A 135,832-nucleotide genomic window follows, 5' to 3' on the forward strand; every position below is an offset into this window, starting at 1 on the left:
ACCGTTATCTACATCAAAGCCATCCTAACTAAATGCGAGCTTAACACCGGCGATCCTGTAAGTATAAATCTAGCAGGGATCCGGTGTTTTAGTATATGGAAGCGCACATTGGCCTCTCTCTCTTCTTCTATTTTTCATTTGAGGTGGAGCACGAAGGGGATACTGTGTGCCAAACAGGAGAATTAATCATCACGTACCTGTCTTCCATCTGCCTGTATTTAAAGATCTTTACGGAACTGTTTTTGTCAAACTTCAAACTGTTGTGAGGAAAAGTACTTTGATGGTAGGAGATTATTTAATATAGGAAGCGCATACTGTTTTATTCTTAAATTTCCTTTCTGGGGCAGAATCCCCATTTTTTTTTGCGAATCCACTGGTTGCATCTGCGCAAAGTTGAATCTAATTTCCATTACATATCTTAACAAGCCTGCACCTTTAGTGTGGGAAATAATTTTACTATAGTAGGTGTAAATGAAATTGGAATAGACAGCATTTTCTGTCTGCCTATTGTCACTCCCTTCTCAGACTACATAAAAAATGAAACGGCAATCACCTCACGCCCCTTAGTGCTAATTTCATAAAGCCTTTGTTTATGAGGCATACCTGGAAAGTGTTGCTTGACTATATTAATCTTCTTCAGCTCCCACCTCTACACACGCATGACAAATCTGGAGACAGAGAGTAACTTCACATCCCAATGACTCATAGCTATTGTCAGCTCTCTCTGAACCTTTGCTGTATATTGACAACTATGAGAAAACCTGCAGGCCTAGGGCTCCTAATTCAGAAAGAACAGCAAAGAACTGTCATTCATTGTTGCATCTAAACATATATTCCCCTTCTGGCAAGAACTCACTTCCAGGAACAGATTTTTAAAAAATATGTAGGTTTTTTTCATATACTTACCACTTAATCTTTCTTTGATTCAGGCTGTACCATCGCTGTAACATATTTGTTTCTGTAAGTAAAGATACCTCTGTGGTACTTACGCATGAATATTTAGCAGCTTCTATATATTAATTTCATGGCTATTTTACTAGACTTTTATTATATATATATATATATATATATATATATATATATATATATATATATATATATATATATATATATATATATATATATATATATATATATATATATATATATATATATATATTATATATATATATATATATACACATATAAAAATGTTCATGCAATAATACATTTGTTAAACATATGCTAATGAATGATAATTTAAAAAATAAATAAATAAAAACACATATCCAACCAAAAATCCATGAAATATTCAATATATGTTCTTTTATACTATACAACTTGGTAATGGCCTGGCTTGGGTTGTTCCTGTTTTTTTCAAGAATCTGTTTTAATCCTCCTTAAATCAACCCCGGATAAATCTGCTGCTGCATATGCTTCCATCTATCCATCTGGTGCCATTATAAACAGGATTAAGTATTTTAAGAGTTATGCCCAACAAGTTGGTGTTGAAAGCATTTCAGTAAGTTAGCAGGTAGATATAGGGTTGCCACGTGTCCAGATTTCACCCAGACAGCCCGGTTTTTGGAAGGGCTGCCCAAATTAGGAAATCCGGACAGAACATTAAAGTGAATGACATGGCGATCAGCCAATCGCTGATCGCCACATCATCAGTCCTGTCCCTGATACCACCAGCCAGCCTCCTGCCCGTTTTTGACCAAAAAAAAAAAAAAAGTGGCAACCCTAGGTACATATGCAAAACCTGCACTTTGCAGAATGTAACTGTGTTACTATAGTTAGTAGCAGGTATAAGGGCCTATTTATAAATTCAGTTGCAATTGCACAAAAACAAACACAAATTTTGTCCATATAGACACCACTCATTAGGTACTTGCACATTGCATCTTACAGTCTACTCTAAAATAATTAAGTTTAAAGGGGTTGTTCACCTTCCAAACACTTTAAGTTCAGTTGTTTTCAGATTGCTGCCCAGAAATAAATACTTTTTTCAGTTAACTTTCCATTATTTATTTTTTACTGGTTTTCCAAAATCTAAGTTTAAAGTTGAATGTTCCTGTCTCTGATGTTCGAGTCTGGCAGCTCAGTAATTCAGGTGCAGACTCTAAACTACAATTTTGCAACATTTAGTTGATATATTTCTCAGCAGCATCTCAGGAGTATTAGCAACTATTGTATCAATTCTGAACAGCTGACTGTAATGAAACCCAGAGATTCTGCTGAACAGGGACAAAGACAAGAAATATATCAATTTAGAACAGTTTACAGGGTCTGCGACCCCCCTCCCAGAGCTGCTTTAAAAGGTGAAAAATTACACTTTATACTTCAATATTAGAAAAACGGTCACACATAGAAAATAGAAAGTAATTGGAAAAAGTCGTTATATCTGGTGATCTATCTGAAAACAACTAGTTGTTTGAAAGTGAACAACCCCTTTAAGTGTGCCTACTGATGCTAGGGAGCCTCCACACTAAACCAGGCAGTAATTCCAAGGTTATGTATTACAAGCACTAAACATAGGGGGTAGATTTATAAAAGTGTGAAATTACATTATTATCCCAAATCCTATCAGGGACCAGGATTAATTTGGCAAAGCAATGGCAGCAAAAATCTATCACAATCCATGAGCTAGAAGGGAGAATAAACAAGATACAAAACATATTGTATTTAACCACTTTATTGACTGACCAGATGGACAAACACACTGAAATATGGTCCCAGTGGAACACATACTGCAAACTAACAGCATAAACATTGCCGGCAATAAAGCATGGAGAAAATGTACCAGAACCCCTATTAATCTTTTGTTTTGATTCCCCATGCTAACATGCATCACCCCAAATTGTAATTGTAATGATGCAGTTGTAATGTTTAGAGGTCATCTAAAACTAACATACTATTGTAACAGGATTGCGCAATTGATGATTGAACCTGTTTCCATGAAAAATGCATAAATAAAAGAGATTACAAAAAAGTTTGAAATTAGAGCTCAGTCCACTAAAATTACACCACATTCCTGTGGTGGAATTTTTAGAGGTATACAGTATTTATCAATGAATAAATGTTAGTATTCCCCATTTAATAATTATTCTTCTAAAAATCCCTTAGGAATGGAATTGTATAGTGGTGAGCTCTAATTCACAGATCTAGATCTGCCCCTAAACCTTGCATATTATAGATGACACTGATGACAACTCTCCAAAGCATGCAGTAATTACAATGCTGTATATACCTAAAAATAGTGACACTTGGGTGTTTAGTATACACATACAGCACACAACACATTTTTGCTATTTTTTTCTGCAGCAAAGGCAGTAAATGACAGGGATTCTCAGCATTAGTACAATGTCCCAAAGCATTATATGGTAAGTGACCCTAGAATTTAATGGTACAATGACTCAAAGCATTACATGACACAGTGATAAACAAAAAATAAATGCCAATCAGTAATCAGTAAATGGTATAGTGACTCACAGCACTAAATAGCACATTGGCCCACACTTTTCATTAGCGCAACTACCAACATCATTAAATGGTCCAGTGTCACTCAGCATTAGAGAGTTCAGAGTGCCTTGGCATAAAATTACTCGATGAAACACATCAGTAAATAAAACTGAGGCCGACACTATTTCTCATCTTACAAGTGTTTCTCAAATTTCCTCTATTCTTCATTTATGTCTGCTTTCATACTTTATACTCTTACAAAAAACATATTTCCTTCTCTTACAGTGCTACTGCTCTTTTCTTCTTTCTTGCTTGCCCCTCTTTAATAACCCATGCTTTGCATTCAAATGTTAAGAGTTCAGGTTTACAAATCAAATACATTTATTGATATACAGATTTTAAGATGCAGTTGAATCTTGGCTGATAATAAATGAATACAGGTTCCCCAGCTCAGGTTTGAACAACATGCTACTTGAATTTACTTCAGCTAAAAGTTGTTGATGAACTACCATATAAGCCAGGACTATTTATCAATCTGTGAAATGATTTATGCTAGAAAAATCGTATGAAAGGGATAAAATAAAACAACACAGTTGTTGAAATAAATATTGTATTTATAAAGGTATATATTCTTTTACACTGCCCAATTGACATATTTTAAACTATTAATTTAAACCACTTCAGACTTCACATTGGATATTAGTGTTAACAGGAAAAATTCTAACTGCAAATAAATTCTGGCATAAACAAAAATAAAACAAATATAGATGAATATGTCAATGTACATGCCTTATAACTACTAACTGGCAACAGCTGTAGTGGTATCACTTGATTAGCATCTGAGCCAAGTTTGTTGCTGAACTACTCAAATTACATTATATATATATATATATATATATATATATATATATATATATATATATATATATATATATAAATACATTTTTTTTATATTACAAGCTGACTGCCTGTACACGCAGTTTCTGGGGGCAAAGTAGCTATGGTAGGCAGGATCAGGAGCACAGACAGGGTTACTATGTCTTCAGGCAAAAACACAAGTTTTTTTCGTAAAGCTCTCTTCCCAACATAAATGTTACAAGAACAAAGTTCATTAGCGTTTAAACTGCACACAATCAAAACTTTTCCCCACTCAGGGTTCTTACCTTACATGGTGTCTTCCACACACTGAAATATTCAGGCTTCTGCCTAGGCCCTGCTGACTCTCCCCTCCAGGTATACCAATTCACCAGCCTCTGGCCTGTCTCACTTTCTGGCTTTCCACAATCACTTTAGACTCTGAGTCACCTGGTCATATCTCTCTCTGCTCCTTGGAGTAACAGGCAGCACCCCCAGCCCCTCAGAGAGTTCCTAACACAGACAGGTAACGTTCCTGTTCTGTGTCCTGCTCTTAGAGACCTTCCTAACACTCTCACTACAATTAAACACTTTTCTACAGGACAGCCTTCCTGTGGAAAGTGAGCTCCAATATATGAACTGGACCACTGGAATGGATTGTCTGGCTTGCCTGTTCCTTCCAGAACACTATGTGGGACATTCACTAAGATTCGTAGTTGCGCCAGGCGTAACTTCGCCGCACTTCGCCAGGCGTAGTTTCGCCAGCGCTTCACAAATTCACTAAAATCCGAAGTTGCGCTCAGGGGTACAGTAAGGTTTGCGAAGTTGCGCTAGCGTTGATTCGCTAAGCGAAGCGAAGTTACGCTAGCGATGGTTAATTTGCATACGGCGCCAAATTCAAATTTCAATGGAGGTATATCTAGCAGCACTACAAATGCCTGGGAAACCTTCAAAACATCAAATAAAAATTTTATTTTGCCCTACACATGTGCCCACTGTATAGTTAAGTTGCCATGAGTTAGGAAATGTAGGAGGGAAGGAGGGGAGCCCCAAAAAAAATTTCGATCTTTTTCAGCCTATCACCCATAATATAGAAAAAACTCCAGCGTTTTAACTTTTTTTGAAGAAATCCCTATCTACTCTATTGCGCTTCGGCTGGTCTGAGGTGGCGAAGGAAGTCTAGCGTAAAAGGTAGCGTTCAGAACAATGCACGCGTTAGTGAATTTGCGCAGTTACGTCCGTTGCGCAAATTCGCCAGGCGTAAGGGTGCGAAGTTACACTAGCGAAGTTACACTAGCGAAGTTACGCCAGCGTCCGTTAGTGAATTTGCGAAGTAACGAAAATGGCCAAAGCTAGCGAATTGACGCTAGCGTTAGGCGCTTCGGCGCATAGTGAATTTGCCCCTATAGTTTCCAGGCCCAGACAGCAAAATCCTTTAAAGAGAAACCATTCTCTGTTTAGTAGCACCTTCCTTGCAACTTACATGTCCAATTGGGGAGAAATTAAAGGCAAAACTCACCTTTTTACACTTTTCTTTGGGCCCTCTACCACAATTTATATATTTATATATATATATATTTTCTTTCCTCTTGCTGCTTTTCACTTTCTGTTGTCTAAATTCTCTTTAGGGCTTTAATGTTTTTACTTCTGTGCTGGAAGAGTTAGGGGCACATTTACTTTGCTCGAGTGAAGGAATATACGGTAATAAAAAAAATCTTCGAGTTTCGAATGTTTTTTTTGGCTATTTCTACCATTGAATTGGCTACTTCGACTTTCGACTACGACTTTGACTTTGAATCGAACGATATACTATTTGCTAGTGAAAAGCTCTGTTTCGCCTTTTGATAAATAAGCCCCAAAATGTGAGGTAATGTGAGGATGAAAATGGAACACATTTACAAAAATGTGGAAGTGTAACATGAGCCTTAGCCTGCCACAAATGCATTACTGGGGCAGAGATGTTCGGTATGCTGGGTCTGTGAAGTTATGACAATTGGGAGGGTGGGAGATAATGTGATTCATGATTCTGCTCTTTCTCCAAGCAATGTCCTCCTTTTTTCTGCTCTGTCACTCCTATTTTGGGAACATTTTAATTTCTTATCAATTTCAGTAATGTGCAGTATATATTTATGTCTTGTCTGCACAGCATTATTTGGCTAACACGCCTGGGCTGAGAATTAAAATAGGCCCTGTCATTATAGGTACACAGAGGCCCAATCACAGAGGCCCAAATGGCCCCCACCAGCCCACTAAATACTAAATTTCTATGGCACCTTATAGCAGCCCCTCTGGCATTTGCCAGAACCCGCAGATTGCCAGTCCGGACCTGTTGGCTAACCTTTGATTGATACCTGCTGCAGCTCCTCTTTTTCAGAGGACAGCTACTGTTTGTGAACATGATGAGTGTCTGTCTGTATTCTGGATGTGAGGCATTTGAGATATAAGTAACTCTGCTACCTGTGTACAGGCTTTCAACTTGCTTGTCTGAGTTGTGTTTCATTCATCACTCCTTTAAATCAGTTCTGTATTGTGACAAAGTTTGAGAATTTGTACGTTTCATTTAATGAACAGCTGCTGTGCCCTTTAGAGCTTAGTGACTGTTACTGCTGGTGTCACTTTGACAATATTTCAGAGACTAGAGGGCAGATTTACTAAAGGGCGAAGTGGCTAACGCTAGCATCAATTCCGTAGCATTACCGCAGGCGGTTCTGCAGGGACATCTCCAATTTACTAACTGGTGCAGGCGTCAATTTGTTACAGAAAGAGACAGACTCTATCAGTCTATCGCCAGGCGACTTTTCGCTCTGGGAATGGACTTTACTCTGCAAATTCACTAAAATGCGGATTTTACTGAACGTTACCTCTTTCACCAGACTTCGTCAGCTCAGACCAGGCGAAGTGCACTAGAGTGCATAGTTAATCCTCAATCTTCTGTCACTTACATCATATTCTGTGAGTAGAAAATGCATCAAAGTTCAAAAAACGCTGGCGTCTTTTCCTTTTTTCAGAGTGATAGCCTGAAAAATTCCTAAAAAAATTTTTTTTTGTGTAACCGGTTTCCCCCATACAATTTCTAACATATGGAACATTAACTATACAGTGGACTCATGTGTAGGGCATTATAACAACTCTATTGTCTTAATAAAGGTTCCATTGGCATGTGTAATTAACAGTGGAAATGTAATGTATTTGCTGCAACATATAACATAAAGATGTCCATTCAACTTTAAATTTCCCGTCGTATGTAATTTAACCAGAGCCCAAGATCTTTAGCGAATTTGTGCTAGGCAGAAATGAAGGCTATCGCATCTTAGCTTTGAATTGCTTGCATTACCAAAGTAACCCTAGTGAAAATTCACCAGCGTTCTGCACCCAGAACGGAACTTCGCTCTTCAGCATAACAACTGTCAGTTCTTTTCATGACAACTGAAATCCACCATTATGCCTTTGGAGCTAGTTTTATAGCAGTTGGCACCATGGCCTTTGTATCTTCTGTCAACATGGCCCCCATGACAACTGTTTCATTAACGTTAATTCAAAGAGAAAGAAAAGCACCCCGCTTCTATAAATTACAACTATCTCAAAGGGTTACTACAAATAGTTCCACATACAACCAACCACGGGAATTCAAGTATTAACACAGTACCTGTGCAACGACACCATCTTGATCACTTGAGGAATTAGTGGTCAATTTTTACTTAACCTAAAGTTTCTAGTTAAAGTGCTTGGTTCAGTAAATCAATATGAGCCAATATTTTAAATAGTAACCTTTTAATTAATTCTAAGAAACAATTAATTGTTATTTTTATAAAGTACCAAAGTGAAAATTAATTACGAATTAATTAAGAGGAAGAGTTGAATAGAGCAATGGATTTGAATGCATACCACCCCACTTGACCAATTCCCAATTCAATTTCTAAAGATGCTATAAACTTAACCAGATTAAAATCATAAATTATGCAGAAATCTGCCAACGCGTTTCGCTAGTTTAGCTATCTCAAGGTGAGTTTCTTTAACATCTGTAACTAAATCAGAAGGAAATCATACAGCTATTCACATGGTAATCAGGGCCAGATTTACATAGCAGGCGCCCCTAGGCCGATGACGTTCGTCGACCCTGTCGCCTCCCTTTTATTCGCTCAAATTTTCATAATCAGGAATGGAGCAATGGGGATTGGCGCATGGGAAATTTAAAATGTATCTCCTGTGCATCCCCAGTGTTTCTTAATCATTGTGGGTGTAGTTGGGCAGCATGTTGCCCCATAAAATCTTGCCGCCCTAGGCCCGAGCCTTGGTGGCCTTTCCACAAATCCAGGCCTGATGGTAATTACACCCAGGGCCGCCATCAGGGGGGGACAGGGGGGACAAGCGTACCGGGCCCGGGCATGAAGGGGGGCCCGGCAGCGCTGAATTTTTTTGAAGAACCGGGCCCCCCTTACGAGCGCCCGAGCCGTACGTCTTGCCTCTTCAGTGCCGAATGCGGAAGTGCCGAAAAGCCGAAGCCGATGCGACGAAAAGACCCGAAGTCACGGAAAAAGCCGAAGTCCCGAAGTCACGAAGCGCCGAAAAGACCCGAAGTCACGAAAACAGCCGAAGCCGAAGTCCTGAAGCAGCGCAAAGACCCGAAGTCACGAAAACAGCCGAAGCCGAAGTCCTGAAGCGGTGAAAAGACCCGAAGTCACGAAAGGAGGCGAAGTTGAAGTACTGAAGCCATGAGTTCAATTCTACTGAACACCAGTTTGTGTTTTTTTTTTTTTTAATCCCCTGGCCACCAATGTATTATTTTAATATTCTATAGGCCCCTGCCACCAATCTTTTTTTAAAACTTTTGTTTTTGGGGCCCCAATTTTTTTTTTTAACTCGTAAGGGGCCCCTTGCCACCATTGTTTTTTTTGGGGTTTTTTTTTAAAAAAAAAATTAATTTTCTTTTTGGTGGCCCCAAATTTTTTTAACTTGTAAGGGGGCCCCTGCCACCAGTTTTTTTTTTTTTTTCAAAAAAAAATTTTTTTTTTTTTACATTTTTTTTGGGGCCCCAATTTGTATTTAACTTGTAAGGGGGCCCCTGCCACCATTTTTTTTTTTTCAAAAAAATTTTTTTTTCAAAAAAATTTTGTTTTTGGGGCCCCAATTTGTTTTTAACTTATAAGGGGGCCCCTGCCGCCAATGTTTTTTTTTTTTTTTCAAAAAAAAATTAATTTTTTTTCAAATTTTTTTTTGGGGCCCCAATTTGTTTTTAACTTAGAAGGGGGCCCCTGCCACCAATGTTTGTTTATTTTTTTAGTTTTTTTTACATTTTTTTTTGTTGGGGCCCCAAGTTTTTTTAACAGGGGGCCCCTGCCACCAATGTTTTTAAAAAAAAAAAATTTTAATTTTTTTTTTTTGGGGCCCCAATTTTTTTATAAGGGGGCCCTGACCATCAATAGCTTTTTACAACTTGTGTGGGGGGGGGGGTTACTTTTTTAGCGCTGATGTCTGTGTGGTCTTTTAACTGCGATGTGGGCGGGATATGGGGCGGAGCTTGGTCGTCAGTGTGGGCGGGGCCCAGGGGGCCCCAAAAATTTTGTTGTACGGGGCCCCGTGATTTCTAATGGCGGCCCTGATTACACCTGCACTGTTCTAACAAGTGGACCAGTTAGTGGACATATGACCATGTTCATGGCTCATATTATATTAATAAGCTGATGTTTTACATAGAATGGAGCCCATAGGCAGACAAAGCAAAGTAATAATACAATGGAGTGTAACATTGGTCTTTACATAAAGAAAACATGGTTCTATGGTTTTTACCTATAATTTAAGAACCTCTTAAGATGTGCGAAAAGGCAACCTTCTAAGACCAGGCACTGGGGCCATTTTGAAGCATATTTCCTTGCAATTAGTGGCTGTGTGGGTGGGGTACAAAATCTGTGCTTACTCTGCAATAGCCTGCAAGGGCAGATGCACTTGTGTCATATGATTGATGCTTAAACATTGTGACAATCTAGGGGGATGGTTTGAGTATTTTGTTCTCCATTAATTCAGGTTTTCATTTGTCTGGTTAACTACTAAATACTGCTGGGACAAAATGCTCTAAATTAATCTGTATGCCATTTTCCTTAAGATAAACCATTGGGTGCTGGCAAAGTGTTAGGGACCCTTAGTGTGTATGATCACTTATCTGAGCTTCTGAGCTGGTGTTCCAGTTCCCTGAAAACTGTCTGTACCAGCCCTTGATACTGCTATAGGAACTATTTTTTTCTTTTTGCTGGATCCTTGCTACGGCCTGTCTTTGTACACATGCCCATTATTAAAGGGCCACTTTCATTCTACTGCACATGCTCACTCAGCCTGAGGCCAGGCAATGAGGGAGATTACATTGTAGTACCCTGGGCCAGTTCATTCAGTGAACAAGAACAGCAGCCCATGGTCACAGGTAAGAATTTACAATCATTGGGGGGGGGAGTGCTTAAATTTTTGCCCCCCATCCCCTTCCCATTTTTGCCATGATAAACTCGCATTAGGCTGCAGCAGCCACAAAGTATAAAGGTGGCAAAAAGCTGCTCCTCGTAACTTCACAAGCTGCTATTGCACTCCCTGCATTAACGATGTGGCCCCCCTTGATCTGCTCTAACACAAGAAAACTGGGGAAGGTTGGGCGGTATTGGCTTGGCTGACTCAGTGACGATTCGGCCCTGCCCCCCTCAATGATTATGTTTTTCTTTTTCTTGTTAAAGCAATGATTATGTGTTTCTTCTTCTTGTTAAAGTTGCATTACCATAATGATGTGTGCGACATGTGACACAGTAAAGCTTAGGGTCTTTGCTCCATGTGATTATACTCTTTGATTGCTGGTATTCTTTTCTTTCTGCTACATTCTTTCATTATGCTTTATCTATTGGGCATCGTGTGATGTACATATCCTATGAATATTGCATGTTAAACAAGGGACTATATAGTTAATATGAGTGGAGAAGTCTGGCCATATAACACCCCTTGAAGTGTCTGAAGTTTGACTTATATAATGACTCTTAAGCTAGCCATACATGCACAAATAAAATCACACAAAAAGTTTTGCATGATTACTTGTGTTAGTATGTAGCCCACCAAACCCAGCTGATATTAATCTACTTTGGATATTGGTTGGTTTGCGAATTAGGTTGGTTATAAAATACACCATGTTGGCAAGTACATAGTACATCAGAGATCTAAACAATTCAGAACAATAGGAAGGCACCAATACTTTGTCTGGCTCCTCAGGGTTCTGAAGACATTTCACATGTATTCAGGGGCGTATTTATATGAAGGCCCCCGAGGGCCTGTGCCTAGGACGGCACGGTTTTGGGGGTGTTTTTTAAATTTTTTGTTTTGTATTTAAATCCCCCACCCATCGCCATGGATTTCCATAGGAAATCCGGTGACGGAGCTGGGGGTGAGGGGTAGGGAGGCTCGAGGAATTGGACGAAAGTGACGTCACGTGATGCGCATCACGTGACATCACTTCCACCATGTGACGTCAAGTGCACGACGCAGTGACGTTACTTTCGCCATGTGACGTAGTGCGAATGACACGCTGACGTCACGCGCATGACGTAAGGGCCGTGTTTAGGTCCAATGCCTAGAAAGAATCAGACATAAAAACAGCCCTAAATGTATTAGTATGTGGTGGCCATTTTGTGTTCTCTGCCACACAAGAACGCAAGTGTTAACCAACCCACATGGATATTCACAATTTTAGAGGCTAAAACTTTAGTTTCCATGCCGAATGCTTAAAAAAGCCACTGAGGGAGGCAAAGAGCCTTTACAGGCTGCAGACTCACACTTCTACAAGTAAGAGAGCACCTAATGCATTAATTGATTCCATTCTATTCTGTCTGGTTGCACACATAAGCATTCATATTTAAAGCTGGCCATAGATTTATACTTATGTCCAAAGAACGTTCTTTGCAATCTCCCAACCTACCACTAACCATTCATATTAAATAAAGTAGTAAAAAGAACAAATCAGACAAAGATTGTTATCATACGAAAGTTATGTCTGACAAATAATAATTAGTCACTTATTCATATCGTCAGATAGCAGTCAATACATGCAGAGATATTATCATTAGCCTACAGAAATCTTCTAACCTGTCCAATCGATTAAACGACAGATCACCATGGCACGAAGAAAGGTAGGTACACACAACAATTTGCAGTTCACTTTAATTTTTTAGCACATGGTTTTTTTTAGTTATTTAGCTTTTAATTCAGCAACTCTCCAGTTTGCAATTTCAGCAATCTGGTTGCTAGGGTCCAAATTACCCTAGCAACCATGCACTGATTTGAATAAGAGACTGTAATGTGAATAAGAAGAGGCCTGAATAGAAAGACGAGTAATAAAAAGTAGTAGTAACAATACATGTGTAGCTTTACAGAGCATTTATTTTGAGATGGGGTAGTGACCTCCATTTAAAAGCTGGAAAGAATCAGAAGAAAAAGCCAAATCAGTAAAAAAAAAAATATAAAAAAATAATAATGAAGACCAATTGAAACATTGCTTAGAATCGGCCATCCTATAACATACTAAAATTTAAATTAAAGACAAACCACCCCTTTAAGTTTTAACACAACATGATGCAGCCTTTGTATGTATTTGACATGCAATATACTGCAATAGAGAAAAAAAACACGTATAACAAACCGTTTGGACAAGTCTGATGTCCTTTGAGTATGAGTCCTAGGAACCAGGCCCGGACTGGCAATCTGTGGGTTCTGGCAAATGCCAGAGGGGCTGCTGTAAGATGCCATAGACACTCACTATTTAGTGGGCTGGTGGTGGGCTGTTTGGACCTCTCTGTGGCTTGTTGGGGCCTCTGGGTACCTGAAATGCCAGGGCCTATTTTGATTCTGAGTCCAGACCTGCTAGGAACAATAGGTTTGGTAGTCGTGTGTCAAATCCCTTTTTCTACTAATTATTACTAGATTGTACCCATTCTCAATAATACCTATACCCAAAAAAGTCTCTAAAAATTATTCACAGCAGATATTTTAAGAAACAACATTCCACCGGCTACTTCACTGCCCAGGAAATGTTGTGTGAAAATCTACAGAATGAATGAAATCTGTTATTATCCATTAGAGGGCAGTCTGTACACTCTCCAGTTCCTAAACTGAGGGAGAGTACGCGCATGTGCACTTCCCCCACTGTGGTTATAAAACTCCCGTATCCAGCACTGTGGGACTACTTTGCGCTCGAGTGCTTGCAGAGGAAGTTTGTGGTCAGATTCTGTTCCTGAGGTAAAGTTGTAAGACAGCTTTGATTGCTTGCTTTTACAGAAATACAATTTGTTAAAGTCATTTTAGCCCACAATGTTGCATGTTGTTTGCAGGGTGTAGTCATGCAGAGTGCACCATTTCATATTTACCAGTAATTAACTTTTGCAAGTTGGGTTAGTGCTTTATAAATTGTACATTATAATGCACACAATCATTTTACATTACTTAATAAGCATAGATAAAGCCAAACAGCATGCAGTTCATAAAACATGATTTAATATAATATGGTATTCCATATTAGGTTTATGACATAGGCTATTGTTTTCTTTTCTTTTATTTATAACAGATCATACAGTTGCTTAACAAACAGTGCAGCACAGCAACTTGCATTGCTTAGAAGTGTTTCTGCTCACCTTAGTGTACATGGAAAATACCTGGATCATTGTATATATGTGTCATACAGTATAGTTAGCTAAAGCAAAGCATGGATAGAGTTCTGTACTGAAGGTACTGTTTACTTCATAGCCTTAATTCATTCATTAATATCACAGAAGTAAACAGAACTGTACTGCTTTAGGGCAATGGCACACGGGGTGAATGGCACATCCACTCTCCAGATTTGGAATTTGGGAAATTGCTGGAAATAACCCCACTGCCCTTACACTATCACAGGTTTTAATGAAACTGGAAGCTGGAAAAGCTTCTTCCTTTATTATAGAGTGACAGTACTACTTAGTTAGCTTTTCATGCAATACAGACTTTATTGACTTATTGCCTTAATTTCCCCTTTGATTTCAGTTCCATAAAATTAGCCATGTGTAATGTACAGTAGTGTATTACTACACTTTACTGTCAGTTGATGTCTTACATTTTTGCACTTGGTTTCCTAACTGTACAAGGTCAGAGACACACATGTAGATTCCAAGAGATTAGTCGTTTGGCAAACAAATCATCTCTTCTTCAGGCGACAATCTCCCAGCACTGCCTTCCTGCTGGCTAGAATCTACATTGCCGGCAGTTTTCTGAAGTTGGCCAGAGTTTCCACATGAGGCAACTTCAGGCGACTTTGGAAAACGAAGCGATCTAAGAGCCATCCCGCCGGCGATTTCGATTCTAGCCTGCAGGAAGGCAGTTCGTGGAGATTAGTCACCCGAAGAAGAGGTGATTTGTCGCCTGCGACTAAATCTCCCCAAATCTCTGCCCTAACAGAGCCAGCAGCTCACTAGATTCCAATGTGTAAGATAAAATTGGAGGCTCTTTTATCTTAATATCACTCTTAATTACTCTAATCTTAAAGACTTCACCTTAACTTTAATCTTTGACCCTTAGCAATAGTTTATGTGCTATTACATAGTTAAGCATTTACTTGCACTTGTTTTACCTCTTGGGGCTGAAATGCAAATTTCATTTTCCAAAAGCTCTCTGTTCCTTATCTACAGTTTGAAATGTAAGTAGGGATAATGCATACTTATATTTTACTTTAGGTCAGGTCATCTGAAGACATACTTACACAACTAGGGCAAGCTGTGGAGCATATATTTTTTAAAAACAGAGAGGAATTCTTTAGAAAGATATTAATAAATATCTAGTCTATCATTTTTCTGTTCTTCAGGTTATCTGTTGTGCCATTTACCTATTTTGTCTCTCATTATAAAGATGGTACAGATTTTATTAATGCATCTGCAGAACATTCATTTTGGCGAGGAAAATAAGTGTTGCTGTGTGTGCCAGATGCATCAGTAAAACACATGTGTTGTGGGGAAGGGTGCAAGGTAAAAAAATATACCCCAGCCACCATGTTCACACTTGGCATAAGAGCTGTGGGTACCTGGAGTTGGCAAAAATGTTCTGACTGCTAATAAAGCCGCAATGACCAGCAACATATAGCTTTAAAATTGCTAAGCTTTGGCAGTGATGAAATACCTTGTATGTTGGGTTTTTTCAATTAACATGGCAAATACATTAGTATATTTAAAACCGAGGAGGTGGAGTCTGAGTTGGAGGTACCTTGAACTGAGGAGTTGGAGTCGAATGATTTATGTAGCGGCCCCACAGCCCTGATATGCACAATACCACATGGTAGGCGTCTGTGGGCGCATCAGTGCAAGGAGCTGCAATTTCCCCATAAATACATTGATGCTTGTGTTTGGCAGTGCTGTGTTTGAGGGGTGAGAGGCAGGGCTGATCCTATCAAATGTGGGGCCCAATTGGGACCATGTTGGCGGGGCCCCTAGACAAAGTGTTGCTGGCTACTGACACACCAAGTATTTAGGAAAATAAGGGCATATGATACAGGCACAAAATAGAAAGGAAAGGGGCAGACAAGGTAAGAGAGTGAGAGGGATGAAATAGGGGCACATAATAGGGGCACACAGGGTAAGAGAGAGAGGGAGGAAATAGGAGAGTGGACTGGGCCAATTAGTTTGGGGCAGGCTGGGCCGATTCAGCTTGGGAGCAGGCTTGGTTGGATTGGGGGCAGGCAGGGCCTATCAAGGTTGTAGGAAAGCTGGGCCTATGAGAGTTGGGGGCAGGCTAGACCTATGGAGTTGGGGGATAGGCTGGCTTATCAGAGTTGGGGGTGGGCTGGACCTATGGATTTGGGGATGGGCTGAACTCAGCATCATGTGCTGAGGGAAATATTATCTGTGGTGCGGGGCCCCCAGAGGTGCGGGGCCCAATTGGTCCAATAGGCCTAAGGCCGGCCCTGGTGGGAGGTGCACCTAGGTGACCCCCCTATTCATCCTCTAATTTGCGCATCATGTAGATTTGCAGGTGAGGGGACATTAGTGGGTGTAGGGTGCAATGAAGTCCAGGACATTGTTGCTTTGTATTTCCCCAGCACTGCACTCTGCACTGGATTAAAACTCCAACAAGTAGTGCACAGTGCAGGTAAGTCTCTCTTCCCACACCAACAGTTAGTCTGAAAACTCTCTCCCTTGTGTATGTGCCTCCTTAAAAAATGTGCAGCAAGGTTGGGAGTTGCAGTCGTTTGCTGCTTGAGGTCCTCTTATGTTTGATTGGTGACAGAGCATGCGCAGTTCAAGGAGGTACATTAAGACACACTTTTTGAGGAGGAGGTATCATCTCATTAACTTTAAATAGTTTAGATTTAAGTGTCTTTAACACTTTTTCCTTATTTTACATTTTCCTGGATTTTCAATAATGTTTCCGTGGTCCCCTGAAAAACCTAAAATTGGGATTCTTCTGTAAATTGCTTTCTATGAACTTCAAAAAAAAAAAAAAAAAGTTCTCACAGAACAAACTCTGATATGAAATGAAGTACTGGTGATCCCTTTCCCTGAGGCCCCTTCTATCTTTGTTATTTGCCAAAAAAACAGATGAGGAAATGAATCAGCAGTTTTGCACAATGCCTGTCGGTCATAAGAATTGTTTTTTTAAAAGGGTGGTCCACCTTTAGGTTAACTCTTAGTATGTTATAGAATGCCTAATTCTTAGCAACTTTTCAATTGGCCCATTATTTTTTCTTTTTAATAGTTTTTAAATTATTTTCCACCTTCTTCTGACACTTTACAGCTTTCAAATGGAGGTCACTGACCTCATCTAATAAGAAAAATTCTCTGTAAGGCTACACATTTATATTTATTGCTACTTTTCATTACTCATCTTTCTATGCAGGCCTCTCCTATTCATATTCCAGTCTCTTATTCAAATCTGGGCATGGTTGCTAGGGCAATTTGGACCCTAGCAACCAGATTGCTGAAATTGCAAACTGGAGAGCTGCTGTATAAAAAGCTAAATAACACAAAAAACACAAATAATAAAACATGAAAACTAATTGCATTATGTTTTTTATTTGCGTTCCTCCCGGCAGCCAAAAAGCCGTGGCTTTGAGAAATTAGAATTCTTGTTTATTATTCCTTTTTTATATTTAGGCTCTAACTGTTTATTTCCATGTCAGTCATTCACACCAAAGGCTGGTTGGCAGGGTAAATTGGACCCTAGCAACCAGGTATCTGCTGAAATTACAAGCTGGAGAGTTTATGAACGAAAAGCTAATTCATTTGAAAACCACAAAAATGATAAATGTAGACAAATTGCAAATTGTCTAACTATATCACCAGCTACATCATACTATGATGAAAGTTAAAGTGGGATTTACACTCCTATTTCAGTACTACTTAATTATGAAATCCCAATGCTGCAGAGTGAATTTAGAGAACTAATGGAATTCTTTCGTGAGATTTATCACAGCAAGTGGAAGGCTTAAATATTTGAAACATTTTCTCAGATCTTCAAAGATAAAGAGCTGTTAAAATATTTGAAACAGTCAGCAGTCAGTTTCTTGATCGAAACTAAGATAGAAATAATCCTCATTGGAGGCAAAACCAGCTTATTGGATTTATTAAATGTTTAAATGATTATCTAGTAGATTTAAGGTATTACGAAAAGATCCGTTATCTGCAAAAACCCAGGTCCCGAGCATTCTGGATAACAGATCTCATACATGTAATACAAACAACTAAATATTCCACTCCGTGACCTCTTTTTGATATTTTTCTCTCTTTAATGTCTCCTAGTTTGGGTAGGTCTTTATATTTCCTCATGTACAGAAAGGTGCTATAGACATATGTTAATGTCAATGTTGTCCAAGGGAGCCCAGTACTTTACAGCATGTTACACTAGGACAGATGTCATTTTTTTGTACCCTAGTGACGTTTATCATGGGTGCAATTGCATGCAGTCCTACCACTTACTACATGGCACGCAATTACACTGATGTAAGAGATTTACAGTATGTCCAGCTGGAGCCTAACAGTAATTACCTGTGTTTGCTATTCCCCATCAGCAACAGAAACATCTGTGGCCACAGTCATAGAAACAGCTGAAGGTTTACCCATTTCAAATTCCCTAAGCTGTCCCTAAAGCGTGCCTGGTTTACACACAGTTACATAGTTAATAGTTACATACTTAGGTTGGGTTGAAAAAAAAGACCAAAGTCCATTGCATTGTGTCAAGCTGAAATCTTTCTATGGTAAGGGGCAAGGGATGGAGTCACAAAGTTCTGCATTTCAGCCAAATACCAAAAGTTATGGATTTGGTGATTTCAGCTAGACACACTGTAAATCAGGTCTGAATTTATCTCAATATTTTCTGCTAGAAACTCCGATCAAATCCGCTCTGGTTTTTTTTTATTCTTATTTATTATTACATTTTCCCAAAAATTAGCTTTGCGGGAAAAAATCTGATTTTCACAATAGTTTCCGAATTTTCACTCGAAAACTCCAAAAACTTCGGGTTATTGCACGAAACCCAGCGTGCATCAAAAAACATTTCCCATTTTCAGATTCTGACTTTTCCATCCTCGGGGGTTAATAAATTCTAAAAACATGCGTTTTTTCATGATTTTTGCATTCAGAGTTTAGTAAATAACCCCCTAACAGAGGCAGTGAATAGCAATCCAAGAGGGCAATAGAAATCCCTTCTGACTCTATATCGCAGTGGCCACAAATGTTTGTGTTGCTAATGGTGACTAGGAAATGCTGGCAATTAACTGTTATCTCAATAAGAGCCCAGGGTTTTGCTCTTGAATCCTGCATAGGAGTTGGCTAATTACATGCATATTGTGCAGACTTAAAGAGGACCCGTCACCAAGACATAAAAAGCTGTATAATAAAAGTCCTTTTCAAGTTAAACATGAAATCCAAATAATTTTTTATTATTAAAGTGCTGTTGTAAACTCTTTTAAAAATCTCAGCTGTCAATCAATTATTGCCTGCCCTTCCTCTATGCCTTAGGCATGGGGATAGGCATGGTGCACAAAAACAATTCTGAGATGATACAAGACTTGCCTTAATAACAGTGTCCACAAAATGGCTCCTGCCTGCTTGTTATAATTATGAATTCCCAGACTGATGGAAACAAGATTCAATTAATTTATACAGTGTAAGTAAAGTTCATTTTGCTTGACTAACATAATAAAATAGAATTTGAAATACTTTTTATTTTGGGTGACAGGTCCCCTTTAAGCTGGCCATACATGTACTGATAATATGGTAACATCCTAACATTGTAAATTCTGTGCATTCTATTAAAAGTTGGAAACCATTTGATTTGCTGCTCTGGGTAATGGCACTGATGCAATTTAGCCACTGCATATGAGCCCGCTATGCACTTATAGCTGCTTATAGCTGGTAGCTAAATCACACACATATTAGATCCTGGGGTATATGATGAGCACTCCACATTGCAGACACGATAAGTGAACAGATATACCCACGTGACAGGTAGTAATTTGCCTGTGAGACAGAAAAGATTGTATAGGCTGTGTGTTTAGGCAGCCAAATAGGTTCCCTGTAGAACCTATACAATATAGATGAATTTTGTCTAGGCCAAAGATTTAAAGGGCAAAGAGCGCTGAATTCACTGGGGGTGCCAATGTTAGGTAACCCCTCCCCCAATAAATTCGGTGTAGTACGTTATTATTCTATCTAGAGACAACTGGCAAATACAGGAAAGATCGCTGTTTGGTGCTAGATAGTTCCACGGTGCGGATTTTTTTTTTCAAAGATGTAGATTATATTTACAGGGGGGTGTCTAGGACATTGTTACACCTCCGTAAATTTGGCTACCCTTGTCTTTTAAAAATACCTTTTAAATAAAGAAATAAGAACAAATGAAAGCAGAAAGAATGATACTATCTCTCATATAAGCTCTTCTAGAGACAAAGAACTGTGATAAGGCATGAGGGGATGTATACGAGGTGTTTCAGTTATACTGAACTATGGGAGCAGCCGAAGCTGACACCTAGGGGCAGATATGTCAAAGGTCGAATTTCGAAGTAATGGGAGTTCTTTTGAACTCCCATAACTTTGAAATTCGAATTAAAAAACGACCAACTGAAATGTATTAAAAAAATGAAAAAAGCTTTTTTTTTGCAGGTGAATAGGCTGTATTTGATCGTTCGAATCGAAGTAAGATCGAATTTGATCGAATTCGATTTGAAGTATTAAAAAAAAAAAGATTTCTCAAAGTCCACCAATTGACCCCATATAGGTTCTAGGAGGTCCCCCATAGGCTAAAACAGTAATTTGCCAGGTTTTAGATGACAAATGGTCAAAGTCGAAGAGTAAGTACATGATAAATTTCTATATTCGAATTTTCAAATTTTTTTCAAATTCAAATCGAATTTGGACTATTCCCTAGTCGAAATACACAAAAATAGCTCGAAATTTATGTATTTTCTTTGAATTTTAACTTCGACCATTGATAAATCTGCCCCCTAGCTAATAGTGTCTCTTATTTATAAATTAACGGCAGGGATGGAATGGTATTTTAAACTTGCTAAGCAAAGTATGTTTGTATGGACAGAGATCACCAGTCAGCCAAGATAACAAGATTAACCAGTCAGACAAGTTAACAATCATGTTAACTTTTAGTATGTTATAGAATGGTCTATTCTTGGCAACTTTTCAACTGGTCTTTGTTTTTTAAAATAGTTTTTGGATGGTTTGCCTTTCTCTTCTGACTCTTTCCAGCTATCAAATGGGGGTCACTGGCCCCAGCAGCCAAAATCAATTGCTGTGTGAGGCCCTATCAACCAGATAGCTGCTGGAACAAAAAGCTAAATCATTCAAAAACCGTGAATAATAAAAAAGGAAGACCAATTGCAAACTGTCTTAGAATAGCACTATCTACCTCATATTAAAAGTTAATTTAAAGGAGAACAGCCACCTTTTAACTGTTCAGCATGTCAGCTGCAGCACATCTCACAGGTTTCTTGGCAAGTGGCCTCTTTGAACACCCTGCATCATTTTAAGTTATGGCTACTGTTGTTGAAGCTATTAACATGTTTTCTGTGGGAGCACACAGTTATAATCAAAGATTGTGGCACACTGTGAAATAGAAATGGGCCTATGCTCCAGGACTGAGAAAGGAGCAGTTTTTAATGCAGAAGAATCATAGGCTGGTCTCATGATTATGGTAAAATATAAAATAGGCATCCAAATATGAAATACACTCATAGGCTGGGTGTCAATATTGTCAGATCATTGATAGAACCTGCTATTTAGCAAGTACGGAAGCAGCTCTTTCCTTCTGGCTGTTACAGTTCTAAAATCTCTTTTTGCAGAAAAGTGTTTCTTTGGAGACACTGCCTTTATATACAATTAACCCTGGAATAGTAACAGCACTGAGAGAGACATTTGCTAAGACTATGGTCCAAGTTTACTACAGGAATAAGGCCTGTTATCCAGAATGCTCAGGACCTGGCATTTTCCAAATAAGGGATCTTTCTGTAATTTGGATTGTCATACCTTAAGTCTACTATATAATCATGTAAACATTAAATAAACCCAATAGGCTGGTTTTCTTTTCAACAATTTTAATTGTATCTTAGTTGGGATCAGGTACAATTTACTGTTTTTGTTATTACAGAGAAAAAGGAAACATTTTTTTGAAAAATTGGGTTATTAAGTCTATGGGAGATGGCCTTCCCATCATTTTGAGCTTTCTGGATAACAGGTTTCCCCCGATAATGGATCCCATACCTGTATTAAACTGACAACTGTGTTTAAAAGGCTCAAAACTGAAAACTGAAAAGTTATTCTCAACCCTGCCTTATCATATGTCTTGCTGCTAAACTTTATATTACCTGAATTAATCATCATATTGACAGTTGTACGCTACCATTCTGCTTTGTATAGGCAACTGAGTCATAGCTGGCCTGAGCAAACTGACTTCATGCTGTGCCTCAGTAGAAGAAAATAGACATGGAACTATAGGGGACACATTCCTTACTTCAATGTTTTATTTTCTAGACTTGAGAGCATTTGCCAAAGAGATCCTAAATCCCCAGGGGGTTGCCAGCAGTATGGCAGTTAATGTAAAGGATCATTTTGTTCAGCCAACTCAGCACTGTAGGTCGCTTCCACAGCACTGAAAAACAGAACCAATAGCAATTAGTTGAAATGGTTGCTATGGGTTACTAGACTGGGCAAAAAACGTACTCATAATGCACAGCTCCTGTATTATCAGCATTGCATGTGCAGTTCCTATATTCTTTTGTGTAAACTTATCCAGGGAATTCCTGCACCACACTACAACATATATACAATTGTATGCATCAGAGCAATTATTAATTACAAAAGCATTGTATTAAATACAAAGCAAGGTAAGGAGCCCGAGAACGTTTGAACGGAGATTTCAGAAGCACTGAGAACTAACTATTGAAATGTAAATGGGCTAAAGGGCTGCTCTGGTGTTATCTGAAGGTGTGCATTGCTAATCTATGTGGGAGGGGCTGCACTGTTCTTGTTCCCTACTCCCCACACAGTGCAAGGATTTTACATTACTTACTGTGTGTAAGCATGGCTATGAATGCAGCAGTAATTGTGGAACCCCTTTACAATTATACTACAAATTATTACCCCTGACAACAGGTAAAATGGGACCACAATGGGAAAACTCCTCTTGCACGTGCACTATACCCCTGATACAATTATACCAAAACTCCACCTTTTAATTCAATCAAACTTCAGCCACTCCTGCACAAAGTGTCAGTTTGCATTGTAATTATAATACATGCATAACAAGCGGCATTTCACTGTGCAGCCATTATGTGATTGTGCCAGTGTGGGGTCCCCCTTTTGTCTCTCAGCTATATGTTCACAGTCATTGCTCACCACTCCTACTGCATATGAACGAGCTACAACTCTCAGTAACCTTAATCACCCAAAAAAACAGACATGACATTGTGAAGGGTATAAATAGCGTTCCTTTAAGGCGGAATACAATGCAATGATTTTGGAAGCAGCCGCCAGCAGGGGAACTGGTTTGGCAGTCATGTAGGTGTATAGTGCACGAAAATGGAGAGCTCAACCCAATCCCAAAATAAACTTTATGTAAGTCCAGGGTGCTTACCCGGAAGACCCTTCCCTTGCATAGGGGTCAGTGAGTATTAGCAAAAAATTCAGATGCACACCTGTTCGTTGAAATTGTGTCCAAAGGTGATTCATTTAAACCCATATATACATCACAAAAGGACCCTTTTGTGATGTATATATGGGGTTAAATAAATCACCTTTGGACACAATTCCAACAAACAGGTGTGCATCCGAATTTTTTGCTATGTAGGTGTAGCTGCGCTGAGGGCTGTGCACAGAGCAATCTCAGAGTGATGCATTCTGGGACTTATTAGTGGCAGGTAATTGCAAGCTCTCCCTGAGTAGTGGGCAAGTGTTTGCCCAGTGTTCATACTCTGTATGAATGCCAGTCTGTGGGAAACACAACTGAATTGTTGTACTAAATGACAGTGGGTGGGCTTATTTCTGGAGGCTGCAAATGACCAGCTCCATTGCACTCATATGTAGAAGCTGTATTAAAGAAGCAATTAGCAAATAATTTAGTGCCAAGCATGTTGAAAACTGAGCCTCCCAGCTAATTATATTGTTCCTGATCTGGTCACATTGTGCTATATATTGTATACTGTCCCCTTTAGCACAGTTCTTGTACGGGGCAAAGGTTCAGTCAGTGTCCCTGGAAATCATTAAAAGTAGGACTTGTGTGCCTTCCATACCTGAGTTACTCAGAGACATTCTGTATTTTGCAATATTACATCTCCCAACATAAATGCATACTGAAAACTTCAGCTCATCAACAATACATTGAATCGTCTAGCACAATTATTTCTTATTCATTGTTTATTTCTTATCCATTATCCACGTGATTTATACACTGCAGTAGAATCCCCATTTTACGTTTTTCAGGGGGTCAGAAAAAAATGGTGTAAAATCAGGGAAATGGTATTATGCATAATATATAGGTGGGACCACAAAATAACAATGTAAAATTAGGGAAAACTTAAAATCAGAGAATTTAAAATTGAGGTTCCACTGTAATTGCTCCTAAGTAAACATCACATATAAATGCATTTTATTGTGTAACAACCTTGAATTATAGTGGATATAACTGAGATTTTACTGGTTGATTTATATACATACTTAACTCTTTAAAGGTTCAATATAGTATATTTGTGACCAGGTGATAAAAAAAAGCTGACCTAGTATAGTTGTTTAACTGTTGCCTCAACCGAGTGAGTAGTGGGTAGGAGCAGCTTTGGCTGCAATTACAGCTGCGAGTATTTTGGGGTAAGTACATGCTAGCTTTGTACACTCGTCCGGAGACTTTGGCCTATTTTCCTTGGCTGATTTTCTCCATGCTGTTCAAGTTAGTCTGTAATATTTAAATACTGCCAGAGATTCTCAGTTGGACTGAGATCAGGGCTTTGATGGGGCCTTCACATGATATTCACCTTTTTGTTCTTGAGCCAATCCAGTTGTACTTTGGCCTTTTGTTTGGGATCATTGTCCTAAAATATGAACGTTATCATCAAACTGAGTTTTTATTGGGCTGAAACTACAGTATTTTACATTATTTTACCTGTATCTTGCACCAGACCCTGCTGATAAAAAGCAGCCCAACAGCACACTGATGGGGGAAAGTCTAAGCAAATTATTAATGAGCTTGTAAACAGAATAACCATCCAATAAAAAATAAGCTATAAAACTGCCCTAAGTCAGCCCACCTTCTTTTATGTCTTTCACAGTGGGGTTGTTCACCTTCAAACAACTTTTTTTCAGTTCACTTGGTTTCAGATAGTTCACCAGAAAAAAATACTTTTTTTTTCAACTACTATCTATTTTCTATTTGTGACCGTTATCCTAATATTGAAGTGTAAAGTTTTATTTCACCTTCTAAAGCTGACTCTTTAAAGGGGTTGTTCACCTTTGAGATAACTTTAAGTATGACGTAGAGAGTGATATTCTGAGACAATTTGCAGTTTGTTTTAATTTTTTATTATTTGTGGTTTTTGAGTTATTTAGCTTTTTATTCAGCAGCCCTTCAATTTGCATTTTAAGCAATCTGGTAACTAGGGTCCAGATAACCCTAGCCACCATGCACTGATTTAAATAAGAGACTGGAATATGAATAGGAGAGGCCTGAATAGGAAGATGAGTAATACAAATTAGCAATAACAATAAATTTGTAGCCTTACAGAGCATTTGTTTTTTGGAAGGAGTCAGCGACACCCATTTGAAAGCTGCAAAGAGACAGAGGAAAAAGGCAAATAACTATAAAACTATAAGAAATAAATAATGAAAAACAATTGAAAAGTTGCGTAGAATTGGCCTTTCTATAACATATTAAAAGGTGAACCACCCCTTTAACTGTTCTAAATGAATTCTGAGCAGAATCTCTGAGTTTCATTACAGGCAGCTGTTAGAATTGATAAAAAGAGTTGTTAATATTTCACAGATACTACTTTGAATGTATCAACTAATTGTATCAACTAAATGTATCAAATTGTAACAATTCAAAATGCTCCTGGATCACTGAGCTGCCAGACTAAAACACTAGAGACAGGAACATTAAACTTTAAACTTCAATTTTAGGAAAATGGTAAAAAATTAAAGATGAAAAGCAATTGGAAAAAGTTTTGAAAACAACTCAACTTAGGGGCAGATGTATGAAGGGTCGAATATCGAGGGTTAATTAACCCTCGATATTCGACTAGGAACTAAAATTAGATTTAGCGCAAATCCTGCGATCGAACGATCTAAGGATTATTCGTTCGATCGAACGATTAAATCCTTCGAATCGGTCGATTTGAAGGATTTTAATACAACGATCGAAGGAATATCCTTCGATCAAAAAATCTCAGGCAAGCCTATGGGGACCTTCCCCATAGGCTAACATTGACTTCGGTAGCTTTTAGCTGCCGAAGTAGGGGGTCGAAGTTTTTCTTAAAGAGACAGTACTTCGACTATCGAATGGTCGAATAGTCGAACGATTTTTAGTTCGAATCGTTCGATTCGAAGGTCGAAGTAGCCCATTCGATGGTCGAAGTAGCCCAAAAAACACTTCGAAATTCGAAGTTTTTTTAATTCGAATCCTTCACTCGAGCTTTGTAAATGTGCCCCTTAGTGTTTGGAAGGTGAACATCCCCCTTTAAACACAAGTAAAACTAGAGTCAGTGTGGGGTGCCAAACTGTTGCCGTGTGCGCAGATTAGGCTGAAGTCTATTAACCGCCAGTTCTGGTATTTGAACTGCTTCTAATTCTATGGGAGGTGGCAGGAGATTTCAGGTGTTTTTCCTTTCACTGAAATATGTGGCTGCCAAAATGCCTGAGTATACAGGCTTTCCCCTTCACAGTCACATAATATCTGATCTTACATGCTGTGGTGCTGACATGTTCCATGCAGACTGGAAACATTTAAATGCAGCTTTTTGGTGGGGCATCTGTTTGGGTGAATGATGGTAAATTTATTCATGAAACTTTTTATGACCATTTGCTGATCTGTTCTCAGGCAAGAATGGTATACCTACATCCCATGTAAGTGTCCGAGCCACCTGCAGATGGACCTGTATTCATTTACACCTCTTCTTTACATGACCACGTGTAATACACAACACTGCTTATTATATTGGCTCCTTTAAATCCTGTGAATGTGAAAGTATTCCGGGTCTTAGCATTCAAACCATTAATCACTACCTGTTGGAGCTTTAATATATCAAAACAGTAATAGAGAGTACCAGGTTAGCAACTAGCTAATATTTCAGCTTTCTAGTACAGGTATGGGATACGTTATCTGGAAACCCGTAATCCAGAAAGCTCTGAATATCGGAATGACTATCTCCCATAGACTTCATTATTTCCAAATAATCCAAATTTTAAAAAATTATTTCCTTTTTTCTCTGTAATAAAAACACAGTGCCTTGTACATGATCCCATCTAAGATACAATACTCCATATTGGAGGTAATACAATTACTATTGGGTTCATTTAATATTTAAATTATTATTAAGTAGACTTAAGGTAAGCCGATCCAAATTATGGAAAGATCCCTTATCCGGAAAACCTCAGGTCCTAAGCATTCTGTATAACCGGTTCCATACCTGTAGTTTTCCACATTTGCAGCACTGCCCTGCATATGAAACAGATACTTTCTTGGCCAGACTCCTCCCTGCAAACATGCAGAATTTCCAAAATCTCCCTTATGTGCATCATAGCATTCTTGTGCTAGAGAGTGATCTCTTGGATCCGCATTAGGTGTGTAATTCAAAAATAACGAGCTGGCACTCTCTCCTCAGAAAACATATATACAATACCAATGTTGTGGCAGTTGTTGCAATGATGTGACAGCACCAGCATGACGAGTGTTTCTTGCACATTCACCTGTTGTTTTGGTTCTTTGAAATAGAAAACAAAGCAACAGTGTTTGTGTAAGATTTATCAAGGCACGGTAACTGGTCTGTTGTATGTGTAAATCAGACTACAGATAATGCTGCGCACGTGTGTGTAGATCACACTACATATGATGCAACTTTTTCCTCTCTGATTGCAGTGAATAATCATGCCCAGCTACAAGCTTATCTACTTTAACCTTGAAGGAAGAGGAGAGATCCTTCGCTACTTATTTTCTTATTCAAACATTGAATTTGAAGACCGCAGACTTGAATTTGCTGATTGGCCCGCGCTTAAACCATGTAAGTATAAAAGTTTATTTACTGTAACTAATAAAATGCTTACTAGGTATCTGGAAGTGAGAAATTTCCGGGTATGTACCTGAACCTAACCTGTGCCCATCCTGCTATGAATTAGTCAGGCCAGATCCCACAACCTACACATATCAGCAGAGGTGGTGGGGACTAGTATGAAGAATAGTATAGTATGTGCCCATAGGGAGTTCTACTACTTCTTCCTAATTGGAAGCAAATCCAGCCTATTGGGTTTATTTAATGTTTCCAAGATTTTCTAGTAGACTTAAGGTGAAAAGAGTAAAGACCAAAGTTAAGATAAAAAATTCAAATAACTTATTGGGACATACAGATGAACGCCTAAAGCGTTTTGTACCTATGAGTAAGTGACCCAGCAGGCACGAAACGCGTTAGGCATTCATCTGTATGTCCCAATATATGATTTGAAATTTTTATCTTAACTTTGGTCTTTACTCTTCACACCTTAAGTCTACTAGAAAATCTTGGAAACATTAAATAAATGTTTTTTTTGGGCTGGGGTGAACTGTGAGTATCTTTCACCCCTCATTCATTATTTTTTGATACTTTTTTCTGATTAATAATTACAGGCATTGCGCACCAATTTCTTAATATTTTGATTAAGGGGTGAAGATCCAAACTATAGAAAGATCCATTATCCAGAAAACCCCAGGTCTTGAGCATTCTGGATCACAGGTCCCATACCTGTATATATATATATATATATATATATATATATATATATATATATATATATATATATATATATATATATATATATATATATATATATATATATATATATATATATATATATATATATATATATATATATATTGCAACTAATACATTACTCAGTGTTATTGTGTAGAAGTGAATATCAATACCAATCTCACTACTTTCCAATTGTCTCCTGTTGAATGAAATCAAGTTGAGGGCACCTTCATATCAATTAGATTTTGACAGTAGTAAATGATTCATAGATTAAAATGTGCATAAACCCTGACCCAGACTCTAATATTGTGACATACTGTATCACATACTCCTGTATTGTTTAAGTCTAGACCTTGATTTAATTATTAATTCATTAGAAAAGTCTAAAGGTGAACCAATATTTAATTTTTTTTTTATACTTAGGGCAATGGTACATAAGGCAAGTTTGGGTGTTTTGCTAAAAATATCTGAAATAGCTGCAGGTGAAAGCAGCATTCCACAGGCAGTTCTTTTCTGAAAAGTATCAGCCTGTGTTTTAAGTGAGACATTGAGTACCTGCACTTTCAGGCAGGCGAATAAGCTACAAACTTGGTCCGGTCGGGCTTGTTTACTTTTAAAGGGGAGGTTCACTTTTAATATGTTATAGCTCACAGCTGCAAAATACTGTATGTTGGCGCTATATAAATACATAGAGAGGTGCTGAGCAAAAAGTTAAATATTTCAAAAACCACAAAATACAAACTGGGGCAATGTCACTTTGTTGATAGCGACACACTCATAGCAGGAGATTGTATGGGGCATTTGTGAGCAGCTAAGGGGGACTAGCAATTTGTAGAGAGTTTGCATTATCTGGGAAAGAAGAGACTGGGAAAAACCAGTGACCTTGTCCCACCCCAGCTCATGTCCTTCCCTGTTAGAAAGTTTGTAGAAGTTTTCACTTATACCATCCGGGAAGCTTCATTTTCCCAGCAACTGTGCAGACGTATATCCTGCATAACAGACTGAATATTCCGCAGTATTTGTAACACTGTAATACTGTAATCTATCAAGGTTAAACCTAGAGAAACCGAGCTGCAAGCCCGTTTCTGGAGCGGAATCTGTAAGATTGATCTGGCTACTTCTACTGTTTTATTTCACAATATTACTATGTAATTATTTCATGCTGGAGGTGCCAGGGCCACATTCATACACTGAATAAATTAAAAAACTGTATTGTTCAGCTCAACAGGCTTTACAATCATGTTTCTAATTTCAAATATTTACAGAATGGATAAACGAAACGTCGATGGTCACAGTACGGCACGCCAGTCTGTACAATCATTAACAATTACTTAATCTTAATTATTCATTCATGGAAGGAAAAACACAGTTGCATGCGTCGGGTTACTGGGCTAGTGCCTGTACAGTGAACTCTACTGAGATTCCCTAGTTACATGACTGGTCAATGCCACAAGACCTATGGCAAACATAAGTTTTACTGATGCTCATTGTGCAATCACCCAGGGCCGCTGTTAGAAATCACAGGGCTCCACCCACCCTGGCCCCAAGCCACGCCCAGGCCCGGACTGGCAATCTGTGGGTTCTGGCAAATGCCAGAGGGGCTGCTATAAGGTCCCATAGAAAGTCAGTATTTAGTGGGCTGGTGGGGTCTGTTTGGGCCTCTTTGTGGGCTGATTGGGCCTCTGTGTACCTGAAATGCCAGGGCCTTTTTTAATTCTCAGTCCGGGCCTGGCCACGCCCCAGATCTCATCCATCCATATCACAGTTAGAAGACCACACAGACATCAGTGCTTAAAAAGGTAACCCCCCCCCCACACACACAAGTTATAAAAAAAGCTATTGGGGACTAGATCCCCCCTATAAGTTAAAAAAAAATATTGGCGCCAGGGCCCCCCTTAAAAAAATTGGGTCCCCAATTGGTGGCAGGGGCCTATAGAGTATTAGAACAATACATTAGTGGCCACGGGATTAAAAAATATAAAAAAACACACATTGGTGTTTGGAGGAACTGAACTCGTGGCTTCAAGACTTCAATTTTGCCTCCTTTCGTGACTTTGGGTCTTTTGCCTCTTCAGGACTTTTTGGCTTTTTTCGTGACTTCGGCTGTTTTCATGACTTTGGGTCTTTTCGCCGCTTCGGGACTTTGGCTTCATCTATTTATATGGCTTAGGGTCTTTTCGCTGCTTCGGGACTTTGGCTGTTTGGCTTTCTCAGCACATCGGAAGCACGGCTTTCGGCGCTGTCAAGGGGGGCCCGGCTCTTTCGAAAACTTCAGCACTGCCAGGCCCCCATTCAGGCCTGGCAGTGCTGCACTTGTGCCCCCCTGATGGCGGCCCTGATCCACCTGACCCCACTACTAATAATACGAAACTGTAAGAGCCATGTGAAGCACATGGTGTGCTTTTTAAATTTTACATTTCAGGAGGCTGCATTTGTATATAGAATATATAGGCATATATGATACACCAAATAAAGACCTAGGCTATTACTAAAGACTGACATGCAGTTAGTGTAAATATTTCAATCCAATAAATACATATATATTCTGGAGTTATTTATTATTCAATCAAGGAGACAGATCAATCAAGGAGTCATTCAGTTGTTCTTTTCCATTCTGAAGTGCTTCTGTGGCCCATTCTTTTCAGCAAGATAACTAGTCCCTTAGTTCTTAGAGGAAATCTTGTCTAGGGACCTTGTCTAGTCTGTGACTAGGGGTATATTAATCAAAGAGTGAAGTTAGAGATCACCACAGTCCTCTAGAGTGAAATTCTGCCACTCTCCATTCATTTCTATAGGATTTTTAAAAAGAGTATTTATCAATTGGTGAAAGTGCATCCTTTGATAAATACGCCTTTCAAAATCCCATAGAAATGAACGGAGAGAGGCGGAATTTCACTCTAGAGGACTGTGGTGATCTCTAACTTCACTCTTTGATAAATATACACCTAGTAATCTAGCATCTGATCTAGAGAATTTAAACGTACTGTTGAGCTACTAGTAAAACTGTGATTCAACTCATGTAAAAGAAGTGACCAATAACAACTGTAGACTATAATGCTGTATCTGTCTTTTTTTCATCTTGCAGCAATTCCGTATGGGCAGCTCCCAGTTGTAGAAATTGATGGGGTCATCTTTAACCAGAGCCTCGCTATTGGACGCTACTTGGCTAAAAAAGCAGGTAGGAAATAAAGGATTTCCCTTTTTTCAAGCTGCCATAGCTTGCTTCTTTCAAGTATCTTGTTAGATACCACATATTCTCGCTTTGCATTAGCTATAACTATCACTGATTTGTGAGATGCCTAGAATTTAGCAATAGATCTTATCAAAAATGATATACAGGTATAGGATCCATTATCCAGAAATCCCTGAATTACGGAAAGGTCGTCTCCCATAGACTCCATTTTATCCAAATAATCAAATTTTAATAATAATAAAACAGTACCTTGTACTTGATCCAAACTAAGATATAATTAATCCTTATTGGAGGCAAAACCAACCTGTTGGATTAATTTGACATTTACATGCTAGTAGAATTAAGGTATGAAAATCCAGAAAGCCCCAGGTCCCAGGCATTCTGGATAACAGTTCCAATCCTGTACAAATAAACAAGTTGCAAATTGTCTCCTTATATCACTCCATAGTAAATCTTAAAGGGGAACTCTGGCTTCCAAACCAAAATTTGATAAAGAGGCCCACATAGCACAGGAACCCCTAATATACCCATCACAGTTGTTTCTTTGAAAAGTATTAATAAATGCCATTTTCTATGATGAAATCCAGCTGTTTCACAGTTCTCTTTCTGCATCATTTAAAATCCTGGAAGGGAAGGAGGGACTAAATACCGATGTTACAAATTGTAACAACTATTCCGCAGCTTACAGACAGCATGCAGGAACTACATAACCCACAATGCATTGCACTGTGATGTTCTGTTCCTTATTGAAATCACATGTGCAGGGAATTGTGGGGTATGGAGGATGCAGGCTGAGGACTGGTGGCTGTTGATACAAAGTAACAGTAGTCAGTCAGCTCAGCAAAGTAGTCAGACAGATCAGCAGGAGAGCAGGGGACTAGGCTTAGGGAACTGTTCCAAATCATTAAATATCATGAAAATTCTGCATATTGTTTAATTGATGTATATTGCAAAGTTGCTTAAAATCAAGTTTACTTTTCAAAAGTTATGGTTTTGTGGAGTTCCCCTTTAAGGGGAACCTGTCTTTTAATATTTTAAATAAAAACCTCCCTTTTAGTCTGGCTACAAGCATTTTAACATTCTGCCGGATTTCTGTAGATTGCTTCCTTTTGACAACTAAATATCCTTATGTGCCAAATAAATAGGAGGGGAAGGGTATAGTGTAAGTAGAGCTTGTGTGGATAGTGGTCCTGTGCTTGTTAAAAGTTGCCAGCCCTCCTTGCCTTCGGGGTTCCTAGAGGGCCTATCTCTGGGTAGATCACATTGCTCATTGTGCAGGGGACAAAATACAGAAAAAAACATTGTTTTTTAGGGATGCAACAAATCCAGCATTTGGTTTGGGAATCGGCCAGGATTCAGTCGAATCCTTCTGCCCGGCTGAACCTAATCCTAATTTACATATGCAAATTAGGGACGGGGAGGGAAATTGCGTGCCTTTTTATCACAAAATAAGAAAGTAAAAAATGTTTTCCCCTTCCGACCCCTTATTTGCATATGCAAATTCGGTTCGGCCGAATCTTTCGGAAGGATTTGGAGGTTTGGCCAAATCCAAAATAATGGATTCGGTGCATCCCTAATTGTTCTTATTATAATTATTCCTTTCACAGACCATTAATCTTTTCTTTGTTTTTTCCTTGTTTAGGATTGATCGGAAAAAATGATTTGGATGAAATCCGCGTCGATGCCATAATAGATACCATTGATGACTTTTTCTCAAAGTTCCCTTGGATGGACACTGATAAAGCCAAAAAGGTTTCACATTATACTTGCATGTAAAAATTGTGATGGGATTACATGTAGAAATTATCATGAAAAAAGTGAAATTGTTGGCACTGTCTCGAGTTATGGGTTTATCCACCTGTAACTAGACTGTTTTTATTATACAATATTGCCTTTACCCTGCTATAGAATTCCTTTGGCAATGCATCAGCTAATCAGTATTGGTTGCAAACCTTATCCTTGTTGCTGCCATGCTCCTTAAAGGGAGCATATTGCAGCGCTGTTTCAAAATGAATCAGTTAAAAGTGCTGCTCCAGCAGAATTCTGCACTGAAATCCATTTCTCCAAAGAGCAAAGTGATTTTTTTTAATCTAATTTTGAAATCTGACATGGGGCTAGACATATTGTCAATTTCCCAGCTGCCCCAAGTCATGTGATTTGTGCTCTGATAAACTTCAGTCACTCTTTACTGCAAGTTGGAGTGATATCACCCCCTCCCTTTCCCCCCAGCAGCCAAACAGAACAATGGGAAGGTAATCAGCTCCCTAACACAAGATAACAGCTGCCTGGTAGATAAAAGAACATCACATCAGAAATCCATGTCCCACTGCGACACATTCAGTTACATTGAGTAGGAGAAACAACAGCCTGCCAGAAAACAGTTCCATCCTAAAGTGCTGGCTCTTTCTGAAAACACATGACCAGGCAAAATGACCTGTGATGGCTGCCTACACACCAATATTCTAAATTAAAAAAAAAATACACTTGTTGATTCAGGAACGAAATTTTATATTGTAGATTGAATTATTTGCAGTGTAAATAGTGTAATTTAGAAATAAAAACTACATCATAAAAATCATGAAAGAATCCCTTTAAGTTGCTGAATTGGCTCCCTAGACTGACCTGCACTTCAGTTTTGAGGCTTCCAGTGCATCTATTATTTAAACTCTGTTCTTACTTCACACCTGCCATTCCTTATCTTGTTACCTGCACAGGACTGAATTATTCTCACTCCCTGTGGGATCACTCCTACTTTGGTATAGGATTCAATGCTAAAGATATTTCATTTCTGTAATTGTTCGTTCAGGAACATTTCATGTTTGTAACAAAGAGATGACAATCAAACAGTTGGGGAAGAAACATGCACTGAACATCTCATATTTCCAGTTGTACTTCTATGTGACTACTCTTATAACAGCTTCATGGTAATAAGTTAATAGGGGAAGGTTGTGCCAAAAGCATTCATAGATATGGGGGTTGGGCATTTCTGTACAGGAGCTTTAGTATTTTGCAGATATTTGCTGCATCGTTAAAGGGCAATCTATTTTGTATTCCACATAAAAAGCCTACTACGAATACGTTATTTAGTGACCCTCTATTGCATTCATTTTCATCCAGTTTAACTGTGTTTCGCTGACTACTTGAAAAAGATTTACCCATAAAGCTGCGATCTTTACTAACACCAAGTGTGCCTGCTATAGACATAATTAATAGACATGGAGGAATTAGGAGGAAGGCTGAATTCGTGAGGCTCATCATATGCTCTGTTTCTTTAGAAAAGTGTTGTGAATCAATTCTGTTTTGCTTTTCAGGAATTCATGGATAAGTCGGGTATACAGTTGCTGGCTTACTTGGAAAAAACTCTAGGAAATAACTCCTGGTTTGTTGGTGACTCCGTAAGTGTTTAACTTCTCCTTTAACAATGCAAAATCTGATGCAAAATATTAGACTCTGGACACAGCAAATGTGCAGAGAATCTAAGGGAATCGTTTCTTTTTCACCATCAGTTATGATCCGGATATTCCCAGATTCCTATATTCACTCATAGGATTTTTAAGTACATATTTATAAAGAGTAAAGTGAGTTGTGCCCAGGGCATTCCCTCTCCTCTGTTTACCCCCCTAGTTTCAGTCTTATCAGGAGGATTGTCTCGATACTTTTTGGCAATATAGGGGCCTATTTTATCATGCGGTGTAAAACTGGAGGAAAACATCACCAATGATATTGCCCATAGCAACGAATCAGCAATTAGATTAACAGTCACCTACAAGCAAGATTTGATTGGTTACTCTGGACATCACTGCTATTGGCTTACTCCAATAGGCCCCATATTGTAAGATAAGAGATATAAGGGTTGGGGCAGAGTTGTGAGCTGCTTTGAATGTTCATTTGGATTTTATGTAGAAGTGTGGGTAGGCAGAGTGGTGATTAGGGATGCACTGAATCCAGGATAAGGCCTTTTTCAGCAGGATTAGGATTCAGCCGAATCCTTCTGCATGGCTAAACCGAATATAAATCCTAATTTGCATATGCAAATTAGGGGCGGGAGGGAAATTGTGAGACATTTTGTCACAAAACAAGGAAGTAAAAATTGTATTCCCCTTAATTAGGATTCGGTTCTCTGCCAAATCCAAAATAGTGGATTCGGTGCATCCCTACTTCAATTTATCATCCATGTTATCCCCATTATGTGTGAAGCAATAAGTTAAATAGGGGAAAGTTGTGTGATGCACTTGTTTTTCTCTCCTATAGGTCACCTGGGCTGACTTTTACTGGGACACCTGCGCCGATTGTTTTGAAAACTACTTACCCGGCTTTGCTAAAGACTACCCAAAGCTGCTGGCTCTGCAGGAGAGAGTTAAAGCCATTCCTGCTATTGCCTCATGGATTAAGAAGAGGCCCAAAAAAACCTAGTAATGCACTTCAGAGACATTTCGAAGTCACATCAAAGCACTTCTTTACCTCTCTGATGTAGAAATAATGTATTCTGTGCAAGCGTAGGGTTTACTATCTGGCCAAGTACAATGCTTACACTGCATCTCTGTCCTCAATAAAGAATTTCACCAGGAAAACTGGTCTATTGATTCAGTCTGAGCTATGCACTGTAAATTGTTTTAGAATATCAGTCCCTACTAAACATGAATCTCAAAGGTGAACGACCCCTTTAACTTCTATAGATTACAAAGGAAACCCCCACCATTGCTTTAAGGTTCACATGATCCATGATAAAAGGTCTCCTTGAACAGGTGCATGTTCTATGGTTTGGACTTGTCTGTGTGCAGCATAAGAGTTCCACTGAAATACTGGCTCCCAAAACCAGGAACATTTGTATCTCGGGAGGCAGTTTACAGCGTTGGATAGAATTATGTCCAGGGGCGCAGACTGGTATTTGTGGTAAACGACTATTCCTCTTTAATTGCTAAATAATAACCTCACCGGTCAATCAGGGAATAGACAGGGGCAACTCATAACCCTAAATAGCAAAAAGTGTGCCTGTGACCCATTCTGTAGGTAATATGCTGCTTTGGCAATGGCCATGGTTTACAATTACAGATATGGGATTGGTTATCTGGAGACCAGTTATCCAGAAAGCTCCGAATTATAGAATGGCTGTCTCCCATAGACTACATTTTATCCCAATAATGTTTAAAAATGATTTCCTTTTTCCCTGTTATAATAAAACAGTACCTTATACCTGCTCCAAACTAAGATATAATTAATCCTTATTGGAGGCAAAACCAGCCTATTTGGGTTTTTTAAGACTTTCTGGTAGACTTATGGGCAGATTTATCAAAAAGGCCGAATTTGTTTTTTTTTTTTTTTACTCTAATAAATTCGATTCTACTCAAGACCCAAATGTGAGGTTATTTAAGAAAAAATTTGAATGTCTAATATTCGATCAAATAGTCCCGACCCGAAAATTCGAATCAAGTTTTCCCTCTGAAAAAAACTCAAATTGTCAGGAAGGCAATTATCATATTTAAATGGTTCAATGGACCTCTGTCATTGACTTGCAAATTAACTTAGGGGGCTGTAGGTGGTGAATATTTGAATTCGAACAGTTTCCATGGTCGAGGAGTGATAAATCTCACATTCAAATTTACATTCGAAGTGGGGGGGTTAAAATAAGAAGGTGTGAATTTTGACACAAAAAAAACTATTCAAATTTACTATTCGAACCCTTAATAAATTTGCCCCTTAAGGCAGGGGTCCCTAAGCGCCAGGCCGCGGCCCAGAACCGTGCTGAAGAAGCTCCTGAAGTGGGGCGCCGAACAATTAACACGGCACGCCAAATTGAATGCCGACCCCTCTGACCCCATCACCGACCCCCTGAACCTTGCAAAAAAAATTTGGCTCTTCTTTGGTCACGGGCCAAAAAAGGTTGGGGACCGCTGCCTTAAGGTATAAAGCGACAAATTATGGAAAGGTCCCTTAGCTGAAAACCCACAGCTCCCAAGCATTCTGGATAACAGGTCCCATATCTGTATAATCAAAGCCAACAAGTTAAAGCAGGCAGTGTGCTGCCAGGAGAAATCTACCTGAATGTGGTTAATTGCCCAAGCAATGGTTTCACCCAGATAACAAAATCATTGCCACTTAGACAGGTTACAAATATTTTATTTTTTTTGTATTTAGTTTACAAATAAGAAAAAAAAAACATTTCTTAAACTAAATTTCAAGTGATCGTTTTATTATTCCTTGAACTTTTCTAACCAACGTAACAGGGAAAAAAAAAAAAAAACAAGCCAGCATCAGCGTCTTGATAAAAATATACGTTATTCCCTGGATACAGCCGAGAGCATCAGAGGTAGGAAAGCACTGGCAGTACAAAAATACCCACCATATAAGCGCTAAAGGGTCTGTGCCCATTTCTCATACGGAAAGTGCGGAAAAACATGGCACCCAAGTGCAGCTGGGAAGAGAATGTACATCTTGTGTCAGAACAGCTCAGCTTTGTTAAACAGCTGAAGGTTTATTTATTGGAGCAGCTTTAATATCAAATGGTTACAAAAAAAAAAAAAAGTACAAATTTTCAGTAATTGCAAAGTCAGTAGGAAGAAAACGACTGGCTTCATCTGCTACTTTATATCTGGTGTCGGAACATAGCAGACTTGCCGTTTCATTAAAGACCTAGGGATGTTTTCAGTAAAGTAGCCATGTCCAGAGGGATGGTCCCTTCATCTCCTACAATGAGAGAGAGAGAGAGAGAGCAGGGAAATGATTTGAACGCAAATAGTACAGTTAAAGGGTGTATACATAAAGCATCATCATAAATATATATTAGCCCCATTAGTAAATGCAGTATTTTGCCTCAGATAGTCTCCATATTGTACAAGTGAGCTCAATCAGGATTGGACAAAGGGTTTATGTGGCACTTGGCAGTGTAGAAGTGAATAGACCTATATACACTATTCTATATGGCTGCTTAGCTTCTTCTCTTCCACCCCAAGCCTGACACTCTTCTCCCACTACAGAATATACAGGATTTATATAGAAATGATTTGATAGCACTGCTAGACTAGCTTCATTTGTTGTCTGAAATTGGGATCTGACTTGGTCAATATAATTTAGATATTTCAAAGAAGAATAAATTCCACAGCCATAAAACAAATTATTAGATAATTCCTCAAGGTAAATGTGTATTGACAAAATAATTCCTTAACCACCAACAATCAACTCATCAATTAATTATATTCTCCAATGGAGTAGTGCTGAATTAATGGACTACTCTTGTGCCATGTTCAATTCACTTGATCAAAATGAATTGTCAATTATTGTCACTTATATATAAATTTAAGTGCTTAGTGCTTGTGTAACCGATTGTAATTTGCCAATTCCCCTCCAATAAAGTGCCCTGCCACAAAGTTCATTGGATTAAAATTGAATTCATCTAATAAATAAAGTGACTGTTTATTTAATTAATTTCCCAAGAGGGTTTTGAGGATTTAAAGTGATTAGGTGCTAATAAACAAATCAATGGAGTTAATCAAGTTCAATACTGGAATTCATTGTTGCAGCGAGAAAAGGAAAATTCATAGATGGTGGAGTTGTCCCCAAAGAACTGTCGGTATTTCACTAATTCAGGGGCACCGCAAAGTTGCAGAAGGCTAAGTATCAAGGACTGTGATCTCAAAATACCTTCCCTATCTAAATTGGAGCAAACAAATCCAAGCACTCATGGAATAAAAAGGAGAAGGGAGAAGAGGAAAAAATTAAATGTCAAGCTGGAATTAAATCATCACCATATGGTAAAAAGGATCACTAAAACTCTTTAGGTATATAGAAAAAATATTTCCATCTTTGACAAAGCCATTGGGTATATACAAATAGTATTGAATCTCTTGCCAAAAATGATCGCTTAAACCAAACTAAGTGTATAAAAAATAGTATAGCAATCTTTCGCCAAACCATTAGGTATATAAAAAGAGTATTTCAATCTTTTGCCAGCACATGTTTCGTTCCTGCTCTCTCAACGCAATGAGTGTTTCCTCAGGATGCCAAAATTCTTATTCACGCTCTCGTCATATCACGTCTAGACTACTGTAACGCTTTTAATTGGCCTTCCCCACCAGAGACTGTCACCTCTCCAGTCCATAATGAACACTGCCGCGAGGCTCATACACCTCAGCAACCGCTCCTCCTCTGCCATGCCATTCTGCCAATCCCTGCACTGGCTTCCATTACTCTTCAGAATTAAATTCAAATTAATGACCGACATTCAAAGCACTTCATAATTCTGCCCCACCCTATATCTCTAGACCCATCTCCATATACTCACCAAACTGCTTACTACGCTCCTCTACTGACCTGCTACTCAACGCCTCTCTTTACCTCCTCACATGCTCGCATTCAAGACTTTGCAAGGGCTGCACCCCTCCTCTGGAACTCTCTCCCACGGTCTGTCCTACTTTCTCCCAAACTTTATGCTTTCAAGAAATCTCTTAAAACGCACTTATTTAGAGAAGCCTACCCTCACTCTTAACTACCAAATGAAATACCACATACAGTACCACATCTCTCACCCACTTAATTCTGATCTTGCCCACTCCCACACCTTGTGTTTTATTCCTTTAAATTGTAAGCTCTTTCTGCACAGGGCATTCCTCACCTTTTGTACCAGTATTGATTGTGATATATGTTCTATGTATACAATTCATGTGATTTAGTTGTATAAACACATTTACTTTACAGTGCTACAAAATATGTTGGCGCTATATAAACACATGTTAATAACAATAAAATAATATTTACAGTATATACTCGAGTATAAGCAGAGTTTTTCAGCCCCCAAAATATGCTGAAAAACTCTACCTCGGCTCATACTCGGGTCAATCGCATAAACGGTCGCCGGTGTCCAAGAATGATCTCCAAGAATATTCACCGGTGTCCAAGAATGGTCGCAGGCATCCAAAAACGAGACGCCGGCATCTCCAATGGGAGCAGAAACCCTCAATTTTTTGATTGAAACTTACCAGAGGCTGCTGCATTTCTCACCCTAGGCTTATACTGGAGTCAATAAGCTTTCCCAGTTTTTGGAGGTAAAATTAGGTACCTCGGCTTATACTCGGGACGGCTTATACTCTAGTATATACGGTAAGCACTTAATCACGCGAGATTTGGTTTGTGAGCTCTAAAAGGTACTGCGTCAGACGTCTGTCATCGGCATTCAACTCTCACTTAAGATCACGTGGGATTTGCGGACTTAGTCGCTACAGGCTTTCTATTGCGCCAACTTATCTATCATCTGCTGATACCTATAGCGTTTATCCCGGATTGATTGTAACATATCAAATATCAACCCACTATTTAGCATCTTAAAATATAACTTTTATTCACTGGACATTTAAAAGATATTTTTATCACTCTTTTTAAAAACTGTTGTGCTTGAAACAGATAGCTATAGGTATCCGCAGATGATAGTCGAAGTTGGCGCAATAGAAAGATGGATATCGACCAAGTCTGCAAATCCCGCGTGATCTTAAGTGAGAGTTGAATGTCGGTGACAGAAGTCTGACGCAGTAACTTTCTAGAGTTTGCAAACAAAATCTTGCGTGCCAAACTGACATCACACGAGGAAGTGCTTAAATATTCGGCGTCCTGAGGAAACGCTCTTTGCCTTGAGAGAGCAGGAGCGAAATGCACATGGCAAAAAATTGAAACTTTTTTTTATATACCTAATGGTTTGGCAAAAGATTGCTATACTATTTTTATACACTTTTGGTATTGGTTTTAGTGATCATTTTTGGCAAGAGATTCAGTATTAATTGTATATACCTAATGGCTTTGGCAAAAGATTAAAATATTTTTTCTATATACCCAAGAGTGTGGGTTTAGCTATCCTTTTTATCTTATGGTGATGTTTTAATTCCAGCTGGAAATTTCATTGTTTCTCCTCTTCTCCTTCTCCCTTTTATTCCATGAGTGCTTGGATTTGTGGTTTTATAGGGAAGCTCGTTTCACCAATTTAGATAGGGAAGGTATTTTGAGATCACAGTCCTTGATACTTTGCCTTCTCCAACTTTGTGGTGTCCGTGAATTAGTTAAAATACAGAAAGTTCTTTGGGGACAACTCCACCATCTATGAATTTTCCTTTTCTCGCTGCAACAATGAATTTCAGTATTGAACTTGATTAACTCCATTGATTTGTTTATTAGCACCTAGTCACTTTAAATTCTAAAAACCCTCCTGGGAAATTAATGAACTAAACAGTCACTTTATTTATTAGATTAATTCAATTTTAATCCAATGAACTTTGTGGCAGGGCACTTTATTGGAGGGGAATTGGCAAATTACAATAATTGGTCTATTTAACTTATGTACAAGCACTATGCACTTTAATTTACATACAAGTGACAATAATTGACAAGTGAATTGAGCATGGCACAATGGTAGTCAATTAATTCAGCACTACTCCATTGGAGAATATAATTAATTGACAGTTGATTGGTCGTTAAGGAATTATTTTGTCAATACAAATTTAGCTTAAGGAATTATCTAATAATTTCTTTTAAGGTTTTGGAATTGCAGGGTATCTTTATTCTTCTTTGAAAGAATATACAGGATCGTGAATTCATATGAATTCATTTATAAGAACAGCTCAAGCAATAACCATGTAAGTACTACCACATCTACTCAATTCCTGCAGACATCAGCAGTTATGCTGGAACTGACAAAGAAGTTGCCAAACTGAAGTTCCTAGTGGGAGCAGTACCACGACACTGTATTGAGCTGGACAGTGTGTTTGGACTTCAGTCAGCCTAAGTGCTCTTACACACGGGCGTTTTGAGCTGCTATCACATTAGCACTGCAGCCTTCTCACCACCCTCCCACCCACACGGTCAGTCAGTGCCTCTGCTGTTTTATTAATTAATGTTGTCCCTGGATGATTGTGCTGGCTACTGGTCCCCTTTCTAGTCAAAGCCAGAGAGCAGTGCCGGCAGTAAATCAAAATAACTGCCATTCTGCCATGATTTCTGGGGGTATTTATACATGGATGTGCCGCTGTGCCATCTTTTTGTGAGCTCTGGGAGTATTGTAGTTCTGTGTATTTCCTTTATTTTTAGAAATCAAAAGTGTAATTTATTTCATGTGCGGCCCCAGAAATTTTCTTCTTCAAATGTGGCCCAGGGAAGCCAAAAGGTTGGACACCCCTGATATAGAATAAAGTAATCTCACACCTGTATACTACACTAGTTATTAATGACTTAATGAAGTCATTCGTAGTAACACATATGTCTCGAAAGGCAACCGCGTGCAGCTACACATGCTTCATCACAACAGGTATGGGACCAGTTATCCAGAATACTTGGGACCTGGGGTTTCTCAGATAACCGATCTTTATGTAATTTGGATTTTCATACCTTAAGTCTACTAGTGGGGCAGATATTGTTGGAAGCTTTATTGCCTGTATGAGAGATTTCCCACAGATGATAAAGGGCCCATTTTGTCAAAGCCCGTAGAATAGAGTAATCATCATCATCATCATCATCATGTTGGTGTGGAATCTGGACAATTTCTCTTGAATGTCAGCTGGTGTAGCTGGGAAATCCAGCCAATATACCATTAAAGGGGGTGGTTCACCTTTAAGTTAACTTTTAGTATGTTATATAATGACCAATTTTAAGCAACTTTTTAAATTGGTCTTAATTATTTATTTGTTATAGATTTTTCATTATTTGCCTTCTCTTCTGACTCCTTCCAGCTTTCAAATGGGATTCACTTACCCCATCTAAAAAACAAATGTTCTGTAAAGGTATACATCTATTTAGCTAATGAAACTTTTTCAATTTAATCCATCTCCTATTGCAGTCTCTTATTTAAATCATTGCATGGTTGTTAGGGTAATTTGGACCCTAGCAACCAGATTGAATTTGCAAACTGGAGAGTTGCTGAATTAAAAGCTAAATTACTCAAACTAAAATAAGAAAACCAATTGGTGTCATACTAAAATTTAAAGGTGAACATCTCCTTTAAGTCTATGGATGTCTGTTTTGTCTCAGCGTTTTCAAAAAAAAACACAGTGCCCAAAGTAGCCCCAAGTTTCACTGCCCTCTCCTGAAAGGATAACATTTTCATTGTAAACAATTGTCTGGAAACTATGTGTAATAACGTAGAAAGTAGGAGAGTATTGAAGAACATTAGGGATGCACCGAATCCAGGATTCGGTTCGGGATTCTGCCTTTTTCAGCAGGATTAGGCAGAATCCTTCTGCCTGGCCGAGACTGAATCCTAATTTGCATAGGCAAATTAGGGGTGGGGAGGGAAATCTCGTGACTTTTTGTCACAAAACAAGGAAGTAAAAAAAAATTTCCCCTTCCCACCCCTAATTTGCCTATGCAAATTAGGATTCGGATTGGTATTCGGCCGAATCTTTCATGAAGGATCTGGGGGTTTGGCCGAATCCAAAACAGTAGATTCGGTGCATCCCTAAAAAAATGTTTTAACTTTACTGCAGGAAAAGGTTATTGCCACTTTGTGTGCTTACATGAATAAATCACTTTCCTTTCCATCGAACATCAGAGCCCTATCACACTTCATGGGTTAAATTCTATATAATCGGTCCGTATCCGAGCCTCTATGCCAGAGAACAAAGCAGGAACAACTACCCTTTATCTGAATTGCTAATTAATGTTCAAGGGAGACTTTTAAACTGCCACTGGGTGGGAAATAGGGGTGGTCTAAACTTGTCGCCCCTTCTTATGGTACCTGAAGCACAAGCAACAAGGGTCTTGATCAGAAATGACTACAACGTATGCTTGTCCTGGGTGTTTATAAACAGCATGCAAATCTGCACAAGGGCAATAACCCGTAGCAGCTGAATGATCAGAAACACATACCTGTGTCTACAGTTGTCATATCTTGTTCAAGCCTTAATTTCTGCTGACTGATTTTCAGCATTGACTCTTCAATGGTTCCTTTGCCAATCAACTTGATCACTTTTACTTCCCTAAAAACAAAAACGTGTATTTGCACATCTACGCAGTTTATAAATGTATTCATTGTTTAGTCCAATCAGCCAATAGTTGGTAGCACAGTAAACTGGCTTATTTATTTTCCAAATGGCTTATGTCAATTTGGAAAAGGGATGTCAATCAGTCAGCCAGCAACAACTTTCCAAGGAGAAAGGATAACGTTGTGTGTTTAAAGCCTTACTTGGTCTGGCCGACTCTGTGGCATCGATCCTCTGCCTGCTTGTCATTGTAAGGGTTGCAGTCTATATCATGGAGAATGACGATGTTTGCGGACGTCAGATTGATCCCAAGTCCCCCCGCTTTGGTTGACAGAAGGAATATAAATATATCCATGTCAGTGTTAAACTCATCTATAAGATGTATCCTAATAAAAGAAACAACATTGTTTAGGAAATGTGACATCATGGAAGAGACACTATGAATAAATAAATAAATGTACACTAGTGTAGGCTATATACAGTGAAATTTGGGTACTTTACTGCTTTGTCCCCTAATAAAAAAAAAAGCTGGAGAAGTTTATTTTCAAGGAAAGGAATTTCTGTTCATTATACTCTATGAATAAAAAATAGTATAAAATTTCAACATTTACCTTGCAACATTACATTATAGGATAACTAAAGCCCTTTAGCCAAAAGTCCCCACTGCTCCCACTCCCTGCCTCCCCCCTGAACAGTGCTACAGCAGATTGTGTGTCCCCTCTAGGAATACTCGCACATGCAGAAGATTACAGCAGAGCTCACGGGCGCCATCTTCTGGTGCTTTGATATTCTTCCTGCCCATTGACAATTTCCATTACTTTCCGCGCAGTTGAACAAACCGGAAAATGGCTCCAACTGCACATGCGCTGATACGCCGCTCACTTCACAAAGATTACCGAAGCGACGAACATGGCGCCAATATTAACATTGTGCAGGGGGGAGGCAGGGAGGGGGCAGTGGGGACTTTTGCCTAAAGGGGGGTTTAGTTCTCCTTTAAGGGGAAGATCTATCAAGGGTCCAATTGAAAATTTGAAATTTCGAGATTTTTTAGGTCAAAACTGGCAAATTCGACTAGGGAGTTATCCAAATACGGTTCGAGTTTTTTTAAAAAATTCTAATTATATTTTCAAGATTTATCATACCCTGACCCTTTACGAACTTGAATTCGACTATTTGCCACCGAAAACCTGCCAAATTGCTGTTGAAGTCAATGGGAGACGTCCAGGGATCAATTCGGAGTTGTTTGCAGCCTTCGTGACATTCAAGTTTTTTCTGGAGAAAACCCACGAATCGAGTTTTTAAAACTCTAATCTAATTAGATTCGAGTTTTCGGGTTGATATTATTCACCCAAGTTTAAAATTAGATTTTTATAATAAATTTCGATTGGTACAAAAAATCCATATGAATTTGAAATTCAACCATTGATAAATCTGCCCCTAAGTGTGAGATGACATACTGTGTGGCTCGTAACAAATAGTTACGATGCTCACGTTGAAAACATTTTAACCCCCACCTGACCCTAACCTGCTACACGACAGTAGTGAGGCCAAAATGTTATATTGGGGATTACAAGCCCTTTAATTGTAGTTCTTTATAAATTTAAAATAAAAAAAGTGTATTGGGCCTAAAAAAACTTTATAAGGGGACGATTGGCCTGTAGGACCACTGTATTGGTCAGGAGACACTAATTTAAGCAAAAATATTCACAGACTTGATACAAAAAAAAAAATCACTTTTTGAAAATATATGCAGTTGAAATGAACCAATACAATATGGGGTCAGAGTTTGTGCACCAATACATTTTTTAGTGTGCTAAACAAGATGGACTTCGAACTGACTGGTAGTCAAAATATGGCATGAGGCACGTTTGCCATAAAGGAACAGTAACATCAAAAAATTAAAGTGTTTTAAAGTAATACAAATATAATGCAGTGTTGCCCTGCACTGGTAAAACTGGTGTGTTTGCTTCAGAATGTAGGGGGAATGTATTGCTATTGCAGCAGTTAAACAAGCCTACCTTTCCGATATTTGCGTTTTCCCGTCCAGCCTGATATATCTATGCTGGTGATGCTTCAGGAAAACTTCAATAATATCCAACATCATGGTAAATTGACTAAATAATACAACTCTGTCTCCCTAGAGCCAAAATAAAATCCAGTGATTAGTGCAGAAGGGAAAATTCTTGCTAGCATATGAACCGAGCATGGGCTATAGAACACAATGTGAATAACAACCTGACAAGGTAGGAAGGGGTCTCTTGATACTTACGACCAAACCCACAAAGGTATGGGAATCCTGTTACTTGACAAAACCCGCTACACATAAAGACTATGCATAATGAGCACTTCTCCAAGCACATTCGTTATGCACGTGTGCAACATCACAAGCAAATCTCGGTGCCACAAATACCCGCTGCCATTTAGAGCTCCCTCCCAATGTGGGTGGCCTATTGCTTGATGGGCCATCAATAAAAAAACAAACCAACTATTGTCTCCCCAACTAGAGTGTGAGCTCTATTCGCCTGCACCACCAGTGGGGGAGATAATTTGGGGGTCACAAGTGCTTCAGAAAAATTCCAGTGGGGCCCGGATCCCACCTTGGGTGCTGCACCCTTACTTTCACCCCAGTTGTGGCTGGGGTCTCAGAGGCTGAGAGGGATTGTGACTGGGGCATGGGGTGTGCAGGCCCCTGACCCCCCAGTCCGACGCTGGTTCTGTTTGGTCTCTGCCTTGACAGAACAGCAGAGAGTACTCCATTTACACCTTCATGAAAATACCATGTGCTAATACCAAGAAAAGACAAAGAAGGTTCTCTGGGGCAGAATTATCAAAATTCACATTTTGAGGTTTTTTCTAATTACATTTTTTTTTTTTGAAAATGTCAAAGTGCGCTTATTTAAAAAAGATCTGAAAAATTAAAAACTCATTTGCTAAAAAGCTGAAAAAACAAACTGAGAAAATCACACTGATAAGTATGGGCAAATGAATATGGCAGGTCTTCAAATTTAATTTCTAACATTTCACCATATTATCCTGCCATCATAGCAAACTTTAGCATAGGAAAAGTTTGAGAATATAGATATATATTTTTCAATATAGCCACAAACATTCGCATTGTAATTAGATGATTCTGGATGTACTTTTCCTTTGATAATTAATTCCACTAAAATCAGTCTGACATCAAGCTCGGGCTAATATCTTAAAAAGACAGGTATGGGGCCTGTTATCCAGAATGCTTCGGACCTGTTCCAGAATGCTCGGGATCTGGATTTTTTTTTAGACAAGTGATCTTTCTGTAATTTGGATCTTCATACCTTAAAGGAGAAGGAAAGGTTAAAACTAAGTAAGCCTTATCAGAAAGGTCCATCTAAATATACCAGTAAACCCCCAAAGTGGTGCTGCTCTGAGTCCCCTGTCAAAAGAAACACAGCATTTATTTCCTTCTATTGTGTACACATGGGCTTCTGTATCAGACTTCCTGCCTTCAGCTTAAACCTCATTGCCCTGGGCAAGAGCATGCTCAGTTTGCTCCTCTTCCCCCTCCCCCTCCCTTCTCTACTGTAATCTGAGCCCAGAGCAGGGAGAGACTCAGGCAGGAAGTGATGTCACACCATGTTAATACTGCAGCTCCTATCCTAAACAAACAGAGAGTTTCTAGAGCTTTTTACTCGGGTATGGTAAAACATTATACAGAATAAATATAGCATTCTAGCTTGCACTATTGCAGCTAATCTATTGGCAATAAAATGCCTCCATAGCTTTCCTTCTCCTTTAAGTATACCAAAAATAATGTAAAAATTAAATAAACCTAATACAATTGTTCTGCCACCAATAAGGGTTAATAATATCTTAGTTCAAGGCACGGCTTTATTATTACAGAGGAAAAGGACATTTTTAATTTTTAAAAATGTGAATTACAGTGAAACCTCAATTTTACATAGCCTGATTTTACACTGCTCGTGTAATCCCATCAATGTAGAATGCATATAGCTTAAATTGTTGGGAAATGAGGAGAGCACTCAGCAAGCATATCAATGCTGTGGTTTTCCTTTAATTAGCCGACTACTCATAGAATACATTTTGCCTTTCCCTGATTTTAGACCATCTGGCCTCTTGAAATGATTATTTGATTAAATGTCTAAGACGAACTTCCTGTAATTTGGAGCTTTTTGGATAACAGATCCCATACCTCTATAAAGAAACTCATGCTTTTTGCTGAATAGTCAAGTGTTTTCTATGTACATGTAGTTTTAGGCACAATACCTTTTTCTTAATATCAGATAAAAGCTTTTCCAGTATATTAAATTTCCCAGAATCCAGTATCAGCTCCTTTTCTAATTTATACTGTGAAAGTGTGGTAAATTCCCCACACAGTCTATGTAGCTCAAAGTCTGTCATTACTTCCATATCTTCAAAGATGAGATCTGGGTTTGCTTCACAGTGAGTAGGTTCCTACAAACAACATAAAGCCTTTATTAAACCAATACATTTTGAAACAGCAATATGCACTTCTACCTCTTACATTAGGGAAATTATACAAGTTTTGGGTTGCCCAGGACAGTTCTATAGTGACATGCAACATTTAAAGTGGACCCGTCACCCAAACAAAATTATTCCAAATCCTATTTTATAATGTTAGTCAAGCAAAATGAACTTTAATTACACTGTGTAAATTATTTGAATATTGTTTCCATCAGTCTGGGAATTCAAAATTATAGCAACCAGGAAGGAGCCATTTTGTGGACACTGTTATTAAGGCAATCCTTACATAATCTCAGAATCTTGTTTGTGCACCAGGGGACAGGGACCCAATGCCCATCACCATGCACTGGTTACACAATTAAATCGTTAAGAGAGCTGGGGGAATGTGGTGAGAGCGGTGACATCTAGGAAGTGCTGAATGGAAAGTGAAAGTAATTGCTTGCCCCGCCTCTATGCCTAGGCATAGAGGCGGGGTAGGCAATATTTGATTGACAGCTGATATTTTTAAATGAGTTTACAACAGCTATGAATGCTTTATTAAAAAAAAGAAATTGGATTTCATGTTTAATTTAAAAAGGACTTTTATTATACAGATTTTCATGTCTGGGTGACGGGTCCACTTTAACATAAGTAAAAATATGTCTGTTCTTACAACTTTCCATGACTTACCTATTTATAATATATAATATTATAATAATGATTAATTATTTATTTTATAATAATAATAATATAATAAGAAAATATTAGTATAAGTCCCAGAGGAATGCCACAATCATCTAAAAGCACAAGTTTCAGGAATTCTGAGGTAACTTCAAATATCATCATATTTTACCAGAATTAACACCATAAATCTTATGGTTTCTTCAGGGACTCAAAAATCCCAGTGAACAAGTTAAAGCACCAGTATAGTGAAGTATCATCCTAAGAACACATACAACTCAAATTAAACAGTAAAGAACCGCCAGCACCAAACTTAGGTTGTAAGTTTAGCAGGACAGGCCATAGTGCTGAATGAAATACTATGTAACTATATATGGCACTATGTAAGAATAAAGGAAAACAATTAAAGGGGAACTAAAGTCTAAAACAGAATAATGCTAGAAATGCTGTATTTTATATACTAAATATAAACATTAACTTACTGCACCAGAAGCCCAATTAAACAAATGATTTATTCTTTTAAAGTTGGCCGCAGAGGGCTGTCATATTGTAACTTTGTTAAACATCTTTGCAAGACCAAGACTAGGCACATGCTCAGTGTAGTCTGGGCTTCTGTTGGAAGGGTTAAGCATATACAGCAAGACTGATTAAAAATCAGAATATACAGACTGCACTGGCCCTGTGGATACGAATCTCTAAACAGTCGCCAGCTGCTTTATAGGGAAACAAAGCTGTTCAAGTTCTGGAAAGTAAGGTGGGGGGTGCCATTTGAAAGTATGATCGTATTCCCTGCGGAGCAATTAAGGACCTTCTGATGTTTCCTATCCTCAGCAGTCAGAGCAAGTAAAATGAAGGGGGAATTTCACTGCAGTCACGTTTCTTATAAAAACGGTACACATTTTTTAATGAAAGTATACTGGAGATAGATTTCTATTTCATTAAATAAAAAATTATTTTATTTTTTTGCCTTTACATCCCCTTTAACATGACATAGGCATTATAATAAAATTATTGAATGGATACATTTGTTTGCAACAGGATGTCCTTATAGTGACCCTCAAGGATGAAAATCCTGAATGAATCTGATGCTCTTTGAGCTACAAATATATAATTTAATCAATTATCCACTTGATGGAGCTTGGTTCCTTTTCACCTTGTGACTTGTATTCTAATTTCTGTTGAACAGCAGTCTATGTTGAAAGTAAATCAATCACTAGTGTTAAAGAGCAACTAGTGTGCATACACTTCTATCCTCAAATCGCTCATGCCCTCTTTTTTTTTTAATTTTAAATTAGTGTTTTAGTACTTATATACTACTCATCTCTTTCTGATATGTACATTGATATGAAAAAATACAATGAATGGATCCACAAAGCCATTACCTTGAGCATTAGTTTAGACATGGTTCTTAGTTTCTCTGCTGTATAATACTGCCTGTGTAGCAAAGGGTGGTTAGCCATTTTTCTCAAGTGCATCATTACATTGCATAGTTCTGAATTCTTCTCTGGAAAAAAAAAAAACATTGGAAACAATCACTCAAAGTGAAATCTAAAACTTAAAGTTCCATTTGAAGATCAGGCTGAAAAGGTTCTGTTAGCCAACGGAAATTACAAAATGCCAGTTGAAAAGTAAATTATTGACTTTTTCTATAAACATTACCCCATACCAGTGAAGCTTATTGACATAATCCAGTGCATGATAATATCTCAACGTGGCACTCATAAATATATGAAAATTCCTGCTACTGATCTCTTTGCAACACTGTAATATGGCACAAACCTAGGTCCAAATTCAAACTAGAAAAGGTTGCTATTACTTTTCATGGCTGTAAATGCAATTTTTTTTTAATTAAAAAAAAAAAAAAGGAAAACCAGTGTAAAATTGAGTGTAGCATGGTAGGCGGTATTTATCAGGTACTGTATATGCCCCTGTTTCAAATCTCAAAGTGCAGACATAAGGTGAACAAGCCAACAGCTGAGCTACCAAAATGTGTAATACTGATTCACGGTTTGTTAAAGGAGAACTTAAGTTTAACTAAATGGTAGAAATGTTGTACATTATGGGGCACATTTACTATTGGTCGAATATCGAGGGTTAATTAACCCTCGAAATTCGACCCTCGAAGTTAAATCCTTCGACTATCGAAGTCGAAGGATTTAGCGCAATTCGTTCGATCTAACGATCGAAGGAATAAACTATTCGAACGATTCGAAGGATTTTAATCCATCGATCAAATGATTCTCCTTCGATCCCAAATTGTCTAGACCTTCCCCATAGGCTAACATTGATGCTCGGTAGGTTTTAGGTGGAGAAGTAGGTGGTCGATGTTTTTTTTAAAGAAACAGTACTTCGACTATCGAATGGTCGAACGATTTTTAGTTCGAATGTTTCAATTCGTAGTTGAAGTCGTAGTCGAAGGTCGAAGTAGCCAAAAAAATACTGCTAAATTCGAAGTATTTTTTATTCTAATCCTTCACTCGAGCGAAGTAAAAGTGCCCCTATATGTTGGGCTTCTTACCAGCCCAAGGCAACTACAGCCCTTTAAACTATTGGGGGTGTTGATTGTGGAGGGTTGTGTACTTTTGGAGGAGATTGGGAGGAGAGCGGATGGGTTTTTCTCATTTTAAGTGGATTGAATTTGTTTGTATCACAAATTACTGGCATGCTATTTATAATAATAATGATTGCCTTTTAATATCTGATACTTGTGCAGAGTTTTGGTGTCTTTTTCTTGTGTGTTTTAAAAATATGCTTTAAACATGCTGAACCTTTAGGCTAGTGCAGTTAGTTACATATATAAAATATGCCATTTCTATCCAAAATGGCTAATTTGTCTGTTATATTTGTAAGCTCAATGACTGCCTAAAAGATCCAGCCAGTTAAGCAAAGCTAACTTAGTACCTTATGCTGACACAGTATCTTATGTTGCACAGTTGCTGTGCAGATGAAAACCTAATCCAGGTTTCTTTTTTTTTTCCATAGTTTGTTACTTCAGCATATATTCAAGGCATCACAATGACTGTATTCAATGTACCTACCTGTTGCATCAATTGACTTCTTTAATTTATTCAATAGGCCACTGTATAGCTGGTCCTGTTTTTTGGACATTGGGCAAAACTTAATTTGGTCTTGTTTAGGCGGTAGCTGTTTAAGAACCTGTTAAGAGGAAAGCAATGAATCACGTCATGGAAGATTACTCATCTTTAATTTAGTGGTCAATGCCAACAGCAATAATTTTTAAACCCACACAGGCATATGCAAAACACATGTGGGGAGACACACAAAACTCCATGTGTATAGTGTCCTGGCTTAAAATTACATTACAAGGCAACAATGCGTGTCACTAAGTAACTATCCTGCCTGATGTTCAATAAGAGGCTCCAACAAAATAAATTGCTGCAGCAGGTGCACCCCAGCCCTTTGGCAGTATGCGCAACAAAAATTGATTTAAACATTTACATGTTTAAAAAAAAATGTTTCTTTGTCAAAATATCTACATTAAAGAGTAGTAATTTTAATCTTATTTTATATAGCCCTAGTAATATAATGCTTTAACTGTAGAACTATCGGGATGGTTATGATAGGCACAGGATACAAACAGCCATGACTAAAGAGCATTTAATATAGCTTATTTGAACGATGCTAAAGTAAACAGAGAACACGGCAACAGGGTTGGAAGGATAAGGAAGTAAACTGTTCAGAAATGCCGAGTCATGATGACAGAGTATGGACTAATATGCCGAGCTAATATTTTATGCTAACAGTGTGACTAGGCAAACGGCACTCCAAATTTGCCAGCATTTGTTCCCAGTGACTTTCTTTGGAAAAATTAGCACAGACAGTTCACAAAGAATTGTGGTGACAATTCTACTAATACATTTTTAGAATTTAATAATTACCTTAAAAAGTCACAGAATTGAAAGTAGAATATTTACTGTCACATATTTCTGGTACTGTCAGTGCAGGTTGTTAGAAATCTTAGGCTGTGTCACTGGTCTGATACTATGCCTCCTGGCCTGCTAAATCAAAATTCCCTTCTGGCTTCTTGTAATGAAATTTTAATAACAGTAGTGTGTTTATAATCTACTGTAATTTTGTGTGATCGATAATAGAACTTAATAAAATACTCTGTATATCCAGATTGCTAGGGACCTGGGGTTTTCCAGATCTTACCGGAATTTGGAACTTCATACCTAAGTCTACTAGAAAGTAATGTAAACATTAAAGGGATACTGTCATGGGTATAAATTTTTTTTTCAAAATGAATCAGTTTATAGTGCTGCTCCAGCAGAAATCCATTTTGCAAAAGAGCAAACAGATTTTTTTTATATTCAATTTTAAAATCTGACATGGGGCTAGACATTTTGTCAATTTCCCCCCATTCATGTGACTTGTGCCTGCACTTTAGGAGAGAAATGCTTTCTGGCAGGCTACTGTTTTTCCTTCTCAATGTAACTGAATGTGTCTCAGTGAGACATGGGTTTTTACTATTGAGTGCTGTTCTTAGATCTACCAGGCAGCTGTTATCTTGTGTTAGGGAGCTGCTATCTGGTTACCTTACCATTGTTCTTTTGTTCGGCTGCTGGGGGGGAAAAAGGGAGGGGGTGATATTACTCCAACTTGCAGTACAGCAGTAAAGAGTGATTGAAGTTTATCAGCGCACAAGTCACATGACTTGGGGCAGCTGGGAAATTGACAATATGTCTATCCCCATGTCAGATTTCAAAATTGAATATAAAAAAAATCTGTTTGCTCTTTTGAGAAATGGATTTCAGTGCAGAATTCTGCTGGAGCAGCACTATTAACTGATTCATTTTGAAAAAAATTTTTTCCCATGACAGTATCCCTTTAAATAAACTTAATAGGCTGGTTCTGCTTGCAATAAGAATTAATTATATTTTAGTTTGGATCAAGTACAAGGTACTGCTTTAATATTACAGAGAAAGAAGAAATAATTTTTCAAAAATTGGATTATTTGATTATAATGGAGTCTATGGGAGACGGCCTTTTTGTAATTCGGAGCTTTCTGGATAAACTCCGAATTACAAAAGAGTAACAGGTTTCCAGACAAAGGATCCTATACCTGTACAAGCACTCTTAACAAGCTTCTACCTTTCTGCAAAACAAAAAAACAGCTGTACTTTTCTTTTTTTTTTTATATAGCTTTGCATTGGAACCCATGATAAGAAACCTAAACCGTGATAATCTTAATGTTTCAGGTTTATACTGAACGTTTTAGGGCTTTAGCACATGGGCAGATTAGGGGAGATTTAGTCGCCTGGCGACTAATCGCCTCTTCTTCAGGGCGACAATCCCGAACTGCCTTCCCCCTGCGGCAATGCACTCGTGGCGCTTCGATTTACGAAGTCGCACGAAGTTGCCTCAAGAGGAACTGCGAGTGCATTGCCGCAAGCGATTTTTCATTTTAGCAGGCGGAAGCCAGTTCGGGGAGATTGTCGACCTGAAGATGAGGCGATTAGTCGCCAGGCGACTAAATCTCTTCGAATCTGCCTGTGTGCTAAAGCCCTTATAGTTTGTTGTTGTTACAATATGATAGAAACCACAGGCTGATAAATATTAGGCATGAAATCAACTTGCACTCACCTAACATTCATTTCATGAATATAAATGTAATTTTGTGTTTTCTATTACCTCATTTTTCACTCTCCTCAGTATAAATGGCTTCATAATTTGCTTGGCATGAGCAATTCTCTCCTTTTCAAATGTACTTTGTTCATCAGTGGATTTCTAAATTAATTGAAGTAGGAATAAAGGGCACAGTGTTAATGTGTATGTGGGAATACAGGAGATACAAGTAGTGGTGCTAGATTAGAATGAAAACACTGCCACCATCAGGTGTTTCAGGCAATAATTTATTCACACTTTGTCCCATAGGCGGCATAGAATATTATATATATATATATATATATATATATATATATATATATATATATACACACACACACACACACAGTATATATATATATATATATATATATATATATATATATATATATATATATATATATATATATATATATATTTTTTTTATATATATATATATATATATATATATATATATATATATATATATATATATATATATATATATATATATATATATATTTATTTATTTATTTATAGAGGAGAAAATGGAGATCGCACTCGCAGGTCTTAGAAACGATAAGTGTCTGTTTATTTAGTCGACAACCGCTGACACTTCGGCTGATACAACAGCCTTTCTCAAAGGCTGTTGTATCAGCCAAAACATCAGCGGTTGTCGACTAAATAAACAGACACTTATCGTTTCTAAGACCTGCGAGTGCGATCTCCATTTTCTCCTCTACATGTGGGCCACACCAGCAAGACATGTGCAGACATTTATGTTGGAGAAATATTAATATTATTGTTAAGACTGTTAAATGAGAGATAAGTGGGATGTATGAATGGATGATGCGTTATTTCAGGACATGATTATGAGTTAGTGTTTGAGCTTCACAGAGGTGGTGAATTTTTGAGGAACATTTGAATCTCTGCAGTTTCAGTTACCGCTTTAGAAGAAAACAATCTCTTGATCTCACTGGTGCTGCTGCTGAACATGTGAGGCATTACAAAGTTTAGGAGAGACATGAGTTCTAACAGGTTGTTCTGCACTGGAGTTCCAGTCAGTAGTAAGCGACTCTTGGCCTGTGTTTAAAAGAAAAAATAAAGTTTAACAAATTTTACCCAATCCACTCTAAACTTATATGTACGATTAATCAGTGTGTTCTAGATAAGCAGCAACTCTCCCCATTGATACTAACAGGTTCAATAAAATATATTACTGTATACAAACTCAGTTAATACAATGTGCAGTTAATGTGTGTTAATACAATGTGTTTACAAGGTTTGCACTACTTTATATCAGAACACCACACACAAAAACCAATTCCCAAATGTGTTTATATATTCACAAGATTATCCTCAGGTTACACAGTTAGCAGTATTAGTCAGACATAACTATGAAATTCACTTCACCTATGTACCGATTATGTAACAGCATTTCTCAAAAAAAATATCAGAAAAAAGTAAAAAAACTGTTGCACAATCACAACTCCTATGATGGGGATTTTCTGCACATAGAACTTAGTGGCATCAGGCACTTTTTGTATCTATATAGGGTCACTTTCTTAGGGTTCCCCTTATAAATCAGTTACTTTGCAGTTTAGTATAGCATTAAAGAACCCCACTGTAAGTAAAACACTTAAAACAAGGAGCTCCTTTTCTCCATTCCCTATTAGCTTGGTATTGTGCCACCCAACATTGCATCTTGCATCAAAAAAACAATTTTCTTGATAAAGGGCAAATTACAATAAGCACAGCAGCTCACTCTGCCCGAGTACCTCTGGAAGAAAAGATGTGGTGAGGCAAAACATGATTTTTGGTGAGTGCCATACTAAACTATGCACAGTAGGAAATAGAGAAGCAGAGCAAACTTTTTAAGTGTTTTGTTTAAGCAAGGAATCCTTCATAATCTAAAGAAGGGGCATCTATCAACCACTATGTCAGACCAGTTCTAGGATCTATATATTATTTATAGCAGATACATGTGTATGTGTGGATAAAAGAATCTTAACCTCAGACCTCCAATTGTCTTGTGAGAAAGCTACTTGTTCTCTGTTGACTACCATAGATACTAATAAAAAGCCCAAAAATGCTTGTATGATAACCTCATTGTTTTGCTATTTTTTTTAGCAACGACTGGATCAAAATGGAGGCAGTAAGGGTGGTCAGATTGCGGGGCCGCATGAATTAACAGATGTGGACGCGGTCTGACGGGATTTTTTTACCCTGCCAGATCGACTGACCAACTTTCGGCAAGATATCGTTAGGGGAAGCCCATCGGAGGGCCCCACAGACTGGCCAATAAGCTTGCCCTATTGAATAACCTGACTATTTGATAGGAAGCGGAGAAATGCTACTGATCCCTCTAATAAAACATCTTACATATCTGCTAAGATTTGAAGGAAATGTCCTTGTTTCTCCCTTTCTTGCTTAAATAAATTAATTTTGAATATTTTTTTATACAGTCCATTACTGTTCATTCACAAAGTAAATAAATACTTTGACACTAATAAGTGGTATGAGAAACATAACCTTTTAACTTAGTGGGGTTTTTTTTGGTCAGTTAAAGGAAAACTATACCCCCCAAACAATGTAGGTCTCTATTAAAAGATACCGAGTAAAACAGCTCATGTGTAAAACCCTGCTTCATGTATATGAACCATTATCATAATAATATACTTTTTTAGTAGTATGTGCCATTGGGTAATCATAAATAGAAAATTGCCATTTTAAAAAATAAGGGCCGCCCCCTGAGATCGTAAGATTCACTGTGTACATATACAAACCACATGTAAGGTCACATGAGCCAATTAACAGACAGAGTTCTGCCTTTTGCTTCCTCACTTCTTCCTGTTACAGTTAGTGTTGTAGTATTTCTGGTCAGATGATCTCTGAGACAGCACAGATAGAGTCACGAAATGGTGGTTCAAGGCAAGAGATGTAAAAGGGCAATATTTATATAAATATATATTCCAGTTTGGCAAGATTCTTTAATATGTCATTCAATTTGATATAAACTATCTGTTGCTTAAGTATTCAATTTGGGTGTATAGTTTTCCTTTAAATGAGCTCCAAAATATACAAAATATGTATGTATAACTATATAGTGATATGTACAGCCGCTTGCCATTTTTACAATATCGTACAAGTACATGGGGAAAAACACTGCAACAAATAAAATACACAGAAATTCAAGGATCTCCAAAGGCATGTGCACCAAAAAACAACTGCTGTTTTGCGGAATGAAAAATTGTAATTCTAAGCAAGTTTCCATTCAAAAATGTGTAATGGATTTAAAGTTACTGTAAATAAATAGTAAATGTAATTACAAGTGAAAAAAAAAAAAAAAAAAAAAAAAAAGCAGAAGTCTGTTTTCCTCCAGGTCTGTTAAAGGAGAAGGAAAGGCATTAACCACTTGGGGGTGCCAAATGTTAGGCACCCTCCAAAAGATTGTATTTAATTAGCTGAAATTCTGGGCCAGTGCTCCTATCAGCAGAAAACTGCACTGGCAGACCAGGGCAGACGCATGTGCAGTTAAACGAAATAGCCGACTTTTTAGTTAAAGTTCAGCTTTTCGTTCTACGGCGCATGTGCAGCTGAGCAAAGAAAAAAGAAGCCGGAAGAGGATCGATCCGTGGTGCTCACTGGAAGAACTCCAGGCGGGTGCAGTTTTCTGCTGATAGGAGCACTCACCGGCCAGGGGTTTCATGTAAGTAAATACAATCACTTGGGGGTGCCTAACATTTGGCACCCCCAAGTGCACAAAGACTTTCATTCTCTTTTAAGTGGCTTCTGCTACACTTATTTAGGAGTCCGAATCACCAATGGTAAAGGATTGGTTTAAGATGAAATAACATTTCCATTATTTCATGAATGCAGAATGTAAAGTTGCTTAGAATTTGCCATTATGTGAAAATCTGTTTTTAAACGACATCCCCATTAAAACATACAGGAAGAAGGGGGTTTCTGGCCAGTCGAGGTTGCAATCTAAGTAAAATGTATCGGTTTTGTATGAAAACCATTGTTTGCAGGCCCACAATTATCTGCATAGTTCACTGATCAACCTGTTATGCTCAGTAGTCAGCCAGAGTATCATTTTCCTGGATACATTTACTTGAGAAACAAGCATTTGAATCTTTGTCTCTTTTCCTTATTTCTAAGCAAAGGAATCTTTAGCTGCTACCCCTGATTATCACAGACACTGAGGAGGAGGACATGCAATCAGATGGAGTACCCTACGCTGATTACCTTTTTATTCTCTTTTAAAAGCAATTATCAAGTATTTTTTCTAGCCAAATGCCACAGTGCTTTTTTTATTTAGTCTGTAGAACGATCTATAACCCTCTACACCTTATCTGTTTAAGGAGGAAATGGAAGATAAACCTGTGCATGTCCAAAAAAGCCTTGTGCCCATTTGTGCTGCGGTGCCTATTATATGTCATGAATACATACCGTACTAGCAATTGGCATTTTATGTTTCTGATTTTTATATGTTTATAATACACAAGAGCCATGAATATCCTGTAAATTATATCCTTATAAACTATGCTTAGGGATGTCATTGGTTAAAATCGGGGCTTAGTGATGTAAGGTATGATAAGGTATGATAAGGTGTTAACAAGCAAGAGTATGTAAATGCAGAGTACACAGACGTTTCATTCCTTTATAAGGATGCATGTAACTTTGTTAGATATCTTTTCGATTTCTGGTTTTTTTTTTTGTTTGTTTTTAACATCCTTGTAAGCAGCTATTTTTCAATTTCATTATCTAATATTAAAGAGTTTAATGCATTAGTGGCTTTGCATTTTTATATGGTTGTGGGACATATGAGTGTGGGACACCTGTGATTTGAATTAAGAGCATCCCATAGATCTTTCTGTGTGAGTTCCTGGTGCGCAATTTTCTTTTTAGATATCACTATTTGTAAGTGATTTGAGGAACGTATATTAATGAAAGTAGCAAAGTCCTGCACACTACTGTATTATCTGTTTATGACCTAAGTAAGCTAGCATAGATAATTTAGTAAATAATGATATGCCCCTGAAAGTAGGTAGGAGGTACAAGGATAAAAGGGAGCTTTTTTGCTAAAATAAGGTTTTGTTCTTTGTATTATGCTAAAGAATTAAGAATTTATATTATTTTTGTAACTGCAATGTTATTTATCCTACACTAAGTGGAGCTCTTGAACAGCCAGTTTGCTCTGAGTGACATGTTATTAAAAACTTCTGTCCCTAGTTATTACCACACAAAGACAAAGGGTAAGTGAAAGCACATACAAATTGAACTAGATATAGAAAACAGTCTTCTAACTAGCTCTATGCAATCTTGTGTATAACAACCCTTACCTTGTCTATAAATGAAGCTGCCCAATGCATCACATGAGATAGATGTCTTACACTGCTGAGACAGTGTACAAACTCTGCATTGCCTCACTGAAAGGCCAACAATGTAAATTAAATTAACTAAAAGAATAGCTAAAACCACTAAACTATAGTTCAATTCTCAAAGAGGTTCTCTAGAATTTGACACAAATACTTGGGTCTGTATGGCTGGGATCCATAATCTAACAATGTGGGTCACATTTAAGCTCTGTTATACAGACAATACAATTACAAATTTAAAAGATGACCAATAGAGTGATTTATAGGATTATAAGTATGAGACACTATTAATGCTTTGTATTAGTGCTCCCCTGAGCTAGTCTCTACGTTGTGCAGTTGAACACATGCATTCTTTTTACAGTACAAACATCGCTAAGATACTTAAACTAATGCCTTCACAAAGAAACATTTTTCTATTATGAAAATGTGAAGAGGTCGTTCCTATTCATTAAGGGGGTTATTTCCATGAAAAACTCGAGTTTACAGCCTATAACCTCATCTAAAACCTGTCGAGGTCATGTAGAAGTCAATGGCAGAGGTCCCTTGAACCAATTGTTGATGTTAATAGCCTTCGTGATGTTTAAGTTTTTTTAGGTGGGTTTCATTCAAAAACTCAATGAATCAATTTGAGTACAGGCGGTCCCCAGGTTATGTATGAGATTGGGTCTGTAGGTTTGTTCTTAAGTTGAATTTGTATGCAAGTCTAAACATATCCATTTACTTATTAAAGGAAACAGACAGATGTTTGTCGTAACATAGTATTTATTTTTACCTTTCTGTGCTCTGCAGTAGACAGCACATGCCAGAGGGGATTAGGGCAGGTGGTTTATTAAAGCTAAGTGCTAATAAAGACCAAGCAAACCATAGTAGGTTACTATAGTAGCCTCTGTATGTAAGTATGAGTTGTATGTAACTCGCGGACCCCCTGTATTCGGGTTTTTCACCCCGACTACACGGATTCGAGTTTTTTTTTTTTACATTCAAGTTTTACCTTAAATTAGAAAACATTCGAGTTGTGAGTTCATTCGAGGTCCATAAAAGCTCACAAACCTCTAAAACTGGACCTTTGATAAAGAATTCCATAAATAGTCACCGATACTGTGTGCTGTGCAACATTATGGTCATGAATTAATAAAGCCTTTAAACCCAAATGTGTATTTTGTATAAAGGATGCATAATAACTTGTTCTGCTGACAGTTTGGAGTTTGTAAGGCAAACATGTATTTGAAAGCAACCATTGCTTTATTGCATTAGCTTCTGCCATGGGCACTAGATATCAATACCTCAACCTTTGCTCTGCAGTTCCTTTCTATGTGTCCAATCAGACAACACAGCTCTTTAAAACAAGGTGGAGCACTGTGCTTAAGGGTCCACCAAAACATACCCTGCCACAATGCTCCCATGGAAAGGACTTCCAAAAGCAGATGTATCATACAACTGTATTTTTGTTTTCTTAATGAGGCTGTTCTTTAGGTTTCCAGCACTTTCAGATTACATTTATCTAAGATACACATAAGTCTTTCCCATTGAAATATGGCTTCTTGATTAAGAAATGCACCATATGCCATAGCACCAGACAATGGCCATATTCATGCGTGGGAAATTATTTTAGGCTCCTGATCAGCAGTGGCCATGCAGTCAGGGCCCCTCTAGGGTTAACATATAGTCTGTAGCCACATGTGACCATCAGCTGCTCACAAGGAATGAGAATATCTGTGGTAGCTGCTGCCATACGTCATTTTGCAAAGCAGTCCTTAACCATGCATTTTTTGGTGGGAAAGACATACCTGTAAATAAAGACTGGACATTTCATCATAAACCTACCAGTGAATGTGCATGGATTAAATCGCTTTGTGTTAGCAACAATTTTTACCAGACGACTAGTGCTGCCACTATACTAATTATCATTGGAGTCATCTTGTATTTACCATACCTTGGCTATGCTTGTTTAGCAATTTTATCATCTTAACTTACAACTAAAAAAAGCAATATATATGAATTTGGAAGGAACAATGAACTACTAGTAAAACTTGGGATTGGTACTATCTTATTAATAAAGGCTAGCATACCGAAAATCCAAGAAATTAGTATCTGACCTCTACTTCAGCTCTACCAAAGACAGAATTAAGTAATTTAGAATAATTTCATAGAACATACATCACCTCACTGAAGCTTCTTTCATGGGCATGCCTGTCATATACAAATACTGGTCCAAAGTGGTGAAATACCTTAATAATAAAATCCCGTTGTGCAGGATCCTAGTCTCCAGTGTGTCTGTTGGGAATAGTTAATGATTTTTATACCAAAAAACTAGCAATAATGAAATGAGTCCACTATTACCCATGCCTCAGCAATGGATACAGCTAGAGAATAGCAGTTTTATGACTGGGAGTCTAACATAGCTGGCCAGGTGATGTCCTCAGAACAACAGGTATGGCATCCATGACTGGAAGGCTTCCCACAGGTAGACCCCTTGGTATAAATGCATTAGTTAGCAACTAATACAGGCTAATATATCCTTATATCTGCTATGTATAATGTGCCACAAGCATGTTTCAATTGTATATGTTCACCTTTGACCTGATATAATTACTGCTCCAATGGCATAATATGTTGTTGTATGGCACACTTTCTAAGGTCATAGCAATGCCGGTTTATGTTTTTACATGTATGTTGTTAAAATTTATAAATAAAAAAAACAAAAAAATAATAAAAACATAGGGATCGGTAATGTGTGTTCATCAGTCTGCCCGGCAGAAAATGTAAGTGAAGCACACAGAGATCATCAAACAGTTGCTTGATATCAATATATGTATGTGTGGCATTTTCCCATTATCAGAGCTGATAAATTGCTGCAATGAGTCATTTATTAAGCTGCTTGTATAATAAAATGAGAAGTGAATTATGTTTATCTAATTGCTAGAGCAAGAATATGGCTATAGAAAAGTTAGAACAAAGTAAATACAATTAGTATGTTATCAGCACTTTCACATGTCACCATAACAAAGTGAGACTAGAGTCAAGAGTCTTTTTCATTTAAACTGAAGCCCACTATATTTGCAGACACATTGGAGTAAAGCAACTCAATGTTCCTAGTAATACAAGGCATATTCTTGACATTGATGTATTAAGAGAGCAGAACCTGAACACAGAGAAAAGCGAGTGTTTAATTTATTACATATCTGCCCACTTCATCTATTCAAGTTCAGATTTGCCGGGCTAAAGAATTTATAGAAATCAAAAACATGGCTTTACATGTTTCATCATGATATGCCATCAGCTATAAAAGGCAGCTGCTCAATAAATTATACATGATGAATGGAAGACTTACATTTAAAGTCATAAGGTGCTGGTAGCGAATTGCACTCATGTTCTTCAACATGTGGCCTTCATCGAAAACAGCAAAATTAAGCTTGAGGCGCCGAAACAAGCTGCGATCTTCAGCACTGCTGATTGCACAATTGTATCTGACAGACAAAAACAAACATTATTTTTGTTAGTGGTTCCTGCACCTGGACTTTCTTAAAGGCATAGAGTTATCTCAGTCTGTAACTGCCACGCTTTTCAAAAGCAACAAAATGCAGCTGTGCTATTTAGTATTTTGAGGAGAAAATCAGTACAGTCGTACTGCATTCGATTTTATACTTGTGCACAATTACAATTTTTTAGCTTTATTCTATCGAGACAATCATTTATACTTAAGCTATTAACAACAAAGCTGCATTTAACAACGGACTGTAGTGCTTGTGGCCTCAATTGTATCAACTTTGCAACTACTTTAAAGGTGTGTATAAAGCTTACTATCCAGAAAAACAAGAAATCCATTTGCCCGAGCTAAGCAACCAATTTTTTTTTCTGGATTGCATAATAAAACTGTGCCTTATAAACCTAGCATAAATACATGTTCATGGAAATAATGATCCACAAGTTTTTTTTATAATGTTTAAAAGTGTTTTTGTAAACTTAAAGACAAGAAGAGTGGCATTCACTGTTGGTTGCATGATATTGAGAGAACACTGGGAAGTGAATGAAGATGGCAGTGCAGTGCTCATAAGTACCCCAGGCAGATGTGTTTTTCAGCAGATGGCGTTTAAGACCCATTCTCAAGAAAACCCCAGGTCCCAAGCATTACAGATAAGAGATCCCATACTTGTAATAGGAGACAGGAGTATAATGAACACACAAATGCAGTTCTGACAAGTAACAACGTATTACTGCCCTCCTTTGTGGATAATAAAGCACTTGTGGTTTTAGTGGGGCTTAAAATTTAAATACAACATAATAATACACCACCAAAAGGCATAGATTAACGATATGCAGAAACCCTTGATATTCCTCATGCATTGACACACAAAGAAACAGTATGACATTTGCTTTTATGCGATCTACGTTAGTCTGTAGAAAGCCGTGATTGATGAAGTAGGTAGATTACCTGTTTTTGAATTACAAGAATAGCCAGTAAAATACATAGTCAATAATGTACCACGAATTATAGGAGGATATTACAGAGTTACAGGACCATATACAGCTTTTATACAGGGCATGGAACTCCAAGGCAACTACTAATACAATCATATTTTAAACGAGGGTGTATATAGATTTTTATAATACACAAGTTTCAGCGAGTCGTGTCAGAAACTGCTCTACCAAGCACAAATTATAACCATCACCATTTAAAAGGACATCATCTGCAGGATATTCATGGCTCTTGTATATTATGTGCTTAACAGATGTTTAGTGATGTCAAGACCAATTCAAATGTATGTATTATATAGTGAATAAAGTACCCCCTCTTGTAAAATATAAGGATATTATAAGTTACCGAGGAGTTTCATGACCATATAAAAACACGAGGACAAAGGCCGAGTGTTTTTATACAGGTCATGGAACTCCGAGGTAACTTCTAATATCCTTATATTTTACAAGAGGGGGTACTTTATTCACTATATAATACATACATTGGGGGTACTTTACAACTGGGGGTACTTTATTTATTATAATACACAAGTTTCAGTGAGTCATGTGACAGAAATTACATCAGAACTCACCGTTTATAACGGATGACATCAGAACTCACCGTTTATAAGGATATAATTTACAAGATATTCATGGCTTTTGTGTATTATAAAGAAATAACAAATCTTATGCTTATAACAGAGGATAGCGGACTTCATGTGACTTCTAACATCCCTGTATTTAAAGTAGGGAGTACATAAAACCCTCTACGCATCACAAAAAATGCATAATACAAGTGTTTGCAATGTACTATTTTAACCACAAGGTGTCACCATCATTACTAGGATAAAGCTTCTTTAATATCACTTACGTTGTCACTATTACATTGAATTCAACAACTTTGTTTAGTATGTCATAGCGTAAATGCCTTCGTTCCTCTTGAGAGCCTGCAGGTGAGGGGAAAAAAGTATTTTAGCTAAAATGTGCAATTGACAAAACATTTACAGTTTTACAAATTTGCGTATTAATCTTACCATAATAAAGTAAAATATTCATACTAGGACACCACTGGTTGAACTCTCTAATCCAGTTATCTATGAAAGTAAGGAAGATAAAGTTAAAAAGTTAGGTGCCAATAATGCAAAAATGTAATTCCAAGAGTGCAATAATTATACATTATAAAAATCAAGCATGAGCATTTTTAGTAAAGGAAAAATATTCAATTAGAATATCAAAGTTTAAATCAATTCAAGGAACTTCTCTTTAATATAATTTCAGAACTGCTACCCATGTTGCCACCAAGAGGGCTCTGAATTAGTAAGGATATCTTGAAACCTATCATTTTAAGAATAGCCCATGTAATTTAAGAAACCTACAAACACGTCTGCTCCGGAGATTTTCTGCACAAAATATTCACTTTCATAGTCAATGTGTGAACATGAATTGGGAATATTTTACTTACCCATTGTTGAAGCAGGTACAACCACAAGATGAGGACCTGTATCACCAGTGATGTAAAGGTATGCAAGAAATGCTATGGCTTGAACAGTCTTTCCCAGACCCTGCAGATGAAAGAAGGACATGTTTTATGCATTTTGCATAGGCTATATTTTATCATTAAAAAAATGCCTCTAATGTCCAAATCTACAAGCATTAGTAAAGTGACTATAATAAACAAGTGCAGCGCAGCTTTCTTTGATAAAATACAAAACAAAGGTATACAGCCATTCCTATTTATATAAGTGTTGGTGCCCATTACAGCTTATAGGAATGGTGTTGAACTTTTATTATAATACTTTTAAAACCAAAGCCACATCATTGGTGTTACACTATTATCAATGGGGCTGTTCACCTTCCAAATACTTTTTTTCAGTTCAATTGTTTTCAGATTGTTCCCAAGAAATAAAGACTTTTTTCCACTACTTTCCATTTATTACCGTTTTTTCAAAATCTAAGTTTAAAGTTTAATGTTCCTGTCTCTGGTGTTTCAGTCTGGCAGCTCAGTAATTCAGGTGCAAATTGTGAACTGTTACACTTTTGCAATTTAGTATTAGCAACTATTGTATCAATTCTAACAGCTACCTTTAAAGGGCACCTATCACACCAAAAATCAAACACATATTAACAATCTGACCAGTACAACATAAACAGGTTTAATCAAACTACATATATAGTTTTTTGAAAAAAACTGCAGGTTTTAAAAAATCCCTTACTTTGTCAAATGGGTTCTTTCACTGAGGGAGGCCATACTGAGACTAAAATATGCAAATTTCAGGAGCATGCTCAGATTGTAACACTGCTTTGTGTATTCTACCCAGAATGCCTTGTTTTAGTTAACTCCTCCACTAGAAGTATCAGGAGATTTCCCCTGCTGGTGATATTATGCAAATGAAGGGCACAAACTAACTTCCAGCAGGTGGCAGCACTACTGTACAGCAGCTAACACAGAGGTTTGGCTGATTTGAAAATAGCTTAGAAGGGTTGATAAGCAAAAAGGAATTTCAACTGAGCATGTGCGAGATTTCAGAGCTGCAGTTGGCTGGGAAAATATAGGTAGGAGGAGCCAGTGAAATCCAAGATGCCTGCCTCAGCAAGAACTGCAGTGGAGATAGGGGAGATCTTGCAGAAGGTATAGTGAGCTGATGATTTACATTATACAAACTATTCTAACTATTCACATAGTGTATTTACTTAGGAAATGATTTTAGTTATGATTGGTGCCCTTTAATGCAACTCAGGGATTCTGCTCAGCAGGGACAACGATAAGAAATGTATCAACTAAATATATCAATTTAGAACAATTTACATGGTCAGCATCCCCCCTCCTCCCAGAGGTGATTTAGAAGATGAAAAATTAAACTATAACTTCAATATTAAAAAAACTGGTCACATGTAGAAAAGAGAAAGTAATTGGAAAAAGTATATTTCTGGTGAACTCTCTGAAACCAACTTAACTGCCTTTTGCCTTCCTCTGGATCAACTGGCAGTTAGGCAGGGGAAAAAAGGTTGAACATGTGTCTTTTTTCAACCTAACTATGTAACTGAAAAAAGTGTTGCAAGGTGAACAATCCCTTTAATAAAAGCTCTGTTTTAGGTGCCAGTTCAATAGGCTGTAATTTGTTTTGGGCACCACAACCTTAAATTATCTTCTAGGAGGGGAACTTTATCTTCTTTGCTTAAGAAAAAAGCGATCATATCATGGTCAGAGTATCTGTCCATCCAGCAGCACCGGCATGGGTTTTGCAGATTAAAGGACTATAAATTCTAACAGTTAACCGATCTCCCGTTCAACATCATGATGCAAAGTTTTGCCACATGTTGGCTCTAACCAAACATAACCCTGCCATTGCTGCCTTTTCCGTTTTAAATAGAGAAGGCAGAAAATCACATCAGGCACAACAGTGAACAAACGGAGCAAAAGACCAGTTTGTTTACCAACCTTGTATATGCAGTGACAACAAATATCTGGGGATCTACAATGTGCTGAATAAACTTCATTGAACTTGCTGCTAAAAAAATGCCCCATGTGCCATCATCCTAAATTATAAAGTATCTTGAAATTTATCAGTTTATATATATTTTTGAATTTTCATACCAATACGATGAAGTCCTTTAATTTGAATTGTTAACCTGTTTACATGAAATGTAAGAGAAATAACATGGCAAATGCTCACCATTTCATCTGCAAGAATCATATTAACGTTGTGCTTGTGCAGCAATGCAAGCCAATTCAAACCAATCTTCTGATATGGTTTAAGGACCAAGCTGAAAAGAAAGTACAAATGAACAGAACATACAGGGACAAAAGATAAGAAATGTATCAACTAAATTTATCAATTTAGAACAATTTACATGGTCAGCATCAAGAATATAAATGGGGCAGCGTGGATATTAATGTATCCTGCCGGAAGCTTAATCGGCTAAGAAGAAAAGTGGGGTTGATATCTTTGGATCATTGCCCAGGTAAAGGTATCCTAACAACCTCCCCCCATCAGCATAAAAGTGCTGGAAATCTATGTGCACTAATCCATAACATTTATTCAATGTACAAAACTACTCTAAGTACAAGGCATCTACCCCAATAAACAAGTAACTTTGTGCAACGTAGACTAGAGATTCAAAGTAACGTTACCAGCCAGCCAATATTCTTATTTGCTTCACAACAGATGTAATTTCAGCAGATAAGAACGAGGAGTCCCTACCTAGTTCCAGTCTTATGCCACCGGATAACTCAGTGATTTTAATAAGGGTGAAGGAATGCCATTTGACTTTAGAGTGGGTGTCCCGGAGTCTTTCGCTCATAGGCTGGCATGGCATAAAGCTAAGTCCCTTTTTGAGCTTCCTAAATCACTAAATAATTTTGGGGAGAAAGATCACACCAACTTATGTTTAGCCCATGTCACCAAATGTGTTTTATCAAGGTCTTCCAGTGGGCCAAAACTCTGAAGGGATTTCTTTGCTCTTATTAGGTATAGGACTGAAACTAGGTAGGGACTTGTTTGTCATCTGCAATATTTCATGAAGGAAATAAGAAAATTGGACATAAAGTCATCTATTATATTAGGGGCAGATGCCTTGTACTTGTGAGCAGTTTTGTAATACCGAGATTTTAAATAACTAATGTGAACCTAGTCTAGTAAACCTTTAGTGGCTCCACACTGTTCTTGCAGTGACTGCAGCAGACACAAGTACCCAACGAGAGCTGCAGAAGATACGCTTCATATATGTGGGAGGTTTCATATGATTTTCTTGCAAAGTATAATGCTGAAACATTAAATTACTGCCAGCTATATTAAATGAATTGTATTTGTTAAAAGGTTTCGTTTTATTGTAATGGATTTCAGATTGTGTACAACAATCTCAATTTCCATTGCAAACACTTAAGGTATTGACTTTTCTACATAAAAAAAAAAAAAAGAATAACGCTAGCGCTATATATATATATATATATATATATATATATATATATATATATATATATATATATATATATAAATTAATTAATAAATATATATATGCAAGATGGCCTTCGCGTAATTCAGAGCTTTCTGGATAATAGGTTTCCGGATAACAGATCCTATACCTGTTCTCAGAATTTAACCTTAGCCTCCACGCAGATTATTTACTTTACTCTCCCTTACTCATATGCAGATCATAAACTGTGCACCCAAAACATAAATCTGTGAAGTGCACTGTATATTGCAATATAACACAAACCACCTACTTTTCTGACATTATTGAAGGCTGCTCAATATTCCATCCACATTCCCCATCTTCTGTAAGCTTTGTCACCTGTTTCGTCAGTGTCCGTGAAATCTCTTCACATTTATTCATAAGCTTCATAACCACCTCTCTTTCCTTTATCAATGTTTGACAGTCCCATATCAGATCTTGTGAAAGGCCATTAGACCTGCTCAGTTTTTCAAACTGCGGGAGAAAGAAACACTTTGCTTTATTACTCAAATTACTTCAAAGCAAAATATTTTTTGCACATTAGAGGGCGAACTTTTCAAACTAATAGGGGGAACCTGCTTTTGCCCTAAATTTAGCATGAACCCGTATGTTTCATGTGATAGAAACAAATGCATTACAGTATATGGAAATAAAAAAACAAAGGGCCCTTGAAAAATTAAAAACAGCAGAGGCAAGAACACATAGTGGAAAAGATAAGAACTCTTTGTGTACAACAGTGCTTCTGTTATAGAAATACGTCAGCAATAAGTCCAACAGTTGAAAATTAAAGTCTCTGGAAATATATCTTGACATAATTGGCAAACGTTTACAGTAAAGACACATCTCACTTGTTTAAAGTTCTTTATTTAACAATTAAAAGAAATGCCAGTACAATTCCGATCAAAAAGAAAATGGGGTTATGCAAAAACTATAAATAACAAGCAATATGGCTTTAAAGCTCAAGAGGCAATAACAAAAAAGCCTAGCAAAACGATAATATATCATCTTAATGGCAGATTAAGGAGATTACTTCTACAAAGCCAGACTGCTATTTCACATTTGCTTTGACACTATAGGTAATTCACTGTGCCACCTGTTAGAACTACACAAAAGCTCTTAAGTGTGCGGTCACTTAAAAGAGGGTAAAAAGACAGATTTTCTGAGTTTAGAGTGGAATTCTTTGGTTCTATTCCATGTTTGGTGAATGATGAGGCAATGTGTTTTATGGATTAGGTACTTAAATAATTGAGCTAAATCCAGCAAAATGGACCATTACTTAATTACAATAGCAAGAAAGGCATTGACCCGTATCTCTAAAAGCCATTTTGCACAGAGAAGACAATAGTATAAATAGAGCATTCATGATGAAATGTTAATGCTGTATGTTTTAGAGATTTTACAGTATGACTCCAAGAAATATATCTATCTATCTATCTATCTCTCTATCTATCTTCATGATGGACCCGCACACCAAACCTTTTCAATTCTTTATTTTAAAGAATTGAAAAGGTTTGGTGTGCGGGTCCGATAAAAAGTCATTATACATATGATTATGATATAATACAAATACTACTGAAAAGGTAACCCTAAAAATATCAGTTATGTAATATCTTGATTATGGCTACTCAAAATGTCAAGAACTGCTGCAGATTATTTCCCAGTGCCACAAATAGGCCCTGGCTCAAAGTATAGTTGTTAAGTGGAGTAATAGCTATATGTCAATGAATGAGTCTCTGTTGGTAAATGTAAAGAGAATGGGTAGTATCTATGTTTGTTAAATATTAAATAACATAGCTCCCCCTAGCTCTTCAACGTAGGCATATTCGCCCTAATTACAGATGTAAGAAAATTCTCCAGTTTGAACCCTGCATTATATATGATATATACCATCTGTTATCCAACATACTGTGAATACCATATATTTTTTACATTCCAATATTACACTGAAGACAACCTTCAAAAGCGAGCATATAGTGCCTTTTAGAGCTACAATTTATGTACATGCTTTATGCCTTTGGCTAGCATTGATGAAACCTGGAAAAAAGAGTCAAGTGTAAGCAGAACAAGCATGATCAAATGGGCAACTGACCATGGAGGATTCAGGTTTATCATGTAATGTTACTTTAAGAGTCCATATTTATTGTTGCCGGACTACTGCTCCCATCATAATGTGGAGAGTTGTAGTCTAGAACCATTTGGGTTAAGCAACGTTGCTATGAAAGGTATAAGTCCCTTAATTCACAGAGGGAGGTTAGTTGCTAGGAAAAGTTTCCATTGTTTTTTGTGAGGCAAGAAGCCCATTATGCAGCAAAACAAAATAACTTGGATACATGTTGCACCCAAAAATTTCTTACAATACTTACACATCCTCAACTCACAGACATTTACTTTTTTTTTTAATCTGCAAGTGGATGACACAGCATCCCCAGGCAATGCGATTTTCAATCAGAATTCAAAGCAGGAAAAAAATCCAAGCAATATTCCAAATTTCTACCTTGAACATCATGTAATAGATTCAAAAAAGTATTTGGCCAAGGGGAACAGGGTTGACATGGATAATAAGGTTTTACTGAAATAGAAAACGGAGGAAGAGGGGCCTCAACAGCTCAGTCTAACAAACATCTAGCAGCATGTTTAGAAGGAAGTCCTCTTTTTCACCTTAGAATTATTAATATAGAAAAAAGTCTTAACTTGTAAAAACATAATCATACCTTGGAAAGAGATGTGGTTTAATAAGCTCATTACGACTTCAAACGAATTCTGAATAACAAAAAGCAAACTAACGATTTATCACGTCCGGCTAAATGAAAAATGCATATGCTTCGGATGGCACATGTTTCATTCCAGGCCAACATTACACTAAGATTTTCTTTGCAGGTATAAACAAGCAGTATTTCAATAAAAGAAACTGTTTTGTGTAGAAACACGTTGTTCAATGTAATCCATTAAAAACATTACTTGGATAAAATGTCAATGGAATGAAAATTCTAGGCTATCGTAACCCTGTTAGGCAGGGACAATAGAAAATGCATGTCCTCAGAGAATGAATAAACATATCTGTGAACAACTAAAGGTCATAATACAAATAGAAAATATGGAAAAAGTTGGATGAGCACGCACTCCTGCAGCACGCCAAGTTTGTCGCAGGAGTGCGTGCTCATTCAACTTTTTCCTTGCATCTCAACCCAAGCTACAGGTTCGGGGCGCTGCAACCAGGCCACCTTCTTTCATCGGTCAGTACGAACTAAACTTAAATCATATTGCCGGGAATGCTGAACCCTTGAGACGGACCTGGGGCCATGCACCCAGGTCAAGTTCTATGCCGAGTGAGCTTTGGTTATTTATTACACATTTGCAGCTTTCACCTTTGGATAGAGCCGCATTTTTTATTGTTTGTGCAAATAGAAAATATGCCTAAACCAACATCAAAATAAATATTAAGTGCCTTGAAAATAGTAATCCTAGTTGAATGTGTTCTAGGCTTGCCAGCTGTGGTATACTTCTTGTAGACTGGCTTGGTCTGTAGTCAACAGTGACCCTTAAAGAAGAACTCGACCCCTCCCCAACTAATAAAAATCCCTACCTCACATAGTCCACCCTCCCTGCTCCCACCCCCCCGCACAGGGGTTAACATCTGTAAATGCCCCATATCCTGTAATTACCCCTCCTTGCAAAGTCAGCGCAGCAGAGCTTATGGGCACCATCTTCTTCTCTTCGGTAATCTTTGGAAAGTAATCGCCGTATTGGCGCATGCACAGTTGGAGCAGTCTTCCGCTTCGTGAAAGTTGCGAAAATTGCAGAAGGCAAGGAAGAAGATGCAAAGATTAAGGAAGGGCCGGAAGATGGCGCCCATGAGATCCGCTGTGCTGACTCTGCAATGAGGGGTAATTACAGAATTGGGGCATTTACAGGTGTTATGGAAAAATGCAGCATGTTGCGTCTGAACCTGCGCTCGGCCCTACACGCGCCTGAGTGAGTACAGCCCCATTTCAAATAATGACTTGCGTCTATTCCTGCGCTCCCCTGCGGCTGAACGCCAAAAAACGGAACGCAGGGGAGCGCAGGTCGGAACGCTCATGTGTAAGAGCCCTTAAGTGCCAGCAGAATTTCGCATTTCATTTGTACTCAGTGCCAGATGTTTTTTGAATATTTTGTGCTCTCTCATTTTAGGGGCAGGAGTTTTTCACTTCTGGACCAAGATTTAGAGCTCTAAATAAAAATATTAAAAATTGCTATTTTTCATAATATAGGGATTCATACCAGAGAAATATTTTATTTTATGCACAAAAAATGTAATCAATTTGGAAAGCCTCACGTGTCTGGAACGTGGAAATACTAGATATGTATAGTTTTATGGAGGTTTCTGACTGCTATAGTAAATTACTGGGGTTAACAGACCCAATAATTAAGTTAGTACATACAAATTGTCCTGGAGGCTACTTGAATTTACTGTATTTTTGTGGGGCAGAAACACAGAAAAAAAATACATTGACCCCCCCCCCCCCGTTGAGTTGGAACGGAACAGGTGGCTTTAAGCCTCTCCTTCGTTCCCAAACCTAGAAGTGCTGCAGAACATAGAATCTACGATCTTTGGCACTTAGGTCCTTTTATCCAGAGTTTAGTTTCTACGTTCTGTGGCACTTAAAGAGTTAAAGACTGCTTACAGCAGTAAATATTTTTAGTGCTGCTCCTAAATATCTGCAATTAGTTACAGTTTGCATTCCACTGTGGGACACAAGCTGAAACCATCTTGGATTGGAGAGTTTAAAGCTGGCCATAGATGCAAAGATCCGATAGTACAAATCATCGTACGATCGGACTTCCCCATCTCCCGACCTGCCACTAACCATTCAGATCAAAGTCTTATCAGTCAGATCAAATAAAGTAGTTAAAGAACAGATCAGCCAATGTTCTGCCCCTGACAGCAATCGAATGATATCTATGTCCGACAAAGCCAGTGACAGTCTCCCACTGAAAATCGTACGATCTGCAATACACGCAGAGATATTACCCGCAGCCGACAGAAATCTTTTAACCTTTCCAAACGACCGATCTCCGCCGGCCGAAAAATGTCGAGTAGCACAAATTTAAAATGCTCATTTTGTAAAATAGAAAATACTTAAATGGGTTGTCGACCATCCAAAACACTTTTTTCAGTTCAGTTATTTTCAGATTGTTCCCCAGAAATAAAGACTTGTTTCAATTCCTTTACATTATTTATTTTTTACAGTTTTTCCAGATTATAAATTTAAAGTTGAATGTCCCTGCCTCTGGTGTTTGAGTCTGGCAGCTCAGTAATTCAGGTGCAGACTAACGGTTACAATTTTGCAACATCTCTGGAGTATTAGCAACTATTGTATCAATTCTAACAGCTGCCTGTAATGAAACTCGGGGATTCTGCTCAGCTGGGACAAAGATAATAAATGTATCAATTTAGATCAGTGTACAGGGTCGGCGACCCCCCCATGAGCTGCTTTAGAAGGTGAAAAACTATACTTTACACTTCAATATTAGAAAAACGGTGACACATAGAAAATAGCAATTAATTTGAAAAAGTCATTATTTCTGGTGATCGATCTGAAAACAACTAGTTGTTTGAAGGTGAACAACCCCTTTAATATTACACTCTCTTTTCAGGTACAAAGAAACTGAAAAAAGCAGCCCCTGGAATTCTCTAAGGTAAACATTAATTAACAAGCTTTTATTGCATGGTCTTCTGCACAAACCAGTTGATTTTCTTTGAGACAAGAAGGCAAGAATCAAATTTCTCCCATAAATTACTTTTTTATTTAAAGGGATACCGTCATGGGAAAAAAAATCTGTTAAAAGTGCTGCTCCAGCAGAATTCTGTACTGAAATCCATTTCTCAAAAGAGCAAACAGATTTTTTTATATTCAATTTTTAAATCTGACATGGGGCTAGATATATTGTCAATTTCCCAGCTGCCCCAATTTCCCAGCTGACTTGTGCTCTGAAAAACTTCAATCACTCTTTACTGCTGTACTGCAAGTTGGAGTGATATCACCCCCCTCCCTTTTCCCCCCCCCAGAAGCCAAACAAAAGAACAATGGGAAGGTAACCAGATAACAGCTCCCTGTCACAAGATAACAGCTGCCTGGTAGATCTAAGAACAACACTCAATAGTAAAAACTCATGTCTCACTGAGACACATTCAGTTACATGGAGAAGGAAAAACAGCAGCCTGCCAGAAAGCATTTCTCTCCTAAAGTGCAGGCACAAGTCACATGATTAGGGGCAACTGGGAAATTGACAAAATATCTAGCCCCATGTCAGATTTCAAAATTGAATTTTAAAAAAAAAAAATCTGTTTGCTATTTTGAGAAATGGATTTCAGTGCAGAATTCTGCTGGAGTAACACTATTAACTGATGCGTTTTGAAAAAAAAAACATGTTTTCCGATGACAGGATCCCTTTAAGCTACATAGAACAATAGGTAAAATGGGTTGTCAGGTGGTCATACGCAATTTAAAAATTCATATTTCAGTATTCTTCCCTGCAGTGCACTGTGCAAGTACATCACCTGTATTAGCAAGCTATTCTTTGCATCTTTCTACATGTAAAGGAGTATGGGGGAGTTTCGTACTGGAGGTTTTATTCTGTGAGTAAAATGGAAGTCTACATAAAATGCCTGGCTTTAGTGAAGGTGTTGTAGTTTTGCTGCATCATAGTGCAACATTTGCTCACAACGCTTAATCATAATGGAATGTAATTGCCTTTGCAGACACAAGGATAAAATAAAGTGGCAACAAAATACCAATAGTGCCATTGTAATGAAGCATATTTGATCTTAAAAATAACCTTAGCACAAAAAAAAGACTTAATGATATATATATATATATATATATATATATATATATATACACACACACACACACACATTTGATCAAAGTTATACATCATGTGTCTTAATAGTTCCCTGGACATGTAGTTGCAGAAACAAAATGAGCATATGGGTGTGGATGCCGACAGATGTTCTTAATTAAATAAACCTTAAAATTACTGCAGGTTAGTACAACATTCAAACCATTTTTTTAGGTGCTCAAAAAAATTATGGGACAGGCAGCCCTATAGCAAATAGTTTTGCAAATGAATGAGCCGAGGCAAAGCTGAACACGTTTTTCTGAGCTGCCTATCAGACAGATGTTGCTAAAGTTGCCAATAGCTTCAGGCATTTAATTCTGTGTGCAAAGACAGGCTTGTGAATCTGCGCTGCTGCTGCTGCTTAAAAATGTATGCTTATTTTTCACTGTACTTATTTTTTCTCGTTTCTATAAAAAAGGGGGGAAAAAACAACACATGACAGACCTACATTTGCCTGATTAAATGTAGAGGAGAAAATACCCACAATACCTACAACGAAGACAACACCAACAGCACTGTATGAGAATTTAAGAACAGTATTTGAAAAAAATAAAATGGAACAGAATTTGATCTGGTTTAACATTTTCCCCCTAAAATATATGCTGCATAGGCCTTCAGTTTGGAACGGTGTTTATGTTAAAGCAACTGAAATAAGAGTAAAAATATATGCACATCAAACATTAAAAACCTTGCTTGTATACAGTTAAATTGAATCTGAAATACATCTTTCTATATGCAAATATAAAAAGGTAGTATATTGATTTATCAGAAAATAAAGTTATACTCGGATAGTAAAGTACTCACCAAGGACTGTAAAAATGATCACCCCTTAAGAATTTAAGTTTCTAAACAATTCCACCTTTGCTTAGTAAACGGCAGATAGAGAGAGTTCATAACATGGCAGCACCGATTAGCCAGAAGAAATACATAAGATTCCTTTGTAGAAAAGGGATTTGGGGGGAAAGGTGATGTCAAAAAATCATGCTGCATCTGGAACAATGAATATCCCCTTGCAGTTTCTTCTTCAAACAGTTACAGTAGCAGTAAAAATCCAGCCACATTATTGCCTCCTGCTTTAGATTTTGTCTGCTGAAATCATACAGAACCGACTGGCAAACGTCTTCACAAAGGAGAGTTATAATGTCTGCTTTAGCAGAGAAATGAACCAAGTCACTAGGTTTCTACATGAGTGGCAGGATTGCTAGCCAATCAGCTTGGCTTTTCAAGGAAAATCACCCCTAATTTATTCAAAAGTAAGTCATATGACACTCTTTGAAATGCTATTGGCTCAAATGTAGGTAGTGTTAGCCTTCTTGAGATAAGGCCACCCATCTAGGCTTTTAATTTGCAGACATCTCTTGTCTATCAGCATAAAAGGTATATTTAAAAAAAAAAAAAAAAAAAAAAAAAGAAAAAGAAAAAAAGAGAGAGACAGAGAACTATAGTGAACAGTGAAAACTTACCAGAGATTCCCAAGAGCTGAAGGGCCGGAGCTCAGTGATCTTCTGAGCTTTTTTATGAGAACAATGAGGTATCAAATACAGTTCATCTAGTGAAGCATCCTGCAAGAAGCTAAGGATTTTTGTTTTGTATTCCTCTTCCAGTTTCTCATCACCACTGCTATAGTCCTCATCCAGGCAACTTCCAGCCTCAGAGGCAGATTCCTCGCTCTCTAGGTCCCTCGTGTCCCTTTTGGCACTTTCAGAATTTTTTTTCCCTTTTGCTTTTTTCTTTACACCATTTTGAGCCATTGTTTTATTAGAAAGCTGGTTTGCCTTTGCTTTGGCACTGCTTTTATGGTCATTTTTTCTGGAGAGCTCTTTTCCGTTTGAAACCTCCTTTTTGGAAGCATTTTTCAAAGTATCTGTGCATGTAAGAAACATACAGAAAAATAAACTATACAGATAATGAAACAGCACCTGCAAGAACAATTTTTTTAACTGATGCTTATGTAAAAAAAAAAAAAACGATGTTTTAAACAGATATACAGACATAAAAAACAAGAAAGACAAACATTTATTTAAATATCAATATCTTAATAAAAAGTAAAAAAATAGAAACCAAACCAGTAACATTGATTCACATGCACAGTTACGTGATTTCCACAAATCAAACCCAGAGATATACCATTCCCTCACTTTTACATTAACATCCGGGGTGTGACTACACTGCATGCTTAACCTCTCGGCACTGTACTTACTCGACAGCAAATTTATACACATATCAAACTTATTTTAGGCAGTTTTCATTGTATATATTTTGTGGATAATCGTACAGCAGCATAAGTGCATATTCTATAAATACCTGTTTATATTATGAGCCACCTGTGCAACCGCATAATTATCTGCAGGGAACTACCCAATGGCGAGACAAGAATTTTGAGCAGTAGCTGTTTTTGGTTTAAGACCACGGCAGTCCTTGATTTTTATATGGTCAAACTCTCCCGTAAAGGTGGCCATACACGGCCAATAAAAGCTGCAGACAGACCGAGTCGGCAGCATATTGACCTATGTGTGGGGCCCTCTGATTGGCTTCACTGATCAATATCTGGCCAAAAGTCGGCCAGCTGTCGATCGGGCAGGGTTAAAAATCCCATCGGATCGTGGCCTCATCTGGGCATTGATGCAGCTCCGTGATCCAACCGCATGTTTACCCTTCGTTATGATCCAATTATTGGGCCCTATGGCCCGCGATCGGATGAGTCCGATATCGCCCCCTCAAGGTGGGCTTATCGGGGCGAGATACGCTCGTCAAACGAGCGGTTCTCTCGGTGTATGGCCACCTTAACAAGCATGTGTGCGTATAAACAAGTTGCTGTAGGCGTCGTATTCCCAAAGATATCTAAGATGTTTACCCAAAATATCACCCTTTGCTGACCTTCAAACTGGGCTTCCAGCAAAAATGCATTCTCCCCAAATCTCTAAATTGGACAAATGTTCACCAGTATAGCAGAAATGAGGTGAAAAGTTATCCTAGATTAGTATTTAAAGCTAATTGTACAAGTGAAAACATTTGATAATCTTTTGTGTGTGTGGGTGGTGGGCCAAGACTGCATTATGAAAGCATACGGACTTCACAGTCTCTTCTCTTAGGATAGTGGCACACGGGAAGATTTGTCGCACTATATTCTTTATTCGTGGCTGCAGGCGACGAAACTTCCAAAAAATGCCTCTCCATTGCCAATATTTGAAACACTCAACATATCGCTAAATCGTCCAACGTTTCCTCCGGTGGCAAATAAAATATTGCGGGCAACAAATCTTCCTGTGTGCCACTGCCCTTAGCCATTAGGGCAATGGCACACCTCATGAGGAAACTTCAAGCGATTTTGGGAGACTGAAGCGACACATGAGTTTTACCACCAGCAAATCACAAGGTGGAATTTTATAATAAAGGCTGCACAAAAAAAAAGGTTTCCAATATAGTTAGTTAGGCAAAAATGTATAAAGGCTGGAGTGATTGGATGTGTAACATAACAGAACACTACTTGCTGCAGTTCTCTTGGTTTCCACTAATTGGTTACCAGGAGAGGGCCTCACACGTGGATCATAACTTGCTTTTGAATCTGAGCTGCATGCTGAGGATCAATTGCAAACTAACTCAACAGTTATGTACCATGTGGCCCCCCTTAAAGTTGCTGACTAACTCAGAGTTAGAGAGCTGAGAAGCAGGAAGTAGTGTTCTGTTCTGTTAGACATCCAGTCACTCCAGCCTTTACACATTCAATTTTTGCTAACTAACTATATTAGAAACTGTTTTTTTTTTTATTTTGCACAGCCTATTTACCCAGTTTTTATTTTTACACTGAAATGTTCCTTTAAGCTTTTTTTGTACCTCCCTGGCTGCTTATGTGAGTAAATATTGGGACCAGCCCAGACCAATTACTGATATCTACAGGTCATTCCATGTGAAACTTCCTATAGGGTTTGGTCCTAACTCAGAACTAAATGGCACTTAAACTGCTGCCATTTTAAAGGGTAGGATCACTTGTTTTAAAAGGACTTTCTTGTAGAAGTTACAAAGGTTTTTTAAGCTCTTTAATTAGAGATCACTTTGCTTGCAGTACAAAGCTTACTATATGCACAGATTAAACACACATACTTTTTATTTGGAGCTACCATATTGATTGTCTCGACAGAGGATTGTTTGAAACTTCTACATATACTTCTTCAGTAACAGTAGCTTCACTAGTGGTCAACCATGGTATTACAACTGTATCAAGTAAATGTTCAGCTTCACTAACACTGAGACAAGCAATAAGGTAGCTCCTACCCAAATTAATCAATACAAAGATAATGATTTTTTTTTAACTCATACCTTACATTATAATGTAACTGTGCAGGTGCACTTAGAAACTGGAAAAGCAGGAAAAAGCAAGAAAATATACTGAAAATCTCTGCTTAAAAATAAATTGAGCTATTCAACTTGGCAGATGTATTCACCAATATGACAGAGGTTAACTATCTCAAGCTTCTCAAGATAGTAAACTTATTTGCAAAGCTCGGCTGGATTTTAACTGTGAACTTATGAACATCTGAAAAACAAAGTGTTCATGTACAGCTCTGTAGAAAAGCAGAACGTTGCTTGAAAAATGCCATTAATCCTTCCACCACAAAATTTCTACCCAAGTGAGGAAAATTGCAATTTAAGTTTTTCTACTGTAATTTTTTGGTATTGCATTATGATATGTTTTACAAGTTCAGTTTGACTTCTGTATTAAGCAAGCTGGAGCCTGCACTAGTGATGTGCTGGTCAGGGTTTTCCTGACCCGCACCCAACCCTAACCCTCCCTGCTGCAGCCCGCTCCCGCGCTTCCGGGGTCCTTTTATAGACCTGCTCCTTTTACAGACCTGCGCCGCCGATGACGTCACAAAAGGGGCAGGGCGAGCAGACACGAGACTATAAAACAGGAACCCGGAAGTCGGATGCTGGCATTTGAAAGCTCAACCCACCCGCCTGCCGCGGGGAGCAGTGTGAGGTCGACCCGCGGGTATCGGATCGGCCCGCACATCACTAGCCTGCACCCACAGATGTCTGGAAACAAAGGAGAAAGAACATTCACAAAGTAATACTAAAAAAATGTGCATTTGATTTTAAATTTGTGAAAAGACCCTTTTGCGCTTAAATTATTTCCTGGCACACATGATCCAGTCTGCATTTTTTATGCACACAATTTTAGCTCAGCTCCATTAAAAATTAGTTTACAAAATACTGTCCAACAGCACGCACTAGGTGGTCTGCCCACCACGGTACCGAAGGAAAACTGTGGCAGTGAAAATGCCATGTGTTACCAGTGACCTGCGTATCTGCAATAGCATGTCCCATTCATATGAATGGAAGCAGGGTGCTTTAAAGGGGAGATATCTGGAAAAATTTAATATAAGCTTCGTCTCACTGAAATAAAGAACTTTCTAAATATAAACGGACCCATTTCTAAAATATTATTCTAGAGTCTCCCCTGCTCAGCATATGTTTCTCTTCATTCTATCTTCATGCAGAAGTTAGGAGTGTGATATTGATAGACAGTTAAGTCTAATACAGCCTTTTGTGGGGGGGGGGGCTCCTTTTGCCTAGATAATGTATTAGAGCTCATTCTTTTAAAGCCACCATAAATCTTGTTTCCTAAAGGGATCCCCCCTCCCCCAATAAAATATATTCATGACAATGACAATCTGACATCCAACTCATTTATGAAGACAGAATGAAAAGAAACAGATAATGAAGGAGGGATAGTGAAGATAAACTATTATTTCAGAAACAGTCCTGGATCTTTAATTCAATGTATTTAGAAAGTTTCTTTTTTTAGTTTGATGAAGCTTTTATAAAATTTTCAATTTCATGTTAAAAACTGGAGGACATGGAAGGATGCTTTAAAAATGGCCATTCCCTAAGAATGTAAAATATTTAAGAGAATAGCACAACACCATATATGTTGCAAGTGGGGAGCTTACCCCTTTTATTTAAAGTGACCACCTGTGAATCAACTTTTCGGGGGGGGGGGGGATTGACCCTCCCTTCGTCAGGATACAAACATTTGTGCTACAAACATTTTTAAAGCATAGGGATACATAGAGTCCCACCCAATTACCCATAATCCACCACGGTAACCAAATTGGGATAGAAGGTTCAAATATGCATTTACGCTTGCTTTTTAATGTGAAACTGGACTTTGGACAATAATACCAGAACATGGACTTTGAGTATCAAGCCTTACTTTCGAACACCGTGGTGGATTATGGGTAATTTGGCGGGACTCTATGTTTCCCTATGCTTTAAAAATGTTTGTAGCACAAATGTTTGTATCCTGATGAAGGGAGGGTTAATCCCAACATACATGGCGTTGTGCTATTCTCTTAAATATTCTACATTGTACCGACCGTCTAGAGAGATCTGCACCACAAGGGCAGGAAACATTGTGGGAAGGGTGAGAGATGCGGTTCATCTACACACATTCCCTAAGAATACCTCAAAAGTCAAAACACAGATGCCTGCTATGAATGACTGACACAAAAGGTGGCAATTATTCTTGTCATAATGTCTGATGAAGGTGCTTGTCCCCGAAATATTGCAGCACATTTAATAATACACGCAGGGGTGCTGCCTCCACTTGCAGGTGCCCTGTTGTGCTAGTCATTCTTTGCAGATATTTGGTTGTAGAGGGTGCCGACACTCTAGACCAGGGGTCCCCAACCTTTTTCCACCCGTGAGCAACATTCAGATGTAAAATGAGTTGAGGAGCAACACAAGCATGAAAAATGTTCCTGGGTGGTGCCAAATAAGGGTTATGATTGACTATTAGTAGCCCCTTTGTGGAATGGCAGCCTACAGGAGACTCTGCTTGGCGCTATACTTAGTTTTTATGCAAATAAAACTTGGGAATTCAAAAGTAATCACCTGCTTTGAGGCCACTGAGAGCAACATCCAAGGAGTTGGGGAGCAACATGTTGCTCACGAGCTACTGGTTGGGGATCACTGCTCTAGACTAAGCGCCGGATTACAAAATAGAAAAGGCTCGGTGTGCTGGTGAATTCCAGTATTCCAAAACACAGGTATGTCATTAGCTTTGTGAAATAAGGAAATATGGCTTAAAAGTTATATAATAAAGTTAAATCAAATTTCCATTTGGCTAGCTAGGTCCTTGGAATGCAGTAGAGTTTTTAACAGAGCAGCATACATGCGATTAGTTCGGGAGCTTACCCGCACTTATTTAAAGGGCAAGGAAAGTCTAACAAAGAGTTAAATTCATTGAAAAGGCATACCTCTTGTGAGATGCACAGTGCTAGTGAATCTCCTCTATTCCTATCCATTCAGCTGTTTAACAGCACACTTCAGAAAAAAACACTGAGTTAATGAAAAAAATCCCAGAATGCAGCTCTCCTGCACTCAAACCAGGAGCATGCGTGTTGGGTAGAATCAGTAAGTAGCGCTTTTGCATAAATTAAGATTGTGACCTAGCAGCTATAAAACATTGATCCTGCAATGCCTGCTCTTTAAACAGCTCGCACCAATAGCAACATAGTCAAGCGGTTGCTAAGGTGACATAGACCAAAAACCAGCAATACATACAACGATCAGCAGCAAGCACTTTGTATCTCGTTTCCCTCAGTGTTGATCTGTGTGTTTATGTGCCAGATTTTTTCTACCTCCTGTCCCTACTTGCCTGTGGCATTTTGTATTCAGCTCTGCACATTGTATGACACTATGACAGCGGGTGGGGACATTCGTGACTAAAGCTAAGCAAATATGGCGTGTGCGACACAGCTTTCTTACTTTAGATTATGAGATGTCACCTAACAAAAAATAAAAAGGTATTTAAAAAAAATAAAAGTAGAACAGAAAGTGTCCCCATTAACATAGTAAAGTCTTATGGTAAAGGGTTTCCTTGTCCTTTAAAACACCAAAGTATCAACATTTCGGGGGAGGGTCCAAGGTATCAACGTTTCAGGGGGGTACAACCCTCCCTTCATCAGGATGTTCTCCAAAAACGTTGGTGTGTTAAATAAATGAGTAAGCTCCCCAACTGCATTTAATCTAAGTGTGCGGCTCCGTTAAAAACTCTACGGCATTAATAGATATATAAAACACAAGAGCCATGAATATTCTTTAAATAATATCCATTTAAACTGGGCTTAGTGATTTCTGTCACAACTCACTGAAGCTTATGTATTATAATAAATCATACCCTATAGTAAAATATTAAGATATTAGCAGTCACCTCAAAGTTCACTGACTTGTGTAAAAGCACAACCTTCTCCTTGTGCTTTTACATGGTCATGGTCATATCCCTATTAGGAAATTATATATAACATAGCACCTTGTTTATTTTTCATACATATATCAGGTTCTTTATACAACATTCTAGTACCTTGAACACTCTGAAAACCAGAATGCAAGAGAGCATACAACCAACTCCCAAATCTGGCAAAATTCACTTCAAATAGAAGATTAATCTGGATTTTGAAGTGGGTTGCATTATATCTCACCCATTCTTCCTCCCTTTCAACCTAAAGCAAAAAAGAGGAACAAGCAAAGGACAGCAAAGTAAGTGGACAAGAAGGGTGCACTCAAAATCCTCCACGTTCCACACATTCAAGGTGTGCATGCCTCGTCTAGTAACCTTCAACCTGAATTCAAAATGATTTGTTAAATTAAATTTTTTTTTCAATGTTTAAATTAAGATATATAGATATATAGATATATATATATATATATATATATATATATATATATATATATATATATATATATATATATATATCCACAACAGTGAGAATTATTATGCAATATACATACAATGTGGTGTATGTAAACTATTAAAGAATTAGTTGAAAATTGTCATCCGTGGAAAATTCTTGATTGTCGAGTGGAAAATATGTTTCAATAATTGTAAACTGCATTTTTTTTTTGCCATAATTTACAAATTTAACATGGAAGATGAGGGTCCTAATAAGACAAAGGCATAAAGCCTGTTCAGATTGATTGTCAGACTGGCACAGATTTTTGTCAAAATGTCAGGATGGAAACATATCAGCACTCATCTGCAGGTATGCAAACAGTTCTCCTATTGCTGCCATTTAAAAAAAGAAGTTGTCATTAGAGAGAAGTTTATTTTGTTATCTCAACTAGGTACAGGTACAAATGATGGGCCACTTTTTTTTTTTTTCAAAGTTGAGAGATGAGGGGTATCTAGCAAACTGTGGTGCAAACCTTTCCTTGGGTTTCGTATTCTATGACACACTGATGGTGACTCACAACCATCAGGATATTTACAAACACTTTTCTTGATAGTATTATAGAACATTCCAGAACATAAGTTCAAACTAGCTTTCCATTTCTTTAATCTCTCAAACAAACTGGAGACCAATAACCCCCACTTGACACAGCTCACTCTCCTTTAATCCATAGAAGTAGAGAAAGCAAGTGAATGAAATTTGAAGAATGTAGAAAACCTGAAAGATAATGAAGAATTTGCCCCATACTACCTGTCTCATCTTCTGCAAAAAGTTTTAAAGCTTCTAAGGCTTCATGGAAGGACCAGTCATGCTCTTGAAGAACTTCTCTAAGCTCCTATTTAGTAGAAAAAGAAAAGAAACCTGCATTGAGAAAATCTGTTACGGTTTTCAAATATTACAAAATAATTATTCTGTGACAAGCATAAAATCCAAAAACTTGGCAAAGAAATCAGTTGAACATAGTTTTGCAAACAACTGCAATTTAGCATGCCGAGATAAAGAAAAGTTTGTATTTAATTGCACATCTGGCTACATGGCTAACCTCTTACAAAAGATCCACAGCACTGTACATTATTTGGTAATCTGTATTACTATCTTACTATATTATTTTAAATAGGTTTCCCTTAAAGACCCAAACTTTGAAAAGAACTTCAAATGTGCACATACTTCGCTATCTTAATTACAACACTTGTTGGTTCCCTCTGCTGATGACCAGATATCCCTGCTATTGCCACATGCAAGAAAGCTCATGCAAATCAGAATAAAATGTCTGAGTTGTCACATACACTGAAATCGCTTTTGTATGGATTGGTAAATCTAGGACGTACAATAATTTCCAGCTTGATCCAAAATGAAAAGTCCTCTAGTATACCTTCCGAAATTCACCTATACTACTAATGATATTACAAGATACACTTTAATGGAATAGAAACAATAATATTTTTCTAACCTCTTTATCCAAATCAGGAAAGTGCCGTTGCAACTTCTTTACACTTGCTTCTTGCTTTTCCCAGTCATCTTCAGATAGAGAACTATCTTCATCTGATGCCTAAGAACCCAAACAATAATTTAATGTGCATGCACTAAAGAGAGAGACGAACATAAGTAGTTTGTATACAATAAAGCAGGTGAGACAAGCTGGTAAAGCCAAAACCATGCAATGTCACTATCAAAACCCACAAAACACTGGCCATATGATAAATACATTTATGAAAAAGTAATTTCTCTTGCATCCAAACTTAAAGGAACAGTAATACTAAAAAATGTATTTCATTCCCGTAATTCAGAGCTTTCAGGATAACTGTTTTCCGCATAAAGAACCCTATACTTGTACTACAGTGACAATTATCTAAATGCACAGACAAGTAATGAGAATCTGAATTATCTACTGATCAGTCTTGTACTATGACATTTATATTCGAGATATACAGTGGCTTCTCTAGCAGGTTTTGAAAGACCATTACAGGAAAACAGAACAGGAAATTTGATTTTAAGATAACTCAGTGTTTAGGATGCATATTTATCCCTTCCAACCTTCAATATTGAATGAGGAGGCCAATGATTGCTATGACAATCTAAGGTAAAGGTGTTCATTTTTGTACAACATATGTTGATGAATTTTACATTTGAACATTAACTTTATAATACTCAGTAAAAGGTTCCATATTTTTGGGGAGGTAACCAAGCAAGCAGATCTTTTACGGATATTGCCCATCTTGAGGTAGGTGATATCAGGCAAATAAATAATAGTATGCCTTGGCAATACTATTGTTTATTATATGTAGGCATTGTCTACAAGAGATATTTATAGACACATCTGCTTCACACATCACAAGTTCAACTTACTGCATCAATTTTTGTTTTCTTTGTGGTTTTTCCATTGATGCCATCATGAACCGGAGAGCTGTCTTCATCTAATTTCCTCTTTCGGGATGAACCTAGGAGATAACAGGTGGAGTAAAAATTAATAAAAGAAGAAATTTCATCTAATAAATAAGACAAGGCACATGATATATAGCAGATACAATTTATTTTGATTTCTGTGTAAGGCTGCCTCTGCAGCTGACAGCGTGTATATATATATATATATATATATATATATATATATATATATATATATATATATATATATATATATATATATATATATATATATATATATATATATATATATATATATATATATATATATATATATATATATAGTAGCATAGTAGCATTTCTACACAAACACACCAGGTCAGGGCAGCAGTATTATATATTTTAATTACCTAAACATTTAAATTTTTTGATGTTGCTGTTCCTTTAGATACATGTTGAAAGATATTTGTAGAATATACTGTATTGCAAAATGCATAAGTTGAAAGTACGATCTTCCAAGCCTTCAGATGGCAACAAAGCAGCACAGAGAGAGGGTTGCTGAGCCACCAGCCAGATATTAGCAATATAAAACAGACTGTAGCTTGAAATAAAATAAATTGCAAAAGTGCTTTGCCAAGCACTCTCTGCATAGGGTACTAGCTGATTGCTACCAAGGTACCTCTTTATAAAACGTAAACACCAAACTTGTAAGCGCAGATGTGGTTTGTACGTAATTCTGTACATAAATTATTTGAAAAATGTTAACTGCCTATATCCATTTTGGCCAATAACGTTATCTTTTTTTTAACTCCATTGCATTTGTGATCCCTAAAATCCATTACACAATGACTGTAAAACTATATTGCCTGCTGCATCACCTATAAATGCATGAAAGCTGGCATTAACATTTTGAGTCTGAAGGAGGCGGTGTTGTTGCATGTCAGAGTATATTAATACAGCTGGTTTGAAGTGTATGCTTTGCACAAGTACTTTGTTTTTCCATTTTAGCAGCCAAAGCAGAATGGACAGTATTTAGTGAAAATTTCACCAAGGTCAATTTTTTTTTTTTTTTTTTTTTAAACAGAGTGAGAATCACTGCATTACTCTTTTCAGAGCAATACCAAGGAAAGAGTTAACACTAAATAAAACTGAATGTCTTACAGGTACATTTAGACTTGACAAGATAATGACACACTCAACAATTGAAAAAAATGTTTGCATTTATATTTTGATAATTTTTTTGTTTTGCTTTGATCTGTCTGAGCACTAGAGGACCCACCTGAGGCAGTATACTAGCTTAGGAGCAAAAACACCTCATTTGAGATCAATGCTGAGCTTAACAAATGCATTACACTGTCAAATCATAATGTGATTCTGTGCTCCAGGCTACATATCTGTGGTGCCTTCTGATTTTAGCTGCTTAGAGTCCTCTTACAAATTTTTCTTTATATATTATCCGACAGTGTAAGCTACATGTTAAGCTCAGCACTGATCTCAAATTAAGTGTACTATGCATTTTGGCTAGTTTAACACCTCCCCCATCACATTTTGCATTCCGCTAGAATATGTACAATGTTCAATGTTAAAACAGGTGTTAAACGAAGCTTCCACTTCTTACAGGGTATGTGGAGGGGGGACTGCCTGCAGTGAAAATATTTATTAAATTAAAACTTGCCTCTTCTCGTCTTATTTCAAAACATAAAAATGTAAATATGAGCAACAGCTGCAAATAGTTCCTGGATTTTTTACTTTTGGCATCAAACATAACAAAAACCTTCAGAACTAAGCAAGTGTGAAGATCTGAAAACTGAAATATTTAGAGCAATAGTTTATGGGCTACATGGGACCAATCCCTTGTCCAAGGAATGGTCACATTCTTCCATTTAGCTATAAGAAAACATACTGTGCCCCAGTCTTTTTAAAATTCAATTATAAAACAAAATAGCTAATAAACTAAACCCTAAAAAATATAGCAGCAATACAGAGAGAGAGAGAGAGAGAGAGAGAGAGAGAGAGGGAGAGTGTGTATGTCAATACGACAATTCGATTTTACCTTCTTTAAAATAGTTTTTGTAATATTAAATACAAATTTTAGTGCACACTATTATTTTGAATTAAACAAAAACCTAATTAGAGGTGATAATGGAGACCCCATTCAAAAAAAAAATGCTCTGTAAGGGTAAATTTAAATCATTATTGCTTTTGTTACTCATCTTTTCAGGCCCTCTCCTATTCACATTCTAGTCTCTTATTCATATCAATGCATGGTTACTAGGGACATTTTGACCGTAGCAACCAGATTGCTGAAATTGCAGACTGGAGAACTGCTAAATAACTCCAAACAATAATAAATGAAAACCAATTGCAAATTGTATCAGAATATCACTCTCTATATCATATGGAGTTAGCTCAAAGTGAATAACACCTTTAAAAACCTACTACAAACCTACAGTATAAAAGCAATAATGTAAACCACATTTGGAAACCCATCCCTCCTCCCTGGCTTGTGGCCACAGAATATCAGTTGATGGGGTTGGAAAAATCTGCTATCATTAACTTATGATCCAAGTACACTGGAATCTAAACCCATTAAATTGTACAGAGTTGTAATCTGCTATGTAGCCTGCCTCTCCTCCTATTCACAGGGAATGGCTACATCGCAGCTTATTTATATAAACTGTAGTAGTGTTTCTGAAGCAAAGAACAACTATGCCAATAATACACTTTGTAAAATAGTAAATAAAAATACAAGGATATTATAAGTTACTGGGGAATTCCAGGACCACATAAAAACACGAGACCAAAGGCAGAGTGGAGCAGGTCATGGAACTCAGTTTCCCTTATGATATTGAAAGATCCTATTCCTACTATGAAGCCAGTTGATTTATCCCATTTGAAAATGTTGTCTTTTACTGTACAGTTAGAGTAGATTTTGTCATGACCCCTGAGTCAGTCAGGTTTAACAAAGAAATTTAGTTATGATATCGCAAGTTTGGGCGCAGTATTGACACCACTGATAACCAGTCATTCTGGGATATACAAGCTTATGTGATTAATGTTTATGACAATAGTGCTGTACCTAATTTGTCACAAGAGAGGTCCATACATTGAGTGACCTGTCTTGGTAGCTGAACTAACCCATCAATTGCATTAGTTGACCCCAATTGGACTACCCATGGGTCACAGTGGGGAATTATACTGATTGACAGGCTTGCCAAGGACTCTCCTCAAGCCACCTCCTCCTGTGCTTCTACACTTGGTCTTCCTCCAATGCCGTTCTGGTTAAAAAGGAGGGAATGTGGCTAGTTCTGTCACTCAGTGCACACTATGTTGATTGTTATAGTTTAGCAAGAACTCTTGTTGTGCAAGGAAACTAACCAGGAGGCAATATATCTGTCATTTATTCCCCTATTGGGTCTAATGACTTATACCCCAATGTATTTACTGTGAACTGCTTCTGGTCCAGATGGCAGAGCCTGCTACATGTAACAATTCAAGTAATATGTTCATGTTTCATATGATGTATCTAGACCAGAAACGACAACACACAGCAGCTATTTTAAGCACTCTGTACCTTACAAATACATGCTGTTCGTGATAAAAACAAAATTGTGATATAGAATTTGCAATACCTTCTTTACTAAACAAAACTACTCCAGCAGCTACTGCTCCGTCAAGAGTGCTTGTTGATTCAATTAGCTGAAAGACAAAGAAAAATTGCTTTGGTTTAGGAGGACATCATCTTAAGGTGATTAAAATGTAGTCTTAGTAGTTTTGAAGCACCATCATGTTAAAAAGTCTAGATTAGAGCAGAAAGGAATTTAGCTTTGATTGCAAGATATTTTTAAAGGCTGCAGGTGGTTCCAAATGGATGTAGTTGTGTTATGTTCTGTTAGACATTCAGTCACTCCAGCATTTATACATTACATTTTTGGCTAACTAATTATATTAGAAAAAAAAATATTTTTGCACAGCCTATTTATCCAGTTTTTATTTTTACACTGAACAATTCCTTTAAAGTAATTAAGAGACCATTTACTGTTGCCCTGATTTGGTAAATGTTATGTGTTTGCTTTAGAAAGACTACTATCTTTATAATAGGCTGCTGTGTAACCATGAGGGCAGCCATTTAAAAAGGAGAAAAAGGCACAGGTTACTTAGCGGACAACAGATAATCTCTGTAATAGAATATAATGACATTCTACAGTGTGCATCCACCATCTGCTATATAACCTATGCTTTGAATGGCTACCCCATGGCTACACAGCATCGTATTTATGTAAACTACAGTAGTGTTTCTGAAGCAACACCACCAATTGTACTAGTGCAGGAAAAAACTACATTATATTATTAATTACTTGCAAAGTTTAATCTTTTGGTGTTACTGATCCTTTAAGTGATAATACCTTAAACTTGTGCACTTTTGCCCTCCGATTTGTGACTATAAGTCATCCACCCACTTAAAGTGTAAGCTCTACGGGGAAAGCATTTCCTCCCTACTTAATCCCAATGTACTTATATACATTTATTGTATTCTGTTACTACCTGTGTGTACTTTTAAAACATACATACATACATACATACATACATACAAGTATAATGTTCTGACATGGCACACGGCACTGTGATTTTTTTCAAGCCACATGGCAAAATCTTTCGAATAAAAATGTAGAAATTGCTGTTCCTTTCTTTTAAAGGCATAGGAAGTGCTCCAGTTATTTTAAGTATTCCCAAAAGACATTGCAAATAATGGTTCAATTTCCACATTACTCTTATAACCTATATTCCAAGTTTCTCTTGAAGGGAAAACAAACCTATTTTAGTTTCTTTAGGGTAAGCTGAGACTAGTTTCTGCTTGGTCGCCGGCATTTGTGTCATTATATATTAGAATTTATTATTTTATTATTTAACATTAATAGTGCAGCTGTCTTATCCACCTCTGAGGATCCAGAGGAGTATCGTTTACAAATCGTCTGAGCAATAGTGAATCACGTCTACTGCAACAGTGTTAAGAGGCAACAATCAGACTAAAGCAATAATGAAAGGTTGTGACATGAGTGATACGCATATGCAACCATTCTTAGATCAGAATGTTATATTTAACATATTATGTGATGTTCTGCAACATGTAAATGCACATAAGGCAGTATTTCTGCTGTATGGGTATGACCGGCATCACATGGTGGTTCCTGTTCAGATCTCTTAAGTGAGGACTGTATACACAGATCCTATAAAGTCCTCAGCCAATGTGATTTTCCATACAGAGAGCAGTAGGCAATACCAAAATTTAACGGAGGAGCACATAATATTAAGGCTAGTGTCAGACACTAATTTGCTGAAAAAATGCATACGAGCTATACAAAGGCAAAAAAAAACATTTCCTGCAAAGTGGCTGCAAACAGTCTGACAATGGAGGAAAAAATTCCTGACCAAACAAGCCAATTTAATTTCAAGAAAGCTTGGTCATCCACACATCCCTGAAGGTCAGGGGAAAAATGTTTTTGTCAAAATGTATCAGTTAATAGTGCTGATCCAGCAGAATTCTGCACTAAAAACAGTTTCTCAATAGGGCAAACAGATTCTTTTATATTTAATTTTGAAATCTGACATGGGGCTAGACATAGTCAGTTTCCCAACTGCCCAGTGATGTGACTTTATCTGATAATCTTTTTTTTCCCAAAATTTACGTTTAAAGTTTAATGTTACGGTCTCTAGTGATTCAGTCTGGCAGCTCAGTGATCCAGGAGCAGGTTCTAAACAGTTACAATATGTTATATTGAGTTGATACAATTAGTTGAAAATTCTCAGTAGTATCTCTGGAATATTAGCAACTACTGTATAAATTCTAACAGCTGCCTTTAATGAAACTCTGGGATTCTGCTCAGCAAGGACAAAGATAAACAAATCAAATAAATGTATCAATTTAGAACAGTTAAGGAGTCGGCACCTATCCCAGACCTGCATTAAACTTTACACTTCAATATTAGAAAAACGGTCACAAATAGAAAACAAAGTAATTGGAAAAAGTCTATTTCTGGGGAACTAGAAACTAAACTGAAAAAAGTGTTTGAAGGCGAACAACCTCTTTAATATATTGTCAGAAAAAATACAATTTGAATTTCTCCTAACCGTTCCCCTATAAAATCATCGTTTTTCTGTATAGATCTATTGAAAAATAAAATACAACAACTCAAGCAGTTTAGAATTTTGAATCATTACTTGCAATAGCTCTTTATTGTTCTGTTTAGGGAAAATTTCCTTAAGCCTATGGAGTTTCTTAGATTTGGATCCATCCTTTTCCTGTGTAGAGGCTGGTGCCCTTTTAAATGCAGAGCCTGGTGCCCTTTTAACAGCAAGATATTCATCCGCAGAATCATCTGTTACCGAATCGGATGTGCCATTCCTATGGAAACAAACAGTTGTTAGGAAAGAGTAAATGCAAATAATACCAATGATGCAGAGAAATAAACTGAGTGTGAAGCGTCAAGTCGGGTTAGAATTAAGTTAAGATATGTATGGAAATTAATTATACAGAGATATTATGAAGTACTTAGTATGTAAGTCACCAACATATTCTGCAGAACTGTATAATAAAAGCACATATAAATCAACCATAATAATACAAGCATTTCAAGAGAAAAGCATCTCTCTTCATTTATATGCAAAGCAAAATGAACCCAGTTTACTTTAGGGGCCTCTTAGCATCCTTTAATCGGATATTTGTACTGTATTAGAGCTTATCAAAACTATTAATCAATAACTTTTCTGCAATCTGGCTCATTAGGACAATACAGTATATAAAGCTTTTAACTCCCTCAAAGCTAATAAGAAACAATGGCGGGCAGGCTTTTTGCCAGCTCAGGTATGGGATCTGTTATCCAGAAAGCTCCAAATTATGGAAAGGTTATCTCCCATAAACTTCATTATAATAAAATAATCCAAATTTTTCAAAATGATTTCCTTTAATAAAAGTAGCTTGTACTTGATCCAAACCAAGACATAATCAATCCTTATTGGAAGCAAAAACAGCTTATTAGGTTTAATTAGCATTAACCTGATTTTCTAGTAACTTAAGGTATGATTTTTCCAAAATACAGAAAGATCCATTTTGCAGAAAACCCCAGGTCCAGAGCATTCTGGATAACAGGTCCCATACCTGTAGTTCCTTAGCAGACTTTTGGAAATGCTTAGGTACCATTTTGAGAACTGGATCGATATCTTAAACCTAAACTTATAGTGTAGGTGTGAAAATTGTTTTGTAAACCTGCCCTATTTAGCAACCATATCAGCTTATGATGATTTTTAGTTTCCCACAATTGCATATGTTTTAACAGAGTTGGTAAAGTCGAGCAATGGCATTCCTTTTACTTGTTTCATTTGTTAACAAACAAAAACTGTTTACTGAAACACTCCAAAAACTTCATGTGGGATCTTAAACCACTTTACACATTTTAAATGTCACGAATTCAGAGAAAAGTATGCTGAAACGTGCAACAATGATATCCAACCTAAGTGCAGGAATATCAGAAAGGGAGACAAAGAATGATGCTACCTCAGACAATAGCAAACAAATTGCATGTGAAAATCAATAATTGCACCAGTGGTTGCTGAAGTAGAAAAATACAAAAAAGGGAAAGTCTGACAGATTGCACACAAGTTAACATATGCATTTACTAGTTAAGCTTAATGGGAATCACAGAGATTCTCAATCATCAGATGTTTTATTAGGCCCTTTTGAGTGTGGACTTTGAGCACAGAAAGAAAAGGAAGGACACAGTTTACGGTTAAAATAAATGCATTGCAGCCCCATTTGATTCAGTTGAGTGATTCTGTGTGTAGAGAGAAACAAAATGTCATGTGAAACTCTCCCAGCAGGAGTACCAACTTTTCTTCTTCAAAAAGCTATCTTACAGCTGTCTGACTGTAACAGCTGTGTAGTGACAGGGCTTCCTAGGGACACCAAGGGGTGAACATTTAAGCGTCAAACAAGCAGTAACCAAAGAGGCACAGCTTATTATTCATTTGGTATAATTTGCATATCTACATTAGATTCCAGAGGTACATTGTTTAGGTCTGTCTCAACAGTGTTTATTATATAAAATCTTTAGGAACCTCTCCTGAATCCACCTTAGAATTTGGGGGTATGTTAAAATTAAAAAAAATTAAAAATAGGAAGATCTAATATTAAAGGAGCTATTTTTTACTTTTAAAATGTAATTTCCTAGATAAACAACTTTGATTGTTATTAGTTTAAAATGCTTCTTTTGGGTTGATTAAAGGGTCACCAATATAAAAAGCCCACATTGTTATGTACGATTATGCACAGTAGGGTAGTTTTGGAAAATTAATTTTTATGTCTGAAAACGTTTATGTATATACGTAGGATAAGAAAAAAACTGTCTAACAATAACCAAGTAACCCTATATGTGAAAGAGTAATTTACTAAGCTCTGTCCAAGTACGTGTTTTCAAGTTTACTTATGTATGTGGGGAAGAGAAGAGCTCTGTCTGGAACACAAGAAATCAATCAACTTTTAAAATAAAGATATCAAATCTCAACCTCTAAAAAAGTAAAGTAAATTTGAGGGGGGGGGGGGAGAGCCAAGGTAATTTTCTCAGATATTACCTTTGCCACGAAGAACGTTAAGAGACTTAGGGAGATTAATGTGTGGCTGAGAGACTGGTGTAGGGAGGAGGGCTTTTGGAGAACTGGGCTGATTTCTCAATGAGCTACAGGCTCTTTGCCAGGGATGGGCTGCACCTCAATGACAATGGTGAAGCTTCTTTGGGGGAGAGCTAGAGGGTTGGAGGAGATTTTAAACTAGGCGTGGAGGGGGAGGGTGCAGTAAAGGATTCAGTGGAAGACAGGTTAGATGAGGTAGTGGGAATAGGAAGGGAAAACGGGGAAGCTGCTTTGGTTGAGGGTATTGTTAAGGATAGGGAGGACAACATGCTGCATTTACATAATTCTCATTCTGGCTCCAGTAATAAATGTATGTTTTCAAATGCAACAGTCTGGCAGTCTGACTGTTAAAGGACCAGTAACACCAAAAAATGAAAGTGTTTTAAAGTAAAGAAAATATCATGTACTGGTGCCCTGCACTGGTAAAACTGATCTGTTTGCTTCAGAAACACTACTATAGTTCATATAAACAAGCTGCTTTGTAGCAATGGCGGAAATTGAAAAAAGGCTAAATGGCACAGGATAAGTAATGGACAACAGATAACATTATGTTCTACAGAGCTTATCTGTTATCTGCTGTGTAACTTGAGCTTTTGCTCCTTTGAATGGCTGCCCCCATTGCTACACAGCAGCTTATTTTTATAAACAATAGTAATGTTTCTGAAGCAAACACTGCAGTTTTACCAGTGCAGGGCAACACTGCATTATATTTTTATTACTTTAAAACAATTTCATTTTTTGATATTACTGGTCCTTTAAAAAAGTGGGCTGCTGTGGTTTGTTTCACTTTGCTCTTTGGGATCAGGAAGTAAAATGTGACTTTAGTTTCATTTGCAAATTCTGTCCTTCTTAAAGCAAGAAATAACAACAATAGATATTTCCTAATTAAAATAACAGGCAAAAATGGGGCCCACTCCTCCCACAAAGGACTCCTGGATAAATTTAGTTGATTCTGCAATACCCAAAATAAAGCTTACCTATGAAGCAAGAGGCACAGCAGATAAGTTTGAGAAGGTATTGAGTCCTTGGTGGGAAATGGGCCGGGTGCACAACCAAGAGATCACATGTAACCAGATAATGAATCTTTTTTTTTACCATTTACCTGTAATGACTTCCAAGATTAATTTAACTTTAAAATAAGACGAAAACTTTGTGAGTAAATCATCCAACACCAGTGACTCATGTCCACATGCTTATTGATATATCAATGCTTTTGTTGTAATTTTTATTAAAACAAATAAAACTTAACCTTTAAAAAAAAAATAACAGGCACAAAGTATGTTCAGCATAAGCCACATTTAATGAACCAGCGCTGAAAATGTGACTTGTGCTCGTATGCGCTTCAGTCACTCTTTACTGCTGCACTGCAAGTTGGAGTGATATCACCCCATCTCCTCCCCCCAGGAGCCCATCAGCAGAACAATGGGAAGGTAACCAGATAACAGCAATCTGGTAGATATGAGAATAACACTGCATAATAAAAATCCAGGTCCCACTCTAACTCTTCCAATTACATTGAGTTGGAGAAACAGCCTGTCTGAAAGTAGTTCCATCGTAAAGTGCTAGCTCTTTCTGAGAGTACACGATCAGGCAAAATTACCTGAGATGGCTGCCTACACACCAATATTAAACCTAAAAAAAAACAAAAAAAAACACACTTATTGGCTCAACAATAGATTTTAAAATGGTAGAATGAATTACGTATAATGTGCAGTGTAATTCAGTAATAAAAACGATACCATAAAAATCATGACAAAATCTCTAAGAAATACAGATATTGCAGTGCACATGGACACACACACTGTATGCATCTATGTTCAAAGTAGCTGCAGTCACTTTGAAGTAAAATTGCCTGGGTGCACATACCAGAGAAATTGTATATTAATAAAAAATCAAAACAAGGCACTCACAGGTCTCTCATAGTAATAAAAATGTGCTTTTTATGGTCATCTAAGATTATCATCAAGGTCTAACCTTGATAAAGATCTCTGGAGACCGAAATGTTGGTTTTCTATCTAAGAAAAAATAAATAAATAAGATGACTTAAGACCCCAAACTATATTTTTCCGGTAAAAACACAATGAAAACACAACAGAAAAACCAATTTCACCATATACTATAACATGGAAGAAATTAAAACTGAAATAAAACTTAAATATTTTGAACACTGAATGGTAATACAGGGACTTCCCATACTTTGCATTAGAATGTGCCACAGTTTGAAGCGAATCAAAAGTACAGGAACGCTAGCTATAATAAGGTAGCAGAAAGAACAAAGGATTGTAGCATGTTTGCAAAAATGTGAGGACCACAGGCTCAAAACTGCAAGAGAGGGAGGTAAGAGGGTACTGCTACACACTGCAACTTAATGAACTATAAAAGCTAAAATCAATGAGAAATTACAAAAGCGCATTAGAAACTACTGTACATAAGGCTAGGGAAAAATGTCCTTAATATTTTTCATCCATAATCCATATATCTGCACAATAATATTATAAATACAATGCTATGATATTCATTTTACTTACTCCTCCCCTGTATGTGATTTCTGGTTGCTCTGATGATCTTCATTTTCTGAGTCTGAATCCAGAAAACTGACACCTTTATCTTTTTTAAAAAGTGAAGGGTTGCTTGCCCTCTTAGCTTCAGGGGTCTCAGGGATGCTGGTCACTGCAGAATGTACAAATAAATGACCACTATTTATGGAACAGGTAACAAATAGCAAGAACGTGAATAATATAACAAAGTTATTTAAAGGAGAATTCAACCCTTAACTAAAGAAACCCGACCCCCCTACGTAGACCCCAATCCCTCCTCCCCCCAGTCTATCTGCTACCCCGGGGAAATGCCCCTAACTTTTTCCTTACCCCTCGGTGCAGATTCACAGCAGCTATCTTCTGGGTGTTTGTGTCTTCTTCAAGCGCTTCGGCAATTTCCGTCTATTTTGGCGCATGCGCAGTTGTCACGAACCGGGAAATTGCTCCAACTGCGCACGTGCCAATTCGCTGGTCTCAGTCTCAGATTACCAAAGATGGCTGCCGTGAACTGCAATCCCTGATTCTGCACCGAGGGGTAAGGAAAAAGTTTGGGGCATTTCCTCGAGTTAGCAGCTAGGCTGGGAGGGAGGAGGAAGGGGGTCTACGTAGGGTAGGGTTGTTTTTAAGTGAAGGGTTGAAGTTATACAGGTGTGATCCATTATATGGATTGCTTAGGACCTGAGGATTTATGGGTATAGGGATTCTTAGTAAGGTAAAAGAACCATGCCTCAAAACACAAAAACACAAGAGAATCAGAGAAAAAGCACATGCAAAAAAAAAAAAAAAATCTAGGGTTTCCGAATAAAAGGTCTTGTGAACTTTAAAAACCTATTAAACCTATTAAATAACTGTACTTAACCGACACTGGTGTATTACAGTGTTTTTATATAGTATTTTTATGACATTTACATAAAGCCAATTAATTCAGCTGCTTCAGTTCAAACTAAATATTCTAATTAAATATTAAAATGACATTTTCATTTTTTTAAGAAATAAACCCAGGAAAAATAAAACAGTTTTCAATAACAGTAAAAAGAATTGTTTAAGGAAAAACTGTAAAATGAACAAATGAACCCCCATCCCTGATCTTTCAAAAATGATATAATTATATTAATGATGTATGTATATAATGCATAATGCAGTCTGGTGAGGTTTACTACTGCCTACTAAGGGTAAGCTATTGCCAAAAAATCTTAAATTAAAATCTTCATGAAAACTAAGCAGATTTGACAATTTACTAATGTCTCTACAGAGAATTCCCATTGTTCCTTAGACTGCATACACAGATTTCTGAGCTTAAACGTTAAAACTTCCTTGCAACACCAGTTGAATGGATTTATTAATCAAATCTAGTTCTCTAAAATACTAGATTTTTGTCAAGCCTCATGCCAACATGGAAGTCAACACTTCTCTGCTAGTAATGCTCATATAGGTATTTCACAGCAGTCAATAAGATCATTCATAAATCAAAAATTACAGATTGCTTATATCTCTGACGACAGCTCTTTGTGAGCCGAAACTAATAAATACACCATGCACGAATAAAAACGTTTTGATATATGCTTGATGATTGTGGCAATGAGAGAGATAGATAGATAGATAGATAGAAATAAAAAAGAATAACTTGCATACCATTGTCCTCCAGAGAAACTGGTGTGCTTGGCCGACTTGAAGAACCATTTCCATCAAAGGCATTATCTATTTTCTTGGTCTTATCAAAACGGAAACGTTCCAGGTTAAATGCCGACATAGTTTCAGACCTGAATTTGAAAAGATGACAGTGTTTAATCAAAGAAAGGGGTGGTTTTGGCAAAAACAAACAACAAAATGCAATTGGCCAAACCTTATATTGGCTTCTTCTACTTAAAAGGCGTTATAGACCCTAACCCCTACTGTTTTGCCTAAAGAAACAAAAAATATTTTAAGCATCATTCCAGTATACATGCATAAGAAATTTTCAATTATTTTTAAGTTATTTGTAAATATAACAGCAACGGAAAGCAGTATTTGTCTGACCCTTTCTATGTTCTACAGTGCTTTATCTGACTATGGAAACCCTGGGGCAGTAACTAGCTGATTAACGAACCTATGAGAAAGCATGCAGGTCATTATGTGAATTTAGAGTCTCCGTTGGTAGACAACAGACCAGCAGATATTAAAATAAGACAGTATTTGGGGATTAATCCCTGCTGTAAATTTGTACTCTGTAAACAATGTAACATCAACATGTTGGTCATACAGGCATGGGAGCGATTATCCAGAATGCTTGGGACCTGGTGTTTTCCGGATAATGCATCTTTTCGTAATTTGGATCTTCATAGTCTACTAGAAAATCATGTTAACGGTAAATAAACAATTAGTTTTACTTCCAATGAGAATTCGTTGTATCTTAGTTTAGATCAAGTAAAATGTACTGTTTTATTATTACACAGAAAAAGGAAATCATTTTTAAAGATTTGGATTATATGATTATAATGGAGTCTATGGGAGACCAACTTTTAGTAATTCGGAACTTTCTGGATAACAGGTTTCCAGATAATGGATCCCATACCTGTAATCGGCATTACTTTGTCAAATTTATAAAACTGAATAACATTGCAGTGTTAGAACTGCTATTTTTTATTCAAAACTCTACAAATAAAAATATTATATTATGGATATATTGGAAAGTTGCTTATACTGGTATGGGATCCTTTAACCAGAAACCCATTATCCAGAAAACTCAGATTTAGGGAAAGGACGTCTCCCATAGACTATTTAATCTAATAATCCAAATTTTTAATAACAATTCATTTTTTCTCTGTTATAATAAAACTTTACCTTGTACTTAATCCCAACTAAGATATAATTAATCCTTATTGGAGGCAAAACCAACCTATTGGGTTTATTTAATGTTTAAATCATTTTATAGTGGACTTAAAGGGATACTGTCATGGGAATTTATTTTTTTTGTTTTTCAAGATGCATCAGTTAATAGTGTTGCTCCAACAGAATTCTGCACTGAAATCTGTTTCTCAAAAGAGCAAACAGACTTTTTCATATTTAATTTTGAAATCTGACATGTGGCTAGACATTGTCAGTTTCCCAGCTGCCCTCAGTCATGTGACGTGTGCTCTGATAAACATCAGTCACTCTTTATTGCTGTTCTGCAAGCTGGAATGATATCCCCCCATCCCTTCTCTCCCCAACAGCCTATCAGCAGAACAAGAAGGTAACCAGATAGCAGCTCCCTAACACTGGGACACATTCAGTTACATTGAGTATGAGAAACAACAGCCTGCCAGAAAGCAGTTCCGCCTTAAAGTGCTGGCTTTTTCTGAAAGCACATGACCAGGTAAAATGACCTAAGATGGCTGCCTACACACCAATATTACAAACTAAAAAAAAAAAAAAAAAAAACACTTGCTGTTACAGGAATGAAATTTTATATTGTAGAGTGAATTATTTGCAGTATAAACAATGTAATTTAGAATAAAAAAATACATCATAAAAATCACGTCAGAATCCCTCTACAGAAAGGTCCATTATCCGCAAAACCCCAGGTCCCGAGCATTCTGGATAACCTGTCCCATACGGGTCATTATATTCTTTCATTAGCCAACATCTTTATTTAATGATCACTATTGCTGGTATTTTTCATATCTTTCAATCCAATATTCATCTGATATCTTTTCCTCCAACAGGGTGCTTGATACAACTTGACCTGCTATCCAGAAGCAGAGTTTGACATTTCTTTGATGATTTCAGGAAATGAACCAGGTTATGTCCCCTAACATAGTTGTGTAGTATATGCAGCAATAGAGTTTTTAACAAATTCTACTACTCTTGTTTACGAATTAAATTATAGGACTGTAAACAGAGAAGCTAAACTATTATAATAAAATATTATGTAAATGTGGATTAACATTACTTTTACAAATACATTAGAGGACATTATAGACAAAGAGCAGGGGGGCCTATTTTCGCCATAGAAAATATGAGAGAATCAGAGGCCTCCCCTTAAGACTTGAGGAACAGAACTTTCATTTGAAGGAGTGAAGTTGGCGGTTCATGGTGAGGGCAATGAGGTTGTGGAATGTGATGCTGGCAAATTCTATTAATGCCTTTAAGGGTGGCTTGGATCATTTCTTGAACAAGCATAATACCCAGGGCTATTGTGATCTTAAAGGAGAAGGAAAAGCCTTGTCAGAGAAAGGTCCACCTAAATATACAAGTAAACACTGCATTTCTTTCCTTCTATTGTGTACACATGGGCTTCTGTATCAGACTTCCTGCCTTCAACTTAACCCTCCTTGCCCCGGGCGTGAGCATGCTCAGTTTGCTCCTCTTCCTCCCCTCTCTGCTGGAATCTGAGCCTAAAGCTATAAGTGAGCAGGGAAAGACTCAGGCAGGAAGTGATGTCACACCAAACTAATACTGCAGCTGCTAAACCAGAGAGTGTCTAGAGCTTTTTACTCAGGCATGGTAAAACATTCTACAGAATAAATATAGTGTTCTAGCTTGCACCTTGCACTATTGCAGCTAATCTATGTGTGAGAGAGAGAGAGAGAGAGAGAGAGAGAGAGAGAGAACCATTACCAACAGGCAGGCCAGGCCATTCAGTAAGTCAACTAAAATTTCAGGTATTTGATTCTGTGGAACTAGGCTAGCACTTCTACACACGTTAGAGATGCAGTGGATACATAGGTTAGATACAGTGTAGCCTAAGGGATTAAACAAAGATTATACTGCTGCCATGTACCAGTAGGCAAGTAGACAATATAAAGATATACTCTTCTGTTTTTTTCATTTGATGTTTTTAGATTGTTAATATTTATCTTCACTCCACTGAACATTATTTTGGAATCGGAATGTTCTGAGTGCTGATATTACCTTGTGCATAGTGTCGCAGATTTTTCAGTTTTTCAATATCTCATTGTTTATTTACGTGGGTTAAACCACTTTTGTAGTTCAGGAGTTGCATTATTATGGACATTCTCACAAATCCAGACAGTACAAGGGATGTATTTGTCTCACAATGGACTTACTAAGAAATGAATACCTATATATCTGGTTCCATGTTTTGGTGGAACCAATTAACACGGTTGTTCACGTTCAGTGCCTCCCCCTACCCTACCTTTATTCACAAGGGACATTTATTGGATTTATTAAGAATGTATATGGTTTAATGATTTGGTGTAATTGTACCAATACCTTCCCTAACCTCCCCTCTCCTTCACCTAACACTTTTTAACACAGAGAAGTGTATATGGCTATAGGATTGATAAAGAGCCCAGTGAGGCCCAAAACATTGCTTTGTGGTCTACTATGTGCCAATAAAATCCCCATAATGCAAAGTTGATTTATGTACATGGTGTGCTGAAGTTGTCTGGGTATTGGGTATAAATTCAGAAGATATTTATCATTCATTTCTGCAAGGCGTTTACCACATTCTTGAGGGTTATCATGAGCAACATGAATGAGATAACTGAGCTTGTAAATGGTGCAGTTTCACAGACACGTGCTGTGATTGCTCTGCTGCCTTTTATCTATTAACAGGGACTCCCATGATAATGTTTTAGAATATCTAGACCAGCAATGTTTTAGAATATCATAATTGAACAGATATGGTAAGGAGACCACCCAAAAAGAGCTAAATTCCCAGCTAATTGAATGATGTAGAAGGGTATCCGTTTATTAATACTTACATCCAACCAGCACAAATACTGATCTCACACGATGACATACGACAATTGAAGTTATATAATGCATTGTGTGATTTCCTCAGGCATCTTCCGTGGTACAGAAGCGCTTCACATTGCCTACAGTTACTAGACCACAAACAATGGCACTACTGCCGGTTGTCCCCTCCACACCTTGTCTTTACAGTAAGCAAAATAGACGTTTAATAGGTTCCCTGCACATCTTACCTCTCCGACCACTTCCCGCGGGTTCTCAGGGGGAGACTGTGGGCGGAGCCTCGGCTGTGGCGCGCCGAGTGATGACGACTATGCCGGCTTGTGTAATAGGAGGAGATGCAATTACGTCATTTCTTTGTCACGGAACATCGTCCAGTCATTGGCGCTTTATGTTTAGTAAGCGGAGCTTATAGTCCTTGTTTGATGCAGGGATCTCTGTCAACTCTCTGAATCGTCTCCATATCGGTGAACTTTTAGCTTGTGCATTTCGGACCCTGAAGAGCGCTTCAAATGCAGTTATCTATTAAGAGGGTCATTATGAGCACTGAATTGATTGTTTAGGCTCTTTGGAGCATTTATATACCGTCCATCCATGTGCAGTATGTTTTGTAAAGTAGGGGATCGATCTTTAGCCTGGGCGATAGGAAGCCGTAGCCTTTGGCTTTTAGACTTGGATCTGGGAGAAGTCAGGAAAACTATAGGGCTGTATAAAAAGATATTGCATAAAACTGCTCATATGTAAACAAACCATTTTCATAATAATACACCTTTTCTAGTAGTATGTGCCATTGGGTAATCATAAATTGAAAATTGCCATTTTAAAACATAAGGGCCGTCCCCTGGGATTGTACGATTCATGGTGCACACAAACATACCTACAAACCATACATGTTAGGTCACATGAGCCAATTAACAGCCATGGTTCTGTCTTTTGCCTCCACACTTCTAACTGTTCCAGTCAGGGGCAGATTTATCAAGGGTCGAAGTGGATTCGAGTGAATTTTCAAAGTTCATAAAGTTTGAATTTTGAAGTCAACTTTTGGGTACTTCGACCATCGAATAGGCTACTACGACTTCGACTCGAAGTAAAATCATTCGAGTGTTCAACCATTCGATAAATCGAAGAACTTTCTCTTTAAAAAAAACTTTGACTTCAATAGTTCGCCAAATTAAACCTGCCGAAGTGCTATGTTAGCCTATGGAGACCGTCTTGTGCATTTTTCCAAGTTCTTTGCAGTCGAAGTAAAATCGTTCCATTTTACTTCGACCACAAAACGATCAAATTCTGTAAAAAAACTTCGACTTCGATATTCGAAGTCGAAGTATAGCCATTAGATGGTCGAATTTCGAAGTATATTTCACTTTGAAATTCGACCTTTGATAAATCTGCCCTTAGAGTTGTAGTTTTTCTGGTCAGGTGACATAGATCATCACGAAATGGTGATTCAAGGCAAGAGATGTAAAATGGCAAGATTTACTTAAATATATAGACCAGTTTGGTAAGCTTCTTTAATATGCCACTTAATATGATGTAAACTATCTGTTCCTTAAGTGTTTTTTAGGTGTCAGTGTGAACTGTTGTTAGATAGCATTGGCACCTGTTCCATGCTCATTTGAGTTCATATCATGGTAAACATTGTCTATGTATTCCATATTATTATCCAAGGGTGAAACTGTATCCTCATCCATAGCTAATGTGAAACAACTGTTTAGTTTTCTTTTTTCAGTGATCAAAAAAATCTTGATTAAGCTTTATAAGATACTAGTGTATATCACTTAAGCTGGCCATAGACGGAAAGATAAAGTCGCAAAAAATTCATTTTGTACGATTTTCAGACCATGGAGCAGATTTACAAAAGGGCGGAGTGACTAACACTAGCAACTTTTTGCCAGAGATGACATCCACAGTGACATTACCAGTTCACTAACAGGAGTGATTTGCCTAGCGAAAGAGACAGTAGCTAGCGTTCGTTCGCACTCTATCGCCAGGCAAACTTTTGTTCTGCCGAATGGATGTTACTCCACAAATTCAGCAAAGTGCGGATTTTACTGAACGTTACCTCTTTTGCCAGATTTGACTTCGCCACCTCAGACCAGGCAAAGTGCTAAAAAGAAGCTAGATCTTCCTCAATCTTCTGTCACTTACATCATATCCTGTGTGCTGAAAATGCATTAAAGTTGAAAAAACGCTGGCGACTTTACCTTTTTTTAAGCGGGATTGCCTGCAAAAGTCCTAGCAAACTTTTTTTTTGGTGACCAGTTTTCTCGAGACATTTGCTAACATATGGAACATTCATTTTACATTGGGCTCATGTGTAGGGCATTATATACATTCTCTTGTCTTTATTAAGGTTGCCTGCACCAACATTTATAATAAAGACCTCTATACAAATTTAATTTACCCACTGTATGTAAATTGACCTAAGCGCAAGATCACTAGCAAATTTTTGCTAGCGCATCTTCACTATGAAATGCTCGCACTGCTGAAGTAACGCTAGCGAAAAGTCGACAGCGTTTGGCACCCAGGGCTCAACTAAGCACATTGGTGTATATTAGTGTATAGCGAATTTGTGCATGGCGAAGTTGTGCGGTGTGCGAATTGGTCGCTGGCGACAATTCTCCCTTTACTGAATCTGCCCCCATATGTGGATTGTCCCAAAATTTTGCGTAGTATGGCGATTATTTAGTCGATCAAACAAGTTATTAGATTTCTTTCAGCTAAAGATAATATCTCTGCATGTATCTGACGATATCAATGTGTGACTGTAACTAGTATTTGTCAGACATAACTTTTGTACAATTGCTGTCATGGCCAGAACATTGTCTGATTTGTTCTTTTAATACTGTATTTAATGCTTAGTTACAGGTCGGAAGATTGCGCCGTACGATCGTTCGTATTATATGAGGCTAGAATCTGCATGTCTGTGGCCAGTTTTAGTCTAGGCAAGTGACTCAGATTACAGACAAAAATATGTAGTAGTTAATTAGAGTTAAAAAAAAGACAGAAGTTCAAGTTCAACCACTCTAAATGAACTCCAGTGGACATATATACAGTAAATAGTGAATAAAGTACCCCCTCTTGTAAAATATAAAGATATTATAAGTTACCGAGGAGTTTCATGACCATATAAAAACACGAGGCCAGGTCATGGAACTCCGAGGTAACTTATAATATCCTCATATTTTACAACTGGGGGTACTTTATTTATTATAATACACAAATTTCAGTGAGTCATGTGACAAAAATTACATCAGAACTCACCGTTTATAACTGATGACATCAGAACTCACCGTTTATAAGGATATAATTTACAAGATATTCATGGCTTTTGTGTATTATATATAGTGAATAAAGTACCCCCTCTTGTAAAATATAAGGATATTATAAGTTACAGAGGAGTTTCATGACCATATAAAAACACAAGGCCGAAGGCCGAGTGTTTTTATACAGGTCATGGAACTCCGAGGTAACTTATAATATCCTCATATTTTGCAACTGGGGGTACTTTATTTATTATAATACACAAATTTAAGTGAGTCATGTGACAGAAATGACATCAGAACTCACCGTTTATAACTGATGACATCAGAACTCACCGTTTATAAGGATATAATTTACAGGATATTCACGGCTTTTGTGTATTATATACACATACCTGTACTGTCCTTTTTATACACATTTATAAACTATATACACCAATACCCATGCCAAACTAACTGTAGAACTATAGATCGCAATAACCTTGAATATTTCTTTTCAGGAAATCATCCAAGCCACTCTTATAGGCATTTATAGAATCTGTCGTCACAACATCATCCTGCAGGGCATTCCACAACCTCACTGTAAAGAACCTATTTGGATATCTAAAATTATATAGTTCCTGTTCCTCAAGTCTAAATTGCATTTACACCCTTGTAATATAAGCAAAATATGGCAAAAAGTAGAAACAATTGTAATATGTTATATCGCCCTTGAATATGTCTCAGGATCTGAGCCAAAAGGTCTATTGCTTTGTTCTCTTTAGAGGCACTTAGCATATACTGTATTTTCAAAAACATGCTTTCATTTAAAGATAAACAGCCCTATGGGGCAAATTCACTAAGCGCCGAAGCGCCTAACGCTAGCGTAAATTCGCTAGTGTTACTTCGCACCCTTATGCCTGGCGAATTTGCGCAATGGACGTAACTACGCAAATTCACTAACGCGCGCATTGTACTGAACACTACCTTTTACGCTAGACTTCCTTCGCCACCTCAGACCAGGCGAAGCGCAATAGAGTAGATAGAGATTGCTTCAAAAAAAGTTCAAATTTTTTCTAAGTCCCAAAAAATGCTGGCGTTTTTTTCTATATTATGGGTGATAGGCTGAAAAAGATCGAAAACATTTTTGGGGCTCCCCTCCTTCCCCACTAAATTTCCTAACTCATGGCAACTTAACTATACAGTGGGCACATGTGTAGGGCAATATAAAAATTTTATTTGATGTTTTGAAGGTTTCCCAGGCATTTGTAGTGCTGCTACATATTCCTCCATTGAAATTTGAATTTGGCGCCGTATGCAAATTAACCATCGCTAGCGTAACTTCACTTCACTTAGCGAATCAATGCTAGCGCAACTTCGCAAACTTACGCTACCCCTGACCGCAACTTTGGATTTTAGTGAATTTGCGGAGCGCTAGCGAAACTACGCCTGATGAAGTGCGGTGAAGTTATGCCTGGCGCAACTACGAATCTTAGTGAATTTGCCCCTATGTGTGTTGTATAAAAAAAATGATACCTTGTAAACTGTAGTCATAATTAAACGAGTTGTAAACCCAAAAGTTTACATAATCAGACATACTGTATAGTGTTGTTCTAAGAAACACTGCAATGTACGAGGTCCGGACTGAGAATGAAAATAGGCCCTGGCGTGTCAGGTACACAGAGGCCCAATCAGCCCCCACCAGCCCACTAAATACTGACTTTCTATGGGACCTTATAGCAGCCCTTCTGGCATTTGCCAGAGCCCACAGGTCTGGGCCTGCAATGTACATACATTTTAAAGTCATTTATAAATGTAATTGCTATTGAAAGCCTCTTCGTATTCTCTGCACTGATGGTTCTGTGTATAGAAGCAATGTGGATCTCCTCTAGCCGTGTGTAAAGAATAGCAACAAATAAATCTTGCTTTAATGTGCAATTACAACATTTTGGGTTTACAACTCATATGTGTAGGCCCCTGATGAGGCAGCCCGGGTGGGCCCAGACCCCCCAGTCCGACACTGGTCAGGCTAAATGATGTATGAGATGGTTAAACAACCTCAGAGCTGGAGCTCATACTGTAGTTGTAGAGCTGGCTCAGAAAACCATGTATATATTTTATAAAGATGATATAAGTGAGTTACGAGTGGTTATGGTGTTTGGGACGATTGTACAGTCTATAGACTCACATGCTCCTGATCAGAAACATGGAGTGGTGTGTGGCCTGGCCCGAAACTTGCAGGTTTACCCACTGGTTAATCATTTAAACCTTGGCTGTACTGCCAACCAGTATGCAGTATTATACCCCACCCCAGTTCTTTCTGGCATGCTTCCCTGGCTAAAACTCCACTGGCACTAACTTGCACTTGCCCCTTCCAGTAATGTCAAAGATAAGTGGATAGGGCACAAATATATAAATGTTAGCAGCAGACCTGGTTGGGAGAGTGGAGGTTGGTATAGGTTGACAAATTGTTACTACCCCACACAAGTTCTTTGAGGGTTAATAGTCTTATAGCTTAACAGTTGTACAAATTAAAGCTACAGCCTTTTTCCTCCAATATAAAGTATCTGCTATTTATCGGTAAGCAGTCTATAATGTTTCATCCCACATCTACCAACATTTTAGCTGCATGATGGAGCTTATTATTACTTTAATAATGAAAAATGCACAAGTTTGCAGAACAGCATCATACAACAGCAATCTGCACAAATGTACTCAATGTACTTAAGCTGTCTTAGGCAGGTGTTAAATACAGGGCAATAAGGTCACACCACATAATCAACACTTTAACTTTGCGCTGAAATATTTTCAAAGGATTGAGGGTACAGTATTTACTGCAACAAAAACATGTTTTGTTGTATTAGCAGTTTCAAAAGACAGAAGCCTAGTGTCCACTAGATGGCAGGCTTTCTTTGCAGAGAAACTGTATGGGTACTTAGAAGCATCCTTGTGTTGAGAAATTTTGCAATACTGACAGAATATATGGTTTGCGGACATTGCCGGTGCAATGCCACTTCTCATTTGTTTAGTGGGGTTGCTTCATCTTTAGATGACCTAGTAGCACAGTATCTCAGTAGCCAGCTGAAAGTACTAGTATAGTATATATAATCCAGCAGGCGCTTGGGATCTGGGGATTCTTTTCCATAATTTGTATCACTGTATCTGATGTACAGTTTGAAAAATGTGCAAAAAATGCCCATTGACTAATCCAGAATGCGTGAGATCTGTGTTTTCCAAATAAGGGGACTTTCTATAATTTGGATCATGATACCTTAAGCCAATGCTACTTGGGGCTTATTCTCGACCTGTGGATAAATGTTGGCTATGAATGTGCCCTTCTGTTGGCATCTGTGCCCTAAATCTACTCTATGTCCCTGCACCCTGGCCAACACGCAGGGGCACATTTACTAAGGGTCGAGTTTCGAAGTGAAAAAAACGTCAAAATTCGACAATCGAATTACAATAGTTCAATATTCGAAGTCAAAGTTTTTTTTTGATCGAATATGGCCATATTCGATCGAAGTAAAATTGTTCGATCGATTAAATCCTTCGATTCGAACAATTTAATCAATTGATCAAACGATTTTCCAAAAAAAAAAAACCCTTCGACTTCTAAAAACTTAGCCAGATGTTGGCTATAGGTTCTAGGAGTTCCACATAGGCTAACATAGCAATTCGGCAGGTTTAAGGTGGCGAAGTGTCGAAGTTTTTTAAAGAGACAGTACTTCGATTTTCAAATGGTCGAATATTCGCCGTTTTTTCAATTCGAGTCGAAGTCGAATTTGGCCTATTCGACAGTCGAATTACCAAAAAATTACTTCGAAATTCAACGTTTTTGAATTCGAAAATTCACTTCGACCCTTAGTAAATGTGCCCCTTAAGTTCAACAAAACTTAATTTGACCAGGGCTGCCCAAACTTGAACATAGTGTGCTCAGCTAAAGTATCAACTGAATTGTTGAGCATTCAATTAGACATTTAATTTCACATATAAATCCTTATTGCACTCATTATTGTATGTAATTAAACTTTATTTTTATTTAAGAAACAAATTATATGAACGGGAACAATGATTGAGTTTATTTACACCTATTTATTTTTTGGGTCAAGGGCCTCTTTAAGTATTAGAAATAGTATTAATTCTGTAAAGCCTATAATGGATACTAGCTCAGGCAGAAAATGCTTTGGAGCATGCACCATGGTGTATTTCATGGACTGCTGGGAGCTTTCTGTAAGCAGTGCATGCTTAAAGGAAAACTATACCCCCCAAACAATGTAGGTCTCTATTAAAAGATACTGAGTAAAACAGCTCATGTGTAAAACCCTGCTTCATGTAAATGAACCATTATCATAATAATATACTTTTTTAGTAGTATGTGCCATTGGGTAATCATAAATAGAAAATTTCCATTTTAAAAAATAAGGGCCGCCCCCTGAGATCGTAAGATTCACTGTGCACAGATACAAACCACATGTAAGGTCACATGAGCCAATTAACAGACAGAGTTCTGCCTTTTGCTTCCTCACTTCTTCCTGTTACAGTTAGTGTTGTAGTATTTCTGGTCAGGTGATCTCTGAGGCAGCACAGATAGAGTCACGAAATGGTGGCTCAAGGCAAGAGATGTAAAAGGGCAATATTTATGTAAATATATATTCCAGTTTGGTAAGATTCTTTAATATGTCATTCAATTTGATATAAACTATCTGTTGCTTAAGTATTAATTTTGGGGGTATAGTTTTCCTTTAAAATGATCAAACACTGTACTAAATAATACTCTGCAGTACCCCAGGAATAATATATAATTATATATTGCTTTATGACAAGCTTAACGAGAGCTACATGACTTTGGTATTGTACCCTAAAATTCTGAGATCCCATTAATAATAGTACCAATTATTGAGGAACTTTTTTTCTCTTTTAAGTACAGGCTTTCCTTTCATCCTCGGTCACTTCTTTCTTGGATTGCTCCTTTCCTGGATCCATTTTGCAAGTGCTGCTTGGGGCAGGCACAACTCCCTGGGGGGGTCAAAAGGATTAACACTATAATCGATATAATATTAACTATATAATATAACCTTGTCTATTTGGTTGGAAATGCAAAACGAATTTTTTTTTTTCATATGTACTTGCCTTATAACAAAACAAATATAATTTGGTCAGTTGGGGCTGCAAAAACTCATATAGGAGAATTTGGTATATCATTGTCTTAAAGGAGTGGTTCACCTTTCAAATGGGCGTCACTGACCCCATCTAAAAACAAATGCTCTGTAAGTAGGGTTAACCCTTGCAAGGTTTATTGCGGATTTGATGGTGTGAATTTGTTCCTTTTCCCATGTGGTTGTGAGGTGGACCATACCTCTTTCACTGTGCACCAGGGATTCACGTCTTCAGACCGCCAGGGTGTGCAAGTGTAAGTTGCTTTCTACCCTGTAAGTAAGGTTACCACCTGTCCGGTTTTGATCTGTCCGGGTCAAAACATTTGGAAAACCGGGCTGGATTCCCACGCCTGATGTCATGATCTGCCCCCATCAAATCATGCCCTCTTCCCATTACATCACGGCCCTGCTCCCCTGCCCGGAGTTAGACAGGCCAACAGGTGGCAACCCTATCTGTAAGGCTACACATTTATTGTTATTGCTCCATTTTATTACTACTCTATTCAGGCCCTCTCCTTTTTATATTCCAGTCTCTTATTCAAATCAGTGCATAATTGCTAGGATAATTTGGACCCTAGCAACCAGATTGTTGAAATTGCATACCACAGAGCTGCTGAATAAAAAGTTAAATAGCTCAAAAACCACAAATAATAAAAAATTAAAACCAATTTCAAATAGTCTCAGAATATCATTCTCTACATGATACTAAAAATTAATTTAAAGGTGAACAACCCCTTTAAGTGCTTTTTATGGAATGTGTATAGACCACACTCCAGAGCTTCAAAACAATTTATATTGTATGCACTGAACTGTTGAACTTACTTTTCCTAAAGTTGTCAGCAGCTCATGCACTTCAGCTGAGACACACTGTTTCATTTTCAATACGGGCCTATGCTTTTTGAAGTTACCGGCTATTGTTCGTCATGCATTAATGCACAATATAATATGCAAATGGAAGCTATATGATGTATCCTGCTGCTTTTGCTATGCATGTTATGCTTTTAACAGAACAGTGACATTAATGGGACATACTTTTATAATTCCCAATAACACTTTGAGACAAAGAACAGAGTTAAGTGCACTTGTGTAACAAGGTCATAGTTTATAGATTAAATAAAAATAAAAAGTTAAATTAAATACATTCACCTACTGTATGTGTATGTAAAGGTCTGGCTTTACTATACCAACAATATAGGTATTGTTGCAGGAATTTAAATAGCAATTAAATTCATTAGTAAGGGCTTAATAGTAATTATGACCCTACATGTCAGTCGCATGTTTAGTATTTAATAAGCTTGCAACATCTCACAAATAATGGGAAGCAGGTAGCATTCTATATTCAGAGATCCTCACTTGGTCCTCTTTTTGATATCTTAGATCTAAGACTAGAATAAGCCAAAAACGGTTTATGGTGTGTTATGCAATGATGCAAACATCCTTTCTGGCTTTCTAACTTTTAACACTACGTAGGATCCACTGAAAGTGCAGTGGTTCTTGGAGTGACACCATAATAATACTGTATGTTGTAGTAGTGATGTAGGTTTGAACCTATTCAAACTTCTATGTTTGTGGTACAGTATATTTTCTTTTATTGCAAATGATCAATAAAACAAGTCTTAATGAAAGAGATTCATAGAGATCCCACAAAGTCAGCAAGGATCAGTGGTATAACTATAGAGGAAGCAGATCCTGGGGCCTGGGTGTGCTGCCTCTATACAAGGGGCCCACGAGGGGTTATGTGGATGACCGGCAACACACACAATATCTCAAGGGCCAGAAAAATGTTTTTGCGTGGGGCTTGAGCCTCTATTTTTCCTTCTATATCTGTGTGTTTAGCAGAAACGTGACATGATCTCTATCTTTGAAACCCTGCAGCCTAGGGAGATTAGAGAAGGCAATGGGCACTATACTATGATTCATCTTGTGAAAACTGCATTACAAGATTTTATTTTTTAACCAATAGGGATTAATTATATCTTAGTACAAGGTACTGTTTTATTATTACAGAGAAAAGGAAATCATCTGTAAAAATTTGGCTTATTTCGATAGAACGGGGTCTATGGGAAATGGTCTTTCTGTAATTCTGAGCTTTCTGGATAATGGGTTTTCGGATAACGGGTCCCATACCTGTAATATAACTAGTCAAAAGAGTAGAAATATAGCAGCAGAATGAAACTACTGTTTTGCTGCCAGGCAATGCTGACCCTAGCAACCAGATAAAGGCAGCATATTAGGAATAATAATTAAATACTGACAAAGGAAAATGACTGTAAATTATCTTAGTATCAATGTTTACATTATTTCTAAAGTTAGATTCTAATATGAAGTTCTGATTTTTTTTTCATTTGACTAATTTTATTTACTCATCTGCAGCACTTTTCTTAGTAGAAAACATCAATGCTGTGACATAACACAACAGACTTTTTGGATGACTGAACTAGAATAATATAATTGAGATAAAGTAGATTGGCCTACATGTATCAGAAAATGTTCTTTTAGAAAAGTATCTCTGATTTTTTGGCCTTAAAGTAAATGAGCTTTTTCTAATTTGGTTCACACAAATTGCAAGACAACAACAAGCACTTTCTGTTTAGATGATGGTATCCCTGTGTTAAAACCATGAAGGCAAACCGTTTAATTATGTAAATATGTTTTTTTAAAAATCCAGAGCAATATTATTTCTGTGTTCTAGACTTCTTGTATTCATTGTAATTCTGAATGGCTGGGTTTGCATTAAAGTGTGAGCACGTGCAAGTAATTGTGTGAGTTTGAGGACATAGCAGAGCACAAAGACCCCACTGAGATAGGGCCAAAGGCTCCAGCCATTTATGTTCTTATTCATTCTGCCAACAAGTCAGAATAAGTAATGTCATCTACTAACTTTTGTACAAATGGCTCATAGTGGCTATCACTATGGCAAAATTTGTGTTGTATTATAGCAAAGTTTAAATAAACAAAATATATTCACTTCTATGATCTCTGCATATAGTATACAAAAATAAACAGGTCGAGAAATAATTTGTGGGGAATAGTAATAAAACAGAAGTTATTAATTACTTTTAGACAGCAAATACGTTGTTTTATTGTGTTTAAAACCACAAGTACAGGTATGGAATACGTTATCCAGAAAGCTCTGAATTACAGGAAACTCTAAATAGACTCTATTTTGTACAAATAATCCAGATTTTTAAAAATGATTTCTTTTTTTTTCTCTGCAATAATAAAACAATAGCTTGTAATTGATCCAAAATAAGACATAATAAATCCTTATTGGAAGCAATGCAATCCTACTGGTCTTAATTAATGTTTAAATGATTTTTAAGAGGCCCCTGGGGAAAACCCCAGGTCCCGAACATTCTGGATAACAGTCCCATACCTGTACTACAAAGTAATAATGTCTAAATATGGGGCGTGGCTAGCTGAACTGCCGAACGGCCGCACTGTTTTGGCGCTCCTGGGGTCACCAACGAGATCCCCCTCTTTCCAAGTCCCCCAATACCAAAAATACCGCAGGGGTCGTCCGCTGGGTAGAGGAACCGGCCAGCTTTAATCTGGCTCCGAAACGAGCGCTCTAGCGGTAGCTGGAGCCGAAAACAGAAGTGCGGCCTAGTAAGCTAGGAGAAGCCGCGGACTAAAGTAGGCGGGTCTCCCCGGGCGCGGCTGAATGACGGCGCGGTTCCCGTCTTGACCAGGGAAAGAGCCTGTGAGAGGCTGAAAACAGCAGGTATAAGGGGTGAGTGACCCCACAACATTAGGGGACCTTAATACCTATCACACCACCATACTGCGCAGTATCTATGAGCGCTACTATACCCCTACAGACATCAATACCTTGGTCCATATCACGGCCTCACAACCCTAGAAGCTGGCACCTAACAGCTCAGACAGCGGCAGGACATAATTCTGGACAGAACAGGCCTCTACCACCGTAACTCAGGGGGTGCTCTTAACAGGCCACAGAACTGGCCCCTTTTATGCCTTTTCTAGCATCTGTTGGCACCTTTGCACTGGCCCTTACGATACCTGGAGCGGTGCCCCCTCTGCCCCCCCCCTGATCTGAAATATACCTTCTGTGGTTAGAGGGTATTAGCCTACTCCCGGCGGCATGTCCAAAATGATGCCGTGATCAGACGTGGCTGCCTGATTTTCCGAGCACCGAGCACACATACCCTGCTACTTACCCCGTTACTCCATTACTCAGTATACTTCTCCTGTCTGGATCTATTGACAAAGATGAGGAGGAATACCCCCAAACCAAAACCGGAGACTGCCTCTCGCCTAGAGCGCTTTGCACGAGATCAACCACACCCGCCGTCTCCCGGCCAGGCCTCTCAGCCACCCTCTCCTCCAGACCTAGCCCTGGATCCACCAGCAACACCTCCTGAACCCACCCTGGGAGATGTACTATCCGCAATTATGGAGAGCCGCGCATCTACCACTGCACAGTTTGAGGAAATCCGAGTTGACCTATCCTTGCTGCGCCAGGACCTACAAAAGGTGAGGGAGCGTACTACGGCCCTCGAAACCAGAGTGTCGGAAATTGATGACGCCATGCCCCCGTTACAAACTGATGTTCAGGCCATGAAAAACCAACTGAAGGCAGCCATTGATAAAGCAGATGACCTAGAAAATAGGTCCAGACGCAATAACATCAGAATAATTGGCCTGCCTGAGTGGGTGGAGGGGAATAACCCTCCATTGTTTATAGAAAATTGGCTCCAAGAGACTCTAGGCCCAAATACCTTCTCACAAGTCTTTATTGTGGAAAGAGCTCATAGAGTTCCAACAAACCCCCACCACCCGGTGCTCCCCCGCGCCCTTTTCTCCTAAAACTGCTCAACTACAGAGATCGGGATGCGGCCCTTACAGCAGCCAGAGTGAAAGGCCCAATTCGCTTCCAAGGGGCAACAGTATCACTTTACCCTGACTTTTCCCCTACCATTCAAAAACAAAGGGCTGAATTTACAAGGGTAAAGGCTCGACTCAGAGAGGCGCAACTCAAGTACAGTATGCAATACCCTGCGCGGATGCGCATTCAAGATGGCGACCGCGCACACTTCTTCACCTCACCTAAGGACGTGGAAGACTGGCTCAACCAACAAGGCGTTCGCCAATCTCCTGACCGGAATCCCAGACCTGTCTAGCTAGTAACCTCCCAGAATCCCCATTTCTGATCCAACCCACGAGGATCTCTACAAGTTGTTGTTTCTCACACCCAATAAGGCATTCTGTTGCCTTTGGCAGTTTGTGTCAAATACTCCTACTCCAATATTATTCTGCAGGGCCATGCGTATTCCTCTCACATTATCTTAGGTATTAGCAAGGTAGAACTTACTCTATGGCGACCGTCGCACAATGTTGGGTAAGCTTGCAAATAGGCACCCCAGCTGTCCCTCAAACATACCTGCCTAGTTTCCCATTGTTTTACCCATGGAACGCTTGCCCCCTAAGGTTTTTGCCTAAGAGATCAGCCCTGCAATCCTCCAAAACGGTCACCACTGAGGAGGCATGACCCTCTTTTGCATCCTAAGGACACCATTTCCTACCTGAAAAAAATGGAGATGCAACTGACTTGAAGGAGTCTGTTAATAATCCTGCAATTTACAGTTTCCCTACCCCCCTTTTTTTCTTTTTTTTTCCCCTTCCCGGCCACGTTGGTATCCTACTGCGGGCCACTCCTGGTCTTTTCTTACGGGGCAAGTGCCCAACATTTCAGCTCGGTGCCTGACATCAGGCAGTTACTAACTTTAACACCCGCCCTAGACCCCCGGATAGGGACTGTTTCTTAGCAGATGTCTAGGGGATAACCCCCATTATTGTTATAGATTGTTATGGGTAATAGACTCACCCGAGTTTGGGGGGTGAGTAGGGAGGGTTGGGGCTATATATGTTTTGGGTTTGTATATCAATCTATTTTGCAGACTATTCACTCTCAGTTGTATGGCATAATAACTAAGCATGTTGCACTTTCTATGTTTCTCTTACTCATGTACCTGAAGGGATGGACACTTCCTCTGGCTCGGCATATACCTGCTACTGTATGTTATGGCTAATATATCAGTACTTTCTTGGAATGTGAGGGGCCTTAATTCCAAATTTAAAAGGAGCTTGATGTTTAATTACCTCAAGAGATATCCTCCCTCTATCCTTCTCCTCCAGGAGACGCATCTCTCCGGGCAAAAAGTTCTCGCACTTAAGAAACCATGGGTGGGTTGGCATTTCCATTCTACTTTTTCAACTCATTCGAGGGGGGTCTCCGTATTAATTCGCAAGGGTCTGCCATTTGAACTTCTAAAGCTCCACTTAGACCACTACGGCAGATTCCTGGTATTACATGGCCTTATCGCCAACAAACCCATTCTATTGGTCAATCTATATATGCCTCCGCCATTTGCAGTGTCAATCCTGGATACAATGATGACTAAACTGTCTGAATTCCCACCTAGCCCCCTCTGTATTATGGGGGATTTTAACTGTTGCTTAAATCCGTCCTTGGATAAGCTTAGCCCTGACCCCCATACGCTTACAAAGCTCACCAAGTGGACAGAAGCCTTACAGCTGACTGACCCCTGGAGATGGAAATACCCACTCCAAAGAACCTTCTCCTGCCACTCTCCAACACACAAAACTTTTTCTAGAATAGACCTGGCCCTAGTGTCTCATGACCTCCTGCCTATGATTGACCAAATCCGATACCTACCCCAATCCCTATCCGACCACTCCCCACTCCAAGTTACTTTTCGCTGGAATCCGGAGGCCTCAGACAAGCTATGGCGCTTAAGCCCTCTTTGGCTTAAAAACACTACGGTGGCTGAAGCGAATGCCCAGGCCTATGGCGACTATTGGGTCCATAATGTGGGGTCCACCTCCCCTCTGACTCTGTGGGATGCGTCTAAAGCAGTCATGAGAGGAGCACTTATGGGGGCAATCTCACAAGCGAGGAAGGATACTTTAGACCAGGTTAAAGCTGCGGAGAATGAACTCCACAATGCTTCCGGAGCACATACTCTGAACCCTACCCCTGCCAACTATGCCGGTCTCCTAAGTGCCCAAGACTCTCTTTCCAGAGCCTCCATATCACTAACTAGGAAAGCCTTACTTTACCAGAACCAGCGTATCTTTGATCAGAGCGACAAAAATAGTAAGCTTTTGGCATTTTTGGCTAAACAACAGACAACTTCCTCCGCTGTTCCCCGCCTTATCTTGGATGATGGCTCTATAGTCGCAGAACCCAAGCTCATAGCACAAGAATTTGCCACCTTCTACCAAACCCTCTATTCTACCACAACTATTCACTCTAGAACCCAACTCCTTCAGTTCTTGGACTCAATCCCTATCCCGTCTCTTTCACTTAGTGACAGAACATTTCTGGATGCACCTATAACGCCCCGAGAAATTGCTGATGCCATTGCCTCCCTACCCCCCAATAAGACACCAGGACCGGATGGCCTCCCTCCAGACTGGTATAAAGCTCTCTCAGAACAATTAGTCCCAAAATATCTAGAAACGCTGCAAAGTGCTTTTGATAGTAATTCTCTACCTCCATCATTTACAGAGGCCCTCATAGTTGTCATCCCTAAACCGGGTAAAGATACAGCTCGCTGCTCTTCGTACCGCCCTATATCTCTCCTAAATACAGATGCTAAAATCCTGGCTAAGGTCCTCACTTCCCGCCTCCAACAGGTAGTCCCTGACCTTATTCACCCTGATCAATCTGGCTTTATGCCAGGACGCTCCACTAACATCAACCTCCGCAGACTCTTTACCAACCTGCAGATTGCCCATACTGAAACAGGCACCAGAGTAGTTGCCTCCCTTGACTCTGCTAAGGCTTTCGACTCGGTGGAGTGGGATTACCTGTGGGAGGTGTTAGCCCGTTTCGGATTTGGCCCTAGATGCATATCCTGGATCAAACTTCTATATAAGAACCCCACGGCACGGGTGAGAGTTAATGGCCATATCTCCCCCCCTATCTTACTATCGAGGGGAACAAGGCAAGGCTGCCCCCTTTCCCCAATTCTATTTGCCCTAGCAATAGAACCACTTGCAATTCTGACCAGACAATCTCCTTTAATCAAGGGTTTAACCTACGGCACTATTCAGGAAAAAATCTCCCTTTTTGCTGACGACCTCCTTATATATTTGGCAGATCCCAATGATTCTCTCACTGCCCTCCTTGACCTGGTCAACCGGTTTGGCTCGTTTTCCGGACTACGCGTTAACTGGGAAAAATCTGTTTTATTCCCCATTGACCCTGACCAACCTCGATCTCTACCACAAGAGACCCCACTTGAATGGGCCACCCAGTTCAAGTACCTAGGAGTGATAGTCCATACAGATCTCACCAAATACACTACCTTAAACCTAGACCCTATTTTACTTAATCTGACCAATACCTTAAACAGATGGGCTAAACTCCCTCTCTCTCTCTGGGGTAGAGTAAATGTCATTAAAATGATTTACCTCCCCAAAATTCTCTATCTACTCCATAATGCGCCAATATTTATTCCCAAAAAATACTTTAAAAGTATAAACCAAATCGTGACCCCCTTTCTCTGGAACAAGAAAACACCCAGAATCGCTTGGTCAAAGTTATGTGCACCGTGCGACAAGGGAGGACTGGCCCTCCCCAACTTCCATTGGTATTTCATAGCTTCACAAATATATTACCTCCACTGGTGCTTTAACCCTGACCCGTATAACCCAAACTCCCAGTTACAAGCTCTTTTACTATCCTCGTGGGAGAGCCTCCGCAACTTTCCCTATCGGAGCCCCAGGGATTCTGGCCCGCTACCGACGACACTGACTACCCCACAGAAGGCCTGGCTGATAGCTCTCAAAATCTTGGGCCATTCACCACCCCTCCTATCCCCTCACCTCCCACTCTGGAGAAATTCCTATTTGAATCACTTTAGATCCTTGCAACACTCTGCTTTCTGGCCCAGGCAAGGCATTAAATGCTTGAAGGACCTCCTTGAGAATCATTCCTTTGTCACCCATTGCACATTACAACTTAAATGCCAGCCAACGCAAATTCCACTATTTAAATACCTACAATTACGTCATACCTTCTACTCCCAATTTAACAGTCTTACCCCCCAGCAATCCTGCCTAGTCATAGAAGAAATTCTTCATGATCCCAACCCAGCAAAGCTGGTGTCCCGGCTCTACCAGCAGCTCCTTTTATCCGGCCCCAAACCTTTTCAAGCAGCACAAGACTGGTGGAATACTAAAATTATAGGCCTTGACCAAGATAACTGGGACGAGGCGACGGAACACATATACACTGGCCTGATATCGTTGAAAGACAAACTAATACAATATAAAATTATGCACCATATTTACATAACTCCCACACGACTCAAACTGATGGGCCAGATCCCTTGCGACTCCTGTCCCAGGTGTCACCAACAAGCTGCGGATTTCTTCCATCTAATCTGGGAATGCCATTACATACTGAGCTTTTGGACACAAGTTGTAAACTATCTATCAGATAATCTTGACTTCCCAAGAATAATTTCACCTGCAGTTTGCCTTTTGGGGGTTCTAGAAGAGATAGTCCCAGCTAAATATACTCGAATCTCTTTCCGTATCCTACTCTTTTATGCAAAAAAAACTGTAGCCCTTCACTGGATGGGTAACCTCTCACCCTCTCTCAATGCGTGGATACGACTGATTAACAAAGCAGTACCCCTATATAAGCTCACCTACGAAATTAGGGGAACACCAACAAAATTCGATAAAATTTGGGGCTTGTGGAATGACATTGCCCCGACCCCTCTATAGTAGGTCATAGCCGAGTCCATCTCCTACTGTGACACCCCGCATGGTTTGCTATCCTTCGTATCCTCGAGGGTCCCAACCTAACCGTCAGATGTATAGTTCCCCTGAGTTTGATAGTGTCCATCTCAACTGCTCAATAACTGTATTGTGTTATGCTTGGTGATAGCATGTGCCATATTTTCTTCCTGCCTAAATTGTACAGTCTAGTCTGCGAGTGTACTTATTGTTGTACGTATGATTGTTGTATGTGTTTAAAAATGAGAAATAAAACTTACCTTTAAAAAAAATAATGTCTAAATATTAAGTCATTTTGTTTTCTACAGGGATAGTAAGGGGCAGATTTATTAAGGGTCGAATTAAAAATTGAATTTCAATTTTAGAATTTTTTTATGGTCAAAACTCGAATTGTGAAATATTCAAACTCCATTTGAATTAGAATTTCAAGATTTATCAAATCTTGGCCCTTTAAAAATTCGAATTAGACTATTTGCCACCTAAAGCCTGCTGAGTTCATTTATAAGTCAATGGGAGAGGTCCATGCACCAATTTGGACATGTTACTAGCCTTCCTAACATTCAAGTTTTTTTCAGAGAAAAAACTTGAATCAAGTTTAGTCTAATTCGATTCCAGTTTTTGAGTCTGTAAAATTTGTGCGAGTTTTAGATATTCAATTTTTTTTTACGAAATAACCCCCAATCGAATTTCAAGTATATTAGAATTTATTAGAGTTAAAAAAAAACATGAATTCAAAATTCGACCTTTGATAAATGTTCCTTTAATTGTTGGGGTAGTCTGCCAATCTGCAATATGAACAGACATGATCAGTTTAAACAAGTTCTTGAGACTAAGCCACCTGATACACAAATGAATACGGTGAACTCCAGCTACCTTTCACAAAAATCTGGAACAGGTGTTGAGTAAGCATTCTCTCTTTAAGGAAGGAGTTGGCACTATAAAGGAGCTAAAATCAACTATCACAGTAAACTCAGATGCAAAGCCCATTTTTCATAAACCACGTCCCTTGCCATATGCCCTGTGTATACAGCAGCTGGGCTGCCCAGTCGTAGTAGTTCCCAAAAAGGACAATACAATTAGACTTTGTGGTGGCTACAAGGTCACTGGCAATTGCTGTGTAGAACCAGAACCCTACCTACTACCAAATGCAGATGACCTGTTTGCTTCACTTGCTGGAGGCAAATACTTTAGTAAAAATTGATTGATTAACAGCTAGAGTGGGACCTGGGTTCAAAGCCATATCTTACCATCAACACACAAAGGTTTGTTCCAATACCAGCACTTGCCATTTGGAGTATCAACAGCAAATAGACTTTTAGCATACAATGGATCGGATTCTTTAAGGAATCCATCATGTGGCCTGTTTTCTTTATGACATTTTTAAAACTACAGATTCATATAATGAAGAGCTTTTGGCGCTGTTAGATACAGTGTTATTAAAATTAAAAGCATCTGGGGCGCGACTAAAATTGTCTAAAAGTCACTTCTCCAAGAGTCTAGAATAATAAGATACCGCATAGATCTTCTTCACCTAACAGAAACCAAGTCAACTGCTATTGCTAATGCACCCTCACCTTCAAATGTGTCTGAACTACGCTCTTTCTTAGGTCTGCTAAATTACTATGGCGGGTTTCTTCCAAATCTGTCCACATTGCTGCAACCCTTACATGAACTTTTGCAGAAAGATACAAAATTAACTTGTCAGCTGAGTGTGAAAAAGCATTTCAGGATGCAAAGCAAAGCCTAACCAACAACAAGTGGCTAGCATACTATGACCCTAGTAAGCCACTAAGATTAGCATGTGGTGCCTTACCCTATGGAGTTGGAGCAGTTATATCACATATACTGTCGAATGGGAAGAACATCCAATTGCTTTTGCATCTAGAACCCTAACTCAAATATAGCGCAACTATGCTCAAATAGAGCAGGAGGCACTAAGTATAAATTCATAAATATCTCTATGGAAGGACATTTTCATTGGTTACTGATCACAAACCACTTCTGGCCATTCTTGGTCCAAAATCTGCCATTCCAATATTAGCAGCAATTCAAATGCAATGCTGGACACTACTCCTTTATTGGCATATGGCTATGATATTGTATATAGACATTCTCAGGATCATGGGAATGCAGATGCTTTATCATGGCTTCAATTTCAATTTGCAGAGGAACTACCTAATTCTTGCAAAGATATTGCAGCTGCAACAAGTCATAATTCTCTTCTGGCCAGCCCAACTACAGCTCTGACAATCTGCCTTATCCATATTTTGAAAAGAGAGATCTTGCCAGGATGACAGACAAGCTTGCGGTTACCTATAATGGGTCTGGATCAGGACATAACATTTTTTGTAAGTTAGTGTGCCGCTTGTGCATCTGTACAAAATCAGCCAACCACTGCACCCCTTCACCCATGGATATGGGCTACATCGCCATGGGAGATACAGAAATTGCCAGCGCTCAGTCTAACCCACAATCTGAAGATGACCAGCTTTTCTACACAATTGTAATATTTGCCTTTAAGAATAATTATTACAAAAGATGAGGTGTTAGTACCACACTATCATTTGTAAATCATTCCCTGTTTTAAAGGCTTAATGGCAGCTATATGCAAAATGTAGCTACAATTTGTACACGAAACATAAAAAGAAATCGCCAGTGCTTGCTCTAACCCATGCTGTGGCGTTGACCAGCTTTTAGAAGCACCTTCGTGCCAGAGCTCGGTCTAACCCACAATCTGGAGTTGACCAACTACTATAAACGATAAAAAGCCAATATTTGTTCACAAAGTGAAAGCGAAAAATTGCCAGCGTAATTAATTACCTTTAAAAATAATTATTACTAAAGATGAGGTGTTAGTCCCACACTTTGGCCAAAATATGTAAGCTCATGTGCCACGTCAAGGCCCCTCATTGAGTCAGCTGGCAATACAGACCTGAGACTATGCCGATTTCTGTTTAATTATCGGAATACTCCACATGTTAACTTGGAAAATATTTAGAACTGAGTTATAACTGGTTATTGTTGTATATTTATTTATGAGATCTACTGGCAGCAATAATGAGACATTGGGAATCGTCCCAGCTTGCTTACCCAATACTTTATCTAAGATACAATGAAAACTAAAAATACAAAAAACTATTTTTCTCTGTAGGTACAGTACATCCTACTATGTGGACATTAACTTTATTGACATGGATAATAAAGTGGAATGTCCAGTAAAATCGCATAAAAAACAGGTGAAATATGCTTGCACGACAATGGTCATTAGTAATGAGTCCCATTTTGTTTCGCCAATGGGTAACCTTTCGCTGCAACTTTTGCCAAACGCAAAACTTTTTTTCACAATACATTGGTGTCTATGGGTGTTTTTTCACAGTGACACCTTTTGAAAAATGTCACCCATTACTAATAGTCATTCCTCCAACCACCATGGACATATCATCCATCAAAAGCATTTCAGAGCATTTTTTTGAGAGTAATCTTTTCTTTAAGTGTACAGTTTGAAACCCACTAGGCTTTTTGTTGCCTGGCCTCACCTTTTTCCTACTGGAAACTATTTAATGGTAGTGGTGTAGGTTTGACCATAGATTTGGTTTGGTTTATTTCTGCTATACTTAACTCTTGTAGTGCTCTTATGGCTAAGCTTATATGCATCTATTCTTCTCACTAACTGTTAAAATATAAACAGTAATATATTTGTATTGGCTTTCAAGCTGCACTTTTTATTAGCTGCAATAGGGGGGGAAGCTAAATATAGAATGGATTTATCTGGGCTAGAAATTAGTAGAGAAGAAGACTGTGTTTAGACACACTCTACGCTATAACAATGCCGTAGGTTTACTAAACCTACTTTTGCTCCCAAGAAGTAAAGTGAATCTTTGCATCTTCGTCTTTTGTTTTTTCTTTCCCCTGTTAAAGAGGTGGCGCATTTGCACAGGCTGGCACGAATATATCAGTGCTATCCAGATATGTGTGTTAAATGTAATGTAGAACAAGGCAACTATTTATATGTGTTCTGGGAGTTCCCAAAGATACAACGCTTCTGGACTTCAGTACTTACCTTTATGAACACTTCTTTGGGTCTAACCAATATCCAGAATTTTGTTTACTGGGATATGTTGGAGATTTAAGTCTCCCGTCGGGAGACAGGTTATGCCTTCACTAGCATCTCCATTATGCCAAGAAAGCAATACTCCTGACGTGGAAAGCCATGGAACCGCCTACTTTGAGGTACTGGATAAAACTAATTGATGGCACGCTTCCTTGGCAGACCGGGGCTACCCTAAAAAATTTGGTAAGATCTGGGACCGCTGGTTGGATGATGCATTAACTGGTCCAGTCAATGGAGAATAAGAGACATTGTTGTATTGCCAAAAGTTATACTTTAACTGACTGTGAAATGGGAAAACCCATCTTTCTTCTTTTCTCTAGCTTTCATTCTTCTTCTAGCTATAATCTGCAAATAATGGAAAAGTTAATAAAGAAAATCTTTTAAAAAAAAATAAATATGAGGTGCCGCATTTATTTTAGTTAATTTTTCGTTCTCTTAAATTTTCAATTATCAATGAGATGTCACATAATGTTATACTACTCTAAAGCGGATTCATTAAAAATACATTTTCCCATGCTATATTTGCATGCAATTGTTCCTGTGGTGTCTTTCTGTCTTTTCATAAAATCCAAGCAATTTGTAAATAAAAGGCTTAAAAGTGAAATATCATTACCTTACCAGTGGCACCTGATGTCTGTTATTCCTCAAAAGAATGTGATTAATGAGCATTGGCAATTTAAGGTTCAAGTGCCAGCATTCCTAGGTCATAGCCTTAACCCCTATGACGCCTCCATAAACCTAGGCACAATAGCACTGTATGGCAAGCTTGATGGGTAAGGTAATGGTTAAAGTGACAGGATGAGACAGTCCCAAAGGTACAGTGTCTGCCCCAGCAGATTCATAATAATTAGTCAACTTGATGCATTGTTCACTTTCACACACCATAGAGTCAGGGCTTAGTGTGAGAGATATTGTCTCAATGTTGTCAAGCCCCCCAGCAGGGATCCATGGCAGTGGGAGTGCAGCCAATACCCTCAGGTACAGAGAAAGAATGTGACCCAAAGGAACAGTCTAAATTCTGTAGTTACAAACAAATTAATAGTTGTTGGTAGCATGGATGATAGATTATTTATGGAGGGCTTTCTTTGCCAAGCACTGGCTACCAGGGTCGTGCAGCACTTCCCATGGTAAATTAGAACTGTGCATTAGGATAGAGTTTGTACTTTAACAGATATAGGGATATAATCACAAATATAGAGGTTTAGCAGTTATTTCCTAATAAGAGAGATTGTACCTTAAATACATGTAGTTTTTCAGTATACCATAAAATTGTCATCTTTTACATGAAATAATTTATTATTTAGATAATTTATATAATAGGAAATCTAGCTACAGTATATTTAAATGTCTTTTCAGTAGGATCTTTATGTTTGAATCTTTAGTTAGGACTACAAAGCAGCAGCAACTGCCATTAAGGTATGGAATCCATTACCAGGAAAGTTCCCAATTATGGAAAGGCCATCTTACTTTTTCTCCATATCCAGAGTGGTCTCGACCTCCTTAAAATAATTGAAAGAATAATAAAACCCAATAGGATTATTTTGCCTTCAATTAGGATGTATTGTATCTTAGTTAGGATCAAGTACAAGGTACTGTATTATTATTACAGAGAAAAATGAAATAATTTTTAAAAAACTTGAACTATTTGATGAATATGGAGTCTATGGGAGATGGCCTTCCCGTAATTTAAAGTTTTCTGGATAACAAGTTTCTGGATCCCATACCTGTACTTGAACCCAGGATTTAATTAAAATATACGTAAGTAATCCTTATTGAAGGCAAAACAATCCTATTGGGTTTAATCCATGTTTAAATTATTTTTTATTAAATTATGAAAGTATGAAGATCCAAATTACAGAAAGACCCCAGGTCTCGACCATTCTGGATAACAGGTCCTATGAAGCAACTTATACCTCTTTAACCTACTGGTATGGTGCATAAGTAAATTGTCTTGCTGTTGTGTACATTCTAGGTGGGCAGACAAATCAATTACAGAAATATTCAGTAGCAAGATTCTACTTAAGCCTGACCACTAAGGGCTCATTTGCATCTGCAAGTACAGTTGGGCTTCCACACTTTTCCCAGGGTGAATTGCAGGTTAAACCCCTTTATTATAGGTACTTACAGTACATCAAGAAGGGCTACTTCGGTGTAGTTGCACTTAGTGCTGCTCAGTTCTTCCTGCCTTCCATTCTGAATCAAGTGCTGCTGCATCTATTGATGCAGGGGACCCTCGGAGCTACCACCGCTTCCTGACCAAGCGGTAGCTTTAGAGTCCCCTTTGGGTACAGAATTGGGCATAGATGTCATATACTTTCTAAATGGTGGAAATATCGCCAGACCAACTTCCAAATAATTGCATCATGCCGTAGTGTTCATTTTGCTAGACTGGATTTAATTGCGGCAGGCATATCGCGCCCTTGCAATCTCAATCATGCTGAAATTCTGGTAAAACCACTGCATTATGTGAAAGAAACATGGGGCTTGCGCTAAAATGGCTCTTTGCTCCCTGTACTTGCTGACTTAAATGAGCCCAATAATATTATTGAAGCACCATTAATAACCTGCTTATACACTGGAGGAAGGTGAGCATGTGTGAACTTTAGTACAGAACTTGTTCACAACTGATTCTTGTTTCAATGTTGGCATTTGGTTGCATTATTTCCTTCAAATTAATAATTATTACTGCAGATAGCAATTCATTTTTTGGAATACTCCCAAACTATGTTGAACCCAGCATGCTATATGCATCTTTATTGTTATAAAACATGCAACTCTCTTCTGACCTATTTTATCAGAACATATTAAACAATAGTTCCCTTAGGAACTGGGATGAGTGTGAGGAATTTTAGTAATTATACCACTCATTATAATAGACAGTGGCATATCATTCTAAGCCACCTGAGTCTTGTCTCCTTAGGACAATGACAAATGACCATTTGCATTGCAAAGATCAAGTGATGATGGGAAAGGGTCACAAACATTACTTGACACCTTAGGAGACAGTCACTTCTTTTCATTTCTCATTTGGCGGCAGAGCACATCAGTCTGGAATTTGAACCAAGCATTCTAATCTGCATTTACACTTCCAGACAATATCATACTACTACTGTCTTAAAACTTCAGAAATGGGATCCATGACAAAATGCACGCAAATATGGATAGAGGGCATTTGCAATATTTACTGTTATTTACAATATTCAGTCATATGCATCATGCAGTTTTGGACTCCAGTCCTTAAGAGGGATATAAATGAGCTGGAGAGAGTACAGAGACGAGCAACTAAACTGGTTAGAGGGATGGAAGACTTAAATTATGAGGGGAGACTGTCAAGGTTGGGGTTGTTTTCTCTGGAAAAAAGGCGCTTGCGAGGGGACATGATTACACTTTACAAGTACATTAGAGGACATTATAGACAAATAGCAGGGGACCTTTTTACCCATAAAGTGGATCACCGTACCAGAGGCCACCCCTTTAAACTAGAAGAAAAGATCTTTCATTTGAAGCAACGTAGTTGGTAGTATATATATATATATATATAGTATAGATATGGGTATATAGAATTTATGTGAAAGTATGAAGGGGTGGGTGTATGGATGCTGGGTTTTCATTTGGAGGGGTTGAACTTGATGGACTTTGTCTTTTTTCAACCTGATTTAACTGTAACTATATAGAAATATGTTCTGGGCATGTTGGTATTTCAGTTTTATATTGAATATTGCAAAAATAAGATGGAGGGAAACATAATAAAAACTTTTTGACTTTTACAACTTTATGTAATACCATAATATATATGTGCCAGACTCAGGGTACCGACAGGGAGCCATAAGACTGGGTGTCAAGCAGGGAGCAAGTTTGACTGAATAGCAGCACTTTATGCAATATTTCAGAAATATTTTTGCATTCAGCTGCATGTTTAGGATTTGTAACACTTACGGGGTAATGTAATAAATGACACAATGTCCGACATGTTCCAATCACCCATAGCAACTAAAGGTGGCCATACACAGGCCGATAAAAGCTGCCGACAGACCAAGTCGGCAGCTTATTGGCCCGTGTATGGGGGCCCCCGACGGGCTTCCCCGATCGAGATCTGGCCGAAAGTCGGCCAGATCTCGATCGGATGGGGTTAAAAATCCCGTCGGATCGCGGCCGCATCTGTTCGTTGATGCGGTCCCGCGATCCGACCGCCCGTTTGGCGAACGCTAGGATCCGATCGTTGGGCCCTAGGGCCCACGATCGGATCAGCCCGATATTGCCCACCTCAAGGTGGGCATATCGGAGGGAGATCCGCTCGTTTGGCGACATCGCCAAACGAGCGGATCTATCCGTGTATGGCCACCTTTAGTTTTTAAACAGCTGCTGATTGGTTGCTGTGTGACTTGGCCAGTAGCAAAGTTTTCACCTTTCCTTTACAATTACTATTGCAATTAATTTAACTCTTAAGGCTACTGGCACAGAGGGAGATTTGTCGCCACCGTGGGCGTCAATCTCCCTAAAATGCCTACCTCTTACCTAACCATCGGATCGCCACAAGTAAAACACATTACTTGCAATGATTCAGCTTGACTGATGAAAACTGCTTCTTTCGTATTTTACCACAAGTGTTTTACTTGCAATGATCTAAAGGTTAAACACGGGGAAGGCATTTGTTGCCCTCAGTAGTGCAGAAATACCATGGGTGACAAATCTACCCTTGTGCCAGTACCTTAAAGTTGACTAAAGCTTTGCACAACTGAAAGTGACAATTTATTATGCACTGTTGATGCAATTGTTTTATTTATCTATAATATAAATATGCAAATAAATATGCAAATAAATATGCTAATTATGATTCATATTTTGTGGAGTATTCTTTATTAAGTCAATTCCAGATCTATGCACCATATCGACTGTCTTTAATGGGTCCTGTAAATCTGTGCACACTAAGAACATACCATTCTTAAGGTGGCCATACATGCTACTATTACAACATTTCCTATTTTTCCTGCGACCATTGATACATATCCAGGTAGAAAAGTTTTCCACCTTGGCCGATCTACAAGACAACCGATATCTAAAGCAGGGGTGTCCAACCTGCGGCCTGAGGGTGGATATGAATGTGGCCCAGCTTGAAGGAGAGAGAAAAGGAAGAGAAGGGGAAAAAATAAAGAAATTAAGAAATACATGTATGGAAATACAGAGAAAACGAGAGTGAAATAACAGTTTGTGCTCTCTAAGTCCAGACACATTAACCACCTCAGTCTGTCGTCTTGTTAGGAACATGCTTATGACTTATGGAGTAGGGAGGATGGGGGACTCTGCCCATTGCCTAGTTAGTAATAATAATGTAATAATAAGTCTGTTTAATATCCAGGTGTCCCATATTTCAATGTATAGCTCCATCTAGTTTTGTAGTTCTTTTCTGTGTATTTTCTTTAATTCTACAAATCAAAAGTGTTTGTGTATTTCATGTGTGGCCCCAGACAATTTTTCTTTTTCCAATGTGGCCCAGAGAAGCCAATAGGTTGAACACCCCTGATCTAAAGCTTTTGCGGATATCATTCACCTCGGCTCCCACCAAACTTTGTTTCTTATAATAATATCTGTGTATGACACCTTTAGTCGGCACACACATAAAGCAGTATCTGGGCAGTATCTACTTTTTAACTTACTAGAGGCACTAATAATTATCATTTGCATGCAAAGGTTTAACCTTCTTTGACCCATCAATGATAAAATTAATATAGCCATTGTGCATATACGTTAAGCCAGATATACAGCTAGCACTTCCATATAGCTGAGTGTCCATCCCAACTTCTGTTCCAAATTGTGTGCAAATGCGCTTATTGATAGAGGGGAAACCTTGAGCTACCACCATTAAGTGGCAGAATACTTGTGCCTAAATATTCCTGCGCAGATGGAATATTAACAACGTACACTGAAAATGAAAATCCTGAAATTTGGCAGTTCAATTGTATTCGACTGTCAAAATGTTAGTTAAATTACAGTAAAATCACTGCATTCTGGGTAAAAAAAAACGTGGCAATTTTCACTTTGAACACTGTTCTTGCGAAAGTAAAGGACCCATTAGGTAGCCAGTCTTATAGTGGGATTTAAAAACAGCAAGTTACAGGCTCTCCTTGTAGCCTCATGGGAAGGTCTCCGCCATTTCCCATACCGTTCCCTTAGGGATTACAGTCCCCTGCCGACTACCTTGACCACCCCTCACAAATCTTGGCAGGTAACCCTTAAAATTTTGGGCCATGCTCCCCCGTTATTATCCCCACACCTACCTTTGTGGGGTAACTCGCACCTACCTCACCTCAGATGCCTCCCGGATTTCATATTTTGGCCTAACCGGGACATTAAATGCTTAAAAGATCTTCTTGATCCCCAGGTGTTTCACACTTATTGTGCTCTTCAGAATAAGACACACCCGACACCACTTTTGTTATTTCAATACCTTCAGCTTCGGCATGCTTTTCACTCCCAATTTGGCACTCTTGCCCCCCAACTATCCTCCCTGGCCATAGAAGAAACCCTTCATGACCCTAGCCCTTCCAAATTGGTGTCCCGGCTATACCACCGGCTCCTACTGTCTGGACCCAAACCCTTCCTGCTTACTCAACAATGGTGGACTGATAAAATTGCAGGTCTTACACAGGAGGACTGGGAGGAGGCGGTAGATAATGTGTATGCTGGCCTTATCTCTCTTAAAGATAAATTGATTCAGTATAAAATTTTACACCATGTGTATATAACCCCAGTACGTCTTAAGCAAATGGGCCGCCTCCCCCTTGATATTTGTCCGAGGTGTCAGCAACCGGGCGCTGACTTTTTCCACCTAATCTGGGAATGTCGACTGATTTTCAACTTTTGGACGAGAGTGGTTCACTTTCTAGCTGACAACCTTGATTTCTCGAGGGTTGTTACCCCGTCCGTTTGTCTATTGGGGGTCTTAGAGGAACTGGTCCCGGCCAAATACCCCAGACTTGCCTTTCGTCTCCTCCTTTTCTACGCAAAAAAAACCATTGCAATGCACTGGATGGGCAACTTACCACCCTCTCTTAGAGAGTGGGTGCAGCTAGTTAATAATGTCTTACCCCTTTACAAACTTACCTATGAATCTAGGGGCTCGCCTACTAAATTTGACAACATATGGGGTTCGTGGAATGACATAGATCCGAACTTTCCTGACTGAACGGTAGTTGCAATGACCGCCTGGGTGATACTAGTGGTGATTCTGCTCCTCCTGAATCCCCTCTTGGATCCCTCGGGTGTTCGCTTATCCCAAAAGTCCGTTATTGTCTCATGTCTATGCTTATTTTGTTGTGCTTGTAGTCGACTTGTACATTCTGCCATTTCTTTGTACCTATGTATAATCTTTATGAACCGGTCTGCTTGACTGTTTGTTCTGTGAGTATGTTTTGTGTTTAAAACGAAAAAAAAAAACAGCAAGTGCAAAATTTCAGACTTCTCATGGATCAATAAAAAAAGCAGAGTTTTAAAAAGAGCATCTATAAATAATGTAAAACATACAGTATCACTCCACTGAAGTTTTATCAAATTACTGCTTGACATTGGCTCAGGGGAAATAAAGTTTAATTTAATTTATAGTGCATAAACCTCATTTGGGCTGCTGTAAAATTGAGCATTTTCCATTCAATAATTGTAGGCAGTTCCAAATAAGACATAACTAGTTATGTCAGTGATAACAACTTGAATGAATGATAGCCATAGTAATCGAACATGCTAATCAACCATCTTTGACTAAGCCCTTTGATTGACAGCATAATTCATGTCCAGCGACAACGTCATTAGAAAAGTCTCACCCATCTTCCTCAGTCGTTTTTCTCCTTTTCTGTCACTTGTGTCACTAAAGGATCATCTCTGTAGTATTGCTGTACTCTATTCTGTCAGGGGCCTAGGACCTGGGCTATTTCACTGCCGTACTCTTTAATTAAAGGCAGCAGAGTTGTTTCCTTGGTAAAATAAGTGTGGGAAGAGAATGTGTGTCAAAAGAGACATGCCTCTTACTGTGTAAGCTTTATTGTTACACCACAGCTAATATATTGTGGGAATTCCCATGGAGCCACTGATAAACTGTATTATCAAGCTCCATAAAACAGGCAGTCTACGAGTGTGTGTACTGTAGTTTGCTGTTCCATTAATCCTCCTAATTTATTATATTATGGTTGTATGTGAGGTCTCTTACATTTGTTATGCTGGTTTCATC

At 38.2% G+C, this 135,832-nt stretch overlaps 2 protein-coding genes across 4 annotated transcripts; one reads left to right on the top strand and one right to left on the bottom strand.

The window, feature by feature from the left end:
• The first annotated feature begins 13,444 nt into the window (after positions 1-13,444).
• hpgds.L (hematopoietic prostaglandin D synthase L homeolog) lies at positions 13,445-36,523 on the top strand. Of its 2 annotated transcripts, XM_018242665.2 has the most exons (6): positions 13,445-13,551; positions 27,895-28,036; positions 31,845-31,937; positions 33,595-33,704; positions 35,264-35,347; positions 36,204-36,523. In XM_018242665.2, exons 2-6 carry the CDS (start codon positions 27,904-27,906, stop codon positions 36,363-36,365), a joined length of 582 nt encoding a protein of 193 aa, XP_018098154.1. In that variant the 5' UTR covers positions 13,445-13,551; positions 27,895-27,903; the 3' UTR covers positions 36,366-36,523.
• A 1,530-nt stretch (positions 36,524-38,053) lies between these two features.
• Positions 38,054-105,694, bottom strand: LOC108710927 (SWI/SNF-related matrix-associated actin-dependent regulator of chromatin subfamily A containing DEAD/H box 1). Of its 2 annotated transcripts, none has more exons than XM_018252143.2 (24): positions 105,541-105,694; positions 101,264-101,391; positions 99,623-99,764; positions 94,632-94,815; positions 92,045-92,111; positions 88,398-88,489; positions 87,502-87,600; positions 86,802-86,886; positions 78,783-79,183; positions 70,709-70,911; positions 69,159-69,249; positions 66,947-67,046; positions 66,519-66,578; positions 66,356-66,431; positions 64,361-64,496; positions 56,594-56,731; positions 55,697-55,792; positions 53,083-53,200; positions 51,427-51,548; positions 49,166-49,354; positions 46,921-47,039; positions 45,106-45,288; positions 44,790-44,899; positions 38,054-38,636 (listed from the first exon to the last, which is right to left on the bottom strand). In XM_018252143.2, the coding sequence occupies exons 2-24, from the start codon at positions 101,379-101,381 to the stop codon at positions 38,575-38,577; spliced, it is 2,991 nt and encodes a 996-aa protein (XP_018107632.1). In that variant the 5' UTR covers positions 101,382-101,391; positions 105,541-105,694; the 3' UTR covers positions 38,054-38,574. The 2 variants fall into 2 exon arrangements, with proteins under 2 accessions (XP_018107632.1, XP_018107625.1); XM_018252136.2 differs by lacking the exon at positions 105,541-105,694 and adding an exon at positions 105,319-105,517.
• Between the last annotated feature and the right edge of the window lie 30,138 nt (positions 105,695-135,832).

Source organism: Xenopus laevis, chromosome 1L (assembly GCF_017654675.1).
Source record: "Xenopus laevis strain J_2021 chromosome 1L, Xenopus_laevis_v10.1, whole genome shotgun sequence".
Lineage (NCBI taxonomy): Eukaryota > Metazoa > Chordata > Amphibia > Anura > Pipidae > Xenopus > Xenopus laevis.

Bases quoted from the DNA above. Each gene is read 5' to 3' on its own strand.
- hpgds.L (XM_018242665.2), top strand. From the start codon at position 27,904: ATGCCCAGCTACAAGCTTATCTACTTTAACCTTGAAGGAAGAGGAGAG. The intron at 28,037-31,844 runs GTAAGTATAAAA...TTCATCTTGCAG, and splicing joins TTGGCCCGCGCTTAAACCAT to CAATTCCGTATGGGCAGCTC. The intron at 31,938-33,594 runs GTAGGAAATAAA...TTCCTTGTTTAG, and splicing joins CTACTTGGCTAAAAAAGCAG to GATTGATCGGAAAAAATGAT.
- LOC108710927 (XM_018252136.2), bottom strand. From the start codon at position 105,356: ATGTCATCGTGTGAGATCAGTATTTGTGCTGGTTGGAT. The intron at 88,490-92,044 runs GTATTGCAAATT...GTTATCTCCTAG, and splicing joins AGTTTTGTTTAGTAAAGAAG to GTTCATCCCGAAAGAGGAAA. The intron at 38,637-44,789 runs GTATGTGTTTCT...CTCTCATTGTAG, and splicing joins TATGACAACTGTAGACACAG to GAGATGAAGGGACCATCCCT.